At 34.3% G+C, this 115,011-nt stretch overlaps 1 protein-coding gene across 1 annotated transcript; it reads left to right on the plus strand.

The window, feature by feature from the left end:
* Positions 1 to 27,318: 27,318 nt before the first annotated feature.
* Positions 27,319 to 59,094, plus strand: LOC110458175. Its single transcript, XM_021509775.1, has 3 exons — positions 27,319 to 27,731; positions 51,901 to 52,067; positions 57,150 to 59,094. The coding sequence occupies exons 1-3, from the start codon at positions 27,580 to 27,582 to the stop codon at positions 57,209 to 57,211; spliced, it is 381 nt and encodes a 126-aa protein (XP_021365450.1). The 5' UTR covers positions 27,319 to 27,579; the 3' UTR covers positions 57,212 to 59,094.
* The last annotated feature ends 55,917 nt before the right edge of the window (positions 59,095 to 115,011 follow it).

Consider the following 115,011-nt stretch of genomic DNA (forward strand, 5'->3'; position numbering starts at 1 on the left):
CCCCCCCCGAATTAACAGTTTCAGGTGAAGTACATTCTTATATAGAAGGGCATTACCATACTATACCCAGGTATAAAGAAATTGAAGTGTCCTCATCTGAATACCATATCAAACAAATGGAACTGTTCAATAGCCTTTATTATACAATGTTCGTTTACTGACATAAGGAGAACACAAAATTAAAGAAGACGCATGGCTCAAAAAAATTCTTTGAAAAGTACGATTTATTATTAATTTAATTCTTTCATAAAATAACTGATTTTTCTTAAAATAATCCTAAGCTCGTGTCAGGGTCGATGTCATGAACATGAATAATGAACATGCTATGATTTAGCTTACTGACGGGCGAGGTCATAGGTCAGACGGCGCGAGCAGGAAGAGTCAAATATATATGGGATTTATATACAGTACCATGTCAGCAAATAACAAGGAAGGAACCGAGTAGGTAAACAATAAAATTTTCTCATTCTGCTACACTTGACGTTCAGACCTGATACTAGGAAGTACTCTTTTGTTTTTATCCCCATAATAAAAATGAGGAAGGAACATACATATGACCTGTCGCTTAAGGGCTATGTAGCGTAATATTCAATGTACATGCAGCAATTTTCAGAAAGACAGAACAAATGTTAAGGAGCAATATTCGGAACGGCAAGAAGCGATAAAACAGCATGTACATATAGAACGAGGATATCTTTTTGAGAATCAATATTGTTTTTCATTAGAAATACAAAGAAAGAAGGAAGCTCTTTGAAAAAGAAATTTGATTGTGACCTGATTTCCGTTAAGTTGCAACCATGATTAAGTTGAAGACTTGTTCACTGAGTCTAACACTGTTTGATCATCATCCTTTTTTTTAGCCATGGCGAGTGTGACATTTTTTGTATCTATGGGTTGTCCAATTTTAGTATTATGTTTTGAAGTGGTTATCTGTATCTGAACAATCGTTGGTAGTAAAAAGAATACAGACAGCAAGGGAAATCAAAGTTCACATCAATCAAAGAAAAACCAGATGAAGACATAAAATATGTTTTACTCCTATGATTGTTCTATATTATTAGAAGGAAGAAGGTCACAAAGAAGTTGAGAGGAGGACGAAAATTGCGGATGGAATAGAGCAGGAAAATAAAGATAAATATGTACAAGATAGTAACTTAAAGCCAAACTTAACGTATACAATATATAAAGGATGGTGTTGCTGTATCAGATGATAGCGCAATACGTAGAATTATTTTAAAATCACTTCAGTCATTTCAGTGAAGTTGTGTATTGTGTACGTGACTCTTTATGCAACAATGTGTTCTAAAATATACCATGTGTTTGTATATAAAAAAAAAATATATAGCACGTTTGGAATGTTAAGCACAATAATGTGAATTTCAGGTAAGATGATAATGTTACTCTGTTCATAAACGTACAAGTTAATTGTTTTTTGAAAAAAGATCTCCAAAACTATATACACGACGCTCTTAGAATAAATGCATGTTAAAAGAAAACAGATTGACAGAGGGTAAATGTACAATATGTACTGATCACATATACACAAGACTGATACTTAAACATACTGTTTATGAAAGGATTTTCACTATGTGTTCCTTTTATCATCCAGATCTGTTATTACTGGTCCCATTGCGTGGAGCTTTGCCATTGTTGTCTAACACACTTTAACACCTTGCACACATTATTTGAAAATGTTGGTCGCTTTAAACGTGGAGTGCTTTAAGTAATCAATGTTAAGTAGAACATGGGTAGAGATTAGCTCTGTGACCAAGTTTTATTATCAGTCGATTATGGTTGTCCAATACATTACCACAGAGGTGTTGAACTGATATGGGTACAACTTGACGTATGGTTATTTCATTTTCATGTATATATATAATTGATCATACATGTGATCAATCCACGTACAACGAGAGGGTCTGGATGGAAGAGATAGCCTCTCCTGTTAGAATCAAACTCACCATAACAACGGCTAAGCAAGTGGTGGTTACAATCCTTCGGAACATCGGACAGCCGAGTGTTTAGTAATTGCATTCAATTAGATACCTCGGTATGCCTCACAGAGACATGGGTGGGTGACTCAGGAACTTATTCAATAAAGCATGATGACGTGACACACTGATGTTAACGAAGGTTTGAAAGCTGTTTCTTTCGTAAAATATGCAATACGTTTTGTTCCGTATTTGTTTTGTACTAATTATACGCACTCGTAAAAAATGAAAACATGAGTGACGCTCGTTAAATGTAACGGTTGTTCATTAAGACAACAAAGATACCAATTACATTAAAACCAGAGATTCCTTTTTTGGTGTGACTATCTTTGTTTTAGTTTTACATTAAAAGCAATAACATGATAGTATAAGGATAGTTTACATAGAACGTTTGATCCCCCCGCACTTGTAAAAATATACAGATTACATTGACATAGAAAGACCATCCTAAGCCCCCGTGTCAGTCAACAATACTAACATAGACCTTTTGGGATCCCACTGCTAGTCAACAATATTTTACATAGAACTTTCGGACGCTTTGGGCTACTCAACAATATTTACATAGACCTTTAGAGATCCTACTGCTTGGCAGCAATATCTTACATAGACCCTTTAAAATCCAAGTGCTTATCAACAATATTTTACATAGAACTTTCGGACGCCTTGGGCTAGTCAACAATATTTTACATAGAACTTTCGGACGCCTTGGGCTAGTCAACAATATTTTACATAGAACTTTCAGACGCCTTGTGCTAGTCAACAATATTTAGATAGTTTGCTTTTGAGATCCTACTGCTAGTAAATAATATTTTGCATAGACATTTGGAAATCCTACTGCTAGTCAGCGATATACTACATAGACCTTTGGAGATCCGACTGCTAGTCAACAATATTTACATAGACCTTTGGAGATCCGACTGCTAGTCAACAATATTTACATAGACCTTTAGAGATCCTACTGCTTGGCAACAATATTTTACATAGACCCTTTAAAATCCCAGTGCTTGTCAACAATATTTTACATAGAACTTTTGGACGCCTTGGGCTAGTCAACAATATTTACATAGACTTTTTGAGATCCTACTGCTAGTAAATAATATTTTGATAAACATTTAGAAATCCTACTGCTAATCAGCGATATACTACATAGACCTTTGGAGATCCGACTGCTAGTCAACAATATTTTACATAGACCCTTTAAAATCGCAGTGCTTGTCAATAATGTTTTACATAGAACTTTCGGACGCCTTGGGCTAGTCAACAATATTTTACATAGAAATTTCGGACGCCTTGGGCTAGTCAACAATATTTACATAGACTTTTTGAGATCCTACCGCTAGTAAATAATATTTTGATAAACATTTGGAAATCCTACTGTTTGTCAGCGATATACTACATAGACTTTTGGAGATCCGACTGCTAGTCAACAATATTCATATAGAACTTTCGGACGCTTTGGGCTACTCAACAATATTTACATAGACTTTAAGAGATCCTACTGCTTGGCAACAATGTTTTACATAGACCCTTTAAAATCCCAGTGCTCGTCAACATTATTTTACATAGAACTTTCGGACGCCTAGGGCTAGTCAACAATATTTTACATATAAATTTCGGACGCCTTCGGCTAGTCAACAATATTTACATAGACCTTTGGAAATCCTACTGCTAGTCAACAATATTCACATAGAACTTTCGGACGCTTTAGGCTACTCAACAATATTTACATATACCTTAAGAGATCCTACTGTTTGGCAACAATATTTTACATATACCTTTAGAGATCCTACTGATTGTTAACAATATTTAACATAGACCTTTTAAAATCCTATTGCTTGTCAACAATATTTTACATAGACCCTTTAAAATTCCACTGCTTGTCAACAATATTTTACATAGACCTTTTAAAATCCCACTGCTTGTCAACAATATTTACATAGACCTTAGGGATCCTACTGATTGTCAACAATAGTTTACATAGACCTTTAGAGATCCTACTGATTGTCAACAATATTTTACATAGACCCTTTAAAATCCCACTGCTTGTCTACAATATTTTACATAGACCTTTAGAGATCCTACTGATTGTCAACAATAGTTTACATAGACCTTTAGAGATCCTACTGGTTGTCCACAATATTTTACATAGACCTTTAAAATCCCACTGCTTGTCTACAATATTTTACATAGACCTTTAGAGATCCTACTGATTGTCAACAATATTTTACATAGACCCTTTAAAATCCCACTGATTGTCAACAATATTTTATATAGACCCTTTAAAATCCTATTGTTTGGCAACAATATTTTACATAGACCCTTTAAAATCCCACTGCATGTCAACAATAGTTTAAATAGACCTTTAGAGATCCTACTGATTGTCAACAATATTTTACATAGACCTTTAGAGATCCTACTGATTGTTAACAACATTTAACATAGACCCTTTAAAATCCTATTGCTTGTCAACAATATTTTACATAGACCCTTTAAAATCCTATTCCTTGGCAACAATATTTTACATAGACCCTTTAAAATTCCACTGCTTGTCAACAATATTTTACATAGACCCTTTAAAATCCCACTGCTTGTCAACAATATTTTACATAGACCTTTAGAGATCCTACTGATTGTCAACAATATTTTACATAGACCTTTAGAAATCCTACTGATTGTTTACAATATTTAACATCGACCCTTTAAAATTATATTGCTTGTCAGCAATATTTTACATGGACCCTTTAAAATCCTATTGTTTGTCAACAATATTTTACATGGACCCTTTAAAATCCTATTGCTTGTCAACAATATTTTACATGGACCCTTTAAATCCTATTGCTTGTCAACAATATTTTACATAGACCTTTAGAAATCCTACTGCTTGTCAACAATATTTTACATAGACCTTTACAAATCCTACTGCTTGGCAACAATATTTTACGCAGACCTTTTAAAAATCCTACTGCTTGTCAACAATATTGTACATGGACCTTTTAAAATCCTTTTGCGAGTCAACAATATTTTACAAAGACTTTTCGATATCATATTACTAGTGAACAATAGTTTATATAGACCTTTCGGGGGCCTCGTGTTAGTTAACAATACTTTACAAAGACCATTCGGAGGCCTCGTGCTTATAGACCATGAAGAAGCTTCAGGCTAGTCACCAATATTTTACATAGACCCCTCAGAGCCCCCATGCTACGTGTAGTAAAGTATTTAATTATTTGACATTGATAATGATTCATACTCGGCAATATGACATATTACCACTATCATTTTAAACGACCGTTTTATTTTACCATCGCCAACACTTCTAATTTAGTAAATCAATTGCAAATGATGAGGAAATGTAAGATTTCACGGATTTTTTTTTATTTACCAATATAATGACTATTGATCCAATGTTACGCTGAGTGAATGGACCACACGCCTGCCACCTTTTTGGGTGAGGAAGTCAGCATAGCCTCGCTTTCTACGTTTATTTCCATACATTATAATTCATTATTTATATGGGACAAAGAGAAAAGCAGACCCAGGCCATCAGGAAACATCACTTTAAGTATATCAGTATATCAGTTTGACCATAATCATATCTCCATCACGTTAACTTGACGTTTTGCATCATTTATAGTTTTATGATTTAATCTTTGCTATTACTGTAATGATAGTCTTTTTCAAGTTTATATCGTATAACCTGAAACTGACAACACAGAAGTGACGTTGTATATCGCAAGTTTGGGGCGGTATTTGCAATTCTAGCTTCTGATAGGCGCTTCAGCGATTGCAATGATACGTTTTGTGCAAAATTCGATTGTTTTTCAATGATTGATAACCATTAACTTTGAACTATGAACTGTCTTTTTAAATTCAATTAAAGGAAAGAGAAATATTTTGTTTATTTTTTGTTTGTTTGTGTATACCATATAACCCGCAAAATATTCATGGTAATTTCTTAAATATTTAAATCTAATACTGTACATTGTACCTAAATCCTATGTATCCTTCCTGGTTCGCTTTTTCAGCCTAGACACAGAAGCTTCGCAAACGCCACTTGTCTTATACTCAAAAGCAGATTAGACATACGCTGAAAACTTACAATTACATCTTTTGTCAAATTTTGAAATCAGCTCTTGACTATCCAGTGTAGGATTCGGACAAAAATAACATATATATAAATTCAAATCTGAAATCGAGAGGCAACAATGTACTTAAATGTAAAATATCTCTCCATCTTTTTATTGTCCTTCTTAACACGACTGTATTAACATTTAGTAGGTCTAAATGAACACGAAACCTCTTACTGAGGGTTCCACCGCCCTTGGACAATAAGATCAGCATATCATTAATAGACAGTTTTGTTTAGACTCTTTTTGTCTACATTTGATACATGAGGAAGGTTATTGAACGCGCATTAAAATAGTAGGCTCGCATTAGTCGTCTGTATTCTTTACAATAGTGTTCACTGTTTTGACCAACGGGAACCGTCGTTACATCGCCAACGCAGTAGAATACATCTTACATGCATGTTACGTTTAATACAGTTTGATATACGCTGGCAGGTATGATATATTAGGGACAGAATACAAGTATCTTCAAAACATAGCTAATGTGATATTAAACGTGCGATGTAAAGATCGCTTGCAGACTTTTGGATTTTCAAATCTAGGCGATTACACAAAAGCAATTACCATTCCATCAACCTTCTATAGCACCGGAAGTGGCCTGAACACAGTGATGTATTGCCCGAATTACGAGAATGAAAAAGAGCAAGAGTAATAAACATCTTAATTAACCTTCTTTAGTGTCATCCAGTTTTTCAAGCGATTTCAATTTCTCAATTTCCATACGATCTATCACCGCGTGTACCTCGATGACAAGTCAAAGCGAGGTTTTGTACTTCCATCACGAGCCATCACTGCATCCACGGCAAGCTATCAAATTTTTAAACTGTCTAATAATCTGCTTCAATACGAGCTACACATGTTCATTTAAATAGTTTTCCTCGTCATCGTACTAGCTAATGTTCAGATATGAACGAAATACCGATATCAACATAACGTGACGTCTGATGATAGACCTCTGTAGAGTGACTACGCTCTGATTAAAGATATATGGAGAAGCCGAATTCCTTTGATATTAATTTCGACTTTGACAAATGGCAGCACTTCCTGTAGTGGTTGTCCGCGGCGGGGAATGACCTGCTGCCAACCTAAACTTTCATCATGCCGCCATTAGACGATAAATGTGATTGGAATTTATGCGTTTAACGCCGTGACCAAGGATCTGCCTTTGACAAACCGCCATTGATCCAGGCAGCGTAACAGAAGCCAGCCTCCCTGGGAATTGTCCAGTATTGTTCGAAATCGAAAAGAAGCCACATTAATTCTCCAACTGATTGTGTATTTCATGTCTCCGTGAGATATTTTCCCATTACTGAACATTTATACTTGTTTGGTTTCCCCACTCAATGCAAGACATTTTCCGATTTTCTACTTGCTGGGGAGGTCTATTCACTCGACATTCAAACATATAGTCTCCGACACTCCTACAGACACCCAGACCCCCTGGCAAATACATCTTACTCCCTAGACTAACACTAAGACCCCTGACAGTAGGATAACTATCCTCACATTTATTGTGTCTCCTGCATTACCCCCACCCCCAGACTTACTGAAAACGTTTTGGTATACAAACATAGACCTCTGATGGTAGCCTATCCATCGTTGGCTGTGTCTTTTATATTACTTACTCCCCAGACCTTCTGAGAGACTGATGCTCTACAAACACATCAACCTCTGACAGTAGTCTATTCTCACATTGTCAGTGTCTCCATCAATACTAAATTTACCAAAAGGCCAGTGATAAACATGCCAGCTGAACTAAAGGGACATTTTACAAGAACCCTTTATAGAAAATAACATCCAGGTCAATACTTTAATATACATGACTGAAGTCCGGTAAGTCCATTCCAACATACATAGGTTAGATAGTAAAATATTTTCGATTGAACATGATACATGTATACATACATATCCCCAAACGAAAAAGGGCATCTTAATGAGTGTTTTGTCTGTAAATGACGAGTCTTTAATTACATAAAAATATTTACAGTAAGCATGGGTCATCACCGATCAAAATACAGCAATACTACGAGTCCAAATATTCAAGGAATACGTTCACCTGACGATTAGAAATAAAACTTGCTGGCAAAATTAATGGTCGAATGTTACCGTATCAAAAGATACCTCATACAAAGCAATTGCGACTTTAGACCCAGTGCAACCTTTGTACGTTTCATCATTTATTGTTTTTAGTTTCAATATATGGACGACTCTAACAATCGCATTACCTAATCAGCAACATATGACTATTGTTTAATTATACACGTGCTATAATGGATCTTATTATACATAGTTATCTAAATATGGATTTGACCGATATTTACATGGCGGGTCTCGTCGATGAAGCAGACAATCCTTGCCCTTCCGGAACAAATGGTCTCAGCCTCCTTGTACTTTATTAAGAGTCCTGATGTAAATATTTCGTTTGTTCCTATTTTACCCTAGTTTTATCGAGTTGGAGTTCGAACTATGGTTTCGTTGACACCTCAATATTCTCTTGTTGTGATTTTTCACATTTTTGATAATATTGGTATAGAAGTCCGACCGACAATACTTGTTGTTGTTTTGATAATATTGGTATAGAAGTCCGACCGACGATACTTGTTGCTGTTTTGATAATATTGGTATAGAAGTCCGACCGACAATACTTGTTGTTGTTTCTCGGATGAATAGGCTGAACTGTTCACTGATTCAATCTGTTATGAGTACATCGTGCATGGTTTTAATACATTTTGTTTGGTTAATATATAGCAAAGGGTAAAACTCAAGCACCTTCAATTATATTAATAATTTCACTTCCTGTTGTTGTAAGAATAGGTAATGTTAGATATACATAAATTCCATATGAAGCAGAAAATAATTGATAATTTGTGAGAGATAAGCGCTCCGAGTGGATTCCTTATTCAACCAATTTGTTTTTGCACTCGCTATCTTTATGTAAAACAATGCATTACCTGCGTTTTATGGTATTATACAATACGTTACGCACTAGTGAATGCAGTAACATGTGCCGGCGTTATTGCTCTGTTTGGAATACGAGATGTTAACATCTGTAAATGACTATTTTATAACTGGTAATGCGTGCTTTATATTCACATTGCGTGTTAGATAGACTGATCCGTAGATTAAATTTTGTTTACATTGGCAAGTGGAAATTTACCTAATTTCTCTACCGAAGAGCCACTTAACCTTCATACTGGCTAATTAAATTTTACGAAATCCTAGCAACATATTGGCTTATATCTCCTCTCTATTACTACTGCTAACATTACAACTAACGGATGGAGAGGATGATATATTGAAGCAGGTCTGAGGTTAATTTGAACTTTTTCAATTTGTTCTTTAGCGATCGGCAATAAATGCGTTCCAGACAGACGCGTGAGAGATCCATTGACACATTCAGTCCTCCTAGACGTAACAATTTGTTGATTACCATAAAACATTAACACACAGCAAAGACGTTTATACAGACCGGGAAGTCGATTTGATTTTAAGATAGGAGATTTATAATATATATGGGAAAAGTTCTTACAGTACATAAAGAAAGTTATTAACCTATATCACAGATCAAACGAGCATCAGATATGTTTTACGTATACCATGGGTGATACGAGTACAGATGATACTAACGAAATGTTATAGGAGTGATATTACTTTTACTTATTTTTCTATACAATATACATGCACATTTGTTATTTCAAACAAAAACAAAACCCTCCTTAACTTGAAGCGTTGTCTTTATTACCAGTATTTTCTATTAGGATAATCTCTATTCCCACTTGGTCCGTTAAACGTTCATTTTCCTAGTAATTAGGTAATTGGCTTTCTGAGAATACTACCATTGAGGTTGTCCTAATGATTCGTCGATCTGACTCTTCAACAGATGTAGGAAGATTTACAGTGATGTCATCGCTATGCTTTAGATATTGTCTCCAGCCACACACATCTCCATACGCCTGGAAATTCCACGTACTTAACTGTTTTCACAGATTAGGAACGGACAAACAAAACATCACGAAACTAAACAAGGAATGATTTGAAGATCTGGTTCCGATTACGATCGGGTGCCCGGTCCATGGGACGAGTGATCATGCTAGGAAACGACACATCACGATCGGAAATCTATGATGTATTTGCGATGCCAAATCAAATATAGGTTGGTTTTTGAAGGCACAAATGGTTCTTCAACTGTCTTTTAAGTGAACAAATATTGCATGTTTGAATTTACAAATGGTTGTGCACAGATATGTGCTAGTGTACGGCTACCAGATGCGCATGTCTAATAGTGATTACACGCATAACAAGGACAATCCACATAGTTATCGCTGTTGACTTTCATTTCTATTTACTGTCAGTAATTTACTATTCTTGTATCCGTTGTATAAATATTATTTTCTCGATTGACGTGTCCTGCAGATTTATAAAAATACGTAGTTTGATTTGTTTTCTACTGGCGATGACTTAATATACATAACGAACTGTTACGGTCGCCATCATCATCCTATATTCACCTTTGAAATCATTTAAGATAATACTATAACTTGACACTTTCTTGCCACGTCTCATAATGGTTGTTTCTCACAATTCCCCTGAGTGCATCGATGACGTCATATTCGGTGCCATATTTGATGGGATAATGTTATTCCAGATAATATGGTTTCGCCATCGGCATTAATATTGGAGTTTAAAAGTCGATTTGGTTTGTAGGTGTGTCATATTTTCCTGTTGTTGTCTTTCGGTATTGACCATAAATTGATGGTTACAATGTGAACTAACGGACGATAATAAGAACAAAAAATAAAAAATAAAACTATGAACTTTATGGATAGTATAAAAGCGTAAAATGTGAAATGTACTGATAGGTTAAGGTAAACAATATAAAGTTGATGGGTAGTCTAAAGTACACAATGTAAAGCTTATGAATAATATAAAGTACACCATATTAAAATTGTCGATGGTATAAAATACCCTATGTTAAGAAAGTATAAAATACACAATGTAAAGAAAGTATAAAATACACAATGTAAAGAAAGTATAAAATACACAACGTAACGGAAGTATAAAATTTAAGTTTATGGATAGTATAAAGTACACAAGTTTATAGATAGTATAAAGTACACAAGTTTATGGATATTATAAATACACATTTTTACGGATAGTATAAAGTACAAAAGTTTATGAACAGTATAAAGTACACAAGTTTATGGATAGTATAAAGTACACAAGTTTATGGATAGTTTAAAGTACACAAGTTTATGGATAGTATAAAGTACACATTGTCTGACGATAGTATAAAGTATTCAAAATTACGGAAAGTACAAAGAACACAATTTGAATTGTATGGATAGAATAAAGTACAAAATGCTGGTTAAATGGAAAGTGTAAAAGTTCCATGTAAAAATGACGGATAGTAGTAAGTATAGAAGTACATGGATAGTATTAAGTACACTAGTATATGGATAGTATAAAGTATACAAGTTTATGAATAATATAAAGTACAAAATGTTATTTACATTGATATTTTAATAGCTCATACTGTAAAAGTTATGGACGGATGGCAAGTAAATGGAAATATAGCTTTCACAGTAACCTTCGTATTCTTATAGTTTACTATATCATATTTCAAATTTGCATTAATATCAGAGTAGTCTTAAAAATGTGTTATGAAGACCGAAACAGCTCCTTCAACATCGACATGGCATTGAATAACATTTCCAAAAGGACAAATGCTGTATTTATTGTCAGTCAAAGGCTTTAATGGACGGAGCAGAAATCCTATCAGAAACTGTTAACAGTGTTTCAATGCACAATTCTATATCACGGATCAGTAAACGTTTTCATTGGGCTGATATGTAAACACGCATAGCGGAAGATCTTCAATCTTGTCGCGGAAATAATGGACCAATTCGCTCTAGTTAAAATTAAGATATGTGGTTACGAATACTAAAACTCCATTAGCGATTCAGTATCGAGTGCTTGGCAATCTGTAACATAGGGATATTTGTTCTGCCAACTGATGAACCCTCCATATCTCCTTTTACAAAATAAGGTTAAAAGTCATCAAGCAGTTGCACAATCATGTCGATCTGATGAGGGTGTTTGCTTCACTCAGGTCCATTAGCCCTCCACTGATTAGTTTAGTTGTTTAAGTACTCAAGGAGTAATTTTGGATCATACAAGGTCACTAATGTAGGTTCTGTTATGTTTCTTTTGACTTTGTGAAGTGATGCCTACCTAATTTGCAGGGATACTCTTAAATCTGTTTCAAATATAAGGTGATTTAATTGTAGAAAAATGATGATACCTTAAATACAGCATAGCTTTACATCTCTGTAAACATTCAGTCTATGCTTAACCAGGGTATGCTTTACTATTCTAGGCTATGTTTAAAAGGGTATGCTTTACTATTCTAGGCTATGTTTAACCAGGGTATACTTGACTATTCTAGGCAATGACTACCCATAATATGCTTTACTATTCTAGGCTATGTTTAACCAGGGTATAATTTACTATTCTAGGCTATGCTTAACCAGGGTATACTTTACTATTCTAAGCTATGATTAACCAGAATATGGTTTACTATTCTAGCCTATGTTTAACCAGGGTATGCTTTACTATTCTAGGCTATGTTTAACCAGGGTATGCTTTACTATTCTCGCCTATGTTTAACCAGGGTATGTTTTACTATTCTAGCCTATGTTTAACCAGGGTTTGCTTTACTATTCTAGGCTATGCTTAACCAGGGTATACTTTACTATTCTAGGCTATGATTAACCAGAATATGCTTTACTATTCTAGCCTATGTTTAACCAGGGTTTGCTTTACTATTCTAGGCTATGTTTAACCAGGGTATGCTTTACTATTCTAGCCTATGTTTAACCAGGGTATACTTTACTATTCTAGGCTATGCTTAACCAGGGTATACTTTACTATTCTAGGCTATGACTACCCAGAATATGCTTTACTATTCTAGGCTATGTTTAACCAGGGTATGCTTTACTATTCTAGGCTATGTTTAACCAGGGTATACTTTACTATTCTAGGCTATGACTACCCATAATATGCTTTACTATTCTAGGCTATGTTTAACCAGGGTATGCTTTTCTATTCTAGGCTATGTTTAACCAGGTTATGCTTTACTATTCTAGCCTATGTTTATCCAGGGTATGCTTTTCTATTCTAGCCTATGTTTAGCCAGGGTATAATTTACTATTCTAGGCTATTTTTAGCCAGGATATGTTTTACTATTCTAGCCTATGTTTAGCCAGGGTATAATTTACTATTCTAGGCTATTCTTAACCAGGGTATACTTTACTATTCTAGGCTATGATTAACCAGAATATGCTTTTCTATTCTAGCCTATGTTTAACCAGGGTATGCTTTTCTATTCTAGCCTATGTTTAACCAGGGTATAATTTACTATTCTAGGCTATGCTTAACCTGGGTTTACTTTACTATTCTAGGCTATGACTTACCATAATATGCTTTACTATTCTAGGCTATGTTTAACCAGGGTATGCTTTACTATTCTAGCCTATGTTTAACCAGGGTATATTTTACTATTCTAGGCTATGCTTAACCAGGGTATGCTTTACTATTCTAGGTTATGTTTAACCAGGGTATACTTTACTATTCTAGGCTATGTTTAACCATGGTATACTTTACTATGATATGCTATGTTTAACCAGGGTATACTTTACTAGTCTAGGGTATGTCTAACCAGGGTATACTTTACTAGTATAGGCTATGTTTAACCATGGTATACTTTACTATTATATGCTATGTTTAACCAGGGTATACTTTACTAGTCTAGGCTATGTCTTACCAGGGTATACTTTACTTTTCTAGGCTATGTTTAACCAGGATATACTTGACTATTGTTGGCTATGTTTAACCAGGGTATACTTTACTGTTCTAGGCAATGTTTAACCAGGGTATACTTTACTATTCTAGGCTGTGTTTAACCATGGTATACTTTACTATTCTAGCCTATGTTTAACTAGGGTATACTTTACTGTTCTAGGCAATGTTTAACCAGGGTATACTTTACTATTTTAGGCTATGTTTAACCATGGTACACTTTGCTATTCTAGGCTATGTCTAACCAGTTTATACTTTACTAGTCTAGGCTTTGTCTAACCATGGTATACTTTACTATTCTAGGCTATGTTTAACTATGGTATACTTTACTATTCTAGACTATGTTTAACCAGTTTATGCTTTACTATTCTAGACTATGTTTAACCATGGTATACTTTACTATTCTAGACTATGTTTAACAAGGGTATACTTTGCTATTCTAGGCTATGTTTAACCATGGTAAATTGCACTAATCTAAGCGATATTTTACCAGGGTGTGATTTACTTTTCTAGGGTTTACAACAATGAACTTTTTAATATCAAATTGACAGAAAGTTTTAAAAGTTTTAATAGGCGACATTAGGTTCATACATGTATAATGGTCAATTAATATTACATAGTATCATAACCTATGAACAGACTGTCCTATGAGTGCCAAATGTTTCCCTCGGCATGCGGTTGCGACTTATACTTTTCCTTCCAGGGAAAATAAGAAGACTTTTCCCTCGTGCTAATTCTATTATTGTCATGCAATACTGTAAAACGCATCATTTTTATAAATTTCTTTCGGTTAGTTTTGTTTCATGTTTATTGCCAAGCATTTTAACTTCAAAAGCCAAATTAATATGTCACATGCGGCTAACAGATCGTCTTTTAACTGCTTTTATTTCATTTTGCAAATAATTGTGATATATTTTGCTATCATGATGAACAATGCTGCCGAGCAAATATAGTGCAATGGGCTCTGAAAATAGATATGACAAGAAATATCATGTCTCACTTGGCATATTATTGGATAATAAACGTCGCGTCTTTAGATTAATTAGTTTGAAAAAGTACGTTTTAACTCTAAAAGGCTTCACTTGAGTTACGAATGCAGTTAACAGCACAGCAATCCACATTGATCATTACTTGTATGTTTATATTCTTACTACGTATTATAAACATATTGACATTTCCTATCTGTTGAAACATTACAAACGACAGCACAGCATGCAAGGCGGAAGTCATACTGGCGTAGTATTTGTCTTGTCGTGTCGATGATAGCCTGCAGTCGTTTAAAGGAAACTTCCCAGAGACATACACTCGTTCTTCACACAGCATGATATCGATATTCGGGATGGAGATATATATGTATTGGCCGTTTACATTTATTCTGTTATTAACACTGCATTCTACCGTTTTACATGTCCCCTCTGTTGTTTAAATGCACACATTTATTACGCGTGGAACTTTGAATGTTCTTTCAATTAATCCAAAAACCAATTTTATGCTTAAACAAGTCGGTTATAAAACATTTTAAAGTTTGATATGCATGGCCTTAATGCTCTACGCGTTCGACTAGATATCTGAGTATTGTGTTTAGTCTGGTCAAACTGTTAGCGTTCGTCCGGCGTTCGATCAGGTAGGATATAGACCAGATGTCTTTTCAAAAGGCACAAATCTCCCTCTGTATTACATTATATTAGATCCTTTCTTTTCGTACTGGCAAAATGAAAATATTCTAAATAGCATATCATTCATAAACTTTAAAAAAAAAAGACTGAAATTAAAGTCACCTCAATAAAATTGTTGGATTGATTAAAAACTGAAACCCAGGATCGAAACAGTTCGTTTCCCTTAAACGGATAAAGAGCCTGCTTCATACATTCGTATTTCTTTAACGGAACAAGGATATACTCCATCCATCCATCCACCCACAGACCCTACCAAACACTTCCATTTTACACACAGGCTCAAAGATGTATCATAACTGTCTGATGAGTCCTAATTTTAGTTTCTTTTGTCAAGAATGCTCATAAATAATACTTTCTGATTTCCATGAAGCGTGCATATCAGCAACAATACCTCATTAAATGACCAATATCGTTCGATATTGTTGATACATTTTTCGGTTGTTAACCTCTATGACTGGTTATTTTGCGATGTATAACAAATTAACGTAAACACAGGGTCCAATTCCTTCAAAATCAGGTAGGATGTTCTGATACATTTTGTATCATGCATGTACAATAAAACAGTGAGGACTTTGAGCAATTTTTGCGAATTCATACCATTCCCTAAATTTGGTTCATGTCCCCATGAGTCCTTATTTTTATCGATTCTATGTAACAGTGTAAAACTTCCATGAGTTTATACATGATGCAAAGACAAATGCACTCAATTTTCCTTTTAACGAAGTATCTTGTGAATATTAATGCAACAATTTTTGTTTGTAAATGAAAAAGATAATTTCTGTATTCCAGACTAAATTTGTGTTCATATACTGTCTTTAGATTAAGATTTTCCATTTCAATAAGTTTGGGGTATGCGATCATACAATTGAATTTATTTTAAGTGTTTCATTTTAGTGTTAATTGATTAATGAGTTTTTCTATTTAGTTCCAATCATTAGGGATCATGTATTTTGTCCTTTTAGTGTACATTACTTATGATATATTAAACAAATTGCATTTCCTGTCTGCTATGATTCAATGTGACTTATATTTGAAGCCTCTTTTTATTGCATGCGTTTTGCGTCTACCTTAACGTAACATTCTGCGTTAACCGCTCCCTCAAAAGTCGATACTCTTTTCTAATTTTTAAGATATTCCCTTGTATTATTTGTGTGTCAGCTACAAAGCGATTCAGGAATGATAAACGGTTGTACCACCAAGGACTTATTATCAACAAAGGATTTTCATTTTTCCTTATAGAAAGTTAACCATTTCGTGATTTTTATTTTTACTTCCTAGTTCAAATTACTGTTTACTTTCTCTGAAGTACCCAAAGAACATGTCAAGCAACTTAACGACTGTTTGTATGCAGGGTTTAATGTCCCCGCAACGGCTTATGTCATAGGAAGACGTGTACTTTGGAAACCAACGCAGAAAAGAAAAAACGGTCTTGAAATTGTCTCAAGTATGGCAATTTGGCAGTATATCAATTTTTGGTTTTTCAATGTCTCCTATGCAAAAAACCCATAAAAAAGCCCGCGCTACAGGGACATTTAAATACGCATTTCTTACCGGAAACAGCAACACACGGCAAGATATTTTTTTCTCCATTTTGCTTATTTATGACCGTAGAACAACTTTACTTTAGTTACTTTATTTGACATTTGTTTACCTCATAACCAAAAATCTATTTCGATCGTAGCAAACCGTACGTGTAAACTGCATTTAAGAGCTGAAAGACTTAGAGAGAATCCCTGGATCAAATCCAGTAAACCTTCAATTTCTGATCTTTACATTGAAGAGGGTATATGGCGAACTGTTATGTGTTATGAGTTTGATATTATCATTTATATGGTAATCTTAGTGGTTGCAGCGCCTGCATTTTACATGTGACATATCTACATTTACTCTTTTGTTATTATGTACTGTGGGCTGTATGTCTATGATTCCAAATAAAATAATTGAATGTTTTCAAGTTTCCACACCACCGGGCATCATTTCTACAATTACATTTTGTTTTGGTTACTAAAACTGTGTATACGATGAACATACCGATATCTTTTAAGACTTTAACAATTTTATTTATGAATTAGCCTTCCATGTTCTTGACTCTTAGTTCAAACACCTTCTACCATGTTAGTTTTAATTAGCATGGTAATAATTATGGTTTATCTGTAGACTCGAAGGCCATCGCATGTTTACGTATCATAAATTTATTGTTTACTACAATATTGTCAATAGTCACATATATGGTTACACCCACATATATATTCCCCCTACTCCCACACCTAGTAACGTTCATTCATATACATATTGAAATACGCCTGGATTGTATACAAACTGTTTACTATGATAAATGTTTTAACAGTAAAACTAATTATTTTCGTGCAATATATATTACGTTTTCGATATAATGGGTTTACGGGTGATTGCTTCATTTCATTTTCGCAATTTAGAAACCGGAAAAATATATAAGATATATAATGCATGGAACATCTTATTAGTAGTTTGGTTTAGTAAGCAATTTAGACAAATATTAAATGTATTTGCATGCAGCGTTTATCATACATGCTACACAACAATAAAATAATGGCTTTAGGTATGAATGCGTTGGTGACTTATATATAAATGCTTCTTCCACGACATATATTGATGATAGCAATTATAACACAAAAGATCATAATCAATTTAACACTGCCTGAGGACAGGATGTCCCCCTATCTCTATGTATTATTTGTTGCCTGGTAGGTGCTGTTCACTAATTGGAAATTAGTCACACTGTCGCGCACACAAAAAAAAATCAGCTTGCCTTGAAACATAATATATTGAATTCAAACAACAATTACAAAACAAGCGTGGTTTCTTGTTTACATGGATCAGGAAAATGAGAAATTTACTTTATTAGTATCAGGTGTTTTAAACAATTCCTAGAAGTGCAGATCGCTGCAGAAACTGGTATTAATGATCAACATAAGAGAAAAATCAGTAAAGAAAACAACAGACCGAGTACTGGTAGGAAGGCCAAACAAATTAGAGAACTACTGTATCAGGAAACATATCAACAGAGATGAGTACATGAAGTAATAAAACAGCAGAAATATGTTCTAGTAGGGTGGATTTCAGCAGAAACGAGTGCTAGTAATTAAAGACAGCACAGCAAAAAGCCTAAGTAGAAAAGGATACAGCAGACAGCAGAAACAAGTCCCAGTATTAAAGAACACCACATAAATAGTAGAATATATTTCAGCAGAAACGGATCCTAGTAGGATTGAAAACTACACAAACAAGTCCCAATAGTAAAGAACACTACATAAAAAGTAGGATAAATTTCTGCAGAAACGGGTGCTAGTAGGAGAGAACACGACAAAAACAGTAGGATAGATTTCTGTAGAAACGGGTGCGAGTAGGAAAAAAACACTACATAAATAGTAAGATAAATTTCTGCAGAAACGGGTGCTAGTAGGAAAAACACTACATAAATAGTAGATAAATTTCTGCAATAACGAGTTAGAAGGAAAAACACTACATAAATAATAGGATAGATTTCTGCAATAACAGGTGCTAGATGGAAAGAACACTACATAAATAGTAAGATAAATTTCTGCAGAAACGGGTGCTAGTAGGAAAAACACTACATAAATAGTAGATAGATTTCTGCAATAACGAGTGCTAGAAGGAAAAAACACTACATAAATAGTGGGATAGATTTCTACAATAACCGGTGCTAGTAGGAAAAAACACTACATAAATAGTAGGATAGATGTCTGCAGAAACGGGTTCTAGTGGGAGAGAACACTACAAATAAAGTATGATAACTTTCTGCAGAAACGGGTGCTAGTGGGAAAAGACACCACATAGATAGTAGAATTGATTTCTGCAATAACGAGTGCTAGAAGAAAAAACCCACTACATAGATAGTAGGATAGATTTCTGCAATAACGAGTGCTAGAAGGAAAAAACACTACATAAATAGTAGGATAGATGTCTGCAGAAACGGGTGCTAGTAGGAAAAACACTACATAAATAGTAGGATAGATGTCTGCAGAAACGGGTGCTAGTGGGAAAGAACAACACACAAACAAGTCCCAATAGGTAAATAACTCAGCAGAAACGAATAATAGCAGAAAGGAACACGACAGACACCAGTACTAGTAGGAAATAACGCAGATGATCTGTATATCTGTTATGTCGAACAAAAATAGCGAAGTCAAAACAGAATCATGGGAACCGTCATGTTCAGAGTGAGTGTTTGAACATGGAATCGGCTGCGACATGCAAACGCCGTCAGTAGTGAAATAGATATGTTGCTTACAGGAAAGAAAAAGCTCAGGATTGGAAAATCACGATCGTTACTCTCCTGTTGTAGCTTAGTGGAACGCCGTCCCATTTTGTCATGTTGCAAGAATAGAACCTTGGTAAGTAACTGATATCGGGAAAACATTTTCGATCGATGTGCCTAACGTTTATCAATTTTGTCACTGAAAGCATATACATTGTGGGTACATCTGAGAGTATGGAAGGCCTTGGTGCTAGCTGTTTGTTACCTGTCTTGGCAATCTGTTCGATAGTTTAAAGGGGATATTAAGTCAAATGACAACCTGAAAAACGAGTCGATACTGAAAATATACATCTCCTAACTAAAGTTTACGTGATTGATAATGACAAAACCTGGAGCCAACGTCCAGTGTGGTCAGTTTCATCTTTTGGAAAAGCCGGTGATAAATAAAGCTACGACCCAATTAGCGCAATATCCGGGCCTTTCAGTGAGAAGTTAACCTGTACAATACCACGCTGTCTGATTAACACATGATTGTGGCTTCGAATTCACAAAATACATTGCAAGCAAGAATTATAGGTATCTTAATATATAAATCTAATCAGACATTTCTGTTAGCAGTTGAATTTGCATAAAAACAAACAGGTGTACTTATTGTATCAATAAGTTTAAACGTAAAAAATAGATTACTCATTCATAATTGAGATGGTATTTGGAAGATGCTTTTAACTCATAATTTGATCCGTTGAACGTACAGCTATACAGTTAAGGTTTTTCTTCATTACTGATAAAAAACGCCAAGAAAACATTGTCTCTTGTCAATTTTCCGACCTGAATTGTTCATAAGGAGTATCGAACTATTATATTAAGAACAATTTTGAGACAAGATTATAAGAAAGAACCTATTTCACTAAATTGTCATTTTAAATCTCATAATGTTTTTTTTTGTTTTTTTTTAAATTATAACTCACCTTATTTCACTAACGATGAATGGTTGAGGTTCTTGATGGTTTCCCTTTAGTTTTGGTGTTCCTCGGTACTCCTTGTGTTGTATCGATATTGTTTGTTTCTCATTTGAGATACGATTTTGTCATTTTGTATTGACATTGCGGTAATCGTTTTTTCCTTTTATGTCAATGTCAATCATGGCTTTTGAAGTGGTATTAACGAAATTCAACGTTTTTCCAATGAGCTCATTTCCATGCGGCTGGTGTAATGATGCCCAGGTTTGAAGTTTAGGATGTGGGGTACGTACCCCCTTATATTTGTATTATAATGGTTACAAGTATACTGTATTATATAATACTATTCTACAAAATTTGCAGAAAAGATGAGTAGATCGAATAGAATTAATTCAAAAGGATAGTTAAGTCAGTAATATATCTAGATATTAAATCTTGTCGCCGCCAGAACGAATTCAATACTGCATTTTGTTTAATGATTTGTTAGATCGCGACTACTGTCATTGTTATCTTAACAAAGACAAATTTAAATGGAATATGGTGAAAAACATTATTTGTTATTTTTATGAACACATAGGACATTTAAACTATTAAACTTGCTGGTGTGGAGGAAGCAAATAACCGTTCTAGCCATTAGGGTTCCCAAGAGACGTAACCCGAGCGCATGCGTATTCTTATCATTTGGGTATACTGTGCTCGGAATTAAAAAGACGATATTCCTCTTCCAGAAGCTCTCTGGATTTCTGTCCCAGTTAATGTGTAAAAGTTGTAGATTTCGTCAAGAACATCGAATTATCTAAACAAACTCTCGAATCTTTTTGACGACACACTATCTAAAAATGCAAGTTTCTGATATCTAAAAACAAATCTCTTCAGATTACATCTAAAATCTTTACAAATCAAAATCCCAATAATACAGTATGCAGGATTGGGAAGATATTACAAATTGACGTCATACCCAATAGTTGAAACACCGATATCTCCATACATCTCAACTATGAAACCATTTTCAGAATCGTTGTCTTTTGACATTTTAAAACCGTATTCTTTGAATATTTATTAGCTAACCTCTTATCACATCGATATCCATGCATAGTACGACCCAATGCAGATACGTATGGAAAAATTGAACATAAGATTGCTTACCATGTCACATTGAGTAAACTGAATTGGTAAAATGTATCGATAGAAATGTTTGTTTTATTAGCTAACCTCTTACAACACCGATATCCATACATATATCGATCCAATGCAGATACATATGGGAGCATAGAACAAAGGATTTCTTGCATGTCACATTGAGTATTCGATTTTTTTCGATTTAGCCTAAATTGGTAAAATGGAATGTTTGTTTTTTCTTTTCAAAAGTTCTTGGTACTAAGTTAAAGACCGATCACATTGAAATATTACGCCTTATGAGAGTATGTAATTCCTGTTCTTGACCAGTGAATTGGAGAAACAATTTGCTCTGTGCTGCTTATTTGGCACAATATCCTTCTGATTAAGAATGGACAAATCGTGTGTTAAGACGTGATAATAACACTATAATGACAGCTGGAGATCGATCGTGAATAGCTACGGGTAACACTATCACGTCATTGCACAGTCTGCTACGCCTTGTACAACGAGAACAGCGAATGATGTCATCATGATAAATCATGACGTAAAGATATCTACAAATGCAGGTTGTAAACTGGTTTTGCTCTGAATCACAAATATTTTCTGTTTACACGGGATTCAATTATAACAATACCATTGGTACACGGTACATGTAGAAATGAATCTTAGTGTCTTACAAATGTTATCGATCTAATTTTACTGTAATGTACAGCGTTGAAATTATGTGTTATTTTTATAGTTTGAAAGCAATAAGATTACTTAATAGTGTTTACTTAATTTTTATTTCCTATGAACTATTTCAAAACAAAAGGCAATACATTACGGGGAAGTATCGTCAAAAATAAATATGGCTGCCATATGAACTGACATTTTACAATTATCACAAAAATACTCTTTGCCTTGTCGTATATGATATACAATCCGTTCAATTAGAATCAGAATGTTAATAGTAAACTCATGAGTTATCGAAAATGACCTTTAGTTTAAACACAATATTATGACGTCACAATCAGGTATTACAGCAGAGCGTCATAAATGGCATTAAGGTCTTTGAAATTGTCGATTAATGTTTTTTGGATTTATGATGAAACTTTAGTTTTGAAATGTTTGATATCAGAAAGAATATCCTATTTTAATGTACGATTTTGACAATTTGTCAGATTCTTTTTGTTCATGTCAAAATATTTCATAACATATAATAAAATACATATGCATTTTTTCAAGAAATATTCATTAAAAGGTACCATATATGCAAAATGAATTAAAGTGATATCGGGTCGATATCAAAGAGTTTTTAATGACCGATGGAATACATAACGAAGTCTTATAGCATATGTGTCTTTCATTTATTAACGATATTAGGGGGAACGTTGTTCTATTCCTGAACCACGTTGAGCGAGTTATGTACATTCCAGGACTAATTTTGACGGCGCTGAACTCGTTCCTCCAGGTTCCATAGGAGAAATATCTGAAAGTACTGCAGGCCAATCAAACATTTGAAAAACGTTGGCGTCAGAAAATTCCTTATGACGTAACAGCTGTTCGGAAAGAGGCAGTTTGTTAGAAAATGGCGTTCGCATTGTGGCGCCGCAAAAACGAGACAACGGCAAGTTGTAAAATGTATCTTGATAACAAGCCTCAGTCAAACTTCCACTGAGGACACTTAGCCTTGGGCTACTGCCAATATGTTTCTTTTAACCTTGCGCAATCGCCACCAAAAAGGACACGTTCAAAGACGCTACGGTCCGCAGTACGTTCTCCTCGACGTCTCTACCGTCACTGCCTCCGTTCTTGATTGATTAAACAAAAGCAAGACCAATCTCAGAACAGAGATCGGATTATATTGTCTTAATTGCCATCGATGGCGTGCCTGAGCCCAATTTGGGGAATGTGTCGATGATGTCATGTCAAAACGGAACCCGTATAGGGCTGGCCATTGCGCAAATGACTTGATTTTTAACGATTGCGTATAGTACGGACAGTTGAACGGCCACGCATTACTACATTTAACGAAAGAAAAGGTTTCCTATCAACAGATTTCATCTCATTCTACTACAAACTAAAATCTTTTAATATTTTGCATGTTATTCTGCAGGTAGACATATTAAAGTCTTTTTTTTTAGCTAGTTTCATAAGCATCACTATCGATGATCGCTACACTTTAGCAATGCGTCAAGCCTCGTTTTGCATTGATAGTATGTAACGTTTATTACTGCCAACTCTCACGGTCACATGCATGTTGCGTTTTGATTATTTTATCTCCTCCTTTTAATGTTCTTTTAGCAACAGAATTTGATATATTAGGCGATGCTTTCATTTGACATAATATTTTGATTATAACTGACCAAAATATATTTATCAAAAAGATACGATAACCCAATATTAGCTTTGGCTAGGTTTCAGTATTCGCCCTTTAATAGAATATAGCAGGAAATACATATATTATGACAATTTATTTCAAAAAGAGACACAATTTATATATATTTATAATAAACCAGAGTGTTAAGATATTATAGAGTAGGGTTCTAGTATTTTCAATAACCTATATACTTCTTTATTAGGCACCGTAAGTATGGTTATGATCTCGGAGAAGGTGGAGACGAATAGATAGTGTGCATCATTTCACCTTTGACTTATAATTTCCAATACTGATGTATTAACTATTGTTTTTCTAACGACTTCACTAAAACCCTGTAATGCTACACTGTGGTACGGTATATTCTACTATCACGCTTAATGTCTTCTTTGGATTGTTTATAGTATAACTGGCGCCATGTCATTGTATGTAGCGTTATCTCGGGATTGTGATATTGTGCGCATAATCACGACGGTAACTTATAGTGTCAATCCGTCACTGATGTAAAGAACTAACAAGCGACACCTGTTAAAAACACAGACAAACATCTAGTGCCGCGTTTTGTTCCGAGTTTGAGAGCAGACAATTAAACAAACAAAAAATACACTTCGTGTTTGACATTAAGATAATTAACAAAAACATGAATTAAGAATATTGAAATAAAAACCTCCGGGCAATTGTTTTGTGAAGCTTTGTTAACATTGCATGGCAATAGCGCTCATGGATAAAAGAGAAGTCTGTATTGTATCTGTTTCTAAGCTGAACAAATTAATGTTACTAATAAATCATTCGTTAGCGCAAACCATCACTGAAAAAAAAATGTACTAGAAAGTGTATTTCCTCTTTAAAATTATAAAATATGATTCAGAACAACTGATTAATCCATCTCCACAGTTAAATAAAACTGTTCACTCTCTTTTAGAATAAGCTTAATTTCATAAACTATCATACAAGTTTCAAGTCCAGAGTCTTAGTTATGTAGTGTAGATAACCTAACATCAATATCGTTTTTATGATTACCTTACATACAATACGTTGAGTTATTACGCGTGATGTACAACCAAAAAAATACTTTCCAGCAAAAAAGGTTTTACTTTCTTTTTTTCTGTTTTTGTAAACTTATAAATGTCATGTCATGATTGTTCAAGCTATAAGCTTTTCAATGGTAAATAACGGAAATGTCAAAGAAACGGATCCAAAGGCAATATCAGAGTTGAACAGAGTTTTTTACATTAATAATTCATAACGGAAGTACACTATTGTAACTAGTAGTTGCCCTATGACATGCCAATGCCTTTACATGAACTAATTTTGGAATACTTGTAATGGGCAACCACTCCCTTTAACTTTGGAAGTTGTTTGATTTGCTATTATAATTAGCATGTGCATGACTACACACACATTCACGTGGATACACAGATATACAGATACTTATATTTATCTGTGATTGGCTGGAAACGCCCAGTCACACCTACATGTACGTCATGCCAACAAATAAACACGAAAATAGATCTAGCCCTGTGCATTATTAAACAGGCGGCCATACAGGGAACCTCCTGTTGTCCTGTCTTACTTGTCATCGATCAAGGATTTCCTGTTGATAAGTCAACATACGGTTACCCGACACAAGCGTTGATTCATTGACCATAATGTCAGACTTTTACGATTCACACATTGTAAGGATAATCATATGTCGCCTGATATGATGTTGATATGGTTTTTGCTACGTATTATAAGCAAAGAGAACCTGAAACAACCACTTTTATAAAAACAATACCAGAAAAAAACCGTTTATCGTCATTTGAGACCGTATGGAGAAAAGAGGTTGCCAATGTATCTCGACCAAACAAACAACCATGAAAAAGAGCTCCTCACATACTAGAGCGTCACCACTCCAGTACATAAGTCAGACCCCAGAGGCCCTTAAACTCTCATTACTGCAGAGAGATAAACTTAAACGGAAAGACCCAGTAAAATCCAAAACAAATAGTAAAGTATACAAATCTATATCATCTACGTAAGGTTCACAATCTGTATACATGTATTAAGTTAGTTTAGATTTCATTCATTTAAACTAGCACGTTATTTCTTTCCTCTCCTAGACACCATCGTTTACAATAAATTGTACACATGTTTAATCCACATATTGTCTGTTAATTATTTGAATATTGTTCATATGTTCCAAACGCGATGTCCATATATTGTCAGTGTTTGCAGGTTGTTCCCACTCTCGCAGTATGATGCCCTATTTTATTGTCAATTCCCCGTTTATTGTCGGTATTGTGTCGGTATAGTATCTATATACAGCGCATATACCGTATTATGTACAGGTGTATGTAGAAAAAAAAGATGTTTATGATAATTATTTTAAATTTTCGAGAAATCAAACTTTAAATGCGTTGCGTAAGTTTTTAATTTTATCAACAGGTTGGAAGATAGACGGACGGAAAATTGAACGGTTCTTTACGACATTCCCGAAAGAAAACAAAATGAAGGAGTTTCAATCAAATCTTTATTTGATCGTATAAGTTTCGTCTAAGTAAACCCAATTGTTAACTAAGCTTTACGTCGTTTTCAATGTAAAAGATAGAGTTTACTTTTCAAAACCTTTGTACGTCATAAATGTAATAAATTAAATGCCTACGTAAAGGAACATAAAGTATTACGTCAATCACATAATTAATATACATCATGAAGGTTGCTCTTCAGTAATGAGAGTATTAATACTAATACTGTAGGCGGCCAATGGCATTAAATCAATCTCTACATTTTCCAAATTTCCGTATGCCCTTCTTTATAATCACCACCGGACGCTCACGTGCAGTTTGATGTCATCACTATCAAATATAGAGTTCACGTAGAACACTCCCCTTTCAACGTGATTGATGTCATGATACAGAGACTGAACGCAGTTTGCTCCTCCCTCGTGCCTTCAACGACAAGTCTGTGAAATTTCACATGATACTCAAAGCATATATAATTCAGAGCATTGTGGCAGTCGTCAGTACTTTGGACCTTAACAACCAGCCACTCCTATTGATCAGCACGCGGATCTGACAGATATCACATACCTTGTTAAGTTACAACTTATTCCAAATACTGTACATAGGTACCGAGTCATTACACTATACAGAATACCATACCCTTAAAGTGCTCATTTGATGTATGTGTCCTGTTGAACAGAGGACAGGAGGAACCCGCTTACTTTTATACTTAATTCTAAAGTTTGCTTTTAAATGGACCGAGTGATGTCAGTGAAAGTAACAGAAATATTAACTATATCCTTGTTTCTATTGTTGACTCTGAGAGTTACACTGGCCTACCCTTTTGGACTTCACAATTTTGTGGTACCGAAGGAGCCAGCAGTCGAGGACCAGAACGAGTATTGGTGAGTATTCAGAGTACCAAGTTATGTGATAAGATATCGAACCCCTACTGTTAACCAGTTACAATTAGCATCCGTGTTATTTCATACGATCGGTAAAAGAAGGAAATATTCAAAACAGATCTTAAAATTATGTTCATTCTTCCCATTTTTACAATTTATGAGAAAGATGTTCGCTTAATTGGACAATTTTTTCCAATGTGACTAGAAAATATAACTATTTACTGGGCCACATACAGTCTGTTGCCAATTGCTTAGCCGATGATACTCAGTAATAGTGTGAGGCAGACTTTGTGTTTGCCCGTATATGTTAGTGAGACCTCATGCAATCCAATCGGTTAGGCTATCAGCATATATAATAGGACATGGATTTCAGCATTTGCTTTAGTTATGTAATTGATTTAAACGAACGTCTAATATCCTAGGTAGTTTGCGTGCTTGGGTAACTGAACCCATTGTTGGTGACTTTTTAGATGATAACCATTTAAATCAACCTTTCTTTGTTGGTATGATGCTATTTGCTTTGGCAGAAAGGGAATTGGAAACTTACATGTTCAATAAATGTCGCCGATCAATGAATTCATCAAGTGTTGATAATTTCCGGTATCGATTTCAAAATTATTTTTGTTAGTTCCTTCTTAGTTGAAGACATTTCAAATCTAATATTATCCCGATGTTATCTTCTACTCCCTAAAATGCATGGCTGTTTAATGGTACGTTGTGTAGAGTTCTTCGAATGCTAGGCTTATCGCCAGCGACCGAATGCTGCCCGCTACTGACAAATGTTCCATTTTGAGGAATAAAGGAGCTAATTCCTAATAGTTTTTTGACAGTTATTTGAAAAAGTTGTAATTATACGAGCGTATTACAAGATGATTTATATAGCGTTTAAACGGAGGAAAAGTTGCTATAAACTAAAGGTCTTAGTTGCTTATTTATATGTGTTATTTAATACCTTTATAGTACATACGCTGCTAAATAAATCCCGCATGTCAATTGAATCATGAAGCAGTATAACGTGAGATTTTGGAAACTGTTTTGTATTCATCTTAACATTAACTGTGGATTATCTCAATAATGTTACGAATGCACGAAATTAAAATGAAAACCCACTCATAGCGAGTCCCCCAGGAACATATAACGAATATATACAGTATGGGATTATTATTTCATGTCACATGGATTTATATGTCCTGGTTGATGAATACACGTTGAATGCACTTTAAATCCGCATCACATAAAACAGGATATGCAAAAGAATACCGTGGCGCCGTTTTGTATTTGACAAGTGATGGTCATTGTCTGCTGCATAGCGACATTAAGACATCAACGAAATCATCATGAGTGCAAGAAACCCCATCAACTGCTTTATGTTAAGGGTGAAAAACACACATACTTCCAATACAAATGAGTAATATGTATTTCACCCGTTATCATTCAATATAATGTTACCAAATAACGCATTTAGGACATTTCGAAATACCACTTGAAGATAAGATAGGAATACGTTTAGTATATGTAATTATGACACAATGTTTGTCTCAAACTTACTATCGACACAAGTATACACCTAATCTATATTTAATTGCGATGATTACGCCTTCTCCTCAGCGTGTTGCTTCAGCGGGTTTTGTTAATTACCGTCTGGTTAAACAACCTGCTCGTAGGGATTTTGACGCAGCCGTGTGTGCAATAAGTGAAAGTAGCGTTGGGCGTATTTGTAAAGAAGCATGTTCTTTAATAACACTTATAAATGATCTGTGTTTGATGTCTTAGTATAAAGAATTAACAGTAATAAATATTATATAATTTACATCAATGGATGTGGATGTAGATATTCACGTATTTGACTAGCTGTTTGTGTAATTATGTTTAAAGAGTGTATGATAAATGTACTATTCATTACAACATGCTGCTCATATGCCATCGACATAACACATCATCGCAGGAACGTTTTACAATAACTTTGAACAAACGCTTCTAACTATCAAAGTGGTGTACTAAAGGTAATACCACTGGGATCCTCCAACACGACCAGCAGAATGGCAGTAAAGGTACACCTAGTATACGACCAAAAGGAATCAAAGCGATGATGTAATATTCTTTTGGAGTGATCAAGAATTCGTCGGATATCCTTTTTTTTTTTTTTTTTTTTTTTTATTTGCATATTTTAATATCCATGAAGACATGTAGGATCTTAAATGAGTTTTCATTTCATATCATATTTTATGAAAAGAGTCTCAGGAGATTTTGCGAGCCTTGGCGAGCAAAAATTAAAACTTCGAGACGAGTTTCATAAAAGCTCATATGAAATGCTCATAAGGAATGAAAACAAATTTAAGATACTTTATATCACATAACTCAGAAAACTTACAATTTGACAGGTTTTAAAGCAAAAATGTAGAGGGCTTAATCAAACGGAGACAGCCATTTTGTTGCACCGTTCATAATTTATGACGTCACGTTATTGTCCATATTATGACGTCACAATCGATTTCTGACTGGCACAGCCAATGAAAAACGCTCCAGAGTATACTACACTAGACACATATGTAAAAATATTAGACGGGCGAATTAACTGGATAACAGGCCAATTATGTGATAAATTGCTATATAAAATATAAAATTGATTGAAAATGCTGATAAGTTAATGTATCTCCTCTTTTAGGTCCCAAGAAAATGTGTTGAAATAATAAATGTGTCATTCAGCTTATAAAATTAAAAATATTTTCTATGTGAAATACAGCAACAATTGTATATAACCTAAACCTACAAAAAATAGTTTGCCATAATTTTTAAACATATATAGATTACCAGATCAAATCAAATGACTTAATGGGTTTTTTTAATGGACACTCACCTTAATGTATTCTCTCTTATGTTTTACAACTACAGGTTACTTTTATTGCTGTGTACAATTTATTATCGAGAACTTGAAACAAGATGTAATTAAATTCGCACCCATATAAGACGAAATTTACTTCCATTTAAATGGCTGTTTGTTCATTTGGTCTGTAATAGAAATGCAAACATACATTGGTTGATCTATTTACTACTGAATAGAGACAAATAAGTGGTATGGCATTGCTTGTAATTATTCAAGGTAGAGGAAACAGTCGACAATAATGTACATCTGTAATGGGCCATCATTTTTATTCATGGATTTGACAATCAATGGCATTAGATGGTTACAGTAACACAACTTTTATCACTGACATACGTCAACCTATATATATTACTCTGTTGGGAGATGACAGATACAACCACAATGTTGTACATATACGCTTATCTTTATGTTAGCCTTGTCTGTTATCTTCCTGTGAACAGGCACGTTAAGATGTTATCATCTCTTAGAATACCTAAGATGTTTTGAAACACGCAGCTATCGCTGCAGAACAATACATTAATACAATAAATTACAATGAGCTTATTTTCACGTTGTACACGATAAACAATAACCTTAGGTCTTCAAAGTATTTGCTTAGACATGTAGTATCGGAAAAACCGCAGGAGAGTAACAGATAAAATATCAGCATTGCAAACAAATCGTTAGTTTTATAAGATCCGATGCACAAGAATAGAAAAAAACAGAATAGATGAACTTAAACTAATGATAATAAAATAACTACACAGCTAATTTGTCTTTAAAGTTATATACCAAAAGGTAATAATTACCGAATACCTACTATTAAATATGAACTATTCATACAGTTCCTATTTAAAAAAACACAATTATGATACAATGTAAGTGTCAAAAGTTTGAAAATTAAAAGATAAAAACACAGCTAAAGCATTGACTTGAGGGATAATACCATAAATGTATCGGCATGAGGTTTGGGTTCCTAGAGACTTGATGTGTTTGCCTGGTAGAGGAGAACAAGAGCTTGCTTCATCTCCAAATCCCATACTCTGTAATGAAACTATTTAATCATACCGAAAAAAATAGTGGGAATTTAATAAACCCAAATAATTTACAACTGTAGTTTTTGAAAATCTTTGAAAGCGATATCTACTACATACACAACTCCTCTTAACCTATTTGAATTTTTCACCTTTACATCACCAATGCATTCTGGAATGACGAAACAGCTGAGATATTTTATATTTCATTTCGGCATGCTGAATCTACTACCAAATTGAAGGTGCAATCTCCTGTTTGTGGCTTACTTTCATCTTTTAATATTATCTATGCTGTAGTCATAAGATTGATAACAAAATGGGTAGGGTCTCGGGGTCTCTACATTACATGCTCCGCCAACCTCTCACATTATCGGTTAGGTCATTTTCAACGAAAATGCTACGGATATTGCCGAGGGAGTAAGCCTGCACTCATGGAAGTAGAAGAGGGAGGGGGCCTAAAAAGATATGTTTGTTTTAAGACTGACACATGGCTGATACAGGACTAATAACGCCGTTAACAGCAAAGGCGGGATATAAGTGGGGAAATAGTAAAAGAAATCCGACTGTTTATATAGAGTTTATAAACTACAAGAGAAAAAGTTCCTTCAGTAATATGTATTGCCCGAATGTAAACTAATGTAACATAATATGAAAAATATACTTATAAATGGGCCCGATAAACGAAGAAAAGATATTCATTGTTAAGATGTTCTTAATCAAACCTCCAAAAAAATTAGAAAAACCCAGAATAGGCCAATGAGGACGCAAACAATTAATATTATTCAAGTAAGTAAAAAAGCCTCCAGTGACAAACCACTTAAATCATGGGATAAGCATTATCCAGAATGTGCGCACAGGGCACAATTGCATGTACATGTATATAGTTAATTTTCAAGGATGTCAAGTGAGGATAAGTACAAATGTAATGGTTCTGAGCTTGCTACATGTATGCAGGCAGTGACCGTTCCGATAACATCACATTGCCTTAAATTGTTAGAACATACTTTAAAAGCTGTTCAGGCGGCATGTTATAATTCATTGACCATAAGCTTAATGCGCTTTATATATCAAGGGGATCTTGCCAGGAAACAATATTTATCTAATTCATATTTTTCAAAAAGAAATGGCCTTTTACAATGTGAATTTATTAGATTTAGTCTTATTTTCTGTTAGTTTCAATCAAATTACATCAAAGGAAGATTAAGGACACTTATTCCTGGAAGTTGGCGGTTCTTTTTTATTTAACAAATATCACCGAATCAAATCGTTATTAAATGAATATTGATGTATATGGGATAATCAATTTGTTTTTTATAAAGACCTGCTGAAAGCATACAAATTCTATATGAAGCACTAGCATTTTATGATTCCAGTTGCCATTCATATTGATAATGATTGCAAATTGAAAGCATTCCAATAGAAACATTGATTAATGTAACCTTATCGACAGTCATGGACTTACAGTTCAACAGTCGTTCGTCGAAAAACATAGAGTAGGCAACACTAAAGCATTAACCTTTGTGACGAAAAGTATTGCAGCCGATACATGTTCTATCATTGACACAAGCTAGTCAACGTAATCTTTTCATTTATCAGAAACAAAAACTACCATATACAGGGGATTTGGTTCAGGTGATCGTTTATAATCCGTGATTAGGATAACTGTCAACAAACACACCACGCCTTTATTGACCGATCCCACAATTGCCGAAACATTTATGTAGAACAAAGGTGTAAATGGCAAGCTCTGCACCACACACTATAAAGAGTATCTCTCTATGTATACGCAATTTTTGAAATATTACTTAAATCGATATTATGAGTTTATGCATTTATTACAAGGCGTAAGATTTGATCATGTTTCTTCAACAGGGAATACTGTAGTAGGTTGTTAAGTCTTTGGTTGATCCATTGGATTATAATTTGTTCTGTATTGAGAAAAGTAATACTCGGAAGGTGCCTGATCACGATCACTAACTAACCTTGAGATGACGTCATCATAATTGTAGATGTCCATTTATGTCAAGTGCGATGCAATATACCGTGAGATATATTTATATCATTAGACTGGTAGGAAGCACAACTAATCCAATTACACTTTGAGAAAATATTTAGGAATTCAGTTATGATTATATGCTGTTTTCTTTAGTAGTATACAACCAACAAAAATGTTTAAAACAATATATAATTGTGATGATGTTGATACAAAATCAAAATAGCGGAGCGACTGTAAAGAACGACGTCATACCAACAGTAGATATAAACTACAATGTGACTTTGTGATATATATTTAAACATTGACGATAGTTTTCAGTGGTACGAAGGACAACCACAGAAAGTGATGGCGTTTTACAGGCTATTACATACTTAGTTAATATACTAAAGTGTAGTTAGGATAACATTTTACATAATATACAATAATCAGAAATAAGATTGCATTAGACATTTCATAGCAAGGAAATATCACCATAAACCCTAACACAACTGCACTTGTAAAATCCCAATTTCTTTGTCTGTATGGATGTCTATCTTCAGGGAGCCTACAGATGACCAAGCTGTGCTCACCTGCACGACGTTTTCTCTATTGTACACGGCTATATGTCACGGCCATTGGTCTAGCGGTTTTATGTTGACACGGCACGGAACATGATATCCTGCTGATGAACCAATTACTCAAATATTGCACGGCCTTGTTAATATGTGTGTAGATATGTTGTATGTGAGGGGTCAGATAGGGGAGGTAGTGGCCTTAAGATTCCCGGCATAAACAGATATGTGTATAGATATTCGATATAATACATACCCGGAACCTCTTCAGTTCTGAAGAAAATATGTTCTTACCAAATCATTAGCTTGTTCTCAATGTCGTAGGTGTATTGGACGTTTTGTGCGGTGATTTGACATAGCATATAAGGAAACGTGTAACATGTGTTGGAAGAAATGCTTACCCATTTTTACACATAAGGTTTTGTTTTGATATCTAATAGTAATTCGCGACAATAATACATTAAGTTTAATTAAACGTCAATTGTCAAAATTAATCGCTCAAATTTGACACCATATATCGAGGGTTAATTTTATGCAGATGAGATACTTACTCATTAGTTTGTCATTGCAGCTCTGTCTTATTGCTGTTCTCAGAATGCATGTGTCCACAATGCAAATAATGTGTTAGTGACATTATCAAAGTTATGATTCAACGTGCTCCTTATGACAGTTCCATGTAATGGTACACGCGTTTGATTTGTATACTATTGTTTACTACCATTTGCTCAGTTTCACGATCTTCCCGTTAGACGGGAGATGATCAGGATCGTCAGTATAATCTCTCTAGTCATCCACTACATCATACGGTAATGGGTCGGTATGTCCTCACGCAGCTCCCTACGCAATATCATAGTTGCGGGGTTCAATATGTTGTTTTGTTTTGTCTGCATTTTAAAGGCAAATGGTGTGTTTTAAAAGAACATTCACAAAGACTATTAATGTATATATGAAATAACGTATCATGGCAGATATGTCATAAAGAAACGTCGCTGGCTTGTTGACGTGTTTTTATCGTACGTAATATATTGCCAGTGATGTAACAAATATTGGAAACCAGTCAATATGAAAAACAATCTTATTTTGAATATGACATGGGAAGCCATAAAATGATCGTTTATTTAGAATAATATCAGACGTTATTTTAAAAAGTTCAATTTCATTGACTAACATGAATCTAGTTGTAATGCTAGTTCAAATTCAGTTTTGCCGACATGTACGATTCTAACATGTTATCCTGTTTAAACAGAAGTGTAGACAATTCGGATTTCCAAATTGTTGGCCTTAAGCAACAACGATTACTCCTAGCAGGACGAAACAGCTGTATGCTGCAGTGTAAATCACTTTTGGCAAACTGCATCTATTACCAAATGGTAAAGGTTCAATCACGTGTGTGCGTGTTGCAATCATATCTCATCAGATGTCAGGGATATTTTTATATGAGTTTTTATAATAATGTGCAATACAAGTTTAACATACCATGATATCAAGAGCCTGTCATTCGTTTACATATACTTAGATATATACCCACATTAGATACTATATCAAACGCGCCCTTTTCAGCGTGATTGCCCATCTTGGCTATATGATACTTAACTTAGGTCTTTCTTACTTAACTATACTTATCCATGCACAGATCACCTCACACACATAAGCTAGACAGTAATTAAAGGTTATGCTATGACTGTTTTCATATCGGGTCCAAGATTAGCTCGAAATTTATATGCACGAATATATCAGTCCCGAACTTAATATAGATTTACTTTGCTGTTAAAGGGATTGATGTCGTGGGTATAAAAGGTGAGTCCTTGCTGAAATATTGAGGTCATTACCGAACTGTACAACTGAGGGTCCTTATGAAATAAAATGACTATCAACTTCAATAAACAGTACATATCATGCATTTTATCTTTCCCAAAGCGAAACATTACAACCAACTTCCAGGCGCTAACAAGGCAACTGTACCATACAGGGAAACATAAAAAGGAATTTGCTCGGCGTAACATAATTCATCCAGGAAATCAAAAAGACTTACAGCACCTTATCCGGAATGTCACTCGTTGATTTAAAAGTCCGACACCTGACTAGTCTTTTGATATGCAAACTAGATACTCAGCCAATTTAATTTGATAAAACCAGCATTCTGTAAAGGACTAGTTCTATTAAGAGCACCGTGTCATTTGAAATTTTCGATTGACGGTTTGAGTGTCAAGGTAACTGGGACAATTTTGCCGGATGACTTCAATTGATTTTCCTCGCTGTAGTAAATAATACAGTTGTAATCAATAGGCATGCCCGGACTCCGATACATGTCGACTTGTGTAAAGTTAGTCTCTTTAAATTATCTAACTCGTCGTTGTAATTCATGGCCAACCCGGTCACATATTAGTCGGATTGACAGAAGTGCTACTCTATAATGAGTCGGATTGTTTCCTTAACGTTGCACTGCATTTGGCATCTTAAGACATTTCAACAATAATAAAATAGCAATCAAGTCGAAATACATTGTTAAACAAGTGGATGAAATATAAAGCATTGATCAATGCTGAGGCCTTAATTGTAAAATAAAACTAAAAAATTCAAAACCCAGTCCATTGAGTTATTCCGACGTCTAAGATTCCTGTAGATATTTTGACTAGTAGAATAATTTCACAAATATTTTATTGAATATTGCATTTTATACAAGTTTCAAAAGGAATTGGGCAACAGGCGTAATGCCTATACAAGCCCTCTCCTACGGAATGGACAATGTTTATTATAATATATTTATTGTGAAATAAGTTCAAAGTTTTTCTACATCTGGGACAGAAGTCATCGACTAGAATAATGTTATCGTCCGAAAAATATAGTCATCAAGCACCAACAATGATCTAATGGCAGCTATGATATTCATCGAATAAACAAGACGAAGTGTACATTTTACTATGCTTGAATAGATATCCGCGTGACTTGTACATAAGTAGCTCACTCTCGTAAATCTCAGGCATCCAAACATCTTTAAAACATGACGTCTGATTTAAACAATTTGTCGAAGTGTACATGAAACGCCTGACTGACATTTATTCCTTCTGTAAAACCCATTTATTTCTTTATTTGCTGATTGACTGAACATGTTTTATATTTAATCTACCAGTTCAGCTTTACATTCTTAATGAATATGCACTTTTTCAGATATGTTTAATAGGAATAGCATACCACTGTAAAACGTTTATCATGTGTTAGCAACTATTTCGGCTACTGAAATTGACGGACCAAATATAGCATTTAGAATGTCACAAGGTCTTTTACTGAATAAGTGGCTAAGATGTGTCAAAGTGATATTACAAGAATAAAGGGGATTGCTAACTGATAAAGACTACCACTACCAAACACTGATCACGATTGTAACATAATGACCGCATAAAGGGAACCTGCTTTTAGTTTTAATCGACGTCAGCGTGGGTGACTGACACCTCTAGCCCCTTTATCAACGGTAGAGCCCTTGCCGATGCTGCAGTGTGCTCATTTGTTACTCAGTAACCGACAACAAAGTTGCGTGGGAATACAGAGTGTCCCATTTCTGTATATATCCCTATGTTGTCTGGACGAGCGACTATCTTACACTAGGAGTTGACTCTCGGAATGTACTGTTATGGCCCGCTAATGTATCTAGTGGAATGAATTGATGGTGACCAGATACATAACGGAACGAGTGTTTACGATACCAATACTGGTGTAATTGGCCGATCAACCATTAGACAAAACCAGACCGTAATACCGCTGATACGACGCCAGGCAGTTTTGCGTGGATCTGTTTAATCTCCAACACGGGACTTAACAATCAAACGCGCTTACACATTACGTACATGTAGTACCGCACCGTCACAAAGATGGTTACTTTTTGGGGAAATGTTAATATAAATTATACACTCTACGATAAGCTGAAATTGTTTCTTAGCCAACAATTTGACATCTGATTATAAGAGATTGCAAAGATAAAAATAAGTTAATATAATGCTTCCTATCAAGTCAGTATGACTTTTGTATAGATATAACGGACGAGTGTGCTTCTTATGCGGGAATGGAGTTCATAAGTAGTAATTTAAATTATTCTTACATAAACGATAATTACTCAGTTACCTGTGACCTATTTTCCATTGTGTTGATTCTAGTGTACCATGTACATGTTTTTGCTAACCGACAAAACGTGCTCAACAAATACCACTGATCCTTATCTTTTAATTCATGTTACCGCAATATTGTGATTTCTGGTAAAACAGTTATAGCCTAAATATCATCATAATCATCAACTTGGGACAGGTTATACAAGCATGGAATTATATCGCTAAGAGTTAAAATATAATAGAAATATGAACCTTTCCTTGAAAGTGTGTATATCTTATCAGCATTGAGTAATTCGGCTCCAGAGATAACAATACGGTGTACATTTCCAAATGAAAAGTATTTTTCTGAAAAAATTGCCATCAAATTCTTGAACAATACGCTTTTCGAAAATTGTTTTAGTGCGGACAAGTTTTGATTACATTATTTGTAATAACTTATTGATTTTCGGTTTTTTAAAGTGAAACCTAATCTTAATGTAACTTGGCTTGATTTGTCAACTATTGGCTCAGGAATTACAAAAAAGACATGCAAGGCAACGCATGTCCTTACGACTCTGTCGTTCAGAAGGTAGAATCAAGATCTACCTGATGATCAACTGTTGTACATTGCACTTATGCTGTCACCTTGACCTTTCGGTTATTTCCCTGCAATATTTATTCAAGTAGCTGGTTAATGAAGCTTGTCCAGATATCAAACGGATGAAAATAGATGAAAATGACGAAGATAAACCATGTGATTCACATTTTAAACTAACCAGACTTTCATTAAACCGGTCAGGAATGCGGGTATTATCAGCACCCGATCTCACTTGCATGTAATAAACAACTGTAAAGTTGGAAACCTAAGCGTAAACAGTTTACTTATTTATCGTACTAAAGTCAAAGGATAAACGAACAAAAACACATTGAACATCACTTTCAAAGATTAGGGACTGAATGTTATAGCAAATCATAAACATGTTTTTGTCAACAAGCTGCAATTTAGTTCTAAACAATCACACTATTGTCTCCTATTTTCTCAGTTTTGTTCCTGTAATATTAAGGTTCTCATCTCCATATTACTTTCTTGCAGCTCCCATTTTTGCATCTGTTCCTGGGAAGGTCTCATCTCCTTAAGATAAATTTCCCTTCATGTATCTCTCCTTTTATACCTATTGTCGTGTGCGTGTAAGCTTTATACATATTTTCCCTTCTTGTAGTGCAGGTCTCATTTTTGTTCCTTTCGCTGTATCTTTCGCTGTATAATACATCGTTGTAAGCTTTTAGCTTTCTGTTGTCGTGAGGGTCTTATCTCCATTATTCCCATATTGCCTTTTTGTCCCTATTGTCGTAAGGGTATCATCTTTGTGGCATACACAATATGTTGTCTTGTTTTGTTCATTAATCAAAAATAATCAATAATATAATCATCAATTTAAATCCTAGTGGGGGTCTTTCTCATCATTTACAACAAAAACACCTAAGAAATGTGATTTGTAACCAACCACTGTACCACAGGAGTACAGACGCTTTAAAATAATCCTAGATCTGATATGCATTTATACAGGAAGGTTAACATAAAGAGTGGGAATGACATGTTATGTTTTCATTTAGAACATACATTTGTATATAATAATTTGAATATCAGTAGTAACATATTTCCTGTGATATAAATTTATCATACGGCTTTTGCAGAAAACTTTGATCTTTTACGTTACAAATCTCCTTATCTTCACACTTTGTAATCTACCTTATATTGTAGTAGTATGGTAATATATTCTAATGTTTACAGAAAAAACAGAACCTATTTGGATCAAATGAAGATGAATCTTATTTGAATATATTTCTCACTCCTAAATCAATACCACGAATATATTTCTCACTCCTAGATCAATACCACGAATATATTTCTCACTCCTAAATCGATACCAGGTCGTTCTAATTTGAAGCTTAATTGTTTGATGTTGTTACGTTTTTTCTGCTTTATTGTATTTTGTTGTAATGATTCATGGAATTTAAGTTCACATATTGTTTTTTTTCCCATTCTACATCGGACGCAATTTCCACAAAAGCAGTCAAATAAAAAAGTACATGTAATCCATGTTTAGGAAGATGTACACGGATACCCTTGAAAGGGTACCAATAGACTAATCCTACGATTGTAGGGGTTTCGGGTAGTTAAGTTCTGTTTCAAATCAAAGAAATTTCAGGTTCTCAAGGTGAGAACCGGAGAAATGATAACGATACCACAAACAAAAAGCACATATAAAAATTATTAAAAGTATCGTTATTAATATCACAATAGAAAATAACATAGTTGATAAATAGATTACAACGGCTGACACCAAATTCGCTCTGAACCCCTTAATATACGATTTTCCCGTCATCATTCGGCATAGAAATAATGATGAACTAAACAATCCAGTAAATGCATAATCAACTGCAACATTTAAAAACAATTTTTGGGAGGAGGGATATCTCAGTAAAAACTCGAAATCGTCACGTTTGTCATATTGCTTAGTAGTAAGCTGGCATTGTTAGATATTACATGTAAGAAAAAAATCTAAAATGGCGGCTTGTTTTGGGCAGTCAGTAATGTTCTTGAATTTTAGTTAAAACGGGTACATGAAATTGATATGATCATTACGTTGTTTTTTTCATTCAAAGACAAGACATTGTTGATATAATTGAAAGTGAAATTGAAGTAAATTTGTTGCAATCTGTCTTAATTCCATCTTCGATAAAGTTTGGGCAAGGAGACAGGGAGATTTTGAACTCTAATAATTTGAACTCTACAACCAGGACTTTGGGGTGACTTTTGAAGTTTTAGCAGACAATCATCTGCGTTCTTCGAAATCTACATTAATTCCACTTCATAAGTGTTCAGTGTCGCCATATGACTGTAAGCCTGATACAATGCTACTAAGAATATAAGGTCATACAAAGTTTGGTGAAGCAACTAGCAGATCTAGAATCGGCTTTGTAGAACAGGTTAAGAGAAGATGCATAGTTTCAATTGAAAACAAAGCAGCCCGCAGATTCATAAAGCGATTTGAAAATTCCTTTTACTTCATTCGAGAGTCAAGTGGTTGTATTCACTTAAGCATTTACTTAAGCATCGCTTAATATATCATATTTATTTTTACCAGTTTATGAAATAAAGAAAAGTTTCATTAAGATATCGTGTTTTAACAATGCTCTGGTAAGCAGCACTTATTCAACACAAACTAGTAATTATAACAAAATTATAACATGAAGAAATTGTCAAAATTAATGAAAGACAAATAATGAATTTTCAGTCCAATTTGTATAATGATCCGTTGACGCAACATCATACTCCTTTATTTCAAATAGTACGTATCTGTTTATTGCTGAGCTTGTGTAAGTCTACCTCTAAACATAAATAATTCTCAATACAACATGTAAATTAGACACATTATATATGACATGATTTTAAGCTTTTTAAATATTCGTCAACATTTCTATATAAAACAACCACCGACTTTCAGCAGCTACGTCGGATTAGGACGGGATATACGGTGTGGTACTTTACAAACATTTCTACTCACAGGTGACGTTCCCTGGTGAGTTACGTAGGCAAACGAAACGAGAATCATTTGGTCGATTTACTGAGTCCAATCTAATGGGAAACTAGAATAGTAGTATGCGTCAAGGTTTATAATTCTTCAGTCATTGTATTACCAATACATATTGCATTGCGTACTTAATATAACTATTTCAACAACGTGCGTCAGCAAATTATAACTATTTGGAAAAATCTATCGCTAGCATAAAAACAACTCATAATTTAGAAAAAAAAGCATAGCCCAGAAACCAATTAGTTGAATAGATAGTACTGTTATGTTATGAGAATACAGAAAAGCTCTCCTACAGAATCAAACTATTTCATTAGTCTGATCTAGACAGTATGCGAAGCGTGTGGACATTAAATCCAGTCGGCGATTTTGAATATGACGGTAGTGTAACTTTCCGAGTCATCGTGTTCTACACACACAGGCAAAGACAGGCCTGGATTAGGACCTGCGAGCTGATTAACCTCAGTCAACATATGACAAGGGCAAATTAGGTATCTACGCAGACAGAATAATCAGACACCACAGCAACAAGTAACCATATCCTCGACTATTATTTTATTAACAATATGGCCAGTCCAGACGCCCTAGAATGTTCATTTGTGTAGACTACATAGACAAAGTGCAATGTAACGTTGTATATAATGCATATGTACATGTATATGATAAATCACTCAATTTTATCATCATTTATTCCAGTTACAAATTTTATTTGTTTATGAAATTGTTATTTATTCAAATATTAGCTATTGCCTTTTATTTCAACTTGTGGTACCGTAGATGTAAAAATGCCACCTAATATTTGGACTGTTTGTCCGGGTTCATACAGAAATTGATTTCTATGTTAAAGACTGTGTTCTCCATGTTTTTAAATTGAATCTGATAGGCGACATTATTTTTAGTCATTTTTATCGAATTGATATGGTTTGTGAAGGCTGTGGTATTTCGTGATAAGAGTACAATAATGATTTAGCGTTTCACAACTTTCAATAATGAATTAACATTGATCACAATGTGCCAAATAAGATTCTAATACGTAAATTTACAGCTTTCACCGTACATAAAATGTATTCGGTGATATTTCGACGTTTTTGCAACCCCCAATCTTTAACCACAGCCAGTGGGTCTTAAATATTGCCGTGGGTTTTTGCAATCATCCTTATAAATAACCGACATTATAGATGAAGCCTAAACTAATGATGACTCCAGATGGACATCAATTATACATCGTAATGAACTAGAAATAAGCGTGTTACAGAAAGGTATTCACAGTAACGCTACATCACACAGATAGTAGTAGACGTCAGTAGTCGTTAGTTAATATTGTACGTCATGTGATACAGGTATATGTCAATGAACAGTTGTGCTGTTTACTAATGACCATGCAGGTGTGGCACATATAATGTTTGTCACGTGATACAGGTATGTATCAATGAACAGTTTTTCTCTTTACTAATAACCATGCAGGTGTGGCATACATATAATGTAAGTCACGTGATACAGGTATGTGTCAATGAACAGGTGTTCTCTTTACTAGTGGCCATTCAGGTGTGGCACACATCAACATGACCTAATAACGAATCTACCTTATTTTGTAACTAGGTTAATCGTATCACTGGTTAAGTTGTGAAATGAAAAGCAATCGGAATTAACAGAGAAATGGTTGTTAGTTCATAGAAATTTGCATATTCCAACCTGCTTTTACAGAATCATTTTCGCCCACTACCCTTCAAGAACGATAACCAAGAACTTCATGTATTTTTTTGTAGTTTGTTACGTTTTAGTGAAATATTTCGAAAATAAAATGCTGATATAAAAAAGCCATTACAATGTATTCTTATTGAATTGGTTAAAAATATTTAAGACACAAAATATTGACTCCTTCTACGTTGAAATCATCAACATACTAGTTTGATCCAAAGCAATCATAGAACAGAACTTTCCAGTGAAATTGTTTTTGTTTCAATGATGTGTTAGCTTGCATGTCTTGTAGAGACGCTAATGTAATATAAGATGTCTAAAGGACATATATGATCAAATAAGTGTTATTTACCTGGAATTTTTCGTGATTTGTCAATTAAGAGCTACCTGATCGCATGAGGTACTCATGATATTTGTATGAATCTAGTGTAACATATGCCACTACATTTGTATATATATCAAAATACAAGACACTGGTGTGATTCCACGTCCTTGATTGTAGGTTTCTTATAATTTAATAGTTTGCCCGCGTTACTTTATTCATTATTTATTTATCTTTAGAATGGACAATGGAAAACTCTAAATTTAGTAGGCTAATATAACTTTAACATTCAATGATTTCATCAGTTTAAATGACGCATTGCTTTCTTTGATTCCCTCACATATTGTATTTATTCGGTTATTGAATTTATTGTTCTCTTTTAAATTTCTAGCTTATTAAACAATATGGCATACAGTTTGTTTTATTGTTTGGTAAATCTTTACTGTACAAACATTTTAGGAAATATTTCACAAATATATACAAACTTATAGGATATAACAGGTGTATATCAACAATGTTCCAAAGGAGTGTTTGTAATGCTTCGCGAAAAAAAGAAATATTAGTTAAAAAAAAAAAAAAATGTTTTCACAGAAGGTACTTTCGGGTCCATATGTGCTAGCTACAATGTACCCTAGTTCGAAATGGAATTTGGATAGCAATTCTTTAGTTGAAGCTTGTTTTAATTGAAAACTTAGCTCGAAATGTGATAAGTGAGTGTAGACACGCTTTTTTATATTATTAAATGTTCGTGTTTGAGAGATGTTTAAAAGGACAAAATTATGTTTAACACGTACACGTGTAAACTATCGAAGACAAAGTGAACATTATAAAGAATAATATTTTTGTAGACATTTCTTCACAAAGACTCTCAATTGCATAGCATCCAAACGTTTGGAAACAATACGCATCGTTCTGTTAATAAGAAAGTTTGTTTCTGGTGAATACATAATAGATCGTTTTGTTATCATGGAGGCTTATTTCCATATAAGGTAATGAGGTGGTTCATCCGTAATTGGCGTTAAAGGCTTTCATCTAATAAAACGAAATGATGTCCACCCTCTTTGTCCTTGTATGGAATCATCATGTTAACCGAAATATAGGAGGATAATCCCTCATCGGTGTTATGGGGGTTCATCTCACTTAGCGAATAAAGGAGGTCCAAAACAGAGAATAAAAACCCGACACATGACTGTTTTATCATGTGATATTTCTCTATACAAACTTCTTCTCAGGTGGTATTTCATTATCCCATACCTACATGTTCTCTAAACTGTTTTTTTTAAATTACCTTTCTCTATCTTACGCTTATCGCTTATGATTTGTTCTTTCTTACATTTAACTCATTGCAATTTAACAGCTGATTTATTTGATTGTTTCTTTGAAATGATTGCGTTCAGATTTTCAATCGACCATGTGGTATAGATATTGAATTTCATATTAGGGATATTGATACATTGTATATGCAGGATGAAAACAATTCAGTTCGGGTCTGCATCATTCATGAATTATAAAACAAAACTGGATATGTGATATTGGTAAGTGTCGTGCTTTGTCTGATTCTAATGATGATTATAAAAAAGAACGTGTATGGGATAACGTAGGAGGATAAGCATCTCTGTGGAAGGCAGAACATTAAACATTAATTCGCTCTGATCAATGTTCTCTAAGATAAACACGTCCATATCTATACACAATGCCACACTACATAAGACAGATACGTTGATTAATCCCAACATCTATATCGTCACAAATGTGTCAATCAAATAGTAACACAGAAACAAGAAACCATGCTAGCGACGTATGCTTTGTAGTTAAGATAAAAAAAAATAATTAAACAACAGCTTTGTTAAATTTAGCAGAAAATATTTCAGTTGAAATATCGATTTTGCTGATCTTGTCGATCTCTTGTTTTGTACTCGTCTTATGAAGCTCAATTTCTACAAAAATGATTTAAGAAAAGAGAGGACACCTGTGTACTCTTAAATGTCGCATTATTTAGTGCTCGTTTGTCCTTAAACAACAATATTTCGTCTCACATTGGTATCTATTGGTATCTTGTCGTACTTGCATTTAGATAACTCGTGGATTCCTTCTGTTTCCCTGGTGGATATCTGTTGTTTTGGTGTCTTGTTGATACCTACTGATCTCCTGTACATTATGTTTTGGTGTCCTGTACATTATGTTTTTGTGTCTTGTTGATACCTACTGGTCTCCTGTACATTATGTTTTGGTGTCTTGTTGATACTTACTGGTCTCCTGTACATTATGTTTTAGTGTCTTGTTGATATCTACTGGTCTGCTGTATATTATGTTTTGGTGTCTTGTTGATACCTACTGATCTCCTGTACGTTATGTTTTAGTGTCTTGCTGATACCTACTGGTCGCCTGTACCTTATGTTTTAGTGTCTTGTTGATACCTACTGATCTCCTGTACGTTATGTTTTAGTGTCTTGCTGATACCTACTGGTCTCCTGTACCTTATGTTTCTGTGTCTTGTTGATACCTACTGGTCTCCTGTACATTATGTTTTGGTGTCTTGTTAATACCTACTGGTCTCCTGTACATTATGTTTTGGTGACTTGTTGATACCTACTGGTCTCCTGTACATTATGTTTTTGTGTCTTGTTGATACCTACTGGTCTCCTGTACATTATTTAGTGTCTTGTTGTTACCTACTGGTCTCCTGTACATTATGTGTTGGTGTCTTTTTGATACCTAATGGTCTCCTGTACATTATGTTTAGGTGTCTTGTTGATACCTACTGGTCTCCTGTACATTATGTGTTGTTTTTTTGTTGATACCTAATGGTCTCCTGTACATTATGTTTAGATGTCTTGTTGATACCTACTGGTCTCCTGTACATTATGTTTCGGTGTCTTGTTGATACCTACTGGTCTCCTGTACGTTATGTTTTGGTGTCTTGTTGATACCTACTGGTCTCTTGTACATTATGTTTTAGTGTCTTGTTGTTACCTACTGGTCTCCTGTACATTATGTTTTAGTGTCTTGTTGATTTTGGTGTCTTGTTGATACCTACTGGTCTCCTGTACGTTATGTTTTGGTGTCTTGTTGATACCTACTGGTCTCTTGTACATTATGTTTTAGTGTCTTGTTGTTACCTACTGGTCTCATGTACATTATGTTTTGGTGTCTTGTTGATACCTAATGGTCTCCTGTACATTATGTTTAGGTGTCTTGTTGATACCTACTGGTCTAATGTACATTATGTTTTAATGTCTTGTTGATACCTACTGGTCTCCTGTGCATTATGTTTTGGTGTCTTGTTGATACCTACTGGTCTCTTGTACATTATGTTTTAGTGTCTTGTTGTTACCTCCTGGTCTCCTGTACATTATGTTTTAGTGTCTTGTTGGTACCAACTGGACTCCTGTACATTATGTTTTGGTGTCTTGGTGATACCTACTGGTCTCCTGTACATTATGTTTTGGTGACTTGTTGATACCTACTGGTCTCCTGTACATTATGTGTTGGTGTCTTGTTGATACCTAATGGTCTCCTTTACATTATGTTTAGGTGTCTTGTTGATACCTACTGGTCTACTGTACATTATGTTTTAATGTCTTGTTGATACCTACTGGTCTCCTGTACATTTTGTTTCGGTGTCTTGTTGATACCTACTGGTCTCATGTTCATTATGTTTTGGTGTCTTGTTGATACCTACTGGTCTACTGTACATTATGTTTTAATGTCTTGTTGATGCCTACTGGTCTCCTGTACATTATGTGTTGGTGTCTTGTTGATCCCTAATGGTCTCCTTTACATTATGTTTAGGTGTCTTGTTGATACCTACTGGTCTCCTGTACATTATGTTTTGGTGTCTTGTTGATACCTACTGGTCTCCTGTACATTTTGTTTCGGTGTCTTGTTGATACCTACTGGTCTCATGTACATTATGTTTTGGTGTCTTGTTGATACCTACTGGTCTCCTGTACATTATGTTTTGGTGTCTTGTTGTTACCTACTGGTCTCCTGTACATGATGTTTTAGTGTCTTGTTGTTACCTACTGGCCTCCTGTACATTATGTTTTAGTGTCTTGTTGTTACCTACTGGTCTCCTGTACATTATGTTTTAGTGTCTTGTTGTTACCTACTGATCTCCAGTACGTTATGTTTTGGTGTCTTGTTGATACCTACTGGTGTCCTGTACATTATGTTTTGGTGTCTTGTTGATACCTACTGGTCTCCTGTACATTATGTTTTGGTGTCTTGTTGATACCTACTGGTTTTCCCTGTGCATTATGTTTTGGTGTCTTGTTGATACCTACTGGTCTCCTGTACATTATCTTTTGGTGTCTTGTTGATACCTACTGGTCTCCTGTACATTATGTTTTTGTGTCTTGTTGATACCTACTGGTTTTCCCTGTGCATTATGTTTTGGTGTCTTGTTGATACCTACTGGTCTCCTGTACATTATGTTTTAGTGTCTTGTTGATACCTACTGATCTCATGTACATTATGTTTTGGTGTCTTGTTGATACTTAATGATCTCATGTACGTTATGTTATGGTGTCGTGTTGATACCTACTGGTCTCCTGTACATTATGTTTTGGTGTCTTGTTGATATCTACTGGTCTCCTGTACATTATGTTTTAGTGTCTTATTGATACCTACTGGTCTCCTGTACATTATGTTTTGGTGTCTTGTTGATATCTACTGGTCTCCTGTACATTATGTTTTGGAGTCTGTTGATACCTACTGGTCTCCTGTAGATTATGTTTTGGTGTCTTGTTGATACCTAATGGTCTCCTGTACATTATGTTTAGGTGTCTTGTTGATACCTACTGGTCTCCTGTATATTATGTTTTGGTGTCTTGTTGATACCTAATGGTCTCCTTTACATTATGTTTAGGTGTCTTGTTGATACCTACTGGTCTACTGTACATTATGTTTTAATGTCTTGTTGATACCTACTGGTCTCCTGTGCATTATGTTTTGGTGTCTTGTTGATACCTAATGGTCTCATGTACATTATGTTTTGGTGTCTTGTACATTATGTTTTGGTGTCTTGTTGATACCAACTGGTCTCCTGTACATTATGTTTTGGTGGCTTGTTGATACCTACTGGTCTCCTGTAGATTATGTTTTGGTGTCTTGTTGATACCTACTTTTGTCCTGTACATTATGTTTTGGTGTCTTGTTTATATCTACTGGTCTCCTGTACATTATGTTTCGTTGTCTTGTTGATACCTACTGGTCTCCTGTAGATTATGTTTTGGTGTCTTGTTGATACCTAATGGTCTCCTTTACATTATGTTTAGGTGTCGTGTTGATACCTACTGGTCTACTGTACATTATGTTTTAATGTCTTGTTGATACCTACTGGTCTCCTGTATATTATGTTTTGGTGTCTTGTTGATACCTACTGATCTCCTGTACATTATGTTTTGGTGTCTTGTACATTATGTTTTGGTGTCATGTTGATACCTACTGATCTCCTGTACATTATGTTTTGGTGTCTTGTTTATACCTACTGGTCTCATGTACATTATGTTTTGGTGTCTTGTACATTATGTTTTGGTGTCATGTTGATACCTACTGATCTCCTGTACATTATGTTTTGGTGTCTTGTACATTATGTTTTGGTGTATTGTTGATACCTACTGATCTCCTGTACATTATGTTTTGGTGTCTTGTACATTATGTTTTGGTGTCATGTTGATACCTACTGATCTCCTGTACATTATGTTTTGGTGTCTTGTACATTATGTTTTGGTGTATTGTTGATACCTACTGATCTCCTGTACATTATGTTTTGGTGTCTTGTACATTATGTTTTGGTGTATTGTTGATACCTACTGATCTCCTGTACATTATGTTTTGGTGTCTTGTTTATATCTACTGGTCTCCTGTACATTATGTTTTGGAGTCTGTTGATACCTACTCGTCTCCTGTAGATTATGTTTTGGTGTCTTGTTGATACCTACTTTTGTCCTGTACATTATGTTTTGGTGTCTTGTTGATGCCTACTGGTCTCCAGTACATTATGTTTTAGTGTCTTATTGATACCTACTGGTCTCCTGTACATTATCATTATGTTTAGGTGTCTTGTTGATACCTACTGGTCTCCTGTGCATTATGGTTTCGTGTCTTGTTGACACATACGGGTGTCCTGTACATTATGTTTTGGTGTCTTGTTGATCCCTACTGGTCTCCTGTACATTATGTTTTAGTGGCTTGTTGATACCTACTGATCTCATGTACATTATGTTTAGGTGTCTTGTTGATACCTACTGGTCTACTGTACATTATGTTTTAATGTCTTGTTGATACCTACTGGTCTCCCGTACATTATGTTTTAGTGTCTTGTTGATACCTACTGATCTCATGTACGTTATGTTTTGGTGTCTTGTACATTATGTTTTGGTGTATTGTTGATACCTACTGATCTCCTGTACATTATGTTTTGGTGTCTTGTACATTATGTTTTGGTGTCATGTTGATACCTACTGATCTCCTGTACATTATGTTTTGGTGTCTTGTTTATATCTACTGGTCTCCTGTACATTATGTTTTGGAGTCTGTTGATCCCTACTGGTCTCCTGTAGATTATGTTTTGGTGTCTTGTTGATACCTACTGGGCTCATGTACATTATGTTTTGGTGTCTTGTTGATATTGATACCTACTGGTCTCCTGTACATTATCATTATGTTTAGGTGTCTTGTTGATACCTACTGGTCTCCTGTGCATTATGTTTTGGTGTCTTGTTGATACCTAATGGTCTCCTTTACATTATGTTTAGGTGTCTTGTTGATACCTACTGGTCTCCTATACATTATGTTTTGGTGTCTTGTACATTATGTTTTGGTGTATTGTTGATACCTACTGATCTCCTGTACATTATGTTTTGGTGTCTTGTTGATATTGATACCTACTGGTCTCCTGTACATTATGTTTTAGTGTCTTGTTGATACGTACTGATCTCATGTACATTATGTTTTGGTGTCTTGTTGATACCTACTGGTCTCCTGTACATTATGTTTTGGTGTCTTGTTGATACCTACTGGTCTCATGTACATTATGTTTTGGTGTCTAGTTGATATATACTGGTCTCATGTACATTATGTTTTGGTGTCTTGTTGATACCTACTGATCTCCTGTGCATTATGTTTTGGTGGCTTGTTGATGCCTACTGGTCTCATGTACATTATGTTTTCCTGTACATTATGTTTTGGTGTCTTGTTGATTCCTACTGGTCTCATGTACATTATGTTGTGGTGTCTTGTACATTATGTTTTGGGGTCTTGTTGATACCTACTGGTATCCTGTACATTATGTTTTGGTGTCTTATACATTATGTTTTGGTGTCTAGGTGATATATACTGGTCTCATGTACATTATGTTTTCCTGTACATTATGTTTTGGTGTCGTGTTGATACCTACTGGTCTCCAGTACATTATGTTTTAGTGTCTTGCTGATACCTACTGGTCTCCTGTAGATTATGTTTTGGTGTCTTGTTTATACCTACTGGTCTCATGTACATTATGTTGTGGTGTCTTGTACATTATGTTTTGGTATCTCGTTGATACCTACTGGTATCCTGTACATTATGTTTTGGTGTCGTGTTGATACCTACTGGTCTCCTATACATTATGTTTTGGTGTCTTGGTGATACCTACTGGTCTCCTGTACATTATGTTTTGGGGTCTTGTTGATACCTACTGGTCTTCTGTACATTATGTTTTGGTGTCTTATACATTATGTTTTGGTGTCTTGTACATTATGTTTTGGTGTCTTGTACATTATGTTTTGGTATCTCGTTGATACCTACTGGTATCCTGTACATTATGTTTTGGTGTCTCGTTGATACCTACTGGTATCCTGTACATTATGGTTTGGTCTCCGGTACATTATGTTATGATTTTAACTTGGTTTCTATCTTATTCTATTTATCTTGAGTCACAATGATTTTTTTGCCATTTGTTTTACAAAACAATACATATATACATCAAAATATGTTTCCTTGTGTAATTTACTAAATAACTAAGCTGGTACATTTATATTATTCAGGAATGAACTACTAGACGACCAAGGTACAAATGTTCCCGTGAAAAGAGGCTGTGTTGGATTTCCTTGTGTATACACCCATATGGCGGAAAGGGCAGGACGAGCTTCTATAGAACGATATATAGCCAAACTAATTGAAGACTGCATGAACGATGATCATTGTAATCCAGGTATGGATATAGTTTATATAATAACAACTGTTTACATTTCTCAAATTGCTGTGACTCTTTATAACCCATGTACAGGAAAATATCTTATGTAGTAACTGCCTGAACCGCTCCACTATCGTCTGCAGCTCTATGTAATCCAGATAGAAATAATAACAGCTGCCTGAACGTCTTCATGATCTGTGATTCTTTATAACCTAGACATAAATACATCATGCAAAGTAGTCATAGCTAGAATTTCACCATTCGGTGTGACTCTATAAAAGTAAATCAGGAATTTAAGTCATACGCTAGATTTAACTTTGTTTTATTTCATTAATGTATTATTTTAAATCAATCTATCTGACAGAGGATCTAGGTAAAACGCTAATGAAAACTTGAAGAATGGAGTTGAGTGAATATCTATTTTGAAATAAATTGATATCATAACTAGAAAAATGGAGTTGAATTGTTATCCAGGACGTCCCTGACGATTATATAACAGCCATACGAATTTATAACATTTTTCTAATTAAAACAGTCTTGTTCCATTTCAAAGTACATAAACAAGTTATGTATTGATATACGTTAAATGAACGATGGAATGCTACATAAGGTTTAAATTATATCGTCATTATCATGAGGTATATCACAATGCGTTCGCTTACTTAAATTGATTCGCTGTAGTTTTAGGTTCGTGGAATGGGGGTCCTTATAGTTGGTAGGCATTGCAAAGCTTTATTAAATATAGGGAATTACTTGTTACCTAATTCATTTAAGAGTATATGTCGTCATTGAATGTTTTGCTTCTGATGGCAATCGAACAAGGAAGGAACCGATAGTATGCTGAATTATTCCTAGCAAAGAGGACGGCAATAATTTCATTTAAGATTTCCTCATCTCATTTCCCGCAGCAAAATCAGTGTTATTAGATTTGTCACAATTTCTTGACGAATTGTGATGTGTATACATTTTTCAGAATAATCGTTTTGAGACATGTAGAGAATATCTGAATATGAAATTGCATGAACCGTATAAAAGCAATGTGATTTTTTATGGCTGGAAAACATACTTCAATTTATGAAAAAAAACCACTGCAGCCTAACTTATCAGGACTCTTTTACTACCAAACGCACACCGGAACCTAGCTAGCACGGGATATCATACTTAGGTTACAGGCTAGAAACTTGTTTGAAAATACATTGATTCATCAGTATGCACCTAAAATCTTGCGATTTTAAATCCATTATCCTGTACGACACAATAATCTCCAAAATCCAGACTCCCATGTTTTGGTTATACGTTTGAACCTAGTATATAATGGGCCCAGAACCCAATACTCCATTTATAAAAGTAAATCTCATTATTCTAGAATCCTGAAGTAAATTAGGACTCCGATTATCCAGTACATACACTAATATTCATTTGTTTCATACTCCTATAATCATAACCGTATAAACCCATACTTAATTATTCCGGATGTACTTTAGAACCAGAGAGGGGCATTATTTTTTTGTCTGAGTGTCTTCTCAATTTTACTTACTCTTGGTGTATGATGTTCACGTGAATTGACGCTAAGGTTTCTTTAGTCCCAGTGAGTTGACGATATGGTATATATTGTCACAAGGGAATTTACGCTAAAGTATAGTTTGTCCTTGTGAGGTGGTGCTCAAGCAATTTGGTCTGGTGTGTTGACATCGTGGTATATTTTGTACTGGTGTGTTGACATCATGGAATATTTTGTACTGGTGAGGTGACATCGTCGTGTAGTTTGTACTGGTTTGTTGATGCTAAGGTATTGTTTGTTTTAGTGGGTTGGAGCTATGGTACATTTTGTTCTGGTGTGTTGACATCGTTGTATATTTTGTACTGGTATGTTGACATCGTGGTGTATTTTGTACTGGTGTATTGACGCTATGGTTTATTTTGTCCTAGTGAATATACGATATGGTGTATTTTGTCCTAGTGAGTTGGCGCACTGGTGTATTTTTTATGTTGAGTTGACATCGTGGTATATTTTGTACTGGTGTGTTCACGTTATGGTATATTTAGTCCCAGTGAGTTGACACTTTGGTATATTTTGTACTGGTGTGTTCACGTAGTCCCAGTGAGTTGATATTTTGGTACAATTTTACTAGTGTGTTGAAATCATGTCGCAAGGCTAAAAAGGATGATAACTCAATCGACCAAATTATGCATTTTTTGTCATCTCAAATACTTCTAAAATCTTTTTTTGGCGCAGAGTCAGTAAAATACTATTTGTAATATACCTGATGTAACACATAGTACTATTGCCAGTTTCCCACTGCTCTATATAAGGAATGATGGCGTACACCAAACTAGAATATGAAAAAGGTTAGGTGGCCACAAGCTTTTACCTTTAACATTGAAACAAGGAAACAATTTCAACAAACAATTGAAATAAGAAATATATTAGTTTTAAGTAAAACCAATTATATTGAATGTATATGCATGAAATATTTAGATCAATTCAAATATAGTCCCGAAGACGCCAATTTTACCACTTCAGTAATTCAGAAACTACATGTATGGTGCATTCTGTATGGAAGCAAGGAAAATTACAAAGATTCCAATATGTATTTGATTCTCTGCCGATTTGAATTTAATAACAAATCGTTTATTTTCAGAGCGTACGGCAATATAAGTGAACAAAATCCGATAGGCACCATGACCATTCTTATTTAAATATACTATATATAGAATGATTGCCTTCAAAATCTCATTTGTATCCGGATAGAAACTAACAAAAGTAGAGACTTATAAATGACATAGAGTCATTTCTATCTACGGAAGATTAAAAAACAACGTAATCAATAACAAAAGTCAACATATCGTGATTCCGAAATAATTGAAAGCACAAGGAAATTCCCATTTTAATCATTTCTGGTTTTATTTCAACAATTTTCTGTGCGTCTGCATGCTTCTTTTCTTCCTCCTTACCTACTTATTTGTTCAATCTATTTGATGAAGTATCGTCTGTCTGTCTGTCGTTCATGTTTTGAAACATTTTCAGGTCTATTGTCAATTACAACTTCGGTCTCAATTGGCAAATCATGAATACTGCTGAACACAGCAACATGTAAATTGTTACCGACATAAATAATGCACCTAATATCTTTAATACCACCACAAAGGACTGTTTAAGATTTCACGTCCTCGCAACAGCTATCAAAGAGAGAAAAGAAACGGTGGAACCGAGACACCAAACAATGTGGTGTCTCCTACTGGCAATTCATAAGAAAGCAAAGCAGAATATACCGATTTTGTAGTGGACTCAATATGAGTCGTGGTCTACGTGTATATGAAACATGAAATGAGATACAGCAAGTGTATTCTACTCCCGAATATCCATTATTAAAACAAATCATAGAAAAGTAAGTAAATCAATAATAAAACAAAAACAGATCTAAAACGGTAAATTCTATGTAACCAAACACGTGTTATAGATCAATCAAGTCACACCTCTTTCCCTTAACATCGACCCTTCATACCAGAGAGTAGCCAGGAACACATAAATTGTAACCTAAACTCCGCTACATTAATAGGTACGCTATCCCTTAACCCGTGGAAACATGTCATTTACATGACCAACTCTGCTCTTTTACATTAAGTTAACAATCTAAAGTGTTACTGTTGCGCAAGTAAATTGTAATAAAAGACATTCTGGACACTTTGATTGTACAGGGACGCTTGTTTAACTTGTTTTGAGGGTGATGCGAATGTTTGAGATTAGGGCCCGATTCGTTTGCTGACGTCAGCATGTAACTGAGTAATGGCTTGTTACCGACAAACCAATTCTAAAGTGCATTTTGCTTTATCTAGAAGAAAACCTACTTGAATAGGAATGGTATCTCTCTTAGTGCGAAGGCAAGTGACTATTTTTTATAACGTTTCATATTCAGGAGCGCGGTAGTCTAGTGATAGGACGCCGGGCTCGTGACCTATTGGTTGCGGGTTCGAGTCACGTCACGGCACTGTGTTATATCTTTGAGCAAAATACTTTACTCTGTTTGTTCGAGTCTACTCAGTTGTAAATGAGTACGTGACTGAGCAGTGCTGTAATTGTTGAATGCTAGCTGTGATCGCCGAAATGGCAGCACCGGCTGTATGCTCCCCGAGAAAGATATGTGCTAGTTGCAAAGGCCAACCACGGATAATCATTTGTGAACTGCTTTGAGACGACCTACGAACTAGGTTTTGATAAAGATGTTTAAAAGAATCTCTGATTATTATAAATATTATTTCAATACTACAATATTCATATTTCACTCACGATTGATATCGTTTCCTTTCCGTGGTACAAGTCTCAAGCCTTCACTATTTCAGAACGTCCTCCAGGTGACAGAGCTTTTATAGTGATACGCCTTAACTACACCCCTGAAGTCATGTGTTATGTTTGAGTGGTTTTTATCCTCTCTGAGGAAATATCATGGTCCCCATTATGACATAATGTCCTACAGTGCGTATTTTTGTGTCTGCTCTGAAAATACATGCACTTCGTGGTGCACTTATAAACATATTTTGACAAAAACATAACGTGATGTGTAAAATAGGATGAAAGAAATTAGATCGCCAACCAAATACCTGGGCTAGCCTGTCGACTTCCGTTTTTGTTAAAGTTCTAGATGTCTGTTCTTCCAGTTTTTGCGTAATTTTGGTGGTTCTGTTATTTGCCTCCCCGTATCACCATTGGGCTATTATTTGAACAATATTCTTTGACAACGAGAACTTTATTAATTGATATTCCTAAACATGTTCTTTTCATGTTAATAAGTATGAATCGTAAAAAGGTACACAAATGTGTAAAATATGTACGAGTAGGCAATACGTAATCAAAACATGCCATTTCTAAATCAACGCCGATTTTGTAGTGGCAATTCGTACATATTCCACGCCTATGTGTACAGAAGCTTCAATGGTCATTTTTCTGATCAAGGTGACAGAAGCCGTACCCTACTAGTCATCCAATAGTCACACATAAACGCATACTGGTTATAATACATAACCTTTCTACAATGGGTTATTTTATATATATTTATTTATTAAAGTATATTATTCGAAAGTTATATTTTATTGCCTTTGCAGGAAAAAGAAGGAGGAGGTCGTTAAAGAACCAGCTTAGACAACGGCGATCATCCACTTGGTGAAGAGTTACCAATGATCTCCTGGACACTACATCAGAATGCCGAGAGGGAAATTAAGCGGCAAACCTGATCCGGCTTGATCAACATAAACAGATTAAATAGGAACAATTTAATTGATTTCAATATTTTTATATGAGAATTGATTTTACATATATTTTCCCAGCGAAAAGCCATTTCTTATGGTAAAGCTTTTCCTACTAGAGTGTCTTTGCATTTCTTTGTGGATAAGGATATTGCATTAAGAAAAAAGCTATTGAAAATTAAATTGTCGAGATTAAAAGGAGGGGCAACAATGAAGAACCTTTGCTTGTTCGATTGTTAGAATGGTTTTGTTTATTTCAAGTCGGTAACTACCATCCATCTTGTATCGTGCTTGGTGAGCATTAGGGCTTGATTTGGACAGGTTCGACGATGTCTAAATGAGTGAAAGAGCGAAATTGGATTTGGTTATTTTAAATCAATAAATTGTCAAACATGGTATTTACACTATAATATTGTCAAATAATGAAATAACGAAATATAATAATCCGGTGTACTGCATGGATCTAAATCGATAGAAAGTGAATAGTTTAATTATATAATTGGTGAAAATGCTGAAGGTAAACCTCTCTGCATGTAGCATCCTTTGTGTCGCAGCTTAAGTCTTGTTAAATTGTAGTATCCTAAATTCGAGCAAGTTTAGTTGGTTTGCCATTTTATTTACATTACATATCGATACTTCTTATTCACTGTCATTCAGGAGGAGTCTTTGTAGCACAGTTCGGATAATGCTTACAATATCAAAATGAGTTTCTGGTGTTTTTCGGTTTTGGTATTATGGAAATAAAGGTACAATGAAGAGGATACGGTACATCAAAAGATCGTTATGCGTTTTCAATGTAAAAAATAACGCAACTATCTTATTTTTCAAATAATATTACAATGCTGAAAACAAGTGGAATCTCGTCTTTAAAAAAAGTGTAGGTCCGATCATTTATACCTTGTTTGTCACAACCAATCAAGTAATTTTGACATTATTTAAATGTTATGAAATAGTATTTCACTCATATAAAGACACAATAAATTGCAGTTTTTAATACAAATACTAATTTCCATTACGAAATAGATAAATTTGAAATAATAATGAATTGATCTTTATTTTAAGAGAACTGGTCTCATTTCAGTAGCAATAATCCAAGATAAAAACTGGAGGATTTCATGAGTAACCGAAACGTCCGGAAGCGATGCCGCTCTCGTTAACGAGACCTGCAATAACATCTACTGATCACTGAACTGTAATACAGAGTGAAAAGTGAAATATATAGTATGTTGTAAGAAGGTTTGAGTTACATTTGCGGTAGGCGTATCTGTTGTAAAAGCTATGTTTCAACGCAGCGCACAACTCGATGACTTTATTATTATGAAGCTGCTGTCAAATTTCTGATTTAGTTCATCACCTTGACATGTTTTATTGAAAGTATCAGTGTTAGCTGTGAAACATATCTATAATAATTGACGAAGCTTAAAGTAAGAACATATCAAAGTAATCAGATTTTCTTTTCATTTTAATTTCCCATGTGAATAACAGAGGATCGATATACTTTTCACTCAATAACAAAAATGTAATGAATTTCTGTTTGTACATACAAAGATTCGAAATTGATCAAGATTTACAAAGATAATTTTGCATAAACATCATACCAAACTGTGATTACTTTCTGTGGGAGTTTAATCACACAGATTATTCATTAGCATCGAGGCGATCCAATTTTCCTCTTTGTAAACATTTCTATAGAACCATTTCAAGCCTTCATGTCTACCCTGAACACATTAATTGTTATTAAAATAGGATATTTGATTACAATTTGAAAAAGATATTTTTGAATCATTGGAAAATAAACAATTTCCAGACAAAAAAACTCGTTTTGTTTATTTCTTTTTTCTTTCTTTTCAATCACATGGACATATTTTAAAGATGTTTTTCTTCGGTGTGTAAAGCGATTTTGTTCTTATAGGGTCGTTTTATATCGCCGAAAACTGCATACCACCACGCGTTGCATTGCATTTATGACATAAAGGATTATACAGTATATAAGCATAAAGGAGTATACAGTATATATAAACATAAAGGAGTATACAGTATATAAACATAATGGAGTATACAGTATATAAACATAAAGGAGTATATAGTATATACACATAAAAGAGTATACAGTATATAAACATAATGGAGTATACAGTATATAAACATAATGGAGTAAACAGTATATACACATAAATGAGTATACAGTATATAAACATAACGGAGTATACAGTATATAAACATAACGGAGTATACAGTATATAAACATAAAGGAGTATACAGTATATAAACATAACGGAGTATACAGTATATAAACATAAAGGAGTATACAGTATATAAACATAACGGAGTATACAGTATATAAACATAAAGGAGTATACAGTATATAAACATAACGGAGTATACAGTATATAAACATAAAGGAGTATACAGTATATAAACATAACGGAGTATACAGTATATAAACATAAAGGAGTATACAGTATATAAACATAACGGAGTATACAGTATATAAACATAAAGGAGTATACAGTATATAAACATAACGGAGTATACAGTATATAAACATAAAGGAGTATACAGTATATAAACATAACGGAGTATACAGTATATAAACATAAAGGAGTATACAGTATATAAACATAACGGAGTATACAGTATATAAACATAAAGGAGTATACAGTATATAAACATAACGGAGTATACAGTATATAAACATAAAGGAGTATACAGTATATAAACATAACGGAGTATACAGTATATAAACATAAAGGAGTATACAGTATATAAACATAACGGAGTATACAGTATATAAACATAAAGGAGTATACAGTATATAAACATAACGGAGTATACAGTATATAAACATAAAGGAGTATACAGTATATAAACATAACGGAGTATACAGTATATAAACATAAAGGAGTATACAGTATATAAACATAACGGAGTATACAGTATATAAACATAAAGGAGTATACAGTATATAAACATAACGGAGTATACAGTATATAAACATAAAGGAGTATACAGTATATAAACATAACGGAGTATACAGTATATAAACATAAAGGAGTATACAGTATATAAACATAACGGAGTATACAGTATATAAACATAAAGGAGTATACAGTATATAAACATAACGGAGTATACAGTATATAAACATAAAGGAGTATACAGTATATAAACATAACGGAGTATACAGTATATAAACATAAAGGAGTATACAGTATATAAACATAACGGAGTATACAGTATATAAACATAAAGGAGTATACAGTATATAAACATAACGGAGTATACAGTATATAAACATAAAGGAGTATACAGTATATAAACATAACGGAGTATACAGTATATAAACATAAAGGAGTATACAGTATATAAACATAACGGAGTATACAGTATATAAACATAAAGGAGTATACAGTATATAAACATAACGGAGTATACAGTATATAAACATAAAGGAGTATACAGTATATAAACATAACGGAGTATACAGTATATAAACATAAAGGAGTATACAGTATATAAACATAACGGAGTATACAGTATATAAACATAAAGGAGTATACAGTATATAAACATAACGGAGTATACAGTATATAAACATAAAGGAGTATACAGTATATAAACATAACGGAGTATACAGTATATAAACATAAAGGAGTATACAGTATATAAACATAACGGAGTATACAGTATATAAACATAAAGGAGTATACAGTATATAAACATAACGGAGTATACAGTATATAAACATAAAGGAGTATACAGTATATAAACATAACGGAGTATACAGTATATAAACATAAAGGAGTATACAGTATATAAACATAACGGAGTATACAGTATATAAACATAAAGGAGTATACAGTATATAAACATAACGGAGTATACAGTATATAAACATAAAGGAGTATACAGTATATAAACATAAAGGAGTATACATTATATAAACATAAAGGAGTATACAGTATATAAACATAACGGAGTAAACAGTATATAAACATAACTGAGTATACAGTATATACACATAAAGGAGTATACATTATATAAACATATAGGAGTATACAGTATATAAACATAATGGAGTATACAGTATATAAAAATAAAGGAGTATACATTATATAAGCATAACGGAGTATACATTATATAAGCATAACGGAGTATACATTATATACACATAAATGAGTATTCAATATATAAACATAACGAAGTATACAGTATATAAAAATAAAGGAGTATACAATATATAAACATAATGAAGTATACAGTATATAAAAATAAAGGAGTATACATTATATAAGCATAACGGAGTATACAGTATATAAACATAACGGAGTATACAGTATATAAACATAATGAAGTATACAGTATATAAACATAACGGAGTATACAGTATATACACATAAATGAGTATTCAATATATAAACATAAAGGAGTATACAGTATATAAACATAACGGAGTATACAGTATATAAACATAATGGAGTATACAGTATATAAACAAAATGCAGCAAAAAGCAACAAACAGAATAAGGAACTATATAGTGCAACAGAAAAGCGTTTTATAAACTGCAATGGCCGTACAGGCTTTGTTTTGTTACAGGTTTTTAATAGATCAATATGTACACTACTAGATGACATATTTACGATGGATCAATGGACAAATCTAGTGTGATTTCTAAAACAAAAATAACAAATTTAATCTTAAGAAGTGGTTTGAGAAAGCTCAGAACTGCAACTAAAGACTAAAAACTTCGTTTGAGAACCGGGCTTATCAGAGTTATCATACCTGATAAATGTCTAATACATGACCGTTAGTTAAAAAATGGACTCCCAATATATTACAACAGAGAAAGTGTGTTTGTCTGGAATTATGAATGTCATGTTTGATAGATGTCTTGCGTCACATTGGTTTAAAACTTGTTCAATGCTTGGGTGTCATAAATAAAGTTATTGTTTAATACTGGTGCAATATTGATTTTTAGATAAATAGAAATAAGGCATGTAAATAAACTTCGACAGATTATTGTTTTTCATAATTATGAGGAACCTGTCGTCAATTTCGTAGTGATAACTTCTGGAATTTCTATTTAAAAACATATCTATGAACAATAATATTTCATACACTTATTTTGAGTTTAAAGATAAAGTATTATCGTTCAGGAGACAAAAATAGGTGACACCGATTTTAAAAAGGTCCATTAACCCGGATTATTCCACAGGAAATCTAGAAAATGTCCATCACTTGAAGTTTCCTGAAGTCCAAACGTTTTCCCTTGGACATTTACTAAGAGAAAACATACTTGTGTTATACAGGACACAGACATTATTTGTATAACCTATTTACTTGAAGAGCTACATTTGTTACTCCAGCTGAAATTTGCTTATTCTGACAAGCTGTCATTACGTCAAACCAATTCCAAACTTAAGTATGCCTATTGATATGACAGTTCCTGCTGTGAGAAGTATATAGACCTGATATCGGCTGGTACTATATTGTGTCACGTGTGACGAGTCTTTGTCTCGTATTACCTACCTGCGCTTTACATTTGTCTGGTTCCGCAACGATGCGTGACAAATCCTACATAACCGAAAATGTGTGACGAATCCCATCTAACCGAAACTGTGTGACGAATCCCAGCTAACCCAGGCTGTGTGACAATTCCTAAGTAACCAAAACCGTGTGACAATTCCTAGCTAACCGAAGCTGTGTCATGAATCCTAGGTAACCGAAGCTGTGTAACGAATCCTAGGTAACCCAAGCTGTGTGACGAATCCTAGGTAACCCAAACTGTGTCACGAATCCTAGGTAACTCAGGCTCTGTGACGAGTGTCACGAATCCTATGTAACTTAAGGGCTGTGACGAATTATAGGTAACCAAATGTGTGTCACAAATCCTAGGTAACAAAAGGTGTGTCAAAAATCCTAGGTAACCTAAGCTGTGTGACGAATCCCAGCTAACTCAGACTGAATGACGAATCCCAGGGTACCGAAACTGTGTGACGAATTCTAGGTTACTCAGGCTGTGTGACGAATCGTAGGTGACCAAAGGTGTGTGACGAATCCTAGGTAATCTAAGCTATGTGACGAATCTTAGGTAACTCAGGCTGTGTGATTAATCCTAAGTAACTTAAAGTGTGTGACGAATCCTAGGTAACTTAATATGATGAATCGTGGGTAACCAAAGATGTGTCACAAATTCTAGGTACACAAAGCTGTGTGACGACTACTAGGTAACCGTAGCTATGTGACCAATCATAGGTAACCAAATGTGTGTCATGAATCATAGGCAACCCTAGCTGTGTAACGAATCCTAGGTAACCGTAGCTGTGTGACGAATCCTAGGCAACCGTAGCTGTGTGACGATTCATAGGTAACCAAAGGTGTGTCATGAACCATAGGTAACCCTAGCTGTGCAACGAATCCTAGGTAACCGTAGCTGTGTGACGAATCCTAGTTAACCCTAGCTGTGTGACGATTCATAGGTAACCAAAGGTGTGTCATGAACCATAGGTAACCCTAGCTGTGTAACGAATCCTAGGTAACCGTAGCTGTGTGACGAATCCTAGTTAACCCTAGCTGTGTCACGAATCCTAGGTAAGCGTAGCTGTGTGACGACTCCTAGGAAACCGTAGCTTTGCGACGAATCATAGCTAACCAAAGGTGTGTCATGAATCATAGGTAACCCTAGCTGTGTAAGGAATCCTAGGTAACCGAAGCTGTGTCACGAATCCTAGGTTACCCAAGCTGTGGGACGAATCCTAGGTAACCCAAGCTGTGTGACGAATCCTAGGTAACCGTAGCTGTGTGACGACTCCTAGGAAACCGTAGCTTTGCGACGAATCATAGGTAACCAAAGGTGTGTCATGAATCATAGGTAACCCTAGCTGTGTAACGAATCCTAGGTAACCGAAGCTGTGTCACGAATCCTAGGATACCGAAGCTGTGTCACGAATCCTAGGTAACCAAAGGTGTGTCTTGAATCCTAGGTAACCAAAGGTGTGTCACGAAACCTAAGTAACCCAAGCTGTCTGACGAAATCTAGGTAACTCAAGCTGTGTGACTAATCCTAGGTTCCCATAGATGTGAAAGATGTCCGTAGCTGTGTCACGAATCCAAGCTGTTTCAATTTCAATTTCAATATGTTTTATTGACAAAAGAAGTCAGCAGGATTGGGCTTCTGGCAATGCCTATATAAGTCCTCTCCTTACAGCTACATCCGGTGGTGAACACATTGTTTATATAAATTAAAGGCTTTACCATTGTAGATACACAAAGGGGAAGTAACTCCTCCATAGTAGATTGTACAAAGATAGTTACCCTTTTTGTTAAGGACTAGTAATAAACAAGTTTGCAAAAAAGATTTACTTAACCTAGCTATAGCTACAGTTTTTTTTTATATATATTATGGAAATATTCAAAACATATATATATTTGGTAGATTTGGCTTTATCTCCCCAACGGTTACAGGCCATACACAGTCCATATGTCACGTATTGGCCATCCACTAATGCAGTTCAAAAGCAAATTACAGCAAATAGATATTTAGTTTACTGATAGGGTCACGCCAACTCTAGGCATTATTATGACTGTTTGTACATTATCAAAAGCAGGAGTTACTTCGTGTAGCTGGTATGGTACATTTTAATACCTAATATGTGGTGCCCAGAGGGAAGTGCATATACGTTTTGTACATGCATACTATGTTATTTATGACCTTCTTTCATTACAATGAAAAAAAAAAAAAAGGAAAAACAATCTTACAAGACAAATATCATAAGTGTGTACTTATCTATATCATAGGAGCAGAACCAGGAAGAAAGATATGTCTTTAAATTAAACCAAATTAATTTAAGTTAAGTTTTGCTAAAGGTATTTCATAATGATATCTACAAAAGACAAAAGAATACATGTACATAACATGACAAATTTTATCAATTTAATTTCAACTCATGTTAAGGACTTATAGCACAATATTAGGAAATCTTTGTGATTGAACTATAAAGTCTGATATATTTTGGAGAATATTTTTGTTTTGGGTGTCATTACAATTACCACAGCCATGTAGCAGGACATTTATACTAAGGTGATTATGTACATCATAATTAAGATTCTGCTGTAGAACGTGGCGGATGGTTTTATACCTATAACACTCAAGAAAACAATGGGTAGCAGTTTCATAGCTCTGGTCGCATTCACAATATGGAGAATCAATAAATGGTCTTTACAAAGGGCGTAATTAAAGGTTACACAAACTGTTTGACGAAAACAAGGTAACCCATAGTGAGTGACGAATCCTAGCTAACCGTAGTTGTGTGACGAATCCCAGCTAACCCAAGCTTTGTGACGTATACCAGCTAACCCAAGCAGTGTGACGAAGCCTAGCTAACCAAAGCTGTGTGACGAATCCCAGCTACCTCAAGCAGTGTGACTAAACCTAGCTAGCCGTAGCTGTATGATGAATCCTAGGTAACTCAGGCTGTGTGACGAATCCTAGGTAACTCAGTCTGTGTGGCGAATCCTAGGTAACTCAGACTGTATGACGAATCCTAGGTTTCCGAAACTGTGTGACGAATCCTAGGTTTCCGAAACTGTGTGACGAATCCTAGGTAACTCAGGCTGTGTGACGAATCCTGGGTGACTCAGTCTGTGTGGCGAATCCTAGGTAACTCAGACTGTATGACGAATCCTAGGTTTCCGAAACTGTGTGACGAATCCTAGGTAACTCAGGCTGTGTGACGATTCCTAGGTAACTCAGGCTGTGTGACGAATCCTAGGTAATTCATGCTGTGTGAGGAGTTCTAGGAAACTCAGGCTGTATGACGAATCCCAGCTTACCCAGACTGTGTGACGAATCCTAGGTTACCGAAACTGTGTGACGAATCCCAGGAAACCCAAGCTGTGTGACGATTCCTAGGTTACTCAGGCTGTGTGACGAATCCTAGGTAACTCAGGCTGTGTGACGAATCATAGGTAACTCAGGCTGTATGACGAATCCTAGGTAACTCAGGCTGTGTGACGAATCCTAGGTGATCAAAGGTGTGTCACGAATCCTAGGTAACTAAAGGTGTGTCACGAATCCTAGGTAACTCAGGCTGTGTGTCGAATCGTAGGTGACCAAAGGTGTGTGACGAATCCTAGGTAACCTTAGCTATTTGACGAATCCTAGTTAACTGAAGCTGTGTGATTAATCCTAAGTAACTTAAAGTGTGTGACTAATCCTAGGTAACTAAATGTGTGTGACGAATCGTGGGTAACCAAAGATATGTCACAAATTCTAGGTACACAAAGCTGTGTGACGAATCCCAGGTAAATCAATCTGTGTCATTAATCCTAGGTAACTGAGGCTCTTTGACGAGTCCCAGGTAACTTAAGGTGTGTGACGAGTCCTAGGTAACCAAGGTGTGTCACGAATCCTAGGTAACTTAAGGTATGTGACGAATTATAGGTAACCAAAGGTGTGTCACAAATCCTAGGTAACCAAAGGTGTGTCAAAAATCCTAGGTAACCTAAGCTGTGTGACGAATCCCAGCTAACTCAGACTGAATGACGAATCCCGGGGTACCGAAACTGTGTGACGAGTCCTAGGTTACTCAGGCTGTGTGACGAATCCAAGGTAACCGTAGCTATGTGACGAATTCTTGGTAACTCAGGCTGTGTGATTAATCCTAAGTAAATTAAAGTGTGTGACGAATCCTAGGTAACTTAATGTGTGTGAAGAATCGTGGGTAACCAAAGATGTGTCACAAATTCTAGGTACACAAAGCTGTGTGACGACTCCTAGGTAACCTTAGCTGTGTGACAAATCATAGGTAACCAAATGTGTGTCATGAATCATGGGTAACCCTAGCTGTGTAACGAATCATAGGTAACCCAAGCTGTGTCACGAATCCTAGGTAACCGTAGCTGTGTGACGAATCCTAGATAACCGTAGCTGTGTCACGAATCCTAGGTAACGTAGTTGTGTGACGAATCATAGGTAACCAAAGGTGTGTCATGAATCATAGGTAACCCTAGCTGTGTGACGAATCCTAGGTAACCGTAGCTGTGTCACGAATCTTTGGTAACCGTAGCTGTGTGACGACTCATAGGTAACCAAATGTGTGTCATGAATCATAGGTAACCCTAGCTGTGTAACGAATCATAGGTAACCCAAGCTGTGTCACGAATCCTAGGTAACCGTAGCTGTGTGACGAATCCTAGATAACCGTAGCTGTGTCACGAATCCTAGGTAACGTAGTTGTGTGACGAATCATAGGTAACCAAATGTGTGTCATGAATCATAGATAACCCTAGCTGTGTAACGAATCATAGGTTACCCAAGCTGTGTCACGAATCCTTGGTAACCGTAGCTGTGTGACGAATCCTAGATAACCGTAGCTGTGTCACGAATCCTAGGTAACGTAGTTGTGTGACGAATCATAGGTAACCAAAGGTGTGACATGAATCATAGGAAACCCTAGCTGTGTGACGACTCCTAGGTAGAACTAAAGCTTTGTAAGAATCATAGTAAACAAGGCTTTGTGGCGAATTTGTTTTTACAAAAAGAACAATATTTCTGACAATGTTGTGATAATTATTACATACGGACGTGAATATAGATAAACATCGCTGAAATGCGAACTAAAATCTGGACGAAACAGTCAATAGAATATGCACTCAGAACTATTGAAAGATCCTTTCCCCTTTACTCTGCTGAAAGATAATCGTAACATTAACACAGATGATTGTACTTTTAAAACATTGGTAACAAATATAGTATGTCCAGTACATTATAGATGGATACAGCTATTTTGTTCTTATATGACTCATCGGTAGTGATAGAGCCAATCTCAAATGATCTAAACGACAATTAAAACAAACCCGGGCGGGGGAGGAGGTTCGGGTGCATACCAATCACTTTCGGCACGGAAGTCTAGTGGTAGGACGCCGGGCTCGTAATAAAATGGTAGCGGGTTCGAGTCACGGCACTGCACTGTGTTATATATTTTTGAGCAAGTTACTTTACTCCGCTTGTTCCAGTCTACTCAGCTGTAAATGAGTACCTGAATGGACAGTGCTAGAATTGTTGAATGCTAGCTGTGAATGCCGAAATGGCAGCACCGGCTGTATGCTCCCCAGGGAGTTGAGAAAGATATTGGCTGGTTGCAAAGGGCTTATAACCAACCACGGATAATCATTTGTGAACCGCTTTGAGACGACCTACGAACTAGGTTATGATAAAGCGGTATATAAGAACCTCGAACTACTATTATTATTATTTATCATTTATTATTTGAATTTCTGGTTCATTTCCAATTACAAAACGAGTAAAGTGTGAACTATAAACCGTGCCAATATTTAAAAAAATAAAAAGCACACAGTGGCTATTAAGATTACGGCAAACCTCGGGACTAAGAATGTCACAAGAATGTCGTTATCCATTTCACTTAGGGCTGTCTGAACACCGCAATAATGGTATATACTGTTTGTAAGGACATAGCAAACAGTACTAGTGTTTATTAATGTAATTTGACGAGGCACAGGTGCTTCAGGTCTTGTTTAAGACAGGAAGCACTTGTTTGTTAAAGGACGAGTAGTCAAGTAATGTTTTCAAACAACGTGTTATTTTGATGTTTAACCTTCATCAATCTGTGTAAAATTCATATAAAGGGTCTACTCAGTTTTTGTCATTTCGTATTATAGCAGAAACATTTTAATTTTTGGACGTCAAATATGAGTCCATAGCCTCACTACACTAAACATGCTTTTTTTGCATCTATTATACAATAGGGATTGGGCTCAAGTTGTCCATTAACAATAGGCAATTTAGATTTTTACAGTGTACCATGTGTGCGCTTTTTTATTTTATTTTTATTTTTTATTATTGATATAAAAACTCAGTTGCATTAAAGTCGTCCAGGTTTTTGGGCGATATTTATTGAATCACATTAAAAAAAACGTTGAAGCAAATTGAGTAAAATGTCAAAGAAATGAAGAGGAAGTCAATAAATGTTATTGCACATTAAAAACCACGAACAGTTAAAACTATGAATGATACCAAACATTTAAAACCAAAAACCATGAATGATACCGAACATAAAAATCCATGAATGGTACCTAACATTTATAACAATGACTTGTACAGGAGATTTTAAACTATTTGCTATCATAAATTATCAAGTAACGAAATCTTGTCATCACTATTGCAAAACCATATTGAAATATTCACCAGTAAGTAGTCCTCTGAGATATATAGAATGGTATGTTTAACCTTTAACATTTAATAAACATCAAGAATGAATTAGTTACATAGGTTAACGCCATTATTATCCTACTGGAATAGACCTTGGCCGACACACGGAATGTCGTCATTGAAAAACAAATGTAGAAAATTATGTTTTTACAACAATTGCTTCTGGTGGAAAATGATTGACATTTAACAAAACAAAACAAATTTATTTTAAGAGCAAAGAGTGAAGGTCTTTTACAATATCACCGGTGCTGGATTGATGATAAGGTAGATATATGTAGCCCTTGAATCAAACATATAAAGTTATTCTCTAGCATTGACTCTTCTAGAACTCACATCGAATGTCAATTGGTTAAACACGGATGCCTGAATACGTGACATATGCAACCATCTCTTGTTATTCACCTATTCTCAAGGTTGATCATGTAAGCATTAAGTAATGGCTGGGTATGTGTCTATATATCTCCCTTTCAGATTGATTTGTTTGAGGGAGCGGCCTACTCGGTAGCCTCACAACAGATCGATGTCCTGGCACTAGGAACGACAGCAAGCATCTGTCGAGAACAGGAAGATTAGCATGCACCGTCAAAAATGTGTGAATCAGATAAGGGCTGTAATTATATCTGAATAAAACATGTTTTTTTCGGTGTCTGTCCCCATCTATCTTGTCGATAGACACATAAACACACTAAATCACGGTTAAGTAATAAACTAGCCCACAAGTATTCGTTACATCTTAACTAAGAAAAGTCAAATTGCTATATAAGTGTTATTTCAATGGGGTATTTCGACATTTCATACTTAAAAAGTATACAACGGTTTAAATTTTAACTACAGAAAATTGATTTGATTCTAATTCTAATCAAAATGTGCACGAGTAATACTACCGACAGGCCTATTGATTATATTGGTTTATATCATGGTGCGCCATCATCTATTTTTGTTTATGATCGGGAATGACGTAGATTCTGTGAGATCCATATTACAGTGTTGTGGTCTGTGGTGTTACTGATGACATGCACAGATAGTGGTAGAAAGAGCTAATGAAGTATGTGTACAAACATACCAAGGGTATACTAACCACTGATCAGGTTTCACCGATCCACTCATTAATACAATGTATTATACAGAGAAAACAAATAGCAGGTTCATATTACCAAAAGACCGGTAGAAAATTGATGAACACGTGCGTGCAAGAGACATCAGCAGTGAAAATACTGTCGTAAGAAAGTGCAAAAAATACCTGAAGAGACATTGTCAGTTCAAATGATGTCGTCATAGACATAAGTAGTGCTTGCTTACAGAAACGGTATGAAGTCGATTAAGATCCCGAGCAATACGAGATCGACAGGTCAAAGCCTAACTGTTAACGTGGACAACACCATCAGAGGGTCGTATTACATCGCATATCCATCATCATAATCCAACTTCAATACTATAGAAGTTGAACGTGTAGATGGCGTTCTTAAGGACTGGAACTATGAGACTTTCCTGACTCTTTAAATTAAAGTTAAAAGATGGTTTGATTATGTTTTTTTTCTTTAACAACATAGTCTATACGAATGTCTCATTTAGACCACACAGCTTTACATAGGGCGTACTACAAACACCTCTTCGTCATCACTTTGTCATGCAACAGTGACAGCAATAGTCAACACACTTCGAAACTCCTTCACGTGAAAACAACCCTAACATAAACGAGCACAAGCCTTCAGCGTTCTTTTGTGTTTACAAAACATGGCTGAATCGCTTCTCAATACCATCGTTCGGATGGCAAAGTGGTATTTATCAATACAGTTCGAAACCATAGTTGTATATAGACACTTCAGTTTACGTTTACGAAGTTTGGTCTTCACCGTGATATCATTTTAATCTATAATATTTTATTGTCTAGCTGATTCAAATTAAATACACGCATCACGCTGACATATACACTTTTTTAATTTAACGTCACATTTCCTCGTGTCCTATTGTTATCTTCATAAACAATAAAATGAAATTATGAGAAATCGATTTGACAATAAAATAGATGGCCGTTTACCGCAACAGACGGAAGAAACACTATTTTACTTTGTGTGAATATATAATAATATTCATCCTCCGTAATTTTATCAAAAAAAATCTAGTCAAATCAATTTTGTTTATATCCGTTTCGTATATCACAATAACATTCATACATTTAATATGTATACAGATACATAGCATAAACGCATATAGTTGGATAGTAGGATATCTTCAAAGATAATCAAATGGTTCCACAGAAAATAGAACAGACATTGGAGGGAATATCGCTGTCAGAATGTTTTTGTTGTTGATACTGGTGGTTTATAATCCACTATATGCGATTTACTCAGACCTGATTGATGTGAAGGTTGATAAATCCCCATTATGCCGGTAAAGTGATATACAGTAATTGATATAATCTAATAACATTGTATAAAATGCAAATAACTTAACAACATTCATAAAGTACCTTTTGATTAGGATTTGGTCTTTAAAGGGGAATTTCTTAATTTATTTTCATGATCGGATGTAATTACTGCCGAGAAATGTAACTTTCACAGTTATTTCAATCTTAATAATTGACTTCCTTATAAAACACAAGTTCTTTTATTTATATTTAGAAATAACATTGACGCATTGAGAGAGGATTATTATTATAATCAAATGAAAGTGATCAGAAAGACGTAATATTATAATCAAACAAATTAACTAATTATCTAATAGATTATTTAATTAGGACAGTGTAGCGTAGCGTACTCGTGTCGTTGTCTATTTCCGAGTTGTCGGTAACGTAATTAACCACATATTTTTGACTGATAAATGTGAAGTCATCAAAATTCAACTTCCTACAAAATCTACAGCAAAATATCTGCACAATGTAGTTTCCGACATGTAACTTCTAAAAACCCAGCTTATCACATATTTATGTCTGATACAGGCCTAGGGTAGCTAAGAACATACATGTACCATTGATAAAATACAATTTACAAATTAATATTTTCTTATGCAGTTAGTGGTTCAACGGACATATCAAATATACGATTACTTAATTTACATTAAGGACACGTTTTCGAGGAAGAATTGGGGAAGTGGCAATGAAACCGCAATGACTCGTCTATATTCATATCTCATAAGGAAATTGATTGTTTCTTGATGGGTTCGAGTTGCAAATTTAAAAACCTCGCACAAAGTATTCATCAACGCTAGACTGCATTTGTCCCTGTGTGATTACTTTGTCAGTATTACTCGACATGCATCATGAAAGTTGTAATATTTGGAGTCAATAACGAATTAGCTTGTAACTAAGCCACGGGCAGTAGGGGATATAGCGAGGTTTCTATCAACAACAAAAAAGCTAACGACGTACAGGGTTGTAGTAAGCCGTCCCTATCGGTCATGTTGTAAGTTAAGGTTGATGCACAGCGCTGATGTAGAAGAGTCTCCTAATAAAAATCATATAATGCTAATATGGTTTTATAATTGTTTTGTAGTTTAACAATGCATTATCTTACATGCATAACAACTTTGCCTTAGTGTATTGGTACTTCAAGCTGAAGTATTGTTTCAAGTTATTATATTATGAATGCATTTCTAAGGTGAACAGGTTTGTTATTAGAGAGAGCATATGTCAGCCTCGTGTTAACAGCGTGTCTAATGGCAGGTCTAGTGTACGGCTGCAAGGCAACACTGCCAATAAACGCCCGTAATGTCTGAAAAATCGGTGATCCGGCAATATCTGTAAGTGAAACCTGCTATGTACCGTACTTAGTGGGGAAGCAATGTCAGTAAACGCCAATCAGTCAAATCATCGATATGACAATTTATAAATGAATGTTCACATCCGAGGTTATTACATACAATGTATGTAGTGAAACACACTGTCATTTTATGAAAAGAAACTTTGTAAATAAATGTTCACATCCCAGGTAATCGGTGAAACAGCTAGCGCTATGATGGTACAATCGCCACACTGTCATATTATCAGTGGGAGACTTTGTAAATAAATGTTCACATCCCAGGTACACTATATCGGTAACTGTCAGATTATTAGGATAATTTAGAAGTAAGCTTCCCAACTACCCGGTGTAGCAATGTCGGTATCACCATTTACTAGAAAACGTCCATGGGTCAAACCAACTACTATGTCATTATACGTTCACTCGTTTAGTAATTATGAGGTAAGCGGTGTGACACAATGACAATTAAATCAACCTGCCACATCGTATATACCAGACAGAATAAAGTCTGTCTTATTACTAATTGTTAAGGTAACCACAACATTTATCACTTTTTTTTTTTTTTTTTTTTAAGGTTCATTTACGTCAACTGCATTACAAGTGGCATTTGTAATGGATGGCACAAGTCATTCCTGAAACCTTCATTACATACGGCGAATATTAGGAAAACGGCTGAAGTATATGATTTGGCTTTAATTTGGCATAATATAAGAGAAAAACAGAAAGAAAAAAGGGAAAAAATCAAAGAGAAAGATGCATAAATAAACGTCAAGGGACAAAATTGAAACACAAAAAATAACAATACGAATATTAAATATAAAGGACACACCATAATCTATTTCTTAACCACTCCCCACAAAAAAAGGGAAAAAACATAACACAATAACAACAATTAAAACAAGTAGTTACCATGTGGTCAATACGATCGTCTGTGTGGTATTTCCTGTTATAAGAGTGATGTTAGACAAAAGCTCTCGCCTTTGTGGGGAAACCTTCAATGTTGCACATCTTGGTTTAGTGGCGGAGTTTGCCAACCCCCACTAAGGCTTATGGCCACCAACTAATGTATTTGTTTTACTTTATATATGATAATGCTATGCTGTACTTGTCAGATGTTTGACATCGTCATGTTTGGGTATTATTTGTTTGAAAATATATTAAAAGTCACCAAACGGTGACCTTTTTCACTCATATGTTCTTTTGGTTGTTTATGTGACAGGACGGAAAGTGCATAAAAGGCAGCTAAGCACTTAGCTTAATTTATGCATCTGGAGTCGTGCACATAACCACTTTATTTGAATAAATAAAATTAAGAAAAATAGGTTTCGAAGAGTTGTCTCCCATGCATAAAAGCTAGGGATAGGAAGAGTTACTCGCCTTGAATTAAGAGCCGAGGATTGTGGGTAATCTGCATTGAGCGCAGCGCGCCATTGAGAAAATTTGTAAACAGCGCGCCATTGAGAAAATTTATAAACAAAAAGGTCACACAGTGCAAAACTATTGTGTTAACCATTCTAAGTACAGACCTAGTCTGGTATACCTTCCGAAGTTTTTAACCCACCCACTTCCTCCCCTCTTCTTCTTTGTGAGAAATGCATTTTAACACAATATCTAAGTGGCGGAGTTTGCCAACCCCCACTAAGGCTTATGGCCACCAACTAATGTATTTGTTTTACTTTATATATGATAATGCTATGCTGTACTTGTCAGATGTTTGACATCGTCATGTTTGGGTATTATTTGTTTGAAAATATATTAAAAGTCACCAAACGGTGACCTTTTTCACTCATATGTTCTTTTGGTTGTTTATGTGACAGGACGGAAAATGCATAAAATACGTTTTATTTCTATTGACAACAGATAATTAACCAATGAGTTTGTACTTACAGATTGATATTTACACTGTACATGTTATACAGTTTACCTCCGGTTAACACTAGTGAGGTCCGGTACAATGAATTTACTCTGATAAATAAAAGATAAATTGCAATTCTTATTTTGCATTGTGTGAATTGATTGTTTTGATGTAATACAGATGTAACATCATAGACATCAACATTGTGTCCGACCTACGGTTTTGATCTCTTTTTACTTATTGATATTTTCTTCGTTGTTAAGCATTTGAGGTTAAACGGCTTCTTATACATGTTGTATAATATAAGTGTCCATTTGATAAACCTAAACCCCTCCCGGGTTGATGGTTATTCTCTGAGTGTAACCAGTATGTATATTGCATTGTCTACTTCAAACTTACAGGAAATTGTTTTTTATGTGGATTTGGATTATAAAATCAGGCGAAGCATCAAAAGGTACGAACTGGGGAAACTTGCCGAACAGAAGACGCGATTTGATACCTTTATCATAATAAGAATCAGTAATAAGACCGGAAAGGCATTTTCTCACGGAACTAGCTGGAGCCGAATGCTTAATCGACAAAGTGTTTCATATGTCTTCCTCTATATCTCCATAGAAAGCGAGGCCTCTGAGAAGCCGTACCAAACCGTGATAGTCAACCTTACTGCTACAGAGTTCGTGTGGTTATTTAGCCATCATTCCGTCACAATTCACGATACAGGTTTGCGAATGACGCACTTTTGTAAATCATATCAAATCCGTTTTTCTTACTTATCACGATCACTTTAACACAAGGTTAAAGCAATCATGCACTAATCATTTGTTTGTACCGATTCAAATACACTAAATCTCGATTTTACTCGGTGTTGTTTTTAGGGGATCATGGTGGCCAGGTGGTTAGCAGGGCCGGATCCAGGATTTCCTAAAAGGGGGGGGGCCGAGAAATTTTTCTTAATAGTCAATGGTGTGGTGCCGAAGGCAGCACCCCCAGCGCGAAGCGAGGAGGGGGAGGGTACGGGAGGAGGTTTTCCCCCTCCCGTAAAGGGGGTTTGGGGGATCTCCCCCAAAAAATTGTGTTTTCTAGAACGTCTCAGAAGCGATTTCCCGTGTTCTGAGGATTGTTTTTATGTTTAATTAACAAGAACAAAATAACATATTTTAAGTATGGCCCAAAGACTTTTTTTGTGTACTGGAAAGAAAATTAAAGTTTCGGTTCAAATTCTCTATCAACAGCGTGTTTTAGAAGTCAGATGGTATTATTATAGGGGCAACCTGGTGATGACAAATGTATGAATCCACATGTACAGGGGGCTTGTTCATTATTACCTAATTTATCGTCCCGCCCGCAAGGGGGATACGAGAGGTCCACCGTAAAAAAATAAACGTAGGGACGCACAATATCTAGTCTTCAGACATTGTACCTTTGTCGTACAAAAGGACAAATAACACCATAACATCGTTGCTGTTTAATTAATGAGTTACTCATGGCATCACTAAGTTGCTAAACAAACGGCAGTGCGACACCCAAGGCCACTAGCTATATAGTCTCGCGTTTTATAATTGTTGACTAATTCACTTGTCCACGCTGATTAACTAATGTAAGGGCGTGCATATTACCAACAGTGGTACATTTGCCAAGCTATCTGGTTAAAATGGTACAACTTAGGAGGTACATACGCGTCACCTTTAAATTTAATTTAAAATTATCATACTTGTAAGTACAGCATATCACTCATTCTGGTATGTACAACTTATTACTACGTACACAATAGTATGCTGTGTGAAGATACTTTCTTGTACGTACACGATGCAGGGGCGTTTCTAGGATATTTGAAAGAGGGGGCGTAGAATGAAATCTTTCGCCGAGGGGAGCTATAAGTACCACAATGAGATATTATGTTGTACATACAAGATAGTTAAACAGTTCCAACAATATATATAATACCAAACTAATTGAATGGATATGTTTAGTCGATTATACATAATATTGTCAGCCGAAAAAACCCTTTATCGTTCTTTTATAATGATATGATTAATATCGCCCGGGCGGTTAAGAAGGTTACAATAAAAAGTATTAAATTTCAGATCATCTATAACGAGCGGTCAATAACATAATTATGCAACTTATGCTAGTATATTTCCGCCGAACGTTGCAAGTTGCAACTTGGGGTTTTGCGGAGGTGGTAAAATAAAAATAAAACACTTTAGGGTCAAGATACAAAGTAGACGAGCGTATCGATGCCAACAAATATTGTTTTAATAAAGAAAATATAGTAAAAATATAAAATAACGGAAACCCACAATATTTGCTAGGATGCCGTATGGGATGTGTGGGGCATAGCCCCAGATTTTTCTTAAACAAGCTCCGTGCATTATTTAATGCATTTTAAAATGTTAATATGTTCCCATTCCCGGCCGATCAGANATTAGCCCTTCACCCCTGGGTCGCGGGTTCGTAATAACGTAGGGCAGTCGCCAGGTCGGTGGTTTTTCTCCGGGAACTCCGGCTTTCCTCCACCACCAACACCTGGAACGTCCTGAAATGACCACAGCTGTCAATAGGACGTCAAACACAAATAAGCCAAAAAAAGAATTATTTGCAATATATTATTATAGGCTTTAATCTTAATCGTAGGAGGAAGATATAAAACTTAAAAGTATTTCAAATATATGATTTTCATTAAAATCTTGATCCCAAAGAGGATGATAAATATTTCGTTTCCACAAGTAAATCATACATTCTGTTGCGATTAGTTTGATGTTTTTGCATCTTTTTCTGGTAAAATGACTGGACTTAGAATTGTGAAAACGGATTGTAGTATTCAGACGTGAACAACTTTCCAACTAATTTGAAATAAATTTAATACTCTATGATAACGTTCTCAGAAAGAACAAGTGTGGTTTAACATATTACATAATAACACCTTCTTTTAATCCTATATAGCTTTTGAACAAGTGTTTGTTGGTTGAGTACTAGTTACTGTTATTTCTAAAGGCAAATAAGTTTTAAAAGTTTGAATTTAATCGACGATTTAAATTACGTACAAGTCAGAAACTCAATATTCCACATATCGTTTTCGCAAGAATACAACAAATGGGACATTGAAAAAGATTTCGACAGTTTTTCTTTTGCGGTCTTACCTGTACTTTTCAAAAATGTCACCGAGTTAATACATGGATTATATCAGATCTTTTATGATATTTTCAAATATGGTGATCTACTTTATTAAATTTTTACCAGTGAAATATTGAATAAAAACAAATTCTTAAAAATATCAACATATCAAAATGACCACTTTTGCTGATTTGACAAATCAAAACACTGATTACAAACAACCAATCAGAAAACCTGACATATTTACATTATACATGGGCCCCATACACGCAGGCCACGAGAACATCTTTCCGAGACACAAGCTCTGTCTACTGCCCTTACTAATCTCTTCTCTTGGGAAACACACAGTTTAGTTCCACAGTTAACTTCGATTTTATGGAAGATAGCAGACTATACATGCCAGCAATTCTCACTACAGTATTAGATCAAGGGAAAGTCACACCAAGTCCCAAGTTTGGCCAAGCGATTGGCAGAAAGTATAAACGATTCAGAGTCACCTATGAGGGTGATGATATTCTATCAAGGTAAATGGAGACACAAAAACTCCCACTCCCCACCATTTAAGATTGATAATCAATTTATTTAAAAAGAAATATGAACTTAAGGACCTACGGTATTAAAATAAGAAATAAAAGGAATATGTTAATACTATTTTACATTTTGTAATTTGTTTTTACACATGGAACTATATTTTGTCGCGTAGGAATATCTGGACTTGCTAGCGGTAAGGATCCAGATTACGCATTGTCAGCTTGATGTGTCGCTTCGCGTTCCGGGGTAGGATTTTGTAAATAATGTAATAAACAAAATGTATTATATTAAGATATCAGCCACACTCATGAACTATATTTGGTATTACTAACACATTGTTTGATACCCTCTATATATTTGGTATTACTGAACACATTGTTTGATACCCTCTATATATTTGGTATTACTGAACACATTGTTTGATACCCTCTATATATTTGGTATTACTGAACACATTGTTTGATACCCTCTATATATTTGGTATTACTGAACACATTGTTTGATACCCTCTATATATTTGGTATTACTGAACACATTGTTTGATACCCTCTATATATTTGGTATTACTGAACACATTGTTTGATACCCTCTATATATTTGGTATTACTGAACACATTGTTTGATAACCTCTATATATTTGGTATTACTAACACAATGTTTGATACCCTCTATATATTTGGTATTACTGAACACATTGCTTGATACCCTCTATATATTTGGTATTACTGAACACATTGTTTGATACCCTCTATATATTTGTTGATACCCTCTATATATTTGGTATTACTGAACACATTGTTTGATACCCTCTATATATTTGGTATTACTGAACACATTGTTTGATACTCTCTACTATATATTTGGTATTACTTAACACATCGTTTGATACTAACTATATATTTGGTATTACTGAACACATTGTTTGATACCCTCTACTATATATTTGGTATGACTGAACACATTGTTTGATACCCTCTATATATTTGCTGACCGCTAAACTACTACTATTTGGTATTTGTATGCATATTATTTTGCCCGATGATTAAATGTGATTCGTGTAAACGGGTGTCATTACTGTATGAGGTGAAGGAAACGTTCACCCTTTGCGTTAACTTTGTTTTATTCACGGTTTGCTGTAGATTACATTTTGTTTTTCCTTTAGTTATGATTTTCCATCGATTTCTAGTGAAAATGTTGTCATTTAAATATAGAGCATACATTTCTTAGGGAACTATCTAAAACAAACAAGCTTTTCAGGTCATCGGAAACAGCAAACACGTAATTAACAAATCAGACCCTGCGTAATGTGACCGCTGTGATTTGCTCGATCGCAATGCTTTGTCTTACTTCATGTGTGTAACGCTGGTGCAGCACATTTAGGAAACTGGCATGCTTGTTACTTGTTCATTAATTGTCTAGATGTCTGTGAGATTTGATCTGGCACAGTCATGCAGACTTTAAGCAAAAAGGACGTGAACGTCACAGTGACTTGCCGGACAACTGTAAAGGATGCTGAGAGCTACTGTTCCGTGTCATCGCCCGACATAACCATTAACCATGTTTACGAACTGGACTTCTACTTAAAAATGATTGAACGTAGTTATCAGCCCAAAAACGGTATTTGCTCAGGCTTGTAAAATGTTTCAAATGTCTAGATGTTGAGCACATATAGAACATTATAACCATTTAGCGACGTAAATGTGTCGCGCTATTCCTTAATAACTATTCAATGTAAACACTGCTCTGTATGACCAAGCAGATTGGGATGGGAGATGTTTCTATAGGCGTAGTACTGTCCCGTACACGGCGCGAATCCGACGTGTTGGCGGCATTTCATCGACTAATGGTGACGGTTCGATCCACTCTATAACTCCTCCGATACAGTCGTAAATTTTACACCAACAAGCTACCGTTAAAGTCAAACAAGCAACACTCTAGTCATGTCTGATATGCGAACTTAGTAAAGTTATATTATTCAGCATTTCTGTTCTATATAAAAGCTTCACAGCAACATCTATTTTTTTTTTAATGTTCCATTAAAATTTTATATCCATTGGAGTTCAATATCAACAGAAAAATCCCAAAAGTTTTCAGTGTAAGGAGAGGTTCATGGGTTTGGGGTTGGGGGCGATTACAGCTTCCAAACGAAAATGAAAGTCCTGAGAACTCTGGTAACGAATTCCTGCTGCATGGTATTGGGTCATAATTATTGTATTATTTTATTGCTGAAAATAGAGTATGAATGTTTAAATATGTACTTCATTTTTACTGGATTCAGAACTGTATGTCATGAACTAACATGTACCATCTAGCATGTAGATACATGTATGTACAAAAGCATACAGCCAATACCCCATTACCGTAATTAACAATCGTAAAGCATCATTTACAGTTGTATACGTGTTCGTATAGGTCAACCAGTGATGTATTTATGCTTGACGTTTCGATGACTACATGTAGTACGGTATGTACACTGTCATCTCCATCAGACAAATGACAGTACATATTGTATTAGTCATCGAAACGTCACATCGAATACTTTACTGGGCGGGCTTTATTTTGTACACAATCCATGCTTACCTTACGGAAACAATGATTACCATGTTTGGAAAATAATGTTATAATTTTCTTTCGTTAAAACAGTGACCCTGGTGCGAAAAACCTCGTAATTTATGAATTTCAAAATTTAGAGAAGTACTGGTTGATTATAAATTATATAATCTGTAGAGTGTGTATATTATATAATCTGTAGAGTGTGTATATTATATAATCTGTATGGCGTGTATATTATATAATCTGTAGAGTGTGTATATTATATAATCTGTAGAGTGTGTACATTATATAATCTGTAGAGTGTGTATATTAAATAATCTGTAAAGTGATTATTATATAATCTGTAGAGTGTATATATTATATAATATGTAGAGTGTGTATATTATATAATCTGTAGAGATGGTGTATATAATATGTAGAGTGTGTATATTATATAATCTGTAGAGTGATAATTATATAATCTCTAGAGTGTGTATACTACATAATATGTAGATTGTGTATATTATATAATCTGTAGAGTTTGTATAATATGTAATCTGTAGAGTGTGTATATTATATAATCTGTAGGCTGTGTATATTATATAATATGTAGAGTATGTATATTATATAATCTGTAGAGTGTGTATATCATATAATATGTAGAGTGTGTATATTATATAATCTGTAGAGTGTGTATATTATATAATATGTAGAGTGTGTATATTATATAATCTGTGGAGTGTGTATATTATATAATCTGTAGAGTGTGTATATTATATGATCTGTAGAGTGTGTATATTATATGATCTGTAGAGTGTGTATATTATATAATCTTTAGAGTGTGTATATTATATAATATGTAGATTGTGTATATTATATAATCTCTAGAGTGTGTATATTATATAATCTTTAGATTGTGTATATTATATAATCTCTAGAGTGTGTATATTATATAATCTGGAGAGTGTGTATATTATATAATATGTAGAGTATGTATATTATATAATCTGTAGAGAGTGTATATTATATAATCTGTAGATAGTGTACGTTATATGCTCTGTAGAGTTTGTATAATATATGATATGTAGAGTGTGTATATTATAAAATCTGTAGAGTGTGTATATTATATGATCTGTAGAGTGTGTATATTATATGATCTGTAGAGTGTGTATATTATATAATCGGTAGAGTGTGTATATTATATAATCTGGAGAGTGTGTATATTATATAATCTCTAGAGTGTGTATATTATATAATCTCTAGAGAGTGTATATTATATAATCTGTAGAGAGTGTATATTATATAATCTGTAGAGCGTGTATATTATATAATATGTAGATTGTGTATATTATATAATCTCTAGAGAGTGTATATTATATAATCTGTAGAGAGTGTATATTATATAATCTGTAGAGAGTGTATATTATATAATCTGTAGATAGTGTACGTTATATTCTCTGTAGAGTTTGTATAATATATGATATGTAGAGTGTGTATATTATATAATCTTTAGAGTGTGTATATTATATAATATGTAGAGGGATAATTATATAATCTCTAGAGTGTTTATGTTATATAATCTGTAGATAGTGTACGTTATATACTCTGTAGAGTTTGTATAATATATAATATGTAGAGTGTGTATATTATATACTCTGTAGGGTGTGTATATTATATACTCTGTAGGGTGTGTATATTATATAATCTGTAGATAGTGTACATTATATACTCTGTAGAGTTTGTATATTATATAATCTGTAGAGTGTGTAAATGTACATTATATACTCTGTAGAGTTTGTATATTATATAATATTTGCAGAGTGTGTATATAATGAACCGTACCGCTACTCAAAGGTAATACCTTTTCAACATAAGGCACAATATCTTACAAAAGAAATGATTGATTAAGAATACAAATCACATGATTTCGAACACACATGTACATAACTTAATTTGTTAATGTATATAGCTTAATCAGAAGATTCATTTTTTTATGAATCACAAATTCAATACTTGTACTTTGTACCGCTAAGGAACGGAAGAACTGTAGGTACATTGTACATGTAGAAGCATAGCCACTCTCTGACTACAGAAGCTACTGAGCAAGAATAACAAATATGTTATACGTTACTAAAACTCTTATGTATTATTATTATTCATGAACCGCTAGTGGAATGCAACAATACCACGACATATGGTTGGTTTAGGCTATAAGACATATACTTAACATTGTATATGTTTGATTTAGGCTATAAGGCATATACTGTATATGGTTGATTTAGGCTATAACGCATTAACTGTACATTGTACATGTATATGGTTGGTTTAGGCTATAAGGCATACACTGTATACTGTATATGGTTGATTTAGGCTATGAGGCATAAACAGTACATTGTACATTATGTATATGGTTGATTTAGTCTATAAGACATATCCTGTCAACTGTATCTGGTCTGTTTAGGCTATAAGGAATACAATTTACATTGTATATATTTGGTTTAGGCTATGAGGCATAAACAGTACATTGTATATGGTTGGTTTAGGCTATAAGACATATCTTGTCAACTGTATCTGGTCTATTTAGGCTATAAGGCATATACTTTACATTGTATATGTTTGACTTAGGCTATAAGATATACTGTATATGATTGATTCAGACTAAAAGGCATACAACAGTACATTGTATATAGCTGATTTAGGCTATAAGGCATAAAACAGTACATTGTATATGGTCGATTTAGGCTATAATACATATACTGTACATTGTATATGGTCGATTTATTTGAGAAACGTGAACACTCACATGTCACAACATATAACAAAGATAAACAGTCATTATGAAACAAAACTATTATAAAAATGCATAACCAAAAGAACAGTTATCACTTTTGAAATATGCTCTGTTGTCGCAAATACCCTCGGTTAGCTTGTAATCGAAGCCTAAGAGAAGTAAAAGTTATCTTGAAGACGTAGGGTCAAATGAAATAATACAAAATATCTATGAATAAGTGTAGCAAACAAACTGCAGTTCGCGTTAACACGGCGTGAAAAAAACTACATTTAAGTAATTTGTATTTACATTAAGTACCATTGGTCAACAATGTGATCAGTGTAAATTCTGCCTTCCGATTACACTAGCCGAGGAGTCAATGTGATCAGTGTAAATTTTGCCTTCCGATTACACTAGCCGAGGAGTCAATGTGATCAGTGTAAATTCTGCCTTCCGATTACACTAGCCGAGGAGTCAATGTGATCAGTGTAAATTCTGCCTTCCGATTACACTAGCCGAGGAGTCAATGTGATCAGTGTAAATTCTGCCTTCCGATTACACTAGCCGAGGAGTCAATGTGATCAGTGTAAATTCTGCCTTCCGATTACACTAGCCGAGGAGTCAATGTGATCAGTGTAAATTCTGCCTTCCGATTACACTAGCCGAGGAGTCAATGTGATCAGTGTAAATTCTGCCTTCCGATTACACTAGCCGAGGAGTCAATGTGATCAGTGTAAATTCTGCCTTCCGATTACACTAGCCGAGGAGTCAATGTGATCAGTGTAAATTCTGCCTTCCGATTACACTAGCCGAGGAGTCAATGTGATCAGTGTAAATTCTGCCTTCCGATTACACTAGCCGAGGAGTCAATGTGATCAGTGTAAATTCTGCCTTCCGATTACACTAGCCGAGGAGTCAATGTGATCAGTGTAAATTCTGCCTTCCGATTACACTAGCCGAGGAGTCAATGTGATCAGTGTAAATTCTGCCTTCCGATTACACTAGCCGAGGAGTCAATGTGATCAGTGTAAATTCTGCCTTCCGATTACACTAGCCGAGGAGTCAATGTGATCAGTGTAAATTCTGCCTTCCGATTACACTAGCCGAGGAGTCAATGTGATCAGTGTAAATTCTGCCTTCCGATTACACTAGCCGAGGAGTCAATGTGATCAGTGTAAATTCTGCCTTCCGATTACACTAGCCGAGGAGTCAATGTGATCAGTGTAAATTCTGCCTTCCGATTACACTAGCCGAGGAGTCAATGTGATCAGTGTAAATTCTGCCTTCCGATTACACTAGCCGAGGAGTCAATGTGATCAGTGTAAATTCTGCCTTCCGATTACACTAGCCGAGGAGACAATGTGATCAGTGTAAATTCTGCCTTCCGATTACACTAGCCGAGGAGTTTATTATTTCCAAATGCTACTTTATTCTTTTTTCCATCTACTTTCTACTTTATTCTATTTTGCTTTAATGTAAAGTAAGTGTTTTGTGTATTGATAAAGGAGTAGATTGCTCCAAGAACTTGACAAACTCGTACCAATTTTAAGTAATTCATATCCTACAAACATACGTTAATAAGGATCCAGTGTTATATATGGAATTTTACCGTTGATATTAATTTTAGACTGAAATATAAATTCATGTACTATTCACTTATAAACCGAATGAACTTAGGAAAATCCTAATTTTAACATTTATTGTAATGCTGTTGAACGCAATGAATACAGAAAAGATAGCAGATCACAACTACCATGTTTTGCGATAAGCCTATGTTTGCTGTCTATTGTAAGTTAGAAATGTTCGACCAAACGATATTTTAATACACAAAACGGATAAGGCAGAATAACAGATTTCTTTGACATAAGGGAGATAACTAGTTTAACATCGGGAAAGTTTTCCCGTTGTGCACTCGAGTTATCTTTCTTGGAGCCTGAAAGTATCGCTATGCTCACTTGGGGCATTTCACCGATATTTTTAAATGTGATTAGTTTCGTAAACACAAAAAGATATGAACATCTTCAAAGTATTTTATCAGTACAACCAAGCAATTAAGTACTTCATCGAAACAGTTTCGAGCTACAATTAACACCTACACAACGTATCGCAGATCTAGTAGAACAAAGTGAATAGAAAAGAACACTAGCTACAGCATCAATAAACCAGGACAAGTTATAACTCGGTACAAAAGGTTATGGCAGGCCCATCTAACATGTATTCAAGGAGCAATTTCGATCCTGAATTTCTTTAAACTATAATTTCGTATATACTTTAAGATTGATCTCATATAGAAATTAAACGAAATTGTCTTAGGTAAGTATATAAGATATCATATATATAATATATATATATAGGATCTTACATGAGGTTCCTTTTCAAATGAAATTTATGAAACGAGTCTAAGAATTTTTCAAATTAGCGAGCATCTGGCGAGCTAAAATGAAAAATTCGTGACGAGTTTCATCAATTTCCTATGAAATGAAAACGAGTGAAAGATCCTTTCTATTACATAATCAAGATTTGTGGTATTTGTTCGTGTAAAAAACGACAATTTTCATGCAACCTTGAAATGTAAAAAGACTCCAGTGCGTAAGTCTGTGACGTCATGCACTTGTCATAGGCGTGACGTCACAATTGAAACAATTGAAACTTACAACCAATCACAGGATGTGATATCCACATGTTTGAAAACATTTCAACTATATTCAAAAATATGTGGAACATTTCCAGTGACAAGTTGTGAATGCGAACGTAGCATCGGTGTGCTGAGACTTCTCAAAACATATCTGCGGTCACCAATGGGACAGCAAGGAATGACGTCTCTGGCTCTTATGTTACTACAGACATTGTGAGAGAGTTTGCCAGGAAGAATCCAAGGAAGATGGAGCTTCCAAGCATTTTGATTGAGGAATGAAATGAGACATCATGACATTACATTGTGTTTACATATCTTAAGCTCGGGCAAACAATCTTTGTTGTGCTTCAATTCCCAAACACCATAACCAATTTGAAGTGACTCAGATGGAAGGTCAAAACATTATTTCAAATGTTACCCTAACTTAAGAGTTTATTATTATGAATCATTTGACTGAGTCATGTATCTGCATGTCCTTCTATTATTTCATATTATAACTAAAGAGATTATTTTTTATCTGAAACATCAGTTTGCATCAGTTATAAACCAGTTTTGAAAATTTTTGAAACTGTTTGAAGGACTTGTTCATAACCAACTGAGTGAATATTTTAAGCCAATTTTTAATCCTTTCTTGGCAGCTTTCAGGAGCGGTTACGGGTGCCAGTCTGTCCTGCTGCAAGCTCTTGAGGACTGGAGGCAGGCCTTGGACAACCATAAGCATGTTGGTTTGATTTTAATGGTATGAAGGCCAATCCAGAGAAATTTCAGGCAATATGTTTTGGCAAAAAGAATAGTAACACTATCAAATCTTTTAATATTGAAAGCCTTGAGATTATTTGTGAAGACAGTGTGAAACTTTTAGGTATGAATATTGACTTTCTTCTTAAATTTGATGTACATATATCTCGCCTTTGCAGAAATGCTGCTAAACAACTTGCTGTTTTAAGAAGACTGGGAAACAATCTTACAAATAAAGGAAAAATTACCATTTTTAAGTCTTTTATTCTATTAAATTTTAACTATTGTCCACATGCCTGGCACTTTTGTACATTGACAAATACTCGAAAAATGGAAAAAATTCAGGAACGAGCACTTCGTTTTATTGAAAATGATTATGTTTCCCCAGTCATTGATATTCTTAGAAAACACAAACTTGATTTTTTACATGTAAAACGTATGAAAGATATGGCCTCTGAGGTTTTTCAAATTTTAAATGAAATTCCCCCATCAATTTCACAAAATCTTGTTGAGAGAAAGAAGTTTTTTACAATCTGAGACAAGATAACCTGGTAAAGATTCCAAAGGTGAACACCTCCACATATGGTAAGAGAGCTTTCCGATTTGCTGTGCTGCTTCCCAGGTGTGGAACAGCCTACCAAATGAACTTCGATTAGCTGAAAACTATAAGTCGTTTCGTGGGCTGCTTCGCACATGGAACAAAAATGTCTGCTCATGTGCCATATAGTGGGAGTTGTCCCCCTTTGGAATCTACCTACATGTTTTATACTATAACTATTTAATTTCACTGCTGCTTGTGTTATTTAATTTAATATACTTCAGTAATATACTTATTATATAATTGATTTTTATTTTAGATTTTAGCTCCATTATTTTAAAGATCATTACTTTTTTACAATATCCTAATTATAGCTCTGTTTCTATTTATGACTTCATTGTCTCTTTTTAATTCACACTATATTAGTATATATACTGTACATTTTTACACTTTGCTACATTAGCATATATGTACATTACACTAGTTTAGTGTCTTAACTTGTCTTTCGTAACACTTTTGTGACATTCAAGTGTGATATCATATGATCTAGTGTATAATTTTAGCATATCTAATTTGAATTGTTGTCCTGTTTTTATATTTATTCATAAGTACTGTGATCCTTGTTAAATCTTATATATGTTTTGTCACAAGAATAGCACTACAGTGCTAATGTTACATGTATTATGTTACATGTATATGCGACGTTAAATAAAGCTTCTTGAATCTTGAATCTTGAGTTCTGTAATATATGAAAGGAAGTCACCTGCTAATAGAAACTATATCATTATATGTATAAGGTGATCCAGAAAAGTATTTGTTTGTCCTTTTATAAATTTGTGATCTGTATCACATGTCATTATATATTTATAACATAAATTATCATATTTTCCCATCATTGTGTTGCATCAATTTTATAATAGTCATGTTTAAATAATAGAAAGTCACCTGCTCATAGTAACTATATCATTGTATGTATAAAAATAGGGTGATTTAGACAAGTATGTGTTTATCCTTTTCTAAAGTTTGTATTTTTATGAACAGTGATCTGTATCACATGTCATTTTATATTCATAACAGTATTATCATATTTTCCCATCATTGTGTTGCATCAATTTTATACTAGTCATGTTTAAATTATAAAAAGTCACCTGCTCATAGTAACTATATCATTGTATGTATAAAAATAGGGTGATTTAGACAAGAATGTGTTTATCCTTTTCTAAAGTTTGTATTTTGAGAGAATAGTGATCATGATTTAATTTATATTTTAACAGAAATGATGTTCAATCTGAAGCAGTATTTTGTTGATCCAATATTCATCTAGTCTTGTTTATTTTATAAAAAAATGTATATAGGATTTGTTATGTTATTTATTTGATCTTTTAAGTTACAGAGAAATGTGTATGACTGTTCGTTATTCATTAAGCTTTAATAAGGGTCCCTAAATGTTTGGCCCCTAAATAATTGGCCCCTAAATGTTTGGCCCCGGCTCCTCAGCTGCCGGATCCGCCCCTGGAACGACCAAAATCATTGTTCCTAAACTTATAAAAGAGTTAAAAAAAATGGCGCGAAATTCAAATTCCAGTTAATTGATGGATTCAGTTAATTCACAAAAGAAATGGAATTTAAAAAAATCTGCATCACAATATTAACACAGTACATGTGTAAACACTCCTTAAAACTACGTTCTTCTTACAATATAAACACAGTACATATGTAAACACTCCTTAAAACTACGCTCTTCTTACAATATTAACACAGTACATATGTAAACACTCCTTAAAACAACGCTCTTCTTACAATATTAAGAAAGTACATGTGTAAACACTCCTTAAAACTACGCTCTTCTTACAATATTAACACAGTACATGTGTAAACACTCCTTAAAACTACGTTCTTCTTACAATATAAACACAGTACATATGTAAACACTCCTTAAAACTACGCTCTTCGTACAATATTAACACAGTACATGTGTAAACACTCCTTAAAACTACGCTCTTCTTACAATATTAACACAGTACATGTGTAAACACTCCTTAAAACTACGCTCTTCTTACAATATTAACACAGTACATGTGTAAACACTCCTTAAAACTACGCTCTTCTTACAATATTAACACAGTACATGTGTAAACACTCCTTAAAACTACGCTCTTCTTACAATATTAACACAGTACATGTGTAAACACTCCTTAAAACTACGCTCTTCTTACAATATTAACACAGTACATGTGTAAACACTCCTTAAAACTACGCTCTTCTTACAATATTAACACAGTACATGTGTAAACACTCCTTAAAACTACGCTCTTCTTACAATATTAACACAGTACATGTGTAAACACTCCTTAAAACTACGCTCTTCTTACAATATTAACACAGTACATGTGTAAACACTCCTTAAAACTACGCTCTTCTTACAATATTAACACAGTACATGTGTAAACACTCCTTAAAACTACGCTCTTCTTACAATATTAACACAGTACATGTGTAAACACTCCTTAAAACTACGCTCTTCTTACAATATTAACACAGTACATGTGTAAACACTCCTTAAAACTACGCTCTTCTTACAATATTAACACAGTACATGTGTAAACACTCCTTAAAACTACGCTCTTCTTACAATATTAACACAGTACATGTGTAAACACTCCTTAAAACTACGCTCTTCTTACAATATTAACACAGTACATGTGTAAACACTCCTTAAAACTACGCTCTTCTTACAATATTAACACAGTACATGTGTAAACACTCCTTAAAACTACGCTCTTCTTACAATATTAACACAGTACATGTGTAAACACTCCTTAAAACTACGCTCTTCTTACAATATTAACACAGTACATGTGTAAACACTCCTTAAAACTACGCTCTTCTTACAATATTAACACAGTACATGTGTAAACACTCCTTAAAACTACGCTCTTCTTACAATATTAACACAGTACATGTGTAAACACTCCTTAAAACTACGCTCTTCTTACAATATTAACACAGTACATGTGTAAACACTCCTTAAAACTACGCTCTTCTTACAATATTAACACAGTACATGTGTAAACACTCCTTAAAACTACGTTCTTCTTACAATATTAACACAGTACATATGTAAACACACCTTAAAACTACGCTCTTCTTACAATATTAACACAGTTCATATGTAAACACTCCTTATAACTACGTTCTTCTTACAATATTAACACAGTACATATGTAAACACACCTTAAAACTACGCTCTTCCTACAATATTAACACAGTACATGTGTAAACACTCCTTAAAACTACGTTCTTCTTACAATATTAACACAGTACATATGTAAACACGCTTTAAAACTACACTCTTCTTACAATATTAACACAGTACATATGTAAACACGCTTGAAAACTACGCTCTTCTTACAATATTAGCACAGTACATATGTAAACACACCTTAAAACTACGCTCTTCTTACAATATTAACACAGTACATATGTAACCACGCTTTAAAACTACGCTCTTCTTACAANCACGTTTTTCTTACAATATTAACACAGTACATATGTAAACACACCTTAAATCTACGCTCTTCTTACAATATTAACACATTACATATGTAAACTCTCCTTAAAACTACGCTCTTCTTACAATATAAACACAGTACATATTTTAACACACCTTAAAACTACGCTCTTCTTGCAATATTAACACAGTACATATGTAAACAATCCTTAAAACTACGTTCTTCTTGCAATATTAACACAGTACATGTGTAAACACGCCTTAAAGCTACGCTCTTCTTACAATATTAACACAGTACACATGTAAACACTCCTAAAAACTACGCTCTTCTTACAATATTAACACATTACATATGTAAACACTCCTTAAAACTATGTTCTTCTTACAATATTAACACAGTACATCTGTAAACACTCCTTAAAACTACGCTCTTCTTAAAATATTAACACAGTACATGTGTAAACACTCCTTAAAACTGCGTTCTTCTTACAATATTAACACAGTACATGAGTAGACACTCCTTAAATCTACGCTCTTCTTACAATATTAGCACAGTACATATGTAAACACACCTTAAATCTACGCTCTTCTTACAATATTAACACATTACATATGTAAACTCTCCTTAAAACTACGCTCTTCTTACAATATTACCACAGTACATGAGTAGACACTCCTTAAATCTACGCTCTTCTTACAATATTAGCACAGTACATACGTAAACACACCTTAAAACTACGTTCTTCTTACAATACTAACACAGTACATATGTAAACACACCTTAAAACCACGTTCTTCTTACAATATTAACACATTACATATGTAAACTCTCCTTAAAACTACGCTCTTCTTACAATATTAACATTGTACATGTATTAACACTCCTTAAAACTAAGCTATTCTTACAATATTAACACAGTACATATCTAAACACTCTTTAAACCTACGTTCTTCTTACAATATAAACACAGTACATATGTAAACACACCTTAAATCTACGCTCTTCTTACAATATTAGCACAGTACATACGTAAACACACCTTAAAACTACGTTCTTCTTCCAACATTAACACAGTACATATGTAAACACACCTTAAAACCACGTTCTTCTTACAATATTAACACATTACATATGTAAACTCTCCTTAAAACTACGCTCTTCTTACAATATAAACACAGTACATATGTAAACACACCTTAAATCTACGCTCTTCTTACAATATTAACACATTACATATGTAAACACTCCTTAAACCTACGCTCTTCTTACAATATTAACACAGCACATGTTTAAACACTCCTTAAAACTACGCTCTTCTCACAATATTAACACAGTACATGTTTAAACACTCCTTAAAACTACGCTCTTCTTAGAATATTAACTCAGTACATATGTAAAAACTCCTAATAATTACGTTCTTCTTACAATATTAACACAGTACATGAGTAGACACTCCTTAAATCTACGCTCTTCTTACAATATTAACACATTACATATGTAAACTCTCCTTAAAACTACGCTCTTCTTACAATATTGACACAGTACATATGTAACCACGCTTTAAAACCACGTTTTTCTTACAATATTAACTCAGTACATATGTAAAAACACTCCTTAAAACTACGTTCTTCTGACAATATTAACACAGTAAATATGTAAACACACCTTAAAACTACGCTCGTCTTACAATATTAACACAGTACATATGCAACCACGCTTTAAAACCACGTTTTTCTTACAATATTAACACAGTACATATGTAAACCCTCCTAATAATTACGTTCTTCTTACAATATTAAAACAGTACATATGTAAAAACACCTTAACACCACGTTCTTCTTACAATATTAAAACATTACATATGTAAACACTCCTTAAAGCTACGCTCTTCTTACAATATTAACACATTACATATGTAAACACTCCTTAAAACTATGTTCTTCTTACAATATTAACACAGTACATGAGTAGACACTCCTTAAATCTACGCTCTTCTTACAATATTAGCACAGTACATACGTAAACACACCTTAAAACTACGTTCTTCTTACAATACTAACACAGTACATATGTAAACACACCTTAACACTACGCTCTTCTTACAATATTAACACAGCACATGTTTAAACACTCCTTAAAACTACGCTCTTCTTATACTATTAACACAGTACATGTGTAAACACTCCTTAAAACTACATTCTTCTTACAATATTAACACAGTACATAAGTAAACACACCTTAAAACTACGCTCTTCTTACAATATTACCACAGTACATGAGTAGACACTCCTTAAATCTACGCTCTTCTTACAATATTAGCACAGTACATACGTAAACACACCTTAAAACTACGTTCTTCTTACAATACTAACACAGTACATATGTAAACACACCTTAACACTACGCTCTTCTTACAATATTAACACGGTACATATGTAAACGCTCCTTAAACCTACGCTCTTCTTACAATATTAACACATTACATATGTAAACTCTCCTTAAAACTACGCTCTTCTTACAATATTGACACAGTACATATGTAACCACGCTTTAAAACCACGTTTTTCTTACAATATTAACTCAGTACATATGTAAAAACTCCTAATAATTACGTTCTTCTTACAATATTAGCACAGTGCATATGTAAAAACACCTTAACACCACGTTCTTCTTACAATATTAAAACATTACATATGTAAACACTCCTTAAACCTACGCTCTTCTTACAATATTAACACAGAACATACGTAACCACGCTTTAAAACTACTCTGTTCTTACAATATTAACACAGTACATATCTAAACACTCTTTAAACCTACGTTCTTCTTACAATATTTACACAGTACAATATTAACACAGTACATATGTAACCACGCTTTAAAACCACGTTTTTCTTACAATATTAACTCAGTACATATGTAAACACACCTTAAAACGACGCTCTTCTTACAATATTAACACAGAACATACGTAACCACGCTTTAAAACTACTCTGTTCTTACAATATTAACACAGTACATATCTAAACACTCTTTAAACCTACGTTCTTCTTACAATATTTACACAGTACAATATTAACACAGTACATATGTAACACACCCCTTAAAACTACGTTCGTCTTACAATATTAAGACAGTAAATATGTAAAAACGCTTTAAACCTACGCTCTTCTTACAATATTAACACATTACATATGTAAACACTCCTTAAAACTATGTTCTTCTTACAATATTAACACAGTACATCTGCTTCTTACAATATTAGCACAGTACATACGTAAACACACCTTAAAACTACGTTCTTCTTCCAACATTAACACAGTACATATGTAAACACACCTTAACACTACGCTCTTCTTACAATATTAACACATTACATATGTAAACTCTCCTTAAAACTACGCTCTTCTTACAATATTACCACAGTACATGAGTAGACACTCCTTAAATCTACGCTCTTCTTACAATATTAACACAGAACATATGTAACCACGCTTTAATACTACTCTGTTCTTACAATATTAACACAGTACATATCTAAACACTCTTTAAACCTACGTTCTTCTTACAATATAAACACAGTACATGTGTAAACACTCCTTAAAACTATGCTCTTCTTACAATATTAACACAGTACACGTGTAAACACTCCTTAAAACTACGCTCTTCTTAGAATATTAACACAGTACATATGTAAACACTCCTAATAATTACGTTCTTCTTACAATATTAACACAGTACATATGTAAAAACACCTTAACACCACGTTCTTCTTACAATATTAACACATTACATATGTAAACACTCCTTAAAACTACGCTCTTCTTAGAATATTAACACAGTACATATGTAAACACTCCTTAAAACTACGCTCTTCTTACAATATTAACACAGTAAAAGTGTAAACACTCCTTAAAACTACGTTCTTCTTACAATTATAACACAGTACATATGTAAACACTCCTTAAAACTACGTTCTTCTTACAATATTAACACAGTACATAAGTAAACACACCTTAAAACTACGCTCTTTTTACAATATTAACACAGTTCATATGTAAACACTCATTATAACTACGTTCTTCTTACAATATTAACACAGTACATATGTAAATACTCCTTAAAACTACGTTCTTCTTACAATATTAACACAGTACATATGTAAACACTCCTTAAAACTACGTTCTTCTTATAATATTAACACAGTACATATGTAAACAAGCCTAAAAACTACACTCTTCTTACTATATTAACACAGTACATGTGTAAACACTCCTTAAAACTACGTTCTTCTTACAATATTAACACAGTACATATGTAAACACTCCTTTAAACTACGTTCTTCTTACAATACTAACACAGTACATATGTAAACACACCTTAAAACTACGCTCTTCTTGCAATATTAATACAGTACATATGTAAACACTCCTTAAACCTACGCTCTTCTTACAATATTAACACAGTACATATGTAAACACTCCTTTAAACTACGTTCTTCTTACAATACTAACACAGTACATATGTAAACACACCTTAAAACTATGCTCTTCTTACAATATTAACACAGTACATGTGTAAACACGCCTTAAAACTACGTTCTCCTTACAATATTAACACAGTACATATGTAAAAACTCCTTAAAACTACGTTCTTTTTACAACATTAGCACAGTACATATGTAAACACGCTTTAAAACTATGCTCTTCTTACAATATTAACACAGTACATGTGTAAACACGCCTTAAAACTACGCTCTTCTTACAATATTAACACAGTACATATGTTATCACGACTTAAAACTACGCTCTTCTTACAATATTAACACAGTACATATGTAACACACACCTTAAAACTACGTTCGTCTTACAATATTAAGACAGTAAATATGTAAAAACGCTTTAAAACTACGCTCTTCTTACAATATTAACACAGTACCTTCTTACAATATTAACTCTTCTTACAATATTAGCACAGTACATATGTAAATACTCCTTAAAACTACGTAAACACTCCTTAAAACTACGTAAACACTCCTTAAAACTACGATCTTCTGACAATATTAACACAGTACAGATGTCAAAACACTCCTTAAAACTACGATCTTCTGACAATATTAACACAGTACATGTGTAAACCCTCCTTAAAACTACGTTCTCCTTACAATATTAACACATTACATATGTAAACACTCCTTATGACTACGTTCTTCTTACAATTATAACACAGTACATATGTTATCACGACTTAAAACTACGCTCTTCTTAAAATATTAATGACACAGTACATATGTAAGCACTCCTTATGACTACGTTCTTCTTACAATTATAACACAGTACATATGTCAAAACAATCCTTAAAACTACGCTCTTCTTGCAATATTAACACAGTACCTTCTTACAATATTAACATAGTACATATGTAAACACACATTAAAACTACGCTCTTCTTACAATATAAACACAGTACATATGTATAAACTCCTTAAAACCACGTTCTTCTTACAATACTTACACAGTACATATGTAAATACTCCTTAAAACTACGTTCTTCAATATTAACACAGTACAAGTGTAAACACGCCTTAAAACTACGTTCGTCTTACAATGTTAAGACAGTAAATATGTAAAAACGCTTGAAAACTACGCTCTTCTTGCAATAGTAACACAGTACATATGTTATCACGACTTAAAACTACGCTCTTCTTGCAATATTAACACAGTACCTTCTTACAATATTAACAAAGTACATGTGTAAACACCCCTTAAAACTATGCTCTTCTTACAATATTGACACAGTACATATGTAAACACACTACGCTCTTCTTACAATATTAACACAGTACATATGTAAACACTCCTTAAAACTACGTTTTTCTTACAATTATAGCAATCTTTTGCCAAACATTCAAATATTGAAAGACACAAAGTGTAATTCAACCGTCCTCACTCCACCCCGAAAGCCCACCGCCGATGGGCCAACGTTGGCCTAACGCAACTGTACCGTTGGCCCAACGCAGGCATACAGCTTTGTGTCCGTTGCCCCAACGTTGGGCCACTGGTGGCAGAAAATTATGTTTGCCCAACGTTGGGCCATTGTCTGAAAATAGTGTTGGCCCAACGTCTGATATTACTAAAAGTGTACTCCTGTAACAGCGCTCGAACACCCCGCCCGGTATATTTTACATTTCTGTCTGTCAGAGTTTAGTGATTTCGTTTTGTATTTCAACCAAACAAGAGTTCCTTTCCCTGTAAATATGCAAATTGGGATCTGGAATTATCTAATCACGATTTTCATCACTCTACATGCCAATATGTCACATGGGCAGAGGGTGCGAACAGGACATGGGGTTAAACAACCAACGAGTTGTCAATGGAAATAGAATCTAGATCTTATATTATATTCAACTTTATCCTTTACACGTTTTCTGCCTACTCGTAGATAATTGCAGATGCATCAGTAACTTACTTTTGTCAAGACACTGCAACACGTACCCGCTTTCAATTTTTCCCGCTTAGCTACATTCAGAACGAGGCTATACCGGATATCCATTAGACTATGGTTGGATGATCAGTTAATTTTCGACCGTGGGCCAACGGCGAGATGCGATAGTTGGCTATGCAGCTAAACTCAACCGTTGGGCAAACGGCGCGATGTGATCGTTGGCAATGCAGCTTAACTCCGTCGTTGGGCCAACGTCGATATGCGATCAACGCATCGCGCCGTTGGCCCGACAATGTCTTGCTATCTGGGCAGCATTGTACGAGAGTGATTTTCTATCTGCGCGCAGTTCACTGCGCAACCTCGCACTGACCACTAGCTGACCACTATACAAAGTCATGAAAATACATGTAGTATAACCCCTGCCCCTTGTCAGACAAATTAACATGCAATTAAAAATAAGTCATATTAACTGTGAAATGTGCATGTAATTATTACGTTGCACTCAGTAAATATTATTTAACCCATCTAAAATTAATAATACGTTGCCATTAAATAAAGACAATGCTACATTATATAGCATCTTATTTAATTTCTATATAGGATATCTTAAACAGTATATAAGCTTTCTTATATGTTATATAAGATATCTCATTTATCCTATAAGGTATCTCATATACTATATATTTAAATCTTCCACTTCTTCAGCTTAGTAAAGTCTGACTGCGTATAAATTGGCGGATTGATACAAATTTCAAATATGGCGCTGTTAACGCTTCAGCGAGATAACTGTTCGATGACAGCCACTGTTTGGTTCCTTCAACATCTAGAAACATGGAACAAAATCGGGATCCACGATGTCTGATTATACAACAAAGGGATGCTGGCAAACTTTTTAATCCATGTATGCACATACATTTAAAATTCTTTGACGGTAAAGTTAACAATGGCGGCTTCCTTTAACGACGTTCGACCGTGTCATTTCCAGAGCAGTGTGTCACAGCGTGTATAACGACCGTTACAAATGAATATATCTGTTCGAAGCGCTATTAATATTACTTAATTAAAAATTGAAAAGCGCGATAATGGAGGAAGCTAGTGTTGTTCACTGCGTGTTTTCTAAATTCATCCATATCTCGATGTAGATTCACTTTAGCTATATTATCCTAACAACCAAGGTTACCGTAGTTTTTTTTCTTTGTATTGCATTTGAACATTATTTATGACGTAAATATAAGGAATGACCTTCATTTTGACTAACGCGCACAATCGAATATGTTCGTTGCCTACTGCGTTCACACTACCGTATACGCCGTCAAAATGCATACTCTTTATGGAGCGCTAACGCACGCCGTAGAATAGTACTATATACGCCGTCAAAATACATACTCTTTATGGAGCGCGTTAATGCATACTCTTTATGGAGTGCTAACGCGCGCCGTAGGATATGTTTGTTGCCAACTGTGTTGAGATCAACAACTTGCATTACAGATCAGTTGTAAACTGTGGAAATATCGCTTTAAACGTATTTTTCATTGGTTATTTCGTCTGTAAAACATAATGCATCAAAAAGAAAAAATAAGGACAGGAATCCAACTTTAATAGACGTTTGAAAGAAAAGAATATTTGGGTGAACTATTTCGCATTTACCCTTTCCAATTCCAGTGCAGAACTCTTTTTGTTTTCAGGTCTGACAACTTTAATTTTATAACAGTTTTATGATTTTAAAAGTGTTAGCAATACAAGTAAAATAGTTTTACGGATAAAAACGCTTATGTTGACCTCATGTTACTAATCTTGTTTATGTAAACGTCATAACAACAGTCTTGTTTATGTTAGCGTCATGTCAACTTTATCGCTAATGTTAGCGTAATTATAATAGGCTTGTTTAGGTTAGCTTTGTTACAACAGCCTTGCTAATGTTAGCGTCGGTACAATTGTCTTGTTTATTTTGCATTGATCATGTTTGCGTCAGAACAGTTTGTTTATCTTAACGTCGTAACAACATTATTGCTGATGTTAGCGTCATAACAACAGTCTTACTTATGTTCATGTCATAACGACGGTATCGATAATGTTAGCGTCACTGCAACAGTTTGGTTAGTTTAGCGGCCTACAACAGTTTTACTTATACTAGCCTAATAACAATAGTCTTGCTTATGTAAACGTCACAGTAACAATCTTACTTATTTTAGCCTCGTTACAACCGTCTTGCTTAGGTTACATGTAGCGTCATAACAATCGTATATTCTTATGTTAGCGTCATAACAATCGTATTTCCTTATGTTAGCGTCATAACAATCGTATTTCCTTATGTTAGCGCCATAACAATCGTATTTCCTTATGTTAGCGTCATTCAGCTGATTTTAGATGTAGCTACAAAAGAGTCGTACTCAGGCTTCATCTGTAACGACCTATGAGTCCTGGCCGGGGGCTTCGGACAGTGATTGGTTACCGGATTATATCTACAGGTTAGGTCCAGTTGTACCGGACATGACAAAGCCAGAAGATGGATCATTCATGGAAAATCTGTGTATCACGTAACACCAAATATTGGTGTTAAATGAAAAAAATACAATTTGACGCTTTGGTATAGTTTTCTTCCTGTTTCACGTCTTTGTCATTTAACGAACAACCATAATCAAATGTCCGACACGAATCATTAGTATACAAATTTTTGCAACCCCTTCAAAATAAAAATGTCATTTAGACCATTGCAATCATTATGCTTGTTTAAGTCGGTTCCGGGAACCGCATTAGTTTAGCACGCATCTCTCTATATATGGAAACAGCTGTTTCTATTTGTCTAGGCGGTACCGAATAGGATGAGTTTATTTGAGGGTGAACAATTAGAATGTATTAACATCTTTATGTTTGGAAATCAGCGTAATGTTTAAAAATATTTCAATATTACAAATACTAAAACCTTAACGATACAATACTCGTCAACATTTTGAACCTAATGTATGCTTACTATTTTGGTTTCCATGTGTATACGTGATTCAAACACTGCCAATGAAGCTAACAAGCCACACGCACATTCTTTTCTATGTAATGAACCATGTAATATTTAAAGCAGGCATGACTGCTTTTGCAATCACCTAGAATCCAAATATCAAATTTTACCGGTAACAAATTAAAAAAAAATACAAATGAAAAACACTGCATCTGAAATCATATACCTATAATTGGCACTCACAACACGATGCTATCTATGCTAGTTATTAAGGTTCCGTCAAAAGTCTTGTCATGTATGATGCATAAGGAAATAATTTAAAAAGCGGATGAATATTTAGAGACAGGCGTGTTCATGTCAGCTCTGTCAGATTATTCTATAACATTTTTATCAATTTACGTGAGCCTTACAGTGATCAGATGGACTGCATTCCTTGTTTTAGATTTATTTCCGTGATCCTAGTTAATTCCAAGTACTTTTCGCGGATTTGAATATAAGGAAACCAATGGGTGGTGCATGCAGGATGACAAATTGAAAGGGCTTGTTAGAGAACAAGCCGAACCATTAACGGGATATCATATATACATACCGAACATTTCCCCAAGCTGTACCAGTATTACCTGTGTAATTACTTATCAGGTTATTAGCATCTATTTTGACATTTTTACCTACCCCAAGTTCAACCTCAGAAGTACATGTATCATTAGCTTCGGGTCATATTAAAAGTACAAAAAAAGTTCGCCTACCTTTTATGGCGACTTCTTTGCACTAGTGAAACCAGCAAAACAGATGCATTATCAACTGTGTGAATCTGAGTTTCTGTACCAGGTCATATTGAATTTATTAATAAATAATAACTTGATATGATACAAGCCTTTAGGCGAGTTTCAGATAGTATTATGAACGAGGTAAATACATTCAATATGACATAGACACGAATGTAAGATTATATTTATAAAATAACATTCCTAATTTTAAGAATATAACTTCAAACACAATTACATGTATGTGTTATCAGCTGACTTGTAAGGGTCAAAACCAAAGTACTCCTATCATAATAGTGTCATACCGCGTAGTTCAAAGTAGTTCCAGATTACTATTTTTCAACAATGAACGGTTTTAATTGCAATGAAAACGATCAGGGCAAAATATAAAATTCAAATCCATTTAATAGCAAAAACATTAAGATTTATCAAAAACAAATCTGTTAATAAAAAGTTTTTTTTTGTGTAGTGGCGTAGGAATAGGTTCCCTTATTTTTGACGAGTCGCAGCACCTTTAAGTTATATCGTGTGTATTATCATATTTATGACATTACCATATGACATAGTAAAATGAGTTAGTTACCCGATAAAATCACGTTAGTTAACACTGACCGCCTGTATACTAGCTTGGATAGATAACATAATGTCGGCTGACACCTATAGAGCAGGACATACCAAGCCTTCCACAACACATAGTTTTCCTTTCGCTCTCTTATTAAGATTCTTGTCTTTCCTTTTGTTTGTTTGTTTCCTCTGTTTCTGTTGTCCTTTAGTGGAAACATGATACTGTTTTTTTCGGTCTATTCTATTTTACCTTGATACCATGTGTAACCTGCAACTTACATGCGTAGATACATGACATTTCTTTTTAAAATACTGTAACACTCCTCACCCATACCTTAAACGTATACAGTTGTACCTGTAGATACAATATGAGGAAAGGTAATACTAATCTGTAAAATACGATGAAACCAGGAATATTTTGTTTTACAAATGTGTATGCTGGGACGTCATTCGTAGACATTGTTGAAAAAAAACATCGTTGTAGTAAAACCACTGTCGAGAGGTATAGACAAAGTTACACGAGTCGAGTCCTCACTTGAACATTGATAAGGCAGAAATGCAATTTCTGTTTATTATTTACGTATTTCTTTTCTAAAATATGTCTGTTTTTAAAACATAGTCTAAAAGATAGGTTTAAATTAACTAACTTAAAAGAATTAACTATGTTAATTAAATACATATATGATGCTACTCAATTAAGAAAAAACATGATATAATGTTAAACTGTATCTAACTTTATTCTGTCCATTTTGTACTGCATTATTGCAGTGTCTGCCACTGTATTTATGTATTGTTATATGTTTACTGATGAGCTGAAAAGCTTCTTGAATTCAATAAATGAATTGAATTGAATACTATGAAAAACCACTGCTAAAAGCGCCTGACCAGACATCAACCTGATTAGCTTGATTTGACTTAGATCAAACTTAGTATTTACAAATGTATGTAATATTGACTAATACATTTGAAGCGAAAGCACAATTTAATCTAACTTTTGTCACTTCATTGGCAATATTTATCAAATGAAAAGCTTTTATTATAAAATATGAAACATAATGAGTTGATTTGACCTTCTTTATAACGAGGACGCTAATAAACTCCTGCAAGGACACCGACATGCACAGGGCGTGGTGTCATGTGTTGACGTAACTGATTTATAAGATAACGCATGTATAAACGACGATAAACACCAATAGACAGATCTAGATATCATTGTTTGTAATTATGTTTTTAAACTACTTTTGATCATATGTAGTCTAGAATTAATTCTATTTTCCCCCCAGACAAAATCATTACATTTGAATACTGCAATAAGATGTAAGATTTGCTTCAGTCACATCAACCTGTCATCTCCCAGCCTGGCTCTACACGTTCATACCGTACGACCCTCCAGCAGTATCGAGTACTAAAGGAGGTCAGCGTACGTACTAGCAGTGCGTCATTGTACTTAAGTCTTATCTAACACTATATACTGTGACGTACTTTTTATTTTTCACTGACACGCTTTTTTTCTTGAATTTAGGACAGAAATCATAGAGTTATCTATTGGTGCACTTGGTTTAACATTGTTCTTTATTGATGGCCGTTATTGTCTTTGTTGGTTCGTGTATACTCTGAAGTTCTTTTTGTCCTTATGTAGCTGACGCCATGGTTTTTCTATTTCAACATAAAGCAATAAAGAAAATAGAGTTTTCATCTGACATGAATAAGTGGATTAACTTATTATTATTATAATAATAATATTAAGAATATAAGGTTCTAATGTTAAAATTTATAGACAGGATTACTTCGTAAAAGTTTGAATGGAAATTCAATCATTAATGATGTCGTTTTCCTTTAGTTAAGGTAATGACGCATGGTTGTCATCTACCGCTGGTAATGAGTGGTCATATATGCACAGGTCAAAGGATGAGTGTCTAAAAGGCCCTTTTGGGCCCTGGTATATCCGGATTTTTCAACTCCTTAATTTGGTAAAAAATGTCCTTTTGTATAACACGCGCAAAAACTAAAGCAAACGTTTGACCGAAAGGTTTTTCTTGGGGGTACCAAAAGGGGTAGGGTAAATCACTTCTAGACACTCATCCTTTACAAAAATAGTTATAACCATGTCTACTTCATGTTTACGATAACTATGTTTTGTAAGGTTGATTAATGACCTCGTGTATTTTCGCAGCGTTGTTAGCAATTTAGACAGTAAGCTATTGCTGCATGCCACTGAAATAAATAAATCATCGGTCTCCCTTGCTCAATGTCAAATCTCCTTGTCAATTCAATGAAGCTTGCATGCAACAAATGTCTTATTGCTTAAAACATTCACGTGCAGTTTTTGTTTGTTTGTCTTATGATGACGATACCCACTTAAAATCATCCTCTGAATCATCTGATCATTCACGTTTCTTTGAAAATTTAATGAATCATTATTGAACATTGCAAGAGTATGTGCTTAAAACAGACATCATCCTTCAAGTGGATTTATTTCGTACTAATTGTTTATTATAAACTTCTTACTACATGCGTCGTGGACATGGTACATTGTGTACGACAGACTTTGAACATCAGGTTTTCTGAATTTTTCAGTGATACATAGTCACTCAGAAGGATATATTCCATCACAGTTAGGACTGTTAGCGTCCGTAATGGAATGTAAAAGATTATGACATCAGCAATCTTACACAATTTAATATGAATGTCCGCTATATAAAACCTTATTATATTACATCAGAACATATCAGAACACATGTGCTGTCATTACATCGATGACATCTGCGTCCATTATAGAAGTTTATCAATGACAGGAATGCATATCAGAACAGATGTAATCAAATTAACACCCCAACTTTGATACTATATTTTCGTCAGTTATAAAAGTTGTTTCAGTACTCAACATTCATATGATTATACCAGTAATCATTATGTACGTCCGTTATAAAAGTTCATACATTATATCAGTTATACATGTATCATGATTGATATGTACGTCCGTTATAAAAGTTCATACATTCCATTATTAATTATGATTGACATGTACGTCCGTTATAAAAGTTAATACAGTATATCAGTAATCATCATTGATTTGTACGTCCCTTATAAAAGTTCATACATTATATCAGTTATCATGATTGATATGTAAGTCCGGTATATAAGTTCATACGTTATATCAGTAATCAATATGCACGTTCGTTTAACATTGTGTATGTAATCAATTTTGATTTGTGCATCCGTTACATAAGTTACATGCAAGATGTTCCACTATAGCAGTACACGCCAGTGCTCGTGTACCCAACTAAACACCGCAACATTGCTTTGTGCATCCGTTATGTAAACTAGTAGATTATTTGAGTACATATTAGTATACCTGTACTCAACTTAACATCCCATCCTATCAGAGACGTAAACAAACGATTTTACAAATACAGGTGATCAACACACCATAAATAATCTGATATGTACAGGGGATAGTAGTCGTCCCGAACCAGACATGTTCGTTTTTTATCATCCATAGCTCAGACTCAAGAGCATTGTTAGCTTTCATTCTCTAACTATTTAATAGGTATAAACATTACCGATTTCATATGATTTGGAATAACTACAGAACGGAACACAAAAACCCACTTATCCTGTAAAATATTGTTGAAAAAAATAAGATAAAATAAAACCAGAAAAAGAGCAATAACATTATTCGGACACACCACTGGCATAGTTTACAATTATGGAATGTTAAGTTATGCTGACAATGCTTTCAATAGACAGTTACAACTTAATACAGGCTCAAATATACAAGATTCCCTTCAGTGTTACAAAAAACACCAAACTCCAATGGTTTCAGTACAGAGTTATTCACCAATTTTAATTACAAACTCTTTTCTCTTTAAAACACATCTAGTTATTTCTCCTCTCTGTACTCCATGTAACTCTGAAAATGAAACCATTATACATATCCTGTGGGAATGTCAAGAAGTCCAGAATTTACTAGATAGTCTAAGAATTCTACTAGATGCTCTTTTCATCCCATTTAATTACAATAAACAATCCTATATTTTTGGATTTTTATCTCAAAATTTCAATAACTGCAAAGTTGATTAATGAAATTCTCCTTGTTATAAAACAGTATATTTACAAAATGCGATGCTTTCACAACTCCCTCAACATCAATGGACTTATTAATGCATTAAAACAATTTTACGACTTGCAAAACGTTATTGCTAACAGCCATGTGGAAGCTGCCAGGATTTTTTTTGAAAAAGATTGGAAAAAATGGGGAAAATTTACCGAGTTGTAATTTTATAGTCAAGCTCCCTTCTCTTCAATGCCGTACAGTGCTTGCTCATTGCTTTCAAAATTAATCAGCTATTAATATTTACTGCTTCAATCTTGCTGATAAATTGAATTTTAGATAGGAAATAGTGCCATCTCTCTCTCTCTCTCTCTCTCTCTCATAAAAACACATCGCATGGCCATAAGTATTTTGTATGTACGAATGGGTACAGGCAAAATGGGTGTATGGTTTAATGATGAATGTCAGTCAGACAAAGGCTGTGTAATAAGTCTATATGTATGACATGTAGTGAGTAGAGTAGTATGAAATCTGTAAGATGAGTGTTCTGTACAATTATCCATCTTTTCCTGTCATAATTTACAGACTTGTATCTCATTATTTGCCATGCGTATGTGTTTGAAAAATCTGAATAGAATTCTAAGTTACAAAAATAAAATAAAATAAATAAATAAAAAAAGTTAATATATTATATCAGTAATCATGATTGATTTATACGTCGCTTATAAAAGTTCATACATTCCATTATTAATTATGATTGATATGTAAGTCCGGTATATAAGTTCATACGTTATATCAGTAATCAATATGCACGTTCGTTTAACATTGTGTATGTAATCAATTTTGATTTGTGCATCCGTTACATAAGTTACATGCAAGATGTTCCACTATAGCGGTACACGCCAGTGCGCGTGTACCCAACTAAACACCACAACATTGCTTTGTGCATCCGTTATGTAAACTAGTAGATTATTTGAGTACATATTAGTATACCTGTACTCAACTTAACATCCCATCCTATCAGAGACGTAAACAAACAATTTTACAAATACAGGTGATCAACACACCATAAATAATCTGATATGTACAGGGGATAGTAGTCGTCCCGAACCAGACATGTTCGTTTTTTATCATCCATAGCTCAGACTCAAGAGCATTGTTAGCTTTCATTCTCTAACTATTTAATAGGTATAAACATTACCGATTTCATATGATTTGGAATAACTACAGAACGGAACACAAAACACCACTAATCCTGTAAAATCTTGTTGAAAAAATTAAGAAAAATAAAACCAGAAAAAGAGCAATAACAGTATTCGGACACACCACTGGCATAGTTTGCAATTATGGAATGTTAAGTGACGCTGACAATGCTTTCAATAAACAGTTACAACTTAACGGTGAAATGGTTTACATTGTTCGTCATAAAATCGTGACTTCCCGACCAGACACCCGTGACGCTTTTGATAGATATCGTACTATGATCAGGGTTTCTATAGAGAGAGAAACCGCAGATATGGGGCTCATCATAGAAATCTATTGACATTTATCGTTGATGTAGCTGTTTATTGTTTGTGCTGACGTCATCACTCTTATCCACACTTTTTATTGCAGAACAAATGAAAATGAAGCTTCCTTTTAAAATATTAAAGTGACCATTTTTTTCTTAATTTAATCTGGTAAGGAAACCAGGATGTAGGATATTGTGGTTTTACTGGTGTACTCATCGTTTTGATACTTCTTTGAAACTAATCTATTTTATGAAAAAAGACTATTACCCAGTATGTGGCAACCTGTTTCTTTTATTTCGTGATTCATTAATATTGGTATGATAAACATACATTGTAAAATCTACAACCGATAAATAATCTCTTGTAGCGAAAGTTGTTTAGCTTTTAAATAATTCTATGAACATAATTTGGAACATTTTTGCACTTTTAAAGCATGGGTCTATTAGCATCAGAACCTACCCTAAGGTATCCTTATTTCTAATAAGCATAAACGCTTCAAGTCATCTTATTGTTCAAGTTTATTTTATTTCGTTTGTTAATGTTTTAAAGAAACAATAATGCCAAAGCGTTGATATCTTACTTTGCTACAAATCTATTTTTCCAAGCCTCAGCTCTTCATGTCGACTATGTAGCGGGGGTCTCCTCGTCCATGACCTTTCTGAGTAACAAATTATGAACGGATTAATTGATGGTATAGTTGGAGTTAGTGGAAAATGCGACATGTCCGCATTTCTAAACTGAACTAAATCTAAACTGAAGTATTTAGATGTATATCTAGTTAATTGTTTTTACAGGGTGGTTAACTGGGTTCATTCCCATTTATCCAACTTTTTGAAAAATAGGTACGACAGGTACAAAGTTTAGGTTGGATAAGTGGGAAAAGGGTATATTGTTAAAACAATAAACACTAATTGGAGCTTGGGTCAAGTGTTGGGTTAAAAATATGATACAGAAATTAAGTCCTTTTGGAAATGTGTATCAATATTATCTAAGTTATTTCTATTAAGTTGATTCGAATGCTTCATTTATTTTTTATTTGTGTGTTTTTTTTTATTGATTTATTGATTCTGTGGTTATGATATATGCTTTAACAATAAGACTAATTTCTATTTCCAATATATTTATTCAAATGATATCAGACATATCTATTATTAACAGACATATTAAGTATTAAATATACAAAATAATACAAAGAATATTTATTTCATAAATTGATATAAAGCACTATAAATAAGATGATAGCAATATGAATAATTTTACATGATAGAAAAGTTACAATGTATAGTAAATTTCACATTTCACTATATCACATTTCACTATTTCACATTTCACTTACCCAGTTGCTGCTGCTGTCTTAACGATCTCGAATATTATAGAGTCATATCAGTTCATTGAAGTTTAAGCAGGCGTGACACTGTGTCTGTATACTGGTAGATGTCGACTTCCCCTTGAATGAGTCGTTGTTTCTGTCGCTGAAGTCTGGATTCTAGGATTCTGTATTTCAGCTTTCTTGTCTTTCTAGTGCCACCAGCTGCATACTGGATAAGTCGGATCTCATTTGCTGCTTGAGTGTGCTGGAGTTTTTCGATAATGACGTAGAGGTTTTGGTGAGCTATGTGAAGTTGGTTGTTGAGTTTGTGGTGCAATGCTTCTAAATGGTTTGTTGTTCTGGGTCCAACTGTTGAGTAGTGGTTCCATTTTGCTGTCTCCATCCCGATCCATTAATCAGTAACGTAGTCGTTGAACTTGGTGATCTTTGCGTCATCGGTCTCGTAGTCTTCAATTGCGTGGAACCATACATCATCTACTTGGTTGATGGGGACTAGTGGCAATGCTGAAGCTCGTCTTATATGTAGGTTGAGTAGGTTGTCGTTGGTGTACTGGTCTGCTAGTCCAAGTTTCTGTACCTTTCTCCATATGCGTTTGCAGTAGTGGAATAGACAACCTTTGATCGACGCATGTGGAAAGACTGTCTCTGCTGCGTTACGGGCTGGAGACTCGAAGTCGAGGAATATAGTGGTTGGATTGAGTGGTGTGTTGTTGTTTGCTGCTGCTGTCTGAACGATCTCGAATAGGAGTGGTAGGTGATCTGGCATTTGTCAGGTAGGAAGGCGAATATTAGTGGGTACATCTCGTCGTCTATGAGTGCATGCAGTATGTACAGCTGGGTGAATAGTACAGGACTGGCGTAAAAAGTTCCATCCCCAAATATTGTGTCAGCGTTACTTATATGGCGGAGGTTGTCTGTAGTACCAAATACCAGGATCTTGTTGTGGTCACCATCATCTGCTAGTAGGAATTGTGCTCCTGTAGTAGTCTCTTGCCATTCTCCCAGGAGATTAATGGCATCACGTGTGGTTGGTAGTGGTGGTAGTTTACTGTTGCGTTATCGGTACATAGCTGATTTGGTACTGACGAAAGTTGGTATCTGTTCAACGACCTGGTGTGTGTGATCGTCCCATTCTCTGTTTCTGAATTTGATGATCTCGCTGTCGTACAATGCGGGTAGTGGTTCTAGAGTTTTGGCTGCCTTTTCTCTGAGTGATGCTAGACATTTCTTGGTATCTATGTCAGCACGAGTTGGTGAGTGGTTGTGGTCTCTAGGAATTCTGGTTACCATGTTGTCTCTGGTGTTGGCTGTTTAATTATATTTCTCATGAATATTTTATACATACTTTCACCTTTCAAAATGTATTAAAATTACATAAATTTATCCACTCTATAATACTTTTCCCTCTATCCATGAAACAATTTGTCTTGGTTATTTCACCTAATGATTAAAATATACTACTAAACAAACATACCCACAGGGCATAAAACATAAAGTTGGATAAATGGGAATAGCTTTTTTCAGAAGTTGGATAAATGGGAAGACACCGTTGATTCTATAGGTAGGATGTCAGTCCACGACGTTAGCTGTAACCTTAAAGCTACAACTTATTATTGCGCGATTTACATGAAACACTTCTTTAAGAACGTATCTGCTGTAACCAATATGTAATTACAGTTGCTGTATTTTTACATCTGTTCTGGGTACTTTTGACATGAACTTTTAGTGTATGACTTTAGTATCACTGTTGAAGCCTAAATGAACGAAATGACCCTATGGTTTGTAAATATTTTAAATAGAAATGTATTTATATAACCTCGTATCGTGATAGGTGTTCGTAATGCTATATAATAGTATGAGCTATTTTTTGTTTGTTTTGTTTTATAATTATCTTTTTAGCGGACATAAGAACCTGTATGAAAACCGGTTTTAAAATGCTATTTGAAAATTGATGTCAGTATATGTCTATTTCAATATAAATGACCACATGCATGTGTCATAGAAATATTCATACACATGTGTATATATATATGTACATCTGACACTGTTTGCACAGTGTATTTATTATTGTTTCTCAACTGCTTGAAATTATGCTTGCATAATGATGCATCTGATTCAATGTATGTAAGTCTGTCTGATGGATGTTGACTGAGAACCCTCCTGCGTGAGGACACTATATTGTTTATCTGCTTCGAAGCAGTATATGTATATACATATTTATGAAAAAAATGGCTGGGGAATAAAATATTTGTAAAAAGATAAATAAATAAATAAATAGCTGGTGCTAAGACACGCTATATATCAGACGACCACCATAGGTAGTCTCACTTTTGACTCTTAAAATACACCTGCTGATAGTTTGTTAACATTTTTCGGTACCCACTAGTTCGCACCACGTGGGCGTTATTTCATTGGTCAATCTTCTAATTGTGACGTCATGTAAGAATGCTTCGCGACGTCATTTTCTACTGTGGCGTCAAAGTTCATTGCAGTTGTTTCGCCGATCTGAAATAAATATACAACATTTGATATAGCACCCTATCTAGCTAACATAAGCCACTCTAAAGCGCTTTACAGTACATTGATATACAATTAATGCAATTTGCATATTCATTAATCGATACAATTTTGAGGATTTCGCAGGAGCTGCCTTATCAGGCGCTAACTACTAGTTCGATAAAAATAATGACCATCATTCGTTGCGGAACCAATATATAAAATTAATTGACTCGACACGAATACTTTCACTCATGTATTATACAATTAATACAATGTGCAATCTGTTACAGATTTTTGGGAATGTAATACGTTTTGTTGGTTTTTATGTTCATTTTTCAAAATTTCATCATGAACACAACTTCACATATATCCAATCGGTGTAAAAAAGAAACGAGTTGATACAGTTTGAATATCATTCTGTATTGTCTCTTTCAATACTATTAACTCGTGATGTATACGTCATGATTGCTGCTATTCCCTTATATGTACAGGTAAAAGGTATAGGACAACTGCAATAACATGATATAATACATTCTAACAATAGCATGTGTCTAAACGGGTTTCTTACTGTAAGGATTATGGATTCCGTGTGATCAAAACATCCCATGTCTTCCGTAGATTCTAGTTATAGTTACTATAGTTATATCAGGTTCCGTGTCCGTTCTATTCTTTCTGCAAGCATAAATATTAATTTTAATCCCATGTCATCCCAAACAAACACACATCCAACAGCCCATTTTGAAGCAGATATTATGATCTCTAATCCCTTATCGCTTACAAGCAGATACAATTACGTACGTTAGGGTACTTAATCAGTATTATACAACAATACAACAGTTTTCTTAACAGCTCATTAGCCAGCTTAACTTTTACCCGTGAATGCGTGTTTTTTTTTTTTTATATAAACGGCCCTATCGTGTACAGCTGTATTTGTTTGATATTTCATGACTAGATTTGGGTGGGTGGTGTATCAAGTCGACCCTTTTGTTTGAGATAATACAATCCTCCATTAAATACTTTGGGTGTGCCGGAAGATTATTTTTTTATCTGATATTATGTTCTGACTTTCGCTCATATATTATATAATGTAGCATTGCCAACACCCATCGTGACATATGGTTATATAAATATATTTCTATTTAAAATATACATCATAGGGAATCTATTATAGGGAAGTTGTTTATATAAACCAGAGAGCAGATCACAATGGCATAACTTCCAACTTCCATTGCTTGTCTACGTTTTTATGTTTTTTTCTATCATTATTTCGTGTTTTCTATGTTATTTTCCTAAAAGAATTATCAACGCCGTATGGTTTAATTTTTTGACCATCGGTACCAGTTTTTTTTCTGATTTCGCTTCCGGTTATATTTTGTTTGTGTTATCATTTTTTTTTTAGTTTTTTTTTATATTAATTTTGATGAATAATTTCGGACATTGCTTTATTTTTGTTTTAATTATGTCCCGTTTATTCAATGTGTGTTGACCTGTAGTAATTTGTTCTCCTAATGTTAGTTATCATTGCACAGATTATGGTTGACATCCGGCGCCTTCACATTTTTGACATTTAACGAAACAACTAAAACAGTGTAACAGTAACTATTTGCTTATTTAACCTATAAACGGAAAAGATAAGCTTTTTAACAACTATTAATGAATTATCTTCGATAGATCATTGTTTTTATTGAAAAAATCCTAAAATTATTTCAACTAGATGTATGATGCCTTCGTTTAACGTCTCGTTGGGTCCTTCTGTTCCGCCACCTTGATATTTTCCTACCTTTCAATGTATCTATAAATGATATATTTTGTTTGTATTCAGGCAGTGATTTATCTTTTTGTTTGTGCGTTAATAAAGGTGCTATATATTTCTTACATGTTATAAACTCATATGTTCATTCTATGGACTCGTGTGATCATGTTATAGACTCAAATGTTCATGCTATGGACTCGTATGATCATGTTATAGACTCAAATGTTCATGCTATGGACTCGCTTGTTCTATCTACGGTCTTGTGCATAATAACGCTTCGCTACTGTATATATATATTTTATAAATTTGTTGTCCGGTTGTTTTATGTAGTGAAGAGGATATATAACGATTTTTGGTTGAATACCATATACATGTCGTGAGTATGACTGGATGTCAATGACTTTGTTTGAATTTTATATACATCGGTATTCTGCAGTACAGATGGTAAATCTTGTATGTGGTATTCAACGAAAAAAACACATACAATATACGTATATATCACGGGTTTTTAAAGTACCTACAACGACTATTCTGTAAAACTTAAAATGTTTTTTTGTGTTTGTCCTTAGCAACAGGCCATAGCAACGGGCCATAGTAACATATTCAGCTCTGGTTTAAAAAGACAACATTTTGTGTTAAAATTAACATTTTGAACTCAAAATTTCATGTTCCTATTACAGCTGTAATATTTGTTATCTTAGACTAACAGTTTCTTTTTATTTATTCAGAGATAAAAGAAAAATATAATGATTTTGACCATAGCAACAAGCATCTTTGCATAGAAACTGACATTATTTACGGCTATTTTACATACAAATCACTACAATATACACATATTTGATACATACATTCATTTTCATTTACATCCAGAAAGTTAACTATATATTGTGTAATTTCCATTTAATTTTAGTGATTTTCCAAATACAACATTTTGACCATAGCAACAAGCATTTTTGCATAGCAACTGACATTATCAAAAAGAAGACCAAACGACAAATATATAGTTAAGGATTCTTTAATTGTTTTAATTATTGGCAAAGTATGGTCCTGGCTTCAACACATAGAAAGATGAACTCTGGGAACAGCAGCTCACCATATTAAATCGGTAAATATTTTGATATAGGGTACTGTTAAATGAATTTAAAATCAATTGTGTTACTGTTGGTCAAGTGAAACTCCGCCTCTCAACAAGTTGTACTTCATTTGATTAACAGATTTACTGGATGAATGATTAAATCTCATTATTACTATATTTTAAATACAAATCACTACAATATACACTTATTTGATACATACATTCAGTTTCATTTACAATAAGAAGTAAATTATATATTGTGTGATTTCTGTTTGATTGTAATGAACTTTACAAAACCAAATAGTGCATTATAAACATTTTGATCGCAGCAACAAGTATTTTTGCATTACAACTTTCATTATTTACATCTATTAAGCATACAAATCACTAAAATATACACATATTTGATACATACATTCATTTTCATTTACAATAAGAAAGTTAACTATATATTGTATGATTTTTGTTTGATTATTGTGGTTTTCACAAAACAAGTACATGTAGTACATTATTAATAAATAAGAATTGCTGCAAGTCAAAAGCAACTCTCATTTTCTTTGTATTTAAAGGAGATTAAAGAAA

The sequence above is a fragment of the Mizuhopecten yessoensis genome, unplaced genomic scaffold (genome assembly GCF_002113885.1).
Source record: "Mizuhopecten yessoensis strain PY_sf001 unplaced genomic scaffold, ASM211388v2 scaffold9467, whole genome shotgun sequence".
Taxonomy (NCBI): Eukaryota; Metazoa; Mollusca; class Bivalvia; order Pectinida; family Pectinidae; genus Mizuhopecten; species Mizuhopecten yessoensis.

What these genes read in the sequence shown, in the direction of transcription:
- LOC110458175 (XM_021509775.1), top strand. Translation starts at nt 27,580, where the DNA reads ATGGACCGAGTGATGTCAGTGAAAGTAACAGAAATATTAACTATATCC. An exon ending in GAGGACCAGAACGAGTATTG is followed by an intron (nt 27,732 to 51,900) that starts GTGAGTATTCAG and finishes TATATTATTCAG; the next exon opens with GAATGAACTACTAGACGACC. An exon ending in CGATGATCATTGTAATCCAG is followed by an intron (nt 52,068 to 57,149) that starts GTATGGATATAG and finishes TTGCCTTTGCAG; the next exon opens with GAAAAAGAAGGAGGAGGTCG.